Here is a 144,179-nt window from a genome sequence, read left to right on the forward strand (position 1 = left end):
CTCAGTGCTAAAATCTCTTATCTCCACTTTTACAAAACTCATTGCTAACAACAGCTGTGGGAGCTCAGAGCTGGAGTAACAGCAACCCAGAATTGTGACCCAATTCTCAGAGGTCACACTCCTGTCCCTTCTCTTTCTTAGCTTTAAGCACTTGCACAAGAGGGGAGATAACCAGGCTTTCTCCCACAGCTTCCATATGGACATCACTAGGACTCTGGCTGACTCAGGGTCTCCACCATCTCATCCAAGATTCCCAGGTACCAACTTGGTACTGCTTGGTAACCATGCACCAACCCTTATTTATTGTTCCTCCACGCTTTTTGACCTCCTCTTCCTCCTGTGGGCTCGGCTTCATCAGCAGAGGACTTCCAGTTGGCGATGGCCTAGGGGCGATCCTGAGCACCGTGCAATGAGTGAGGATGGATGAACAGAAGGCAAAAGTGACATTCTTGTGAAGGACTGATGCAGGAGGTCAGCAATGCTGCTCGACGAGCTCTACGCACAGCAACGATACAAGTCATCAACGCCTTCCCCAGCCTTCCTCTTCACCTTCCTCACTCCCATGTTGCTAAATGGGTTTGGAGACAGCGAGGCAAGGAACCACACAGTGGTGACCATACAGAAAGAATAGGAAGAGGCAGAAAAATATGTAAAACCCATCACGTCTTCTGTTCTTGAGGTTTTATCACTCATCTTTTGGTATCTGGCATTTCTCTCCAAGATCCAATGCCTGGATTCTCGTCAATTCACAGACTCCAGCTTTCATCTAAAAAAAATGTGATTACAAGACATTCCACCTATTGATGTGGAGAACTGCAAGTCAGAATCTGAAATATTCATAATCCAGATGTTAAAAAAATGAAAAGATTTTGACATTTATTATTTTGGAAAGCTCTTGACTTCTGAATGAGCTGTGATTTTTAGAAGACCTGACTCATCATTTCTGAATGCTGGGGTTTGGCAGCCTTGTGTCTATTTAGTAATACAAAGCCTTACTTGCAGCTTCCAATAAGAAACCTAATGGCATGATAAGACAGATTTTTATCTCATTCAAGTAATTTCTAAATATCAGGAAATTTACTTAACAGCAAGAGCTGTAAAAGCTGTGAAATGATTCCCTGGGGAGGAGCAGAAATCTCACGACTGCACACTGCTGAACAAACCAACAGCTCTCTTCTTTCTGGCCAGGATGGAGCGGATGACCCCAGACACATTTTCCCCTTCACTTCTCTTGGCTCTGGCTAACCAAGTCCTCATACTGCAGGCACTGAAGCCTATCTCCTATCCAGCCGGGGAAACAGCAACGTCTGCAGAAGGAACACTCAGCTTCAAGCAAAAATACTGTTGGCAAACCATTTCACAGAATCACTGATGTTGGAAAAGACCTCTAAGACCTAGTCCAGCCATCAACCCACCCCCACCATGCCCACTAACCACGTCCCTCAGTGCCACATCACCACAGATCCTGAACACCTCCAGGGACGGTGATTCCACCACTCCCTCTGCAGCTGTGCCACGCATTAGCCCTCTTTCTGAGAAGAAATATTTCCTAATATCCAACCTGAACCTCTCCTGGTGCAACTTAATGCCATTAACTCTCATTTAGGACTTCACAAAGAGAAAGGAAGCTGTGCCAACCTCTGAGAATGTACACAAAACATCTTTATCCAGCACTTAGAATTGAATTTTTTTACATTAAAATCCCTTAGGCACTTGGAGTATAGTGAGATTTTTTTCCCACTGCCTATCAAGTAGTGGTATTAAAAATGATGGCTTTGGCAGCACAGCCGGTATGAGTAGATGCAAGATGATTTTAATCTATTCATTCTATACCATCTGCTTCTTACCCTCAACTTTCAAAGGCCCCGAATGAGATGTAGGCCATTGACTTTTATAGCTAAATTTCATCAACCTCTTTGAAAATGAAAGGATTGCGCAGAAGACAAATTTTGAGACATCAAAGGGACCTTCCCTTTTCATGCAAGCACTAAAAGCAGTGCAATGGGAACTAATTACAATTTGCTCCATTGCCAGTTTTCACACTGGAGCAAATACAAGCATTTTATGCTTTAAACCTTGCAACCTGTGTCTGCCAGCTTACACTCCTGAAGCCAGAACCAAATTAATAGGCTAAAACCATCTTGCATTCACTCAGGCAAGCAATGAAGCCAGAAGAGCTGGCAGGCTAGCTCATGGAAAAGCTCTTCCTGCTTTGTTTTAAAAATCACCATTTTTTTACATATTCAACAGCAGTGTAAACATTAATTCAGCTTTTCCAAAAGCAGCTCTATCGCACAGATACTTTTACATGAGCTGATCTTCATCTGTGCTGCTGACAGAGTTTGGAGGGAGCGCGGTTGAAATGGCAGCTACTCGTAAAAGTACAGCAGAGCTCACGGATCTCGGCCAAATGTGGCTGACTCAAGATCTGCTGACTCGAGCGGCTGAAGTCATCACATAAACAGGCAGGCAATGGAAGGGAAAAGCTACCCCGAATAGTGAAGCAAGATCCAGGTGAAATTGTGAAAATCAAAGGCATTATAGCAGAACATGAGACTTCTAGTCCCAACATGCTGTCCAATGAGGTTACGGGTAGGGTGGAGTGACCCTGACGGCACTGGAAATCAATGAGAAGTGAAGCTGGGGAAGAACTTCCCTTTGATATTTCATCCCTGCCCCATCAAGTCAAAAACCTCTAGGCCAGAGCAGGCATTGGCTGGCCAGGGCGGGAGCTCTTCCTGCTCTGTAGGATGGCCTCAGATGCCATTTTACATCTTCCAGTGACCTACAAGCCTCAAGCTCGTGTGAATTTACACTTCACACAAATCACAACGGCACACCTACAGAAGCATCCTAGTTTCCATTCCCCAAGCTTTCAGGATGGATTGGTTGGGGTGGGATGTGTTATTCCAGCACAATTCTCCAAAGGTGTATCTTCCACATGCTTTGTGTCATCTGTAGTATAAGCAGAGCTGCTTGGACTCTGTGGTTGTGGAGACAGGATCAAATGTTTTGATGCTGAAGTCAACATCAGCTCCTCCAAGAGGAATCAGTCCAGGAGGTTTCCTGAGCCCCAAGGAAAGCACAACCAACGAAAACCTGGGATGTCACCAACATGTTGGCAAAACCACCTGTCCCTTACTGTTCTCCTGCACTGATCTCCAGGGGAAGACGGCTCATTCATAATCCTCAGCAGAGAGTGAATCAAAAAATTGTCACAAAATTCATAAAAGGCTGCATCAAAAGCTTTGGTGCTCCCAGTCTCAGTGGTCACATTTGCTGCAGCTGCCCCTGGGAAGCCAGCAATGCTGCAGTTAGTAATGCTCGGGCTACTTAGGGTCACATTTACACCAAACACTATGCTTAACACACATGCCAGTGAGATGCCATAGTGACCCCTTCACACAAATGCATTCATTCCTGTACCACTTCTTCCTATATGAGAAAGCAACTCAAGCTAGCTTGCACATCTGGCTCTTGGATTAGTTTTCTGGATATCCACTCTTTCCACTCTTCTTTCTTTCACACCCATTTGTCCTTCCTCCTCTCTTGCCCCGCTTTGATGAAGCCAGCTACCTACAGATCAGCAAGGGCCTGAGAGCCTAGTGGGATGCAATATAGCCAGAATATGTCCACAGAAGCAAGGAGACCAGAGGATGAAGCCATGTTCAGATTATAGGGAAAATACAGGAAATAAGGAGGGAGGTGTGGTACAATACACAAACACAAAGGCAGAAAAAGTCCAAAGGTAACAAAACCTATGCTGCACCTGCTGAACAGTTCAGTGGATGGTTTAGGGGTAGAAGTAAAAGGTAAAAGTAAGGAAAAGTAAACACCCTCTCAACAGTAAGTTTGAAATCCTTCTTCTCCTGTAATTCATCAGCCCAAAAAGACGTTATAATACTGACATAACAGCTTCAAGTCTAGCACAGAATGCAAAGTTGTACCACGGAGCTAAAGGAAAATCATTCAACTCTCAGAGGAGCAGGGAAATCACAGAAATATCTCAGTCTGACTTCTGTCTGGTTTTCACAAACAGCACTAAAAACCTGCCTCCATCTGCCTGGCAGAGGCTTGAGGATGCAATTGCAAAGAAGCGCCCATGTGAGTAACAAGCCCTTAAATCTAAGCCAGACCAAGTCACCCTTTTCTCAGATAAGGCTTGTCATTCTCTTGGGAGAAAGTCATTCTTTTACTTTACTTACTGGTCAGCAACTTTGAGGGATTTCTCAGCTTCACAGCTCCCATCACAATAATGCTACAAATTAGCAATACCACTTCGGATCAACATTTTAATGAGGCACTAAACCCACAAAAGGGGCTCTGTATAGCATAATTAAATAGAACGGGCCTAAATAAACAGTAAGGTTTTACTGGTTACATTATAGTTGAAAACAGCTGGGAGGCAAAGAATGGAGCATTGAAGATGCATGATGTAAAAAGGCATTTCACAGAATGCAACACTGAAACTTTTCATATCGCACAAACGGTAAAACAACAAGCACGTGACTTCCCTTTGATTTGGAAGAATCTGTGTGGGCACAGGGCACTTGTTTTTTTTCCTTCTGCCAGTCAGCACAATGAAATATTTCACTTGCAAACCCAAACAGCGGCAAAGAGAGTCATCTGTCCTTTGGAAAGAAATAAATACTTCAGAAACAGGTAAAGTCAGCAGGAATATCTGGTTCAATCAGGCCATGGGATGCTGGATCATGGCTCTCAAACGCTGGACAGTGCTGGACTCCACAAAACAGCCTTGCAAACAATCAGAATTCTTACAAATCTGTTTGGCTCAGAGCTGCAAGACACTTGTTTCGTGCTCATGTCAACTCCTCGAATTTGCTGCAAGCGATGACATTCAGGCTGAGCCAAATAGCTCAGCATCCAATTCTCCGTCTGCAGCAGCTATTTACAATATCACATTTGTTCCACCCTGTCAATATTTGATCCAAGAGCTGAATAAATCCCACAAACACAGGAAGGTTTCGATTTCACATTAAGGTAACGTTGACGGTGGTGCTTCTGTATCATGTAAAGTCAGTGCACTGTTACTCTTTGAGAATGAAATTTCTGGTAAACCTGGTTTTCATTTCATCCCCCCCAGTCCTCTAAGCAGCCCTTTCTCAGAATCGTAGCTATTGCTGCAGTTCTGGGCTTGTGAATGAAAAGTTTCTAAATTCATCCTGGTTTATCATTGGAAGAATTCCTTCTTCAATGGGAGTCAGAATGGGCTCCTCTTTTATAAAATCGGGATCAAAGTTGCTCACGTCATCTTTGGATTTCTGTCAAATGGAGAAGACAAAGGGAAGAGATGTCACAAGTATGCATCATCAGCTTGATACTTGCTTTGCATCTTTAGTCCAGTCCTTAGTGCAATGAACCGTTACCCCAACAAAGCTTACAGAGATTTTTCTGTGTCTGTACTGGGAGCAACTGAGTACCCCTTAGAGCCTCTTACAGCGTAAAGCCTTTTAGAGTCTTTGCAGGCTTTTGACAGGCAAACCTCTCGCTGATTTAACTGATACTGCTGCTGAAGGGTTGCCTGCCTTGATGCAAAAGGACAGGGCACATAAATCAGTCCCTTTCCTCCAGTGTTAGCACAGATCAAGGCATTCAAAATGGTCCATCAGCAGTGTTCCCAATTAGCTGACTCCACACAGTTCTTCCTCATCTGCAGGTCTCAGCTGGGCTTGCTGGGGGCTACACTCCTCTACATGCAGTCATTAAACTTACACAATAATGAATTATGAGGTAGCAGCAAGACAGATGGCTTGACTCCAGGTGTTGGACTTCTAGCTTCACCAAAGTGGGACTGTTTACAGTGTACACACACAAATTGGGTTCGTGACACATTTTCACAAGGCATGTGTTTTCCTTGAATCCAGAACAAGATGTTTTATCAACTCCTAAGTCTGATGTTTCCAGATTTGGCCCAGATCGTGGATGCACTAAGGAGGATCCCTTAGTCTTTGATTAACATTAAAAACCAATCAAGTGGCTGATCCTGTAGCTGCAGTTCCCCAGGATGCCCTATCCTGCACGCACTGAGCTCTGTGGAACAGGACCAAGCTGCCCACTGCTGTTAAGAGTTAGCTGTGTGACCCAGCATGAGATACAGCCAGCCTAGCCAAAAACTTCAAAGGCAGTGAAGCCATAGAGAGTACTTTGGAAAGTCTCTCCACAGGGAAGACGAGAACATTACAGAGCATCATTTTGGACATGTGGCACCACTGGCAAAATGGGCAGCACTGGTAGTGGAGCAGGTAGAATGAGGATTATTTACCCTGTTTTACATGTGGGCAAGGCAAAGGGTAGCTAGGTGCCTGACCTGCAGCACAAACCTGCCTCTTTTGGCACTGAGCTGACTTTGAAAATCCAGCATGGAGAGGAAAAGCAATCTGGACAACGTCATTTGTCCAACCAGCAGCCAAGCCAAGACCAGAGACCTCACCTCCTGCTTCCCAGACCAGAGCTTTCAAGTCAAGGCTGCATTTCCTCCTCCGCCTTTTGGATGTCACACCAATGAACCTGCTTAAAAACCCCAGAAGAGACGAAACAAAAACAGGCCCCTTTCTTTCCCCCATCCCTCCTTCCCACATACAATTCGGGGTCTGAACGGTGGCTCCATCTGGCGCTGGTTCAGCAGCTCCCAGTCCAGCTCTTTGAAGTAGGGGTGCCGCAGGATCGCGCTCTCACCACCCAATGCTGTGCTGCCCAGCCGCATGCTGGGGTTCTTCGTCATGAACTGCAAAACAAAAAGGGCTGTTTGTTTCCTCCTGCCCGGCAGGGCCAAGGGAGAAAGACCTATTAGCGGTGGCACAAAAGCTTGTCCTCAGCTTTCCTGTTGAACCCAGTTGCTGGCCAGACTTCTCGATTTCATTGTACTGGAACTGCATGCAAGGAACTTGACTCATTCTCTAGAGGAAGAAATCTGGGTGTATTTCTCCCTGGTCTCTTACTATTTCAGTCAAAACCTTGGTAACCACAACAAGAAAAGAAAGTTGAAGTGCATCACTTGTAACGTTGTAGATGTTACACAGTGTCTGGGGTGTTATTTATTTCTGTATTAATTTCTGAGGAACACAAGCTCTCACTCAATGCTGTTCACCCACCAGCCAGGCTTTGGATGAGAGCCTGTCCTGAGCTGTGTCTTTTTCCTAAGCCTCAGCCCGCTGAAGTGCAGCCAGAAGCCTACGCTTTCCTTCCTGTCATCTTAGGAAACAGAAAAAAAAACAGAGAGGCATTGGCTTTCAGAGTTCCCAAAACTTTGAGCAGATGAATACTTACAGGTGACTGTCTCCTCCTCTCAATGGTGAAACTCCAGAAGAGGGCTTCCTTTTGTAATACACTTTACTCTACTACTAGCAAAAAGAAATCTGAAACTTCAGCCAAAGCGCCCTGATTTGCCCAAGGAGCAAAAGGAAAGCCATAGACCGTGCACACAGTGTGAGAGGGCATTGATGGCTGCCCTCGTTAGGTCCCAACACGAATGATGAAGTGTGAGTGTTTCAGATATTTCTTAAGGGGAAGGGAAATATTGGGGGAGGAGAAGAATCCTTTCCCAAGGCAGGAAAAGAGCTAGTGTGCTTGTTAACTTAGGATTATAGTTCTTAAAAACTCAGTAACACACAATCTTTTCCTTCCCCTCAAGTACTTCTAATTCGTAGGAGAAACCAGGTTATGTTTAAGCTGGGAAAATAGCTGCTTTTATTTGCCTATTGAAACAGCAACATAAAGCAAGCCCCACTCTGGTGGAGGTGTCCAGACGATTTCCTCGAAGATGAAAGAGCATTATGTTTAGCAAATAGCTGAACCAGCCAAACCAGACAATCGGTCACTGTTTCGGGAATGACCAAGTCTGCTGCATCTGGGCTGTGAGGAAATGAAAAGAAGGGGAGATGCAGCAAGAAGCCAACTTGTTTCTGACTGCGGGAGCTTTTCAGCAGGGACAAACTCTGCTAGGTCGAGAGGATAAAAAGTCTGGTCATTCCATGCCTACAGAGATGACTGAGAGAAGAAAGAAGACTGCCAGAGTACTCCCCAGGGCTCTGTCTGAGGGGGCCTTCAGAGCCAAAGATGAGGGGTATCTGCAGCTCAGAGACCTCACAGGACCCCAGAAGCTGATAAGTTGGCACAAAATCCCAGCTCCAATGTGACCTCTCCCCATCCTGACAGCTCTCAGGACAGGTACTGCCGCTGCATTTCCTACGGCAGAGCTGTTTTCCACCATCCCACCCCAAACCACCAATACAAGCACTGCTGAGAGCATCTAGGTTGTAAGAGCCATCACCAGGACAGGAGCAAACCAGCATGGCTCTCCCCAGCTGGGGTGTCCACATGCTCTCCTTGGATTCTTCACTCATGCAGCTTTTTCAAGGCCAAGCCAAAGGAACGGCACAACTTCTATTTTTCCCTGACCCTTTCAACACATTTTTGTCCCTTCCTACCAACAGAAACCAAACACAATTTGCTTCCCATGGGACTCTGGCCCAAAATTTCTGTGTAATTCTGATCTCCAGACAATATCTCGGTTTCCAAACCAGAAATAGGTCCAACCAAAATCTCTCAAGAGACTTGGTTCAAACAAGCCTTTTCAAGTCTTTAACTAAACTTCTCTGGTTTGCAAAACATGCCAGAAATCTGCTGGTAAGCCCATATTTCTCTAGAAATTCCCTGTCCAGATCTTTGTCCCCACAGATGGATATCTGCACCTCACTAGCTCTGATTTGCATTGCTGGAACATCTAGAAAGCTCAAACAAGATCAGAGCTTGCTGGTACTGGGAGTGGTAATGACTGAAAGAGTCCAAAAGAAGAGGCAAAGAGGAGACAGAGAGCTGGGAATAAGGTCCATATCCATTGGCTCCCAACCTACTGGCACCATTATGCCAGGAAGCTTTTGCTAAATGTGTGTAAGGAAAAATCATGTAAGACTTCATCTCTGGAAAGTTAACATATTTTTCTCAGGTTCCCATTCGTGCGCAACCGTAAGAGACCAAAACCTAAACCAGACTGCTCATTCCCAGACCAGTTCAGGGCCCTGGGATATGAAAGTGTGTTTACATTCCTATTTGCTTGCTTTGTTCAAAATGATGCCAAAATTGCACCAAGCAAAGGCATCCGATGCAACAAGCAGAGAGCCAATGTAAATGCATTCCTTACTGCTTAAAACACCCCTTTTGTTAGGATAAGGATTAGCCAAGTGCCATTCCTTGAGGTGGGCTGTTTTGGGCTCTGAAAAAAAACAAAAACAAGAGTCAAAACAAAGACTGTTTAGAGCTGACCAGCTAGCTCTAGTTTGTGTGCTCAACCCGTGTATTGAGAAACCTCAGCTGACACCAAGCGTCAGGCAACTCTAGGCTCCATCTGCTCATGTCTGCTGCACAGAGAAGGCAGGAGGTGAGTGAACACTTCAAACTCACCCACTGCTGGAACACGTTCTCCTCACTGGCTGCTGAGTGTGATGCTGAGGCTGCTGCAGAAACTCTCTGAATTAATCCTCACCACAAAAGCAGTAAGCTGATGGATGGGATACACAATCAAGCAGCACAATCCCTAGCCACCAGGCACATGCTCAGTGCTGCTGCCTCTCTTCATCTGTAAAAGCAAGGTGCTAGAGTGACCCACCAGCACCCAAAAGATTTTGGCAAGGTTTTTTAAACTCCCAATAGCTTCTCTCTCAGATAATGCAACCCTCTGAAGTGAGCTAATGGAGTGTACGTATATCATGCACTCTATAATGAGTATCAATGCAGCACGAAGAGGCTTGTCTTTCATGGCAGTTAACCTCTAACAATCTGCTTCAACAAAAGGGTGGGATATGATTTCAAAGGATGACCTCTTACTGTTAACCTCCAACCCTGATAAATGTACTGTACACTGTGCTGAGACCTCTTGACTGCATCTGTGCATGGGAACTGGCACTGCGAATGTTGCCTCCACAAGTCAGGACGTGAAACACACTGCTGTCTCCAGGCAGCCACAGCTCCCTGTCAGATCACTCAGCCTGTGAATGTGCTTATATGTCCACATCCAGCTGCTGTGACAAAAAAACAGATAACAGCCATTGCTGCTCTTCCCTTGCATGAAACGTCCTGGTGAATTTTGGAAGCAGCAGGCCTGCCTCAGCAGCCTGGTGAAGGTTGGGCTGTCTTATCCGGGAAGCGACTCCAGTCCTTACCAGACAATCAAGCTGAAAATCAGATGTGCAAACCATGATTCCAAAGAAAGAGCACTGCTTTTGCACCTGCTGTCTTGTATAAGAGACACAAATTAATAGATGGCATTATTGAAGTCAGTTTCCACAAGAGCATACAGCTAACACACTCAAACCCTACCTGAATTCACCAGAAATTACTGCACTGACAAAAAACTGGATGATGCACTTTGCATTATGCGGGAGGTCAGAAAGAAAGAAGAATATAATGACCTCCCAAGGCTTAAAGTCCACAAACTCTTCTCTCTCTGTACCTGAGGCAGCATTGACATTTCTCTGCTGCAATAGGGCAGTATCTGAAGGCCTGTCTCAAAATGGTTCTGGTATCTGATGGCATTTAGAGCACAGCAAACAAAGAACTAGGGGTTTCTGAGGAGCTTAATGACAAGCTCAGCTTTCATCTCTGAAATAAGTACCTGGAGCCTGTACCCACAGCTCTGACCATATAAGCAGCACCTTTGAAGCAATCAGCAGAATGACAGGTAGTGCTGGGTGCTCAGAGCACAGATGCTGCCCTCTACACAAGGGCAGGCTGTGCAGGGGAAAGCTTTTTGGAAGTGCAGATCACCTTTACTGCATTCAGAAACAGTCAGGCTCTGGGGCTGGAAAAAGCCTTACAGAGTGTTGGCTGCTCCTGGCATCCACAGGAAGGCCAGGGTCAGTCTCCTGCTTTACAGCTAGGCTCAGGTTGGGTAGTCCTAAGTTTCCTTCCAAGTACAATTCTCCAGTGTTTTTGCAGGTGGTGAAAGATGTTCTGCAGAAAGTTTTCCATGGCAAAATGTAATCTCCCAGTGTTTATTATCTCTAATTTTGCATGATTACCCAAAATCCATAATGAATGTCACCCTCTGGTATGCTAAGTCCAATGAAGAAACACAGAAAAGTCCAACAGCAACACCAACAAAGCAAACTAGCAACGTTCCTTAGCAAAAAGAAACACGTCATCACCGAAAATCAGAAGGCCTCCCAGCAAAATCAATAGTAGGTCAACCAACTTGAACTTGGCCACCAGGCCTTGGCTATGATCACATCCAGCCACGGGGAGTGCAAAGAGCACCCCTGGGCTGGGTCCCTAAGGGCAGACTGGAGCAGGGCTCTCACTGACCTCAGCCAACCCCTCAGTAACAGCGCAGCCAAATCCAGCAGCAGGAAAGAGCCAAAAACATGACTTCATGAAGCCATTTGAAAAACATTTACTGAAAGAAAATGCAGCAAGTCACGACAAGAAGTGAAGAGGTGGAGATCAGCCCCTGTGTGTGAAGTTACAAGGAAAAAATGCAGAAGCAGCAGCGCCAAGCAGTGGGAAAAATCTGCGTCAGCCCTGGGAGCTCAGCCCACGGCAGGTGAGGGAGTGCGGCGGGGCACAGGGCCCCACATTGCTGGGACCATGCTGGGAAGGGTTGCAGTCCCCCAGCTGCAGGACAGGGCTGTACTGTGCTTCAATAGCACTGCCCACGTGCTGTGCTGCAGCTCCCGTCTCAAGAGGCAGCAGCGTGTGTAAATGAGTGCAATGGCTGGAGGTCTGTGAGGGGATGTCTGTACAAGGCAGATGTTTGTAGGTGCTCATTTCCTAGTTTACAGGTTCCCTCTCTCAATAGTGACATTCTGATAGGTTTCTGGGTAATTCATTTGCGTGCTATTTGCATCAGGATAATTCATGCTGTGAGTAATATTACAGCGAATAGATTCCATGAAGTTCCTTCATGTTCTAGGAAAGCAGCAACAAACCCAGACTCCTCCACGGGAGAAACGCTCCAGGAATACAATCATTCCTTTCACACTGTCAGCCATCTGGAAGAGGAGTCCATTGTTATTTCTTGTGTTAAAGAACATCTTGGATGTGCCAGCTCCCCCCAGCATTCTGTTGTACTTGGCAGAGTACATTCACCTTGAAAGAGAAAGCACTGCCCCCAAGCAACACATCTGTTAAATGCAAGCCCACAATATTCCCCATCTTGCAGACTGGCAGGACAGAACCAGAGGAACTCCTGCTTTGCTTTGCTGAGCCCAGGGCAGCCTGCCATGGGTATGAGAGCAGATCTTCAGTCCCACCTCCTCACCACGACTACTTCCATTTGCCTCAAAATCTTCTTTACAGAACTACAGAATCGCAGAACCACAGAAAGGCTTGGGTTGGAAGGGATCATGAAGATCATCTAGTTCCAATCCCCTGATGCAGGCAGGGTTGCCAACTACTACATCAGGCAGCAGCCCAGGGCCTCATCCGTGGCCTCCAGGGATGGGGCACCCACAGCTCTGGGCAGCAGTGCCAGTGCCTCACTGCCCTCAGACTGAAAAATTTCCCCAATATCTAACCTAAAACTCCCCTCTTTTGGTTCAAAACCACCCCTCCTCATCCTATCACTATCCACCTGTGTAAAAGTAGATTTTTAGTTGATTTCTTCAGGATTGTGCATATGCAATCATCAATCCCGAGCTGTTAGAAGCGAGAGAGATTTGCCAGTTCATGGCACTAACTCTTCCTGCCTGCTGGTGCTCCTCGTGTTGCTATCCAAGTGCAGACCAGCAGCAGAGAAGGTTAAGGCCCCACAGTCTCCCCTCTAGTAATGAGGGACAGCGGGGAGATTGCGAGATACTGAACATGCTCGTGTTCATTAGGACTCATATGCTGAACTAACAGGGCAGAAATTAACTCGAAAGGAAATAAGATTTCTCAAAGATCCATTTGATCTGAGACAAAAGGGAATCGTTACATAAATAGAGCAGTTACTCTAATTAAGGCTTCTCTCCATGAATCTCCTGACGGAAGGCTGCAGTTGCTGAAAACAGTTTGGTTGTCCATTATGTAAGGCAAACAGGCCTGCAGTCTGAGGTTTCACTACCCCTCATCCACCTCTAACAAAGAGAAGAAAGATGGCTCTATGGCTCCAGTTGTCAACGTCAGTATTATTTTTAACGACTGGAAGTCAAGAGGCTTTAGTATAGCAGGGAGACTTTTTTATTTCTTCTTTTATTCTGAAATGAAAAGCTGCTCTTTTGAGCCAGCTTTGCATTTTGCTCTCTTGGGCAAGGCTCCTACCGCCCTCCATTGCTGTCATACCACAGTCTGGTCCCACTGACCACTCTCGAGTGCTGCCTCAATTTAACACCGAGGATTTGCTCTGACAGCAGCCACTAATGGCCATGCAACATTTCAGCTTCCCACCCTGCACACAGCAGGATCGACTGCTAAAAGCCATGACTTGCACCACTACAACCCACTGCAAGCTGGGATACATGTGCATCTGGCACCATGACCCCATCCTGGGGTCCCGGTGACAGAACTGTGAGCAGGTGAAATCCTCCAGTGCTAAACAGGTCTGGTGAGCACAGTGCCAGGCTGCAGCACAAAACTGCCCTGATAGCATTTTAAAGGGGAAGTGAAGGAAGAGATAAAGACAGAATGAGAAGTCTCAGTTATTTCCCTCTCCAGATAAAAAAGGAATGGGAAGGGAGGTAAAAATCAATTGTCAGTCTTGCTCCTAAATGAACTAAGGCAGACAGAGCACCTCACATATGGGACGGACGCACCTGGCTCCACATTTCCTGGAGGTTCAACTTTGCTCACTATCATTAAGTGAGACTAGGGCCAAAAATAATCATGCTTGAATAGTTACACACTTCGTTGCTGTGTTGAAATCTGCCTCCCTGCCTCCTCCCACCCTATTTAACTCATCCACACTAATGCAGAATGAAAAGGCCACAAACACTAGACGCAGGAGCTTTATACTGGGCTCTGATGATAGCTAGTGATTTTAGACACTCCTGACTTTGGTACTCATCTAATAAATAATACAGAGAAATTAACTTTAGTCATCGGATTATTTAACATAGGTTTGAGTCAAGATGTCACTCTATCAACCTGTGTTTTGAGAACGAATGGGCACGGCCCAGCTCCCACAGCCCAGCTCCTACATGGGTCACCCGCCGTATGGGCTGCTTGGAGCTTCGATATCAAGCTGCTGTTGTTAAAGTGCCCCAGTTGGATTATGGATACACCATGGGGATACGCAGGTCAATGACTAAATCAATACATCAATCAGGGTAACACAAACGTGCAGAGGGAATGAGCAGCGCACTCATTAACGGACAGGGGCACGATCCCACTCTCCTTTTAACCAGCTCTAAGATCTCCCTAGGGTTCCACGGGAAAACAATTAATCCTTTTCTGATAGTCTTGTCAAGAGGAGCCGGGAATTTATTACACAACCCTGGGTGGCCTATTTACATAGGGTCAAGTACAAAGGGGACTAAAGTGCCCTAGACAAACCTGTAAAGGCCAATTAGGAAGGAAAAAAAAAAAATCACAGGAAAATACTTCAAAGGAGCACTTTCATGGTGGTTATATTTCAATTCTTTTAATTTCAAAGTTCCTGAAAAGACACAGTGGGTCAGAAAGGTCAACGCTGGGAGGACGAGTGGACAGAAAGACCTACAGCCCTGAACAACTGGGCAATTGGAGATTTACGGCCCCGAGGGGAGCGCTGAGACCCCCCAGTTGGATGCACTGGCTCTCCATGGGCAGAGATGGCCCCAGCCGCAAGGAAGTGGTTATTCCCATGTCCAGGTGGCAGCCGGGTTCTCAAGGGAGCTCTCGTCCCTTCCCCAAGATTACCTTATAATGAACTCCACCAAAACACTCTTGAGGGTCTATAATCACTGTGTTTATCTGTGGCAGAGCTGAGCAGTCAGCCCAGGCCGCAACTTTTAGGCTTGGCCACAGAAATTGCCTCTTCCTATGCACCGAGAGCAAGCAGAAAAAAAGAAAAAGTGGAAAGTTGGCACAATGAATGCTGCTTCACTTTTTTTTTTTTTTCTTTCTAAATCTCTGGCAGGAAAGAGAAGGATGAATCATAATTGCCACAACAATAGGCAGGGTTAGGAGCTTTTGTTGTGAAGCAAATCAGAGCCTGCATGCTGTGGGCTTAAATAAGAAGCCAATTTCAGCCTATTGAGAAAGGAAAGGTAAAAGATCTGATGACAACTTCAAGATGAATTTGGCATTGGCAGGCTATAGGAGGATGGCATTAGCTTTCCTTCACAGTGAATTATTCAGAAGCATGAGGCTATTACTGCAGGGAAGAGGAACACATCGGAAAGGAGTGTGATCAATCAACAGAAGAGATTAAGATCACTGGGGAATACTGATTGCTTTTTAAGAATTACATGGCAAAGGGACAAGACATTATAGTAATGGAGATGCCAGCTCAGGCAAAAGAAGTAAGACTCAGCTCTGTCACTTAACCACACCGCATGTTTATTGCATAAATGGTTCAGACAAGAGGCCGTTTAAAGCTGCAGAATTCCTTCTTGCTTGGGAAACAACCGGCTCCAGGGTCCTGCTTTTCCTGCAGAGGCTCCAGAGCCAATCAGGAAATGCAAGATGAAAGCATTTTAGAAAACAAAACAAAGAAAAAATGTTTACACAGATCCGGCATAGTGTTTCAGAGAGATTCAAATATCTGCCCGAGTGTGACAGCCAAAGCTTAATCAAACTGTGAAAGGGATTTATGGAGCCGGCCAGCTCTGAAGGGATGCCAAGGAGAATAATTTATTGGAATATTTGAAGGCATTTTTAATATCTGCCTCTGTTAGCTGTCTCCTTGGCTCTAAGGATAAAGCAGTGAGCCCATCTCACTCCCTCTTTGATTTCAGTGGGTCCACCACTGTGTTGTTCCTTTTCCTTTTAATCTTTGTTTAAAAAACACTCCCAGCATCTGGTTCATTCAAAACCAGGTTCATTCTGACTATTCCAGCACTGCATGTGGAACAGATTATGTGCATTTTTCTGTCTGTTTGAAAGAGCCCAGCTCAGATCTGCAGGATGCAAGTGCAAAGAGGAGCCAAACTGACTGCCCAGGGCTGAGGGAAAAGGTGAGGCAGAAAGGCAGTGGGAAGCACATATGTATGGTGCTTGGATGTGCCAGGTCAGGTACAGTAAAGGTGCTCTGAGTCATGCATCGTTTACTGCAGCATGCAGGGAGGATTCAGGCATCTACCGTGGTGTCTGAGCTGATGACAGTTCCCACTAGTTCTGACTTCCCAGCATCCAAATGTGCTGGACTGCAAGCAAGCACAGCGAATGAAGAGAAGGACCATCTCCTAAGAACAGTTCAGAAGACCTCATCCTCTGTATTGATGTTCAGGGAGCATCTGTGGAGAGCAGGCAGCTTGGAGCATGCACATCTCTTCACTCAGATGTCTAAAAACCAGCTCTTTCTTTCCACTCTTCTGTCACTGCAGGCTGTTTGCTTAGATTATGTTAAAATCTGCCTCTAAGTCTTCCTGCTGCAAGAACCCTGGCCTCACCCTTCTCTCCACATTAATGACATTTTCAAGTTACTTACAGGCTTGGGGCCAGTCTGGTTCAGCAAGTGCTCACCAACCAGAAAACCTTCCTGAAAACAAGCTAAAGCACACACAAAAGGGACGCTCACCAAGACTTTGGGTGCTCATAATGTTATCCCCTCACCATGCAGTTCACTCCTCCTGTACCTCAGCTCAGTCCTCACTTTGCTTTCTGCTGCCGTGCTCGTGTGGAGTGCCCTGGGGGTATTTGTATTGCTTCTCCCCAGTCTTTCCTCTCAGCCTGTTACAGTAAGCTCTTGTAGCACAGTCCAGCTCTCCAAGGGCTCTGCTGGAGCAGTTATCCTGCATTCAGCCAGACTGACCTGCCCTGTGCTCTGGGCATGTGGGTTAATTGAAGCTCCTAAGAATTACTTCACAACAGCGGGAGATTATTATCCTCAATCTGCACTCTCCACGGACTCGTGGATTTAACTCTTACACACACAAAAATAATAGTAAATAACATTTATATCTCATTCGGAGTCACCACTTACAACTGTACTGAAACAAACACTGCTCATTTTCATTGGAAGAAGGGAAAGTGAATACAGAACATTTAGTTTTTCCTTGCCCCGCGCTACTTGCAGATTTAGGGAAGAATAAAACTGTAATGTACCCACACTTTTTCTACTGTTATTTAACATCTTTCTATATATGAATATAAAAAAAACCCCAACCATCACAAAGCACTTCTACAATTGACTACCCATGCTCCCTAAGTCAACCTCTTGTTTTGAGGCAGAATTTGGCCCCATTTCCAGCAATATGCATGCTTCACCTTCTCCAGCTGGAGAGAACTTGCCTCTGGAGCCACACACAAACAATTGCACACCTGCCACCAGCACTACATTGTGGGAAATTCTCCTGTGGCCCTGCCTGCTCTGACATTAAGTGACAGTGGGACCGAAGGCAGCCTTGTATTCACTTCTCTGGGCACCAAAGGAATAACAAACTCCTACAGAAAGTTTTGAGCGGCTTTTTTAACTAGCAAGCTGAACGTTGGCCGAGTGGTTGAGAAAGGGCCCCAATACTTCTTTCCCACTGAAAATTAAGTGACTTGGTGCCATCTGCACTACAACATTCCTGAGCGGCTTTTTTGCTCTCCAGAACAAGCTGTGTGTGCTGCCTCCTAGGAGAGAGGGCTGAGTTACACTGCCAATGAGCTCGTGGCATTGAATACTGCTCTAAGTACTAGCTGCACAAGCAAGCTAAAAGAGCTAAGGAACTCACAGAAATCGTTGAGTTTCTTGTCTTTGGTCTGTCATGGGCTCACAGAAATGGGACAAGAGGCTTTTCCTTTTAGATCAGGCTTCAAGGCTGTCTGGAGCCCATAGGGTTGGATTTAAAGTGTGGCACAATCATAGAATCACAGAATCATCAGGGTTGGAAAAGACATCCTCCAAGTCCGACCCAGCCCAATCCCACCATGCCCTCTGCTCACATCCCTCAGTGCCACATCTCCATGGTTCTGGAACTCCTCCAGGGAGGGTGACCCCACCATTCCCTGGGCAGCTGTGCCACTGCACCACCACTCTTACTGAGAAGAAACGTTTCCTAACATTCAACCACTTCCCCTCCTGCTGCTCCCACACAATCTCGCTCCTGGCTGCTGATGAAATCCAGGCACAAAATCCCAAGTCCCTTGCGCTCCAAAAGCCAAAAATGTATCTGTAACAGTTCGGCTCAGAGCTGGACCTGGCTTCAGCTGACCCACAGAGCATCATTATCTCCAAATCTGAGCTTGAAGCACTAATTCACAAATGCTACAGCCCCTTGATGTTAACTTAGCAACAGAAAGAGAATGTGAAGCTAGAGCAAAGCCTGAGGGAGCGTGGGGTGGGTGTTCACACCTCAGTAGTGTGGGAGTTCACAGAATGCCACAAGAGCCAGAGGGGGGAACTGAACTCAATGGCCCAAAGCAGCAGAGACTGCACTAAACCAGAGCACTTCCCTTTTGACTCAGCATCACTTCCAGGCTATTATTCTCTAGAAAAACAGATGAACTTCAAGCTTTGCTTTTGCATCCTTTTCACTGTATTGCTGGTGTCGTGTCTTCCCCGGGACATGGATCAGGTTTGCTTCCTCAACTGAAGTCACTAATCCTTCCATCTCTCCCAGTCCTTACAGTAATGCTCATCGTGCTAATTCTCCTGCATCAGTGCTACCTGAGCCAGACTACCAAAACCATAGCCAGCTTCCTCTGCATCTTCCTCTTCTCTTGCCTGACGTTTATTTTTCACAAGAAAATCACTCAGGGGAATCACTCTTTTTGCTTAGCTCTGGTGGTGCTTTCTCCAAAGCAGCTGGAGGGCAAACAAGCATCAGTCTGACTTGTATCCCCAAGAACAAGTCCCCCAGCTACGTGCCCGAGCCTCACTTTTTGAAGCAACATTTCAGCTAGACCAGAAGCACTTCAGAGCTGACATTATGACTGGAGGTTGGTACACAAATGCTAAGAGACAACCTCAGCTTCACTGAACCCAGCTACGACAGGTTCAGAAACTCAGGGTGCAAAAGGCAGAGCACTGTTAACACTTCCCCAGGGAGATACTGCTTTCTAACCCGTGCTGTCACTTGGATCGGAGAGCAAAAACATCAAGTCGCAAATCCTCATCCAAATTTCCAAACCTTTTGGCCAATCACTGCTATCTCAGAGGATTTGTCCGCGGAGTAACTCAATAGACTTTGTCCTCCTCTCCTCATCTGACACCAAAGAAAATCCCTGCAGCTTTCCCTGTGAATTTACTTCCCATTACCCACTTTTGGGCTCCAGTTCTCACTGGAAGGTCCCTTCCTTCCCCCGCCCAAACAAGCCTGCCTGTTATAAACACAGCGTGACTGCACTGCATTTGTAAAAGTCATACGTGAAGCAAGTGAAACACGCAGCCAAAATATCACTCTGCTTATGGGAAACAAGAGGGTTGTATTTCATTTTGCAATTCACTCAGCTTAATCCCCAAGCCTCCAGCTGCCTGGAAAGCCACTTTCTTTGCTCCAGCATTTCTTGCTAGTAACAATTCACTAATTCAAAACGTCAACGTGCTGTAAGAAAGCAAATCCCAGCTGCACTTCCACCATAAAAGACACGGTCCAGCAGTCTCTGCTCCCTGCCTGCTCACAAAGTTTCTCTTTCACAGCCTCTTCGTCATCAAACACTGGTGATTACTTCACTGATAGCAGAGTATGTGAAAGAGTTTCTTTTACAGGCACAGATCGCGTAGCAGTAGGGCCAGTGCTCCCCTGGCATACATTGTTGCTATGGGTAGAGATATGGAAAAATAGAATTTTTGAGGGAGAGGGCAAGAAAGGATCGTAATCAAAGCAAAACTTCTATTCAGACTGAGATAAAGTGGTCTAAATCGATTCAGCAGTAATTTTCCTTTTCTGCAGATCCTTCCTGCCCACAAGCAAATCCATGCCCAATTGGACTTGCTTGACCAAGAAGCAGAAGACCTCAGTTCATGTTCACTCTGCCTGATTTGAATCCGTTACTCCCTAAATTTCCCAGTGACTCACTCCAGTCATGCAAGGTACTGTACACATATGGGGTTTGGGATTTCCCAGTTCCCTGCTCTGGGAGTACTGATTCCATCCAAATCCTGCTCATGTACACGTTTAGCTCTACCCTGCTTCCAGCACTTCAATGACAGTATCAAGGACAAAAAAAAAAAACCCCAAACCATTACAGATAAACAGATAAAGAAAACTTCTTTTAGAGCCCAAATCTTTCTGATTTGAATTCTAAGCGTGGTCTCAGGGCACTGAGGCTGTTTTTGTTTTCCTTGGTACTGGTGCTCAAAAACGCACCAGTAACACCCACTGCTCTAAATGAGGGCCTAAGAACATATCTTGGTCATTATCAGGAAACTGCAAAGATGAGCAGCATGCAATCTTCAGAAATCAGGTGGTTTCTGATGAGGGGAAATTGGTGACACACAATTATGGTAAATGAAAGCAAAACGAAATAACAGCATCCATGAAACAGGTCCTAAAACCTATTATCCTTGTTTATAATGAAGCTCTTCAAGAAAGCAGGCTGATCAAGTGCTTTCTAAACCTACATACACACATTTGTAGAGAACCTCTTAGTACCTACACCTAATCGCATCTTCCTGGCAGGGGAATTTGATTTTAGTTGCAGAGCTTTGTACCACTCAAGAGCTAAGTGAATTTTCACTTGTTCTGCTCAAGGTTATAGGCCAGAATTTTCAGTGAGGAGATAATCCAATTATTGAGGCTATTAAGGCCTCAGACTGCAACATAAGAGACCCTGGCTTTAATTCCCTGCTCTTCCATAGACCTCCCATGCCATGTAATTGCTTATTATCATTTCTGCCACTGCAGCAGTTTAGTGCTCTGATTTTCCTTACTTTTAATATCGTGGGTTAGAAAGCACTGCCACAGCTGTAAGTCAGGCGGCTCTCATTCACTTTCTTTTGAGATAAACAACACAACAGTGATTAGAAGGTGCTCACATAGTAATGACAATGCTGTATCTACAAAAATAATATTAACATCAGAAGACTACAATAAGCAATTCTCCTTAAAGATTCTGGCTACCAGATTAAAGCCCTGACAAAATCAAACCCTCCTTTAAATGGTTCTTTAAATATTTAATTTCTCCATTTCTTTGAGTCAGCACTCCACACGTTACTATAAAATGCCATCTTATCCAATTATTTCTTTGACCTTCTATTACCATTTAGTAGTACCAAGCCTTGAATACAGCGGCATTCGCAGTGCTTTGCAAGGAAAGGACATACTCTGATCCTTCTCTTACACGAAGTGTGCTTAGAAATATGAAGAGATGTGATCATGGGCAAGAACAAGTCAGTAGCAGAATAGCCAAGTTAGGGCTCCTGACTCCTAGGTTAATGCCTTTGTCATTGATTCATGACAAAGTCAGGGATCTCCAGTACACTAGGCACAGTTTGTACATGCAGAGTCTGACATCTAAAAAAGCTTCCTTCTCACATCACAGGCAAATATGTGAGACACAGGATAAGAGAGGTCCTGGGAAAATTCATGTAACAATAACTAAGTATAGTCTACAACTGCTCTCCTCGAACAGTTTGCTGTACAGACCCTCCCTTTTTTCCCCCAAACACAAAAATCAGAACCTTATGTACACAGGTAGGCAGTGGTCCCCAGGGGAAAGCTGATAGTACCAAGAGTCAAAACAATGGATTATCAGGAAGTCTTCACTTCACTGACGCTTGAGTCACATGGAAATCACAAAATCAGTGAATGGCTTGGGCTGGAATCGACCTTCAGGACCATCTAGTTCTAGTCTCTCACATGGACATGGACACCTTTCACCAGACCAGGCTGCTCAATGCCCCCATCCAACCTGGCCCTGAGCACTTTGAGAGATGGGGCAGACACAGCTTTGTTGGGCACGCTGTGCCAGGGTCTCACCACCCTCACAGTGAAGAATTTCTTTCTCATATCTCATCTAAACCTACTTTTTTTAGTTTAAAACTGCTACTCCTTGTCCTATCATACAGTCACTGCTGGTAATACTGTATATACCTGCTACTTCTGTTCTGGAAGATAACCATACGTTGTAAATCATTAAGCCAGCAAGAGAATGCCCAGAAAGGCAGATAAGTACACACTTTGCTTGCCAAGTTGGCTGCTGGATTGTATAAAGGACATAACTATGCAAGCATACTGAAGTGTGGCAGGATATTCTTTTTTAGTTTATCTTTCAGCCCAAGATAAAAAAGGGCCAGGGTCAGGGAAACCACAATTTCTGAGTGCCCATCCTCCAGACCTGTTTCCTTTTGCTAGGTTTAGTCTGAAGAAAGCCAGGACAGAATGAAGACAGCAAAGGGAACTCACCGCTTTGAGGATTGCCACTGCGTCCTGCTGGAGCCATGACGGATAGACAACTTCATCGTTCAGAATGGCCTCAAAGAGGTCGTCCTCATTCTCCGCCTCGAAGGGCGCGTGGCCACACAGCATCTCGTACAGCAGCACGCCCATGGCCCACCAGTCAACATCGGGGCCATACAGCATCTCTTGTAGAATCTGGAAAGGGGATGAGAATGACATGTCACCCCTACAGGCTCCTAAACTGAGCCAGAAAGGAAAAGACATTTGGAAACACTGCAGAAGATCTTGCTGTGCCCTAACGGTTCTCTCTGCTATGCTGGCTGGATGTCCACATGAACTTCTAACTGGGAACCCCTTGATCCGCATTAAGGTACATCGGCTCTATTAAATGACTGAACTAGCCTGGCTGCTCACTGGGTCAACAATACCTTAGAAATGATGCTAGAGTTTATCAGGAGGAAAAAAGACATTTCAGCTAAACTATCTGAGCCTCAGAGGCGGCAGAGCAGCCATGTGCATGAGCTATACCGCCCTTTCCTTGCCCCTGGGAATGAGATGCTTGCACAGCTCCAACAGCAGCACTTTCAGCTGGAGTGGGGAAGGAGCATGAGTGTGTGAGAAATGCACAAACACCAACCACAAACAAAAATTCATTTGTTTTGAAAGGAGGATCTGAAACCCTGTCAAAACATCTGTCAGCATCTGGAGGGCAGATGTCCCTTAAAGAGCTGTTTATTAATTTTGTAGTGAGGCTGGTGAACAACAGGGAAGGGGATAAGTTAGAAAAAGGAAGTGAGAAATGAGGGAGAATGGGATGTCCTTTCAAATCAAGCTGGGCCAACATCTGTATGTGCCTCTTCCTCAAGTGTTTTTGCAGTTGTAGCTCCACTATTTACCTCACCTTTGCTTAAGAAAAAGATATGGTTACCTTGGTGCCTCATGTTTTGTTTGCACCAGGGACCAGTAACAGAAGCATGCATCTAGTAGGAAACCTTGCACCCTGCAGCCAAATAACATGTAACTAAAGACACCAGAGAGCTGACCGGCTGCTCAAAACTGACATTTCATGGCCAAATGAAGATTCCTCATACCTCTGGAGCAATATAGTCTGGTGTACCGCAGAAGGTAGCTGTGGTAATGCCATCATGAATGCCCTCCTTGCACATTCCGAAGTCTGCCAGCTTGCAGTGTCCCTCATGGTCCAGCAGCACATTGTCCAGCTTCAAGTCCCTGCAACGAGACAAGTTGCTACGTGCTTGGAGCAGCCCCAGCACAACTGGAGGCAGCGTCCCAGGCCCCAGAAGCTTAACTTGTAAACTGGACAAACCTTATCGTCATTAAAAATAAAATAGAAGTAAAATAAACAAAAGTCACGCAGGAGGGGTCTTCTTTTGATTCATCTCTTACAAAAGGGAGGGAGGAACGAACACATTTCTGCCAAACTGCATTTAACAATGGGAGGTGCTACACGAGTTTGCCCACATGGCTTTCCAAACACACCACAGGCCTGACCGGCAGAGCTCCTGCTCACTCACATCTGAGGCTCAGAGGAACAGAGGTTGCCAGAGCTGTCAAATTGGGTAATGATGCCGTGATGCAGCAAAACGCCATACAGGTGACACGCTGTGATTTGGCAAAGCACCGTGCAGGGGGAGCACATCCTCTCAGCTCCTGATGGTGTAGCTCCCGAACTTCCTTGCATGGAGGCAAACTTGACTGATAAACCCCACCCGCAAATTCTTGAAGTCTTTAAAGTCTTCCCAGCGGCACCCCTTCCAGCAGCTAATGCAATCAACTATTTCCCTCTGTAGTGCTCGTTGGGGCAGGGGCTTCCTTGTTTCATACCTGTTCCCTGCCATGAAAATCCTGGAGCCAAATGCCATCAGTGAGCAAGCTGCAGAAAGGCACATTTTCCAATACATCACCTGTAACTGCCAGGAAGCACCTCATCAAAAATAAGGCTGCCAAAATGACAAAGTCTTCAGGAAGCTTATCGGGAAGAATGCCTTAGGGAATAGCCTGCAGTCATAAGTATCGTCAGGAACAAGACCAGAAAGTACAGGTCATCTGCAGACTTAGGCAATGCCTTCCTAAAAATACATACTAGCTCTTGGCACCTCTGCTTCTCAGCTGTCAGACAGGCTCTAGGCACCATCACAGATGGAGAAAAGCAACTATGATGGGAGTGCAAATAGATCACTTTTTTTTTTTCTTCACAGTTTGGAGAAAATCTGCATCAATGAGTGTCCAAAAACATCCTGGTAGTTGAGCATACTAAAATAAAAGTTTATGCTGCTTCCCGCACAAGATGCATTTAAACATCTCCAATACAGAATAAATTTCCAGCTCACAGCTCACTCACAGTAACTACCTCAGCTGAGGCTACCCTTGACCAAGAGTACTGCACAGCCTTCACAAAAGCTCTGAGACAGGGAAGTGTTACCATCAATATTTTACTGACCTGGATGACAGGCTTATGGGCCTAGACAAAGCCCATTTCAAACTCACTTGGGTGCCCAGATCGAAACAAAAAAATCCAATTGTTTGAGGGTCTCAGGGCTCCTTTTTATGAAATCCATGCTGGAAATCTAATCAATTTTGACCTCTGATTAGACATCTATTTTCCTGGAAAGGAAGAGCAATGAGGAGAGTGGAACACAGGTGGCATTCCATACAAATGTGAAGATCTGTGGGAGAGCTGAAATCTGAACCAGCTTGATCATTTTCTATCCTCTCAAAGTGAAAATCAAGTTGTTGACTGATGCTTTGCATTAGCATTCTACAGCCCACACCACCACCAGAAGCCTCTGTAGAGTCTGAGACAAGCTCTCTCACCTTTTCACCACATCCTGCCCTAAAGAGATACGAAAAATTATTATTAGCTTCTTTTGAATGGCTGGGTAAGCAAGGGATAGAGGTCACAGAGTTGCCCATATTTGCCAGAGCCAAGACCGAACACCGACTTCCTGAATACCAGTTCAAGATCTTAATCATACGATCACACATCCCCTCTCTCTAACTTTAACACGACAGAGCAACAGAAGCCAGTGAAAACCCCTCTGTCAGGATGCTGCCCTTCCCAGAAGGTCATTGGCTATCTGGTGGCCAGTGAAATTTGGAGGTCGAGGACAGTGCCCATGCTTGTCTTACACTGCACTATTTGCTCTGGGTGGGATTGCTCAGCAGAAGATACTTATTTTTCTCCTTCTCAGAATTAAGCATAACCGTTAAGCCGTGTGGGCAAAGGATTAGGTGAGCACAATGAGCAGTATTGTACGTGCTCGTCCAGGACAGTACGTCTTCAACAGCAGTTTACAGTCAAAGCTGTTGTTGCTCTTCCCTGTGGTTACTGGCAAAGCAGGGAAGACCTCCAAGCATAAGGGCAGGCCTTGTTTCCAGGAATCTGCAGTGATGTGGTTGAAATGCACGGTTTATTCTTGGCTTGGTGTTAAATGCAGCAAATGCCTTTTCAGCCCTGGGCAGGCCTGACTTTTTAGGGAGGGTACACCTAACCATGTGACCAGAAGGAGAATTCTGGTGAACCTGCTTGGAGATCCCCCTTCCAGGCCTCCTCCCACTCCCCAAAACATCCGCCATGTCCTGAAGTGCTTAGGAAACATCTCAAAACACACCTTCGTTACACCTGAGCCAGAAGAAACGCAGCTATGTACACAGACTAAATGAAGCTACAGTTGTAGAGTCACAGAATCACTACAGTTGGAAAAGACCGCCAGGATCTCCAAGTCCAACCCCAGCCCACCCCCACCATGCCCACTGCCCACATCCCCAGCGCCACGTGTCCGCAGTTCTGGCATACCTCCAGGGACGGCGACCCCACCACTCCTCCTGGGAAGAAATGTCTCCTAATATCCAATCTGAGCCTCCCTTGGCACAGCCTAAGGCCATTCCCTCTCAGTCCCTCACGCAGAGCCTGAGGAGCAGAGGCAAGAACCTGGCAATGGCAGGGCCTGCATTCCCTGCTGGCTGCACGATGCAGTGCCCTCATCGCAGCACTGAGAAGGCAGGAGGTGCTGCAGGCGCAAGGCCTCTCTGCTGCTTGACTCTCTCCTATGACCAAACAGCTCTTTGCTGGCCAAGCCTCCATAAGGCCCCACACAGAAGGCCTTATGGAGCAGGTCTGTGGGCTGGCCCCACAGCAAGGCCTGGCCATGCAACTCTAGAGCAGGTCCCTCCTGCTACACCAGGCCCATCGAGCTGGGCCTTGGTTTCATTGCCTTCACAGACTGCAGCAGCCGTAAGCTCTGTACTGGCTGCTGTATGCTGACAGCTCTCCCATGCATCCCAGCACATGAACCAGTGTGGCCATGTGAGAGGAAAAACACAGACAGGTTTCCAAGATTTACAAGGAGCTCTTCATTTTAGCAGCAAGGATTCCGGGAAGCTGATGAAACTGGAAGCCATCCAGCTCACAGGGCCCAAATCTACCTCATTTCCTTAATACTTGCATTTTCCATTCAATATTTTTAGCAGTTCCATGAAGCAAGAATGGCAGAAAGGTTCTCTGAGGACTGCGTTTCTAAGGTCCTGATGAGGCTCTGCCTTAAGCATTTCACTGGCAACCTTCCCCTGGAAAACAAACTTCATCCCGACTCAGAAAGGCAGCCTTTGTCCTCACACGCAGTTATCGTACATTGGGTTAACAGCGTCGTTTTATTCTAGACCCAGAAGAAATGACAAAATGAGCTGCCTAAGCGTCCTTCACCGAGAGAGGTGTTCTTCACATCGCACATCTTCACACATCAGCCACTTCAGTCTGACATTTGTAAAAAATGCTATTACAATGGCAGATGATCCAGGCCTTTCTGAGACATGTCAAATACAATTTCCCAGCACCAGTGAGTTTTGCCAATAAAGAGGTGTTTGTTATACAAGTACCTGCCTCTTGCTCTGCTCAGACTGCCTCACTCGTGACTTAGAAATGTGTTTTAAAGGATGAACCTTTGCATTTTTTTCCTTTGTCTGGCTTCAGCACTCGGTGTTGCAAGGGCTATGCATGCAATAAGGAACTCTGCAGGAGCAGCTGGCTTCCCATTTCAGTTGCCTCATGTTGAGGTCCTCCTAGGTTTGGAAATCCCAAAGGCACAGTTTAAAGCTCATAAAAGTCTAGAGATCCCATCTCAAGGCAAATGATTTAGTCACAAAAGATGTGGATACAATACAGCAACAGCTAGACACAAAGGGAGCTGCAAGGAGAATTACACTCCAGCCAAATGAGAACAAATATACATTTATATCGCATATATACCATAAAATACCCAAACCCAGAATTAGCCACATGATTTATTTTTTTGGCATTCCTGAATGGGAACATTTTGGTTTTTTCAGTCTTCAGCATGCAAAGTAATTTAGATATTCCTTTGGAGTGAGCAAATGTGCTCTTAACCTCCTTTGCATGCAGGGACTAGACTTCGATTCTTCTCCACCTCTTCTGTTGAAATCATTTTACCTTGCAGAAATACAAAAATCTCCATTACGATGAAGAAAAAATGTGTTTCTATTGCTTGCTTTCCTAGCCAGAGCAATACATGTTTCCATCTCCTGATGCTCCAGTGAAACTGTAATTCCTTTTTCCAGAATGAAACAACTTCAGTGGAGGAGAATGAAACACACACAGCAGACAGAGCAATACAGGTGTTAAGGTACTTACCTAAGGGGAAGGATTTTCCAGCTAGAGGACCTACTCCAAATATGTACTGGGGACAACACATTTACACTAATACTTTGACTAAATGAGGAGAACAGGAGGAAGCCTCTGATTGACAAAAGTCCTAAATACCTCTGTGAACAACATTCAGAGTTTTCCTTTGCATAACACCAAAATTGAAATATCTTGTGGTACCTGAAACCAGAATTCTCTTGAGCAGCAAAAATGATTTTAACAATCATTTTGGGCCCAACTGAAACTTCCTTTCCTTCCTTCTTTTCACACTAAGTTTTGGGGGTTCACCAGCCAACTTCAAGAATATAATTGATTTCACAATGCCATCTCCCACTGGTTTTGGAATAAGGACATCCAGATTCTGTTCCAAAGAATTAAAGAATTCTTAATTCTTAAAGAATTAAGCCTGGGAAAAGAATTAAGGAATTGAAGCAATTTATTTCTAATCCCACAAGTCTTAGGTTGTATAGAACTCACTGTTGCTTAAAAGTTTCTTCACAGAAAATGATTCGCATCTCCCACATTCTTCCAATAACAACCACATCTTTAGAATAGGGAGAAATATTGAAATCGCAAATGAAAAGCCAGGTTACCAGCCTTTGAAAAAGGAAGCCACAAACCAGAGATCAGAAAAAGATCAAGCTGTGTGGCACTTGGGAAAGCAGCTTGAAAGCCTCAGGTTTGTTGCTGAATGAAATGAAGAGCGACTGCTCCCTTTCAGCCTCGGAGGCTTATTCCAATGCAACTCTTATGGTGCTTTAAAGGGGAAAATCACTACAGCCTGAGCAATCCTGCCGTGCCTATGGATAGCACTGATTCCTGGGAGCAGAACTGAAGGAAGAACTGAAGGTATCATACAGCACTGTTGTACAACAGCCTCTGGGGTTGACATGCTGAGATAGTAAGTGCCGCTTTACCCACCCACTACTATGCAACACAGTCTCCAATCCTTGTGGGATTTAGTCTTGATCTCTTCCAGCCTCAGCTCCCCAGTTAAGCAAAGCAAAAGATGTCAGAGCTGCATGTTCCATCCTTCAGGTACTGCATGGAGTTGCACCAAAACACAGCTCAGGGAATGCAAAATGTTAATTCAGCTCCAGACTTTCTTGAAAAACATTCTCCTGAGTAAAGAAAATGTTCCATCTAGTTTCCAGTCAACTTCTGAGATGCAGTGGCAAACTCAGGCTAACATGGGACAACCAAAGACAGCAACCAAGGAAGACTGGCAAGCTCTCCATATAAATGTAAATAAATTCATAATTACAAGAAAGCAGGAATGAAATGGAGAGAGGTGCTCTTCTCCACTGTTACAACATCCAGAAGTTATTTTTCAAAGCTGCCTGCACCTAGGTGTTCAGTGTCCATAAATATGGGCACAATTGCTCCAAACAGAACAGAAATTCTCATAAACAAATGAAAACAGAAGTATGATATCAAAATCGAAGAATAAAACTAAGATCCAGTCTAAGTGGCTTGAATGAGTAAAAACTGCCTGGGCAGTAGAATAAAGGCACAATGGATTACGGGCACCCAGCCTCCATACAGGCTCTTGCAGACACCAGGCTGGCATGCAGTGATGCAACTTGTGCTCATGTTAGGGCCCAGACACAGAGCTTTGGGAAATTCATGCCAAGCACATGGCCAAGGACTGCTCTGGAGGGCAGATGGGTATTCAAACCTGTGCAAGGTCTCATACCTACCTGTACCTGTGCCCATCAGTGTGTCCAAAGGCACTCTGCATCAATCTTATGCACTAGCTGGGATAAGACTGATTAAGCCTTAAAATGCATCCTTGCTTTGCTGCTTGGACTTCAGACTAAGATCTTGCATCAAACACTTGCATCCAGAAGTGCTCCATTATTACGTTTTAATCTTAAAGTCAAGCAGCCCTTCAAGCATAAACTCAAGTTTCTGCAAGCCACCAGCCCCAGTAAAGGCAGTGCTGCGTGTTTTCTGGCAGAGATGGGCTGGGAATGGCACTCCAGGCTTCCTTCCCCTGTGCCCAACTCCTTCCTGCTGGCAGGGACTCTCCTGTAATCCTGTTCCTGTGACCAGTCCCGAACCCACATTCCCTGGGCTGCTGCTTTGGAGATGAAACAATGCCCATATGGCTGACTTCTCTTACAGCAAAGCAGCTGGCAAGCTGGCAGTGCTCGGGATCCAGGATGTCTGCTGGTTTGAAACACCAGCAATCCCACCTTCCCTCCCTCTGGGCACTTCGGAAAAGTACCTGTGGAAGCTAACACAATTTCTGACATGATTTCATTGGTATTGAGATGAACGGGCATGATTCACCCTCCAGTTAAATTAGAGTGGTAGGTTAAAGTATACTTGTATAGACTACAAAAACCCCTGGCACACCGCAATATGTAATCACACCTTCCATCACATTGGTGGGTCTGAACTCATGGGGCACAAATCCAGGGGGACTCCAAAGCTGCTCCAAGTGCCCTCAGGGTCAGGCACACCTATAAGAGCTTCGCCTTTACCATATGCATGGCAGCTAATGAAAGCTTCCACAGGCAGCTTTACAAGGGCAGAAAGATATTCTTGTGAAAGGCAGCAGAGAGCTGGGGCCATTACTGCTGAAACACAGACGCGCTGGAGATTGCTACGTAATCCTAAAGATGGTGCAACCTTTAAGTATTTATATGTCCACATGTGTGCAGACCTTTTCTTTTTTATATACATGTATGTGCATATATATTATTTGCAGCACTTTTATGTGGTATTCTTGTCAGGAAAGAGGAGTTACACTCCAGGTGTTTCCCAGAATCCCAAAGTAAATGTCTCATTTACTGTGGGAAGGAGAGAGGTGGATACAAAAAGGCTTCGAGTCCTCGGTATGCACACCACATACAGCTCTCCGGATGAGCTGCCAGGCGGAGTGCCGAGCCCTGTGATAGACTCCTTGGTCCCACTGGGCAGCAACACCGGAATCTGTTGGCCCAGAAATCATCATTTGCTGAGTTGCTCCCAACAGAGCTTCTATTTTATCCCTGCCAAAAAAAGAGGGAAAGAGAAAAAAACACAAATCCAAAATACAACATTTCTTTCTGTGAGTCCCTTTGCCTGAAGTCTTCAGAGGAGGCATATGACAGACTTGAGACCTAAATGCACGAACAAGTCTAAGAGGTGGATTTATGATGGATGGTGCCATGAAAGACTAAAAAGCATATGCCTGTTATGTCACCTTGACAAAAATAGAGCAGTGCTGACTCAAGTCTGATACAGAAATTAAAATAAAACCAGGCCTATGTCTGCAGTACAGCGTGGTCCCAGTGCTTCCAGACGGACGGAAGAGTTACCCAACGAGATCAACGCCAGCTACTCACAGCCCACCTCAGAGCTGCTCTGAGGCCACGTCCCTGTAGGATCAGTACAGGCTCATACTGCTCAAGAGGCTCCTCTCTCCAGCAGCACAGTGAGATATCCTCGTGTCACCACTCCTGCCACTAATCCTGCCCTATGGGAATTAGTCAGTAGTTCAAACCCAAGTGACTCTGCGCTCACCGCTAATCTCACGGTTACTCATGAAGTCTACCCTCCCCACACTCAGTGTTAGGAGAACACATTTCACTCCAGCAAACACCAAAAGGGAAAAAAAAAAAAAAAAAAAAAAAAAAGAGAGGCACTATCCATCATGCTTTTATGTGCAGACTGCCTCTAGCAACAGCCTGGGCAGCAAACAAACCTGTATGGGCATTTGTAATGCCAACAGCACTTAGTGGGGAAGAAGACACTCCCGCACTGAACCTGTATGTCTTGTCAGACTTCTTCATATTTGTATAACATAGCTAAGGTTCACTTTACTCTGACCCTTACCCCAAATCTTGGGAAAACAGCAGAAGATGTCCTATCATGTTCAGTCAATTTTGGATTAAGTCCTCAGGAAAACAACAACAACCTTCCTAAGGCTCTGAATTACAGATCCAGATTTATGAAGCTAAGGCTACAGGCACTAATCTCCTTTCTGTAATGGAATGAACAATGTTGAAGGCAAGAGTATTCTGTATTTTTAGAGGGGATTTCTTAAAAGCACTTTGCTTTGGCCTGTAGATTTCCACTGTCAAATTTACTATTAACTCTGGAAGGAGCATTACTGGGACAGAACGGACAGTTTGCAAAATCACACCAATTGCACAGAATTTTCCTGCACACGATGAAAAAGCAGTCTCGGTGCTAGAGACACACTGTGGGCATAGAGCACGCAGATGTCACAGCCCTGCACAGGAGGGACAACTGCCTGGCCCCAGCAGAACAGATTTTAAGTATGCTTCCTAGGAGATGCTGTCTTTAGATGTTTATGGTCATTGCTGAGAGCACCGACTCCTTTTTCTAAGGCTCCAGTGAATCTGTGGGCAAACAAAGTGCCCTCCTCACTGCTCTGATCTCTCTGCTTTTTGCCACAACAATCACTTAAACAGCAGCAGTGAAATCAGATGGAAGAAGTATTTGCAAGAGTGTGGTGAATGGGTCATTATTCCAAGATTTAGTTTCTCATTTCATGTGGTTTACTGTTGCTGTTCTCTCGTTACAAGGAATTCAATCTAGGCTGTGTGAAGCCCACATACCCTGGATAAGCAGGGCAGAGCCAGGTAAACTCCTGGCTGGGTATGCCTAGCTCCCTGCAATTCCACTGCCACTTCTGGGGACTCCTCTCAGCTTTGCATCATGATGACAGTGATGAGATGCATCTCACTGAGTACCATGCTGGCCGCAAACAAAAGCCACCCATGAACAATTGTCCCTGCTTCCATCAGGTACTTAACCTATGAGACTCTTTGGTCAGGACTCCCTCTTCAGCTAGCACAGAGAGAGGGGTGCTTTCCTGAAGCAGTTCAACCCCTCTGAAATTTGATTCACCAGCTGGCAAGGCCAACTAAGCTTCCAATGTAGGTGCCTTAGCTTTCTGCTTGATGGCAAGCACAGCAGAAGTAACCCAGAGCTGCAGGCGATGCTCAGCTGACGTGGTTAGCATGCTCAGAAAGCTGCCAGCTCCCCACTCCTGTAACATAGGAAACGAATCAGAAAATGAAAAATAAGCTCTGTCCCAGGGCCCCTTTCCTTTCATCATCTAATAAACAGGGTATCAACACCATGGAGCAGACTAGGAAGTTTATGTGCAAGAGGCACAAAAGGGCACTTTTAGGATAGGAACGGGAACAATGACTAAATTCAGAGTGCAGCAAGGTCTAAATACGATGGAAATTTGGAGATGTTGCCCATGTGTCTTTCAGTCAGCTGAAAGCTGACTCAGAGTCAGTTCACACTGTGACTCCATGTGCTCACTCTTCTCTTCAGGACCAGGACACCTCAATTACTGGAAGGTATCTGGTGACTGGTCTTAACTCACCCTCTTCAGGCCAATACCGGATTTCAGGAACCACAGCTTTTACTATTTTAACTAGGGAAGATCTGAAACTCTCAGATTCCTCTTTACATAAGCCTTTACTAAGTTCTTAAGGTTTTTTTCAATTATAAATCTCTTTCTACAGGAATAAGATCTGCACTGACTTTACTTCTAATCTAAGAAGACAAGAAACAACAGGGAAAACAAATCTTTGCTTACAGTTGTGATGATGTCACACCAGATCAAAACTCAAAATTAAACATACTGCATCTGAACAGGACAGAATTGCACAACAATATGCATTTTCTACTACAGTACAAAAGTTAGTCAACTTGAAGGGCAAGATGTTTTTCAAAGAACCTTTTGTCTGCCCTTGCTAAAGGTACAAAAACCCAGGTGACATCTAAAGTGCTTTGTTTTATAGCTCACGTCCCCATCAAAGTTTAGCACATTTCACCTACAACTGTATATTTCTATTTTGTGGCAGGAAAGCAGTTCTTAATGTTATTGACAATTCCAGTGGGTTCTGCCATCAAGTACTCCAGACCCACCTACACAAGGAAGTACAGCTACTCTTAGATCGGTCTATTGTTTTCAGATACTTTCCCCATCAATAAATAATTGCTTGAGGACTAATGGAAGACCACAGAAGCTCAGGGGAAGTAGGACTCACTACTGACCTACGTAAAAGGAACAAAAAGCAAATTATTTTAACTTTCACATGCCAAAGAGCATCATCCACAAAAGATATATTAAAACTTATGAATTTCTGAAACTCTTCTAGATAGGCTATGCAGACAAGGAATAACAGAAGACCTGTATCCTCCCTGCACTTTAGGAACACTATATACACATGTGGTTTATCTGACCCCTACTTCTGTTCTCAAGCAGACCTTACAGTGTTTTACTTTACAGATGGTTTGCAAATCTCTTTATGATTTTGCATGCAAACTGACTTCACAGTGGAGCTGTGAGAGCAGAGACGTATGGGGGTGCAGCAGCATCCTTTGGGCTGGACCACAAAAGGAAACTATCCACACCTTGATACGGAGACCACTTTCACATCAAGATTACATCCATTTGCATTGGGAACCAACTTTCAAACACATGGCTACTTTCACTTTTCACCCCACATCGTCCCTGTGGTGATTTGGGAAGCACCATTATGATAACAAATGCAAACCCAGCTTCCTTCCCCTTCTTCTATACTATTTGCATTTCCCCACCCACGCCCGCCTCCACAGCCAGCCCTGCTTTAGAGATCTTGGCCCTCGGGATCTGGTGCTCTGCCCTCTGACCAAGAGCTTGTGGTCCCTCCTGGCGCCAGCATCATGGCTGCAATGGCTTAAAACAGAAAACGCCCAACAAAAAGAAAACCCTTATCAACAGCTTTCATTCCCCCACAGCAACCAAAGCATGCTGCCATAGCAGCTCTGCCCAGACACGAGAGTGGGAGCAGCTGACACGCAATATGATGTTTGGATGCAGCAGGAGCTGCCCCAGAGCTAATCCCAGCTTCGGGGATCGGGCAGAAACACTTCCTGCTGCGCACTCATAGATGTGGCCATACAGCAAATTTATTCAGAGAGCACTGCTTTCTGTCTCAAGGGGAGGTGCCCCACAGCCCCACAACTCTGGTGCCCACGCTGTTTTCATTCCAGAGACGCCGGAGCTCTGACACCAATGAAGCGTTACTCAGATGCGCGGTGGCTGCTGGTTTTACCAGCAGAGCTCCTTTGTCCTCAATTGCCCTGGGCAGCTGGAGCTTTTTCTGGCATCTGATGAGCAAGCCTGTGGCTTTTACTTCATGTGCAGAAATGAAATAGCATGTGGATCTGGGCTCTGTTTTTTCCTGAATCTTTAAAGGAATGTGCTCATGTTTAGCTGCTAAGCTACCAGCAGAGTTGCTTTTATAAGCTAAGGATAAGCGTTCTTGCTGTGGCATCTTATCCAGGAGCATGGCACTACTTTCCTGCTAATACTACTTTTCCTACTACTTTCCCATCCCATCGTTGACTTTGGGGTGCTGGGCAGGTAATGATGCAGCGACAGAAGGGCAGCCAGTGCCTCTCCAGAGCTACACCCAACCCCAGCCCTGCACATGGGCACAGCCACAGCCCTCATCAAGCAGAGGACACCATTCCACATTACTTGTGTTGCAAGCAATTACAGGAACACAGACACTGCCCAGATCACCCTGGACAAGCTGCGTTGAGGCTCACGGTGTTGAATTTCAATGCATTTACTTGTACTGCGCAGTCCCTGCTCTGCAGCGCTGTCCCATCACACAGGGTGAGCCATTCCTAGGATCAAGTACCATTGAGATGAGCAAGGCTGGAAAAATCTCCCCCCTCCACCGCACGAATGCTATATGGGCTTGTCATTGGTATAAACCACCGATTACTTCACAATTTTCCGGCAGCCGCAATCCACATCATCAGTCGGCGTGTGGGTTGGGCTGCATACGCGTGCAAAGTGCTTAAGTGTTAACCCTGCAGTGGGCTGAGAGGAAAAGCAACCGGCACAGAGGGCTCGCAGAGCAGCCAGACTGTGACTCACGAGCAGGGTACACAAATGCAAGGCTTTCCGAGAGGCAGACAGAGAGGTGAGGAATTTCTCTAGAGATTCATCCTAACAGACAGACAGATGCAAGGAAACGCGGCTCACCTTTCCCATAACTGAGGCAGATCGGGTGACCGCCCTGCCCAGGGAATTGCTGTTGTCCAGCTTATTGTTTTTTGCCTGGCTAAAAAGGGGATAATAGGAGACTAATTGCCTCACTAGAGGGGGGGGGGGGGGGAGGGGGGGGAAAGCAGTCTGGAGTGACCAGATTATTTTGTAGACTGTTGTTGTTTGGGTTTGTTTCCATCCTGGCTTAACAAACATTAATGACTTCAGTTGTATTTGTACGGGGGAGGAAAGCCATTAGGGTGAGAACATGGGCTGCACAGAGATCTCCTGCTCAGCACACCCCAGCTGGCCTCTACAGCCATGCTGGCAACAGTGCATTGCAGCCGTCTGTCTGTCCATGCCGGACGTCAGAATGAGGACAGCAAAGAGAAACATCACACTTTCCTTTCTCATCTGTCTGACTTCAGCAGCTCCAATACTTTTGGGTGTTAGTTGCACTCAGCAGCCTCTCCAGAAAAAGTGCTGCACGAGGAAAAGGAAAGGAAAGTTTCCCCAAAGAGTGCATGTTGCAGAGTAAGGCACTAGAACCCAAAGCCTGCAAATAAAGTTTGGTTATTCGGGTTTTCTTCGTTTACAGAAGCAACAGTGAAATTTCTGAGACTACATCTGGTGTCCAGATTGACAGAATAAATCGTAAAGCCAAGGCACACAATTAACACTGAAACTCTTCCTTACATAACAGCACCTGGGATGCAGCCATTCACTTGGCCAAGACTGTGAGTGGCCAAAAAAAGCCCAGAAGTGAGAAATGCCTGTGCTATACCAGCGGCTACATAAATCCTCACCCATTCAGTGCAGGCTTCAGGGAATTGGGGATCAGGAGCCTACAGGAATTCTGAGCTCACATCTATAAACCAAATCTGCTGGGAGACAACCATCTTCTAACTGGAGGAATGCCACCAGGCACAGAACAGATCGAGCCATCCCAGGTCACATTAGAAACATCACCAGGGAAGAGGTGGAGAAACTCAGCATGAGTTTTGGTTATAAGAAAGTGAAGGGAAAGCAGGGAAAGCTCTCTCTGCCAGTTAAATAATAACTTCAATTAACCTGTCCTAGGCACGACAGAACATGGAGATACCTGATTCAGGTTGAATATTAGGAAAAATTCTTCTCAGTAAGAGCGATGAGGCCCTGGCACAGGCTGCCCAGTGCAGAAAGCAGGGCAGGTTCCAAGACAGATCTCTATTATTTTGTATCATATTTTTAATTTTTTTTTTTGGTCTAGTTAATCACCAATGTGAGCCATAGGCGAGCTGAGAGGTTTCACTAGGTAAAAAAACACAACAGAGACTTTCCACTCATTAATCAGACGTGCCTACTCAAACTGCAGACCTTTCATGGCCTCAGAGGCTCAAAAGCCAGCCTCACTTCACTCTGACTGCTTTCCATCACAAAGCACAGGTTAGCACTGCCTTCATGAGAGCAGACAAGAAAACAAGTTTCAAGAAGCTCCTTTACAGATTAAAGCATCTGTCTGGCAGATATGGTGCTACAAAGGCTTATTTGGGCAGTTTTTAGGGATACCGAGTTCAGACAGCAGATGAGTTCAGTTAGGAGTTACACTAATCACCAAAACCCCAACTGGCTGCCATCAGTCAGCCATCACAACGCTTCCATTAACTCTGTAGCTCAAGGCACGAGGACTTTGGGCCCTCCACAGGCAGCAGGGCATCATGTAGAGGGAAGGAGTGCTGGGCCACACTATATAAAGCTATACAGCTATCCACTGCTGGCTCCATTTGCACAATCAATTAGTTCCTTCCAACAAATCATGGCACTCAGCCCCTGTTCCACTTTGCCTCCAATGAATATGGGTACAGAGGCTGTTTCCTCTTCTCCAATGTTTGTGGACAATCCTCATCACCGACAGTGGGAACAGCCAGAGCTGGATTCCCTGTTTTGCCATGTCCCAAGCAGCACAAAAGAGACAGAAAGCTGTAGTCCTCCTGCAGCTTCAGTCCTGGCCCTGATGAGTCCCCGAGGAGCAGAGCCAGCAGGACCTGCTCCTGCTCTGTGCCCGGGTTGCTGCGGCAGAGCTCTGACCTCGCAGTGGGTGGGCTGTCTCCTTGGGAGCGTGGCCAGCTGGCAGAGCCATGGCAGCTCCTTGCCTTCCTCATCGGTGTCAGGGCCGGGCAGAGAGACAAGAAGGAGAAGCCCGCTGCCAAGATCTTTGCTCCTTTTGCAGAGCAGAGGCTGAATGCAGAGATTCTGGCCATAGTGTCACTGCTTGAGCACCGAGTGTTTCACCAAACACTGAAACAAGAAATACTGAAACAGCAAGCTTCAGCTAAGAACAGTTATAAAGCAAGAAGAAAGTTTAAGAGAAACACACTGACAGTGACAATAGCTAAATTACATTGACGAGATCAAGATCTCCAAAACACAGATAAGCATACAAGAATCCCTGAGATGCTGGCAAACTGAAATACAAAGCACAGTAATTAAGTTTCAGGCACAAGCGAACGAGGATACAGGACCTTGCTTGGCACTTGTTACTTTTTCATGCTCAGGTAAATGTCAAAAGGAATGTAACCAGATCCAGAGAAGGGAGGAGAAAACCCAAAGCCTTCTTGCTAAATGCCATGCACCAGCTCAGCCTCTAACACGTGTCCCACACAGCCTGCACGCTGCAATGTGCTGCAGCTGCACGGTGCCAGCACTTGCAGCTTAATTTGAATGATGATAAAGTTGGAAGGGACAGCTTTCTACTGCCCCTTCTGCCACACCGATCTGACAGTTCCCTGGGCTGGCTTGTGCAGCTAACACAGCTGTGCCCAACCTCCCACTCATCCCCTCCTCCAGCCTCCTTCCACAATAAATGAAGCTGTGACCCACTTCAGCAAGGCACCACAACACTGCTGCTCACCCCAACGTGCACAGAGCCCCGGCACTTTGCACTGCCTCATCTTCCCTTGCCACATGGTGGTTCAGATGTGAACATTCACATTCTGACTGTGCCACTGAGGGACATGGCTTAGTGCGCCATGATGGTGATGGGTTGGTGGTTGGACTGGATGATCTTAGGTCTTCTCCAATGATTCTATGGATGAGCTTTGCTCCAGTATGCCTGGACTGGAGAATTAGCTAGCAAACAGCCTCTCCGAGCTGGAGGTAATCTTCCTGATGCAGGAACTTTTCAAACACTTGTTTACTCTCTCTGCGTTTGAGAGATTTGTGAATGCTGCTCGACCTGTTAATAATAAATCATGTTTCTGAAACATCCACTGATGCAGAAGAAATCAGTTCAGAGCGTGGTGCACCTCTGCAGTTTTGAACATATCACACCTTGTATACAGTTGAGACTTAAAGACCTGCTGCTGTTTCCCATTGTTATTCAGCTGGAATATCTCCACTACCTCTAGAGGAATAATAATCAGGTAATACAATTCTGAGACTACACTGTGCCTTTAGGCACAGCCTGATAAATGGGAGGATCTCCATGCCATTAACAGCAAAAGTGTTATGACTCAGAGGCCAAATGATGAGTAATGCTCTCCCCTTTCTTCACAGGAACAGGCTTTGCAATTTGTACCCTGTGCTGTGCCAGCAGCCAGCTACAATCGCAATAGCCTCCTTAGCTGGCACATAGAGGGTAGGGGCAGAGCTGTGCCTGCTGGCCTGCTTGGGGCAACACGGACACAAGGTGTGCTCCTCACCGCATGGCAAAGCCGGGCTGCCAACTCGGTCTGACAACCAGCAGTGACAGTGCCCACTGCTTCTTCTTAAGGTGGTTAGTAAAGCTTAGGCTATGGCCAACAGCTGCAAGGTGCTGGACAAACACAGTGAAGGAATCAAAGCTGCTTAACACCTGGAATTTCCAGCTTGCAGAATCACTTCACATTGCATTTGCATTATTTGCTGGAACAGAAGTAAAAATCGTAGGATTTTCTTCCCTGGAAAGTTTTACTGTAAAACAGACAGTAATTACTGTAGCATTAACAAATAATACTATTATTATTTCTAGTTTATTTACGTAAACATCACGGGCAGCTAGTTATTTTGAACTTGAATCTTTGGTGCTTTGGTTGCTCCACTACCATCAAAAGCTGCTGGATGACTTTACAAAATCCCTCTGTTTGCATAAAAACAGTGCATCTACATGCATAAACGAGTACCTAGCCATTGGGATCACTGGCCAAGGAAATATCAGCAGCTCCTCATCCCTGGAGGCATTCAAGGCCAGGCTGCATGTGGCTCTGGGCAGCCTGGTCTGGTGGTTGGTGACCCTGCACATAGCAGGGGGGTTGAAACTGGATGATCACTGTGGTCCTTTTCAACCCAGGCCATTCTAAGATTCTATGATTTTGATACCATTCCAGAACAAGTCAAATTCTTCCCGGAAAGCCACGGCAGTTGCTGCAGGCCAACTATGTCAGCAGAGCTGACTTCTCATTGTCACTCTTACATCTCTAGCAGCTTCACTCACCGCAATGTGTCGTACTGCCCGAAATCTTCCATTTCAGCAAGCCAGAGGGAGCAGATGCAACAGCATTTTGTTGGCATAATCTTTGTTTTAAAAACATTGTAGAAAACATTCATTAAAGTTGACAGGGACCTTTTCCTCAGCTATAAATATCAGCCTCCCTAATGCTAACTCATGGGTCATATTCTCTGACATTAATGCTGAAAGCTCCTTCAATTCAGTGCATTTCCAGAATGCAGGTGGGTCCAAAGACCAACCAAATGACTGGATTAATGCTGGGATGCTGGGAAATCACTAATCGGAGTGCTGCTGATATCAAGGAAAAGTTAACAATCAGAAGAGCACTTCTTGATAAAGAGGCTGCAATAAGCTTTAGGTGTAGTTTTAAAAGTAAATCTTAACATCATTTCTTAAAATCACTTTTGTTTTCACTCATTCTACTTTTCATGCCCTTCACTCCTCTAAACAGAAATGGGAGGGCAAGAAAATCGGTATTTGTAGATAAGACCATTTCTTATTTTCAGAAGCTCTAATGTACATATTTCCAGGAGCCCTGGGACCTAAAAACTTGACTCTAATTCCAGGCTTCTTCTTTTGAGAACTAGGCTGTAATCATTATATGTAGCAAATTCATAAATAGTATGCTTTCTAATTGTGAAATGTCTTCATAAAAACACAGTAGTCCCTAAAAACACCAGAAAACAATTAACATTTAACTGCTTATCCCTGCCACACACGAGCAATAGTGCTTATTTCCACTGAACTGGTACCAGGACTACCAAGCAGCACAAAGCTCTTATTTCAAGCACTGGCAATGAGAGTCCATGTCTCACTGTGCAGCACACAAGCCATTACATGCAAAAGCAAAGCTACACCAAAGAAGAACAAGAGTAAAAGTACCAGGGACGTACATTTAGGTGAAGGTTATCCAGCCCTGAGGCAGCTGGATGAGCCAGACAAACTCTTGAGGCCCCTTCGAGCTCTGTATTTAATGATTTATACAAGCTCATTGTGTGCAGAGTTTGCAGGTTTCAAATCAATCCCTTTAAATAAGCATAAAGGACAAGTAGACACCAGCAGAGCCAAAAACTTCTGTAGGCTATTCATTAGCCCTTAGTCATGTGGAAAGTTGCATTAAAGTTCACAGACTACACACAGTGGAATCAATGGGGCACAGAGATCTGATCTGCGGATCTCAAAGCAGGACTGCTCTCGGTAAGCACAACTGTAAATCAGGACTGTGCTGTCTTCACACTGACTGATTCAAAGCGACACGGAGCTGTGAGAGGCTGTGTTTTATCTCTGCACTTTCCATCTGATCAAGTGCAGACAAACAGTGCTTCCAACAGCACAGGCAGGAGCCCAGCTCGCAAGTGTGCCACAACCACATTTTGGTGAAAAATTATGTAGAAGAGACATCTCCCATAAGCACAAATCACTGTACACAAGCTGCTGACTGTCACACAGGATAGCTGCAGACATTACCACGCTCCCCACCCTGACAGACATTCCTTCATATTTTCTGAATGAAGCACTTCCAGGTATTCCAGCATGAAGTTCTCCCTCCTGCACTAAGTAGCTGCTGCAGGGACCAGGCTGCTGGTATGCCATTCTGTGCCAATTTGCAGCTTCTAGCTGATTTGCTTCACTTGTTCACCGTAAAATCAGTTTTCACCATATTCTTTCTGCTCTCCTAACAAAACAGATCCTGGTTTTTTTTTGTTTTTTTTGTTTGTTTTTTTTTTTTGGTCCTTCTTACACGTATCTGCTGCAGCCTTCTCAGCCCCAGTTCAGGAAAGCACCAAACCCAGGAGCTCCCTCAGTTGAGGTGTCAAAGAAGCAGGAATCCCCCATCCCTCAGCTGAACTTATGCCACACCAGAGTGAGGAAGCATTGAGCACAGCAAAGCCTACCTACAGGTGCATCACATGTAGCAGGCTCACACGAGAGCTTTCAGAACAGCTGTCCAGCTTAGTAATAGCTCATGAAACAAAAGATTCACCTGTATTTGCTAAGAAAACAAAGTCATGCATAGCACCTAAGCAAGGCAGCAGTAAGCAATCCCCAGCCAGCCTCCCACCAGGCAGTTTGCCTTGCAGGGCAGTGCTATCAGCAGCAGACACAGCCCACCTGCCTATTCACATCCCTGGGAAGAACACTTCAACTTCAGGGGAAACCAGATCCGACTCCAGATGTGAAAAGGAGCAACATGAGATGAGAATAAACAAAATCATTAGTTGCAAAATAAAGAAACAGAGGGAGAACATGAGAGATCCTATGTCTACAATGTCTTGACCAATGGAAAAAGCAAACAGCACACTAATAAGAGCTGCTCTGTTAACAGTGACCGTGTAATTAGGAAAGGCATTCAGCTCCTGTTTTCAGCATGTAATTTTTAACTGATTTCATTGAAAGAAACTTTAGTGTTGTTTCAGTTAATAGAAGTCATTCCAGCAATACTGTTCTCCTTAAAAGGCTTATGTAAACCTCTCTCCAAATGTCACAAGCTTACTGTTTGAATTGGCTGGGAATTAACCTGTTGCAAAAAACCACACTGCCTATAAAAGCCACCAGTCATGAGACACAGAGCTGCAGACCTGACCAGCCTCCTACACGAAGGAAGGTGATGATTTCAGAGAGTTGGCCAGCACCCAGCAACCCTTCCAGATCTCAGAGGAAAAGCATTCCCTGTCCTAAGGAGCACCAGACACATGAAGGTGATACTTTCAGATAACAGACAAAAAAAGTAAATGCTTGCCATTAATGAGCCTCTCATATTTTCCCCAAGAACTAGTGCTCAGCCCCGAGGCGAGACCACATGCTCATTTGGATAATTGCATAATTATCTTTTGCCTTCAAAAAGGACCACGCATGCTATTAAGCACAGTCAAGTCACAGGATCTACGTAACACTGCTGCCCTTATCTCAGTGCTGGTGGCACAGCAGAGCAGATTTGGTGCATACCATCCCATGCTCAGACGTGTGACATTGCACAAGCAGACCCATGTACCTCTTCATGGGCCAGCCACAATAAAAATCAGGCAGTCACAATGGCACTGGAGTGGGCTAACCAGCACAAGCCCTGAGAATATAAGAAGGGTTTTTATCTGTGCAACAAGCAGGCCTTTTCCAAGCTTTCCAGCCCTGAGCTTTTCTGGCTTTTCATCACCTGGCTTTTCATCACCTGGCTTGTCTACACACCTGTGACACACCTGCTGCTGTGCTGAGGTGAGCTGGGCCACACAGTCCCATACCCTGCTCTGGCAAAACCAGCCCAGATGAGCAGACACTGCTTCTGGTTCCAGAAAACTACTAGCCCGAGGCTAGTTCAGGTACGTCACCACGTACTGCATCCTGTGTCACCTCCACAGGTAGCAGAGACATTCTGAAAAGCAGCTGTTTTATCACCCCTTCATCCTGACAGTGAGATACAGCTGTAGAGACAGAAAAAGTAAAAACAAAATCAAGACCGTGCCAGTGGGTTGGTCTCGTGGCTTCACGTTGATGCAAAAAGGCTGTTATCTTTCTGAAAAATAAAATCTCTGCAGGGTGCCCCTAACCCTTTCCCCCTCAAGACAACCCAGTTTAAAAACCACTTCATTTCCCTTCAACATGCAGGCATGATGCCTTCATTGAGGGTCACCTGGTGGGCAAGTGAACATAGCCACAAGCAAAGCTGTGTGCCACCGTATGAACGGTTTGAGGGCAGAAGGGCCCATCAGACATTCTCACATTAACACTACTTGGAAGGAAAAGCCCTGCATTTAAAATAAACCCTTATAATTACTTACTATCCCTTTGTTTTTAGAAGACTGTAAGTGGACAAGCTCATCTGCACTGTGTAAGCCACTGTGCAGTCTCACACTGCTCGGACTGAGTGCTGTTTTGTTTTGCTCCCGTCACGCACAGAAGTCACAGCATGCTTCCCACAGCCTGGGAACTGCACACAATCTTCACATAAAAGTCACAAACAAACCTACCAACCTGCAATAGGGCCTGGCATGCTGTTCTTCTTTAGAAGTGCCATTAAATAAAGAAGCAGTGCAAGAAGTGTGCCCTGTGAGCAAAGATTTTATCTACCATAACTTTCATTACTGCCTAACCTTTTCCTGGCAACACTGAGCATGAGCATCCTAAGCATGTCCTTGTCCCACCCCTCTGTGCCTAGGAGTGTGCAATATGGTATGATTTGATATGTTGAAAAGCTCATTTTTGTGGCTGCATTTGTTCCAGCTTTATTCCTTGCATGACAGGATATAGGACCCCGCTATACTTGTCAACATTGTGTTTCCAGGAAGCAACTACAAATAGGCACAGCTGAGATTATAGCTAAACCTCTGCTTAGGGCAAGCCAGGCATGTTTCCTTGGTAAGGCCAGGAAGCCACCTCTCCTTTGCCATGCTGCAAATGAGAAGGAAAAAAGAGTATCTGTGAAACTAAAAGATCACTTACAGAAAAATCACACAAAAATATGCACACACATTTATAGCACATCTATTTTGGCCAGAGCTTAGTAACAAAAAGCAAACTTTAAACAAAGTGAGAAACAACCACTGAAAATTTCAGTTACAACATGAAAGTCATCCTATGAGAGCATCTTTCCAGCATTCAGGCTGACTTTGATCTTAAAAGGTCACATCTAACCAATACTGTCTGCCTGAGGAACTCCGTTCTCATGGGCTCACAGCAGCAAAGCAGAAATACTGCACTCCAGCTATTTCAAATCATGTACACGTGGCCAGAAAAGAACTCAGCAAACGCAGAGCCAAAGTGACAGATTTCAGCTGCTTATCAATGAACTTTCAGGGCTCACTCCCAAAACTCTCTGGCATTTCAAAATGCAGAGAAAACCCAGCTTTTGGCAGGACGTGTTGCAAAAGCTTGATGGCCCTGTACAGTCACAGTGTTAGTAAATGCAGGCTGTCTTCTGAATTGCTTAATCTTGAGGAGAGTGGGGAAATACTGTATTGTTATATTGATGGTTAGCCCAGAAGGAAAACATATGACACAGTGTATTCTGGGCCAGTGACTCTTATTCCACTGACCCTGGGAATCCAAAATGGAGAGGCTCATTGAAAGGCTTCTGGCAAAACACCTTCTGGTCAGGTTTTTCTGGTCTCTTTCCCCACTTCTCGCAGCTTCCTGAGAAAGCACTCAGATTTTAAAAAAAAAAAAAAAAAAAAAAAAAAAATCATCAAACCCTCTCAGAGAAACGCAATGATTCTCTTCCAAGTATTTCCTTCTGATCTGCAGACTCCCTTCTGGAGCCAATTTCACACACCTCTCCAAAGGCCAGGTTTGTGACCCAACATCAGCAATCACAACTATGACCAGCAGCTCTCTTCCCTTATACCTTCCAGAAAGGAGACTCCCTGGCTAATTAAAAAGTCCAACCCCCCCCCAACATCCACCCCATGCAGCTGAAGCTACCTGACTCCATGGCTCAACCAGTTTCACAAGATCAAAACCTGTGCAGTTGTTCAAGCAGCTTTTCAGTTACTCCTCCCACTTCTATCATGACTTACAGGAGCACTTGAAGAGTGCCAAAACCCAGAGGGATCGATTACTTCTGCCCTGTGACAGGCAGTGGGCTGGGGTACAGGACAAGCTGGAAGCACCGTGGCATTCCATTACATGCAGACACAATTTTGCTGCTGAATGATTGACAAGAACTATTGGATGTCACTATTTTAGGGATAATGTCATTTGCCTAATTATCTGGCAGCATCTCTCTTCAGCAGCTGGCATTATTCACAAGGGAAGAATTAGACTGAAATCCAGCTGTAGAATAAGCAGATTTGCTATTCCACGCAGACAATCACCATGTTTTAGAAGCTCAGTATGTATGGTATATATCAGTGGTAATTTTCATACTCCCAAGCCCTGGAGAATATTAAGATGATATTCCTTCTCTATTTTACTGTGCCATATGCATCACATGATTTCATACTTCAAAATAATTTAATATTCTCTGCCTTCATCTGACCATCTGTTTTTTATGGAACTCAAGCCAGGAGGAGAAAGAGAAGTTGCCTTACTTGATTTATCCTATAATCTCACTGTAGCAAAGCACCTTCTGCACAACCCCTTGGGCCAGTTCAGCTCTCAGCTATTCAGATTTTAATGCATCAAAACTTGGGTTTATCTGACATGGCAGAACACACTGTTAAACACAAAACAGCATCACCTGAACTAAACTATGCAAAACCCCAAACCAAACAGCACTTGGCCCAACCCGCAGTCTTGAAAGGGTACTGACAGACACTGACTCGCATTGGAATTGGTCCCATATGTGGGTCACAGCTGTGCAGCTTTAAGCAATCCCTCACTGTTCTGGCATGCCACAAGTAGGATTGAGCGAGGCCGTAACAGACCATACCCAAATACACATGTTTTGCTATGGAACCCAGGTAACAGTATCCAAATGAAATAACTGACTGTTCCTCCTTTCCAATGCTATGAAGGATGCAAGAGGACGCTAGGCGTTATATAAAGCATGTCAGAAACACCTCTCTCTTAAACTAGACTGTCTCACTACTGATATCTCCTTGCTACAGCATCCTGTGCCACCCTAGAACAGCTCTCTCAGGGGATGCTGACTGTATGGGTATCCGGGTCAGGGAGGCCACAGAGCAGACTGGCTGTCTGATCCATGCTGCCCGCCCCATGCCTTGATGCTTGAGCTGATAGTAGAGCACTTTGGCAATAGAGAAAGGAAAAAAAATTAATCAAACTGCCCTCTAGGGTCCTGGGGGAGGACAGAACAAGAGATGCATGTACGTATGGGAAACGGCTTCCTGAGAGCAGCCTTGAGACCTGGAAACAGAGGCTGACGCAGGGAGGCAATGCTGCTCTGACTCTAATGCAGAAGGAAAAATGTCAGACACAGACACAGGCAGGCAGAAGAATCTCCCCCTGTAGGACCAAGGCTGGAATGAAAAGACATTTAGTAACTGAGCTGAACAGCACCAGACAGACATGCCAATTTCATAGGATTTAAGCACAGGCTCACAGATAATACAGGGAAATAAAAAGGCTTGGCTGTAACCAGCACCAATTTGCCTTTAAACAACAAGGCATACAGTAGCAAAGGCAACAGCTCCTTGTCTTTACCTCCCAGAAAACCTAAAGGGTTTCACCGAACACTTCCACCTTTGCCATCAGTTTGGAATGTGCCCCACAGCAGCAGAACAGGCCCCTGGGCCTTGGGTCTCTGCTCATCCAGCAGCAATGACCCACAACCAAAAGCACAAACATGGGTGTGCAGAGCAGGGCCAGCTCTGAGCAGACGGGCAGCCAAATCTGCAGAGTCATGTGAATTTACATCAACACAAACACCTCATGCCTTGGAAGGAAAACCTGTTTTCTTTGCATTTGCACACACATTACAGGAAAGTTCTCCCTGAAGACAATACAGCAAGCAGGAATTTCACTCCCTCCTGGAAACTGGATGCACCTCGGGTATTTTCTAGTGGGAAAGCAGAGGTGCTGTTATCCCAGCTGACAACTTGTTCCTGGTGGGCAGCAAGAGACAGTTATTCACTCAAGCAGAAAACTCAAGCTATCATCTCAGCCACGGGGTTCAGACAAAGAGAATGAATGAATGAATGAAGAGCTCACCGATAAATGATGCCTCTTTCATGGAGAAACATAAGGGCTGAAATAATTTCTGCAGCATAGAACCGGGCCCGATCTTCATCGAAGCGACGCGACTTCTGAATATGGAACATCAAGTCCCCGCCATTTACGAACTCCATCACAAAGAACAGGCGATCCTTCACACACGCAAACACAACAGACATGAACAGCATTAATCATCTCCTCCATCAGGCTTAGAAAATTCTATCATCACCCGAACATAAACAGATTGAGACCCGTGGAGACCGATTTGGGGGGGAAGAATTAAGCCAATGTCAGGAAGATCTGTTCATACCTCCTTGCCATGCACTCCCCCCACCGCCCAAAGTTTTGCCCCCAGAAACAAATTCCTGTTCACATGTGGATCAGGCATATCAGCAGTGCTGATACAGAGGGTTTGCTGAACTGGTTCCAGCAGTGAGATGTCCCTTCAGCAGCACGTTCTGAGCCGAGCAGCCAGGAAACTGCTGAAAGTCATTCCCTCCTTACTCATTACAACTTTCTGGGGACAAATGTTTCATAGTACAGCATGCAAAGCCAGACAGCAGCTTTGCCTCAGCAGCACGAGAGCTCTGAACATCAACAACACTGTCCTTAAGGTACCCTGACACTATTTCTAGGGAACACACATTATCTTATCGATAGGGATTTACAGCCATCCACTGCATGGCAGCTGCCTTTTAGGCCTCCGTATTTTAGCCTTCCTGACAGGTCTGATTAAACTAAAGATCACTGTGTGATGAAGGAACTGATAAGGACAAAGCATAAACCAAAGTCTCTACTGGGCAGCAAAGCGAGCAGCTCAATAAAGTTCAGCCCATTAACCACAGCTGCTGGTCTTTGAAGTTTCTATTTTAGCTTTGTTCTGGATTTTGCACAAGTCTGCAGATAGGGAGACACTTGCTTAAACTGCAAGTTCAACAGTCTGGGTGCAGGCTCAGCGTGTGCCAAAGGGTGCTCACATAATTGAGAGAATGGATACACAACAATTTGCTACAAAACTAAACCCTAGAATTGTTTTAGAATTTCCCTCTTACATGTTTCAGGACATTTAGCACTAATTGTTCCAGTTTTACCCCAGGCAAGAGGAACAAGCAGGCTGCAGAGCAGGCACAAATTTCACGTGAGGCCAGCCAGCCCTGCAGTGTACTTCTCTCTGCCCTTCTCTCCCCACAAGCCCCTTCCCAGGTTTGATGTTAATCATCTACAAGCTGGCTTTAAACCCTCTCTAAATTTAAGAGGATGAGCATTGTTACTCTCCACTTTCTGGCAGCCAGCCAGCTTGCAACGACTACTAATGCAAAGGCATTAACATCCTGAGATGTACACAGAAAAGCAACCAGGAATCCTTTCAATCCTCTCCATCCATGAGTCTCGTAGTGGAAGAAGACAGCTTGCTTCTAATCACCATCCTGGGTTTGGTTCAACAGCTCCTTCTGTGCTCCTTCGAGAAGCAGCAAGGCTAAGATAGGTGCACACCCAGCAATCTAACAGTGCATGCAGTACCATGGCCACATGCTGACTGCTCTTTCCAGTCCATACAGACAACAGCACTTCAGTGTTTCACTCTGGCTGCATAGGTTAGGGCTGGCTGGCTATGGCAGCAGTCTAGCTAGAGCAGCACACACTGCAAACCAAGTACCAACACTGGATCTTCAGCTCACATCACATCTGTAAAGCCACACCTTTACACACAACTTCATTGCAGTTGGTTGGACTGGATGTGGCTCTGCCATGCCTATCTGCTTTGCAGCCCAGGTATCACCTCTGCCATGCCAGTTGGGCCAGCTTCTACACCTCCTTCCCTCCTCCTGATCTCTCCACATGCTGTGTGTTTATCTAGCCCAGCTTGCCCAGACACCTTTACAATCCCACACTTAAAAAAATAAAAAAATAAAAAAAAATCCCTCTTGCCAGATCCTCTGCAGGAAGTAATTTAATTTACCAGCAATCTGACAAGTGGTGTGTATTTATGTAAGTAATATGTATGCTTGTATAAACATGCACACAGTGAGGAATACGTATTTTCTACTCTGTGTTAAAAGTAAACTTCAGGAGACAAAGTTAACCCTTTCTCTCTGCTTCTCCAGTTCTGGAAGACTTCCATGGCCCATCTCAGACTTCTGGATGCACTTCTATGCTCTGCAGTGCTTAAAGGAAGCTCCTCCTTTCTTCTTAGACATTCCAGTACGCACTGAAACATTCTATCACAACATTTACATTATTATTTACATGGGAACATACAGCAGACATGAGTATCACTGCACAAGTTGCATGGTGCTCACAAGTGTGCTAACTAAGGCTAGTGATAGGACAAGGGGAAATGGCTTGAAACTAAAGAGGAGATTTAGGTTAGATGTTAGAAGCAAATTCTTTACTCAGAGGATGGCGAGGCACTGGCACTGCTTCCCAGAGCTGTGGGTGCCCCATCCCCAGAGATGCCCAAGGCCATGGATGAGCCCCAGGCAGCCCGAGCTGGAGGGTGGGGACAACAAGCCCATGATCTTTAAGGTCCCTTCCAACCTAAGCCATTCTATGATTCTCCTCTAGCCGTGGTCTCGTTTCATAGGCCAAGCATAAATAATCCACTATTTAATTAATGAAGTTCTCCTGTTTAGGCCTAACACAAATTTTGACTACCCAAATTTTTATTTACTTATTTTTGTAACGTACAGCTAAAGTCTAGTTTTCTAACACAGAAATCCTACACAGCTGCTGAAGAGCTGGATGAGTATTACAGCTTCTTTGTAACACAGCACGTGTGCACTGGCCTCCTGCATACCTGGCAACAAATGCCAGCACTTGTGGGGATCATGGATCTAAGGACCAAGCAAGGGCTGCCATTTTCACTCCTATATGAAGATCAGCTTGCCAAGCTACAAAGACCAACTCCTCTTCCAGGAATTGTTGAGAAGTAAAAGAAACAGTGATATTTTATGGAAAAAATAAAGACAATTTGCAGCATGCAAAGTAAGAGTATACAAATAGCTTAAAAAGGAGGGCGAAGGGAGGTCAGGAAAGGGAAACCCTAAAATAGCAGGCAATTCAGATGCTTGCAAATCTGAGCCGGCTCTCCCTGTATTTCCTGAGCACAGGTGCTGCTCTGCACACAGGTGAGAGAAGGCTCAGGTGAGCTCTGCTTCACAGCAGGAGGCTGCAGCTCCTCTCTCAGGTCCAACCCCAAACTGCCAGTTCGAGCTGCGAGCTCCTCCCTTGGGGGTCTTCTCAGTGCAAATCAGGGGTAAAAGAAAGCTGGAGTGTTTTTGCCAGGGCTCAGCACTGAAATCCTCATGACTGTTTTCTGTTTTGCATTGCTCACAAGTTTTCCCTGATTTGCTATCTCTTCTTGATATTGGCAAAGGAAGAACGAGCATTTGAGTCAACAGGAAACGGTGACGCTAACGCTTTCGCAGGAGCGGCAGCCGCATGAGGAAATCACACTGCAGCCTTTCTGCACTGGGACAGAGGTTGAATAAAACCACAGAGCATTGTTACAGTAAACAAAATACACACTTGGAGGGAGCATTAATACAGTCCATGGAATCAGGTAAGTTCATAAAGCTGGCCTACAGCCAGAGATCAGCCCTGCCAACTTCACTGAGAGACAGCCAGTTGGGTTTCTAGAGTTATTTGTTTAAATTTGAGTTTGCCATGCTGGGGCCATCTAAAGAACAGAGTGAGGAGTGAGCGCCTTAAGACCAAGCCAGCTTTCAGGTGCCCTCAAACAAACTCCAACCCAAACACTGGTTTAGCCATTTGTCCCCCCTACATCTACTAGGAAGCTGTTTTGAACCCTCATAACTTTCCTCTTATTTCAGATTGCTATCACCATAGGAATTTTAATACAATCCAGACTGTATTAAGATTTTATTGTAACTTTCTTAAAATCTTTTCTCTGACCCAAAAAGGGCCAGTGCAATGGCTGATTTCTACCCACTTCCAGTTAAGAGCCATTCAAGGCCAGGCTGGTCTGGTGGTTGGCAAACCCTGCACACAACAGGGGGGTTGAAACCAGACAATCACTGTGGTCCTTTTCAACCCAGGCCATTCTATGACTCTATGATAAGCACACAAGATCAGTGTCATGCCAAAGACCTCTGAATTCAGCTAGGTGAGAGCATTATCTCCTTCCACGTTAAATAAATGCAAGAGGGCAGCACCACTGCCCCAATTTAAAGGGTGTGGAGGGAAGAGAAGGGGAAGAGATGCATTCCTCTGTGCAGACATCAAAGAAGACTGTGCCAGAGCCAGCAAAGTGGTTCTGGAGCAGTTCTGTTCATCCCTCAGCAGCACAAATCCCCCAGCGCTGCTCCTGCCCACGCTGCTTCCCTGCAGGACAAGGACACAACCCAAGAGGAATTTCACGCAAGCCTGCTCTTTTGCTGACAGCTGTCATCCAGAGCAGCGTCTAGAGGAGATGGAGTGCTGGTCCAATGTGGTTTAGAGTAATGGTGCAGTCCTCCAAAAAAAAAAAAAACGAAACAAAAAACAAACCCCCCAAAAAAACCCAACTACGTCTGGCAGTGGAATTCTGCTAAGCTTGCATTTCATCCTTTTCAAAGTAACTCACGCACACAACTCCTTAGAAAATCAGCTTTGGACTTGATCTGAGTTCACTGAAGCCAAAGGGTTTCCCCAAGAAAGCAGCCGTTTTTCACTGTTTTGGCAGTATAAGCTCTGCAGAGCGGAAAGCAGGCTTTCAAAATTATCTTCATACAGAGACAGCTGTGTCACCGCTCCACAGCAGAAGTTTACTGCTTCCAAAAACGAGCAGAAGGGCTCAGAGAGCTTGTAAGCAAATTATTACATGATAATTACAAGAGCTGGCAGGCTCCCTCAGTGTTCCCAATGTTCCCTTTCTCCCTTTGTGGCCAACAACCCCCACACAAAGCAATCTGCCCCAGGTCTTGCCAGGAACAAGCAGGACACTCTCAGGACTGGCCTTTGGGAGGCCACACGTCCAGCCCTGCCAGCAGGGCGAGTGACCATTATCTGGGTCAGTGCACTCCACAGCATGGGACCTGGAGGAGGAATAATAAGCAGGTCTGTTTCCCAGTATTTATTTCTGTAGGTGTAACACAACCAATAACACTGGATCGCAGGTGTCATCAGAATGTGAATAGCATGAGGGATGCGCAGAAGAGCTGAATCATAGAATCATGAAGGTTGGAAAAGGCCTCTAACATCATCTGGTCCAACTGTTGACCTACCACCAATACTGCCCGCTAAGCCACGTCCCTCAGTGCCACATCTCCTCAGTTCCTGAACACCTCCACGGATGATGACTTCACCACTCCCGGGGCAGCTGAGCCAATGCATCACTGCTCTTTTGGAGAAGGTTTTCCTAATATCCAACTTCCAGCTGAAGCAGCTGAGCTCAGCCCCAAATTTCCAGGCGGCATCCAAGCAGCACACAGCTGCAAAGGAGCAAGGATGCTGATTTATGCCTGGCAAAGCTTTGGTCTTTTGATTTCATATCAGAGTGACTACATTAAGCAGAAGAAAAGCAATAGCTCCACGTCATGTCTGCTCAGCTGGAATTATCTGGATGCATCACTTACGCTTCCTAAACACAGTCGCAGTGATGACTGCCACCAGCATCCACCACCACAGCCCAAGACCCCATACAGACACAGTGGTGGAGGCAGCGGGCTCTGCAGCATGGCTCCATCAGCCATTTTCTCTCTGTGCTTCAGCAGCTCCCCATGTACATACCAGCCTCAGCAACTGCTTACACCAAGGAGAAATCAGACCATAGCAAGGAACAGTAAGTAAAATGAGTTCTCACTATGAAAGACATGCTTTGCTTGCATCAAAAACAGTGTTGCAAGCAGGAGCAGAGAGGTGATTGTTCCCCTATATTCAGCACTCGTCAGGCCGCACCTCGAGTACTGTGTCCAGTTTTGGGCCCCTCACTGCAAGAAAGATATTGAGGCCCTGGAACGTGTTCAAAGGAGGGCAACAAAGCTGGTGAGGGGTCTGGAACACAGGCCATATGAGGAGAGGCTGAAGGAGCTGGGAATGTTCAGCCTGGAGAAGAGGAGGCTCAGGGGAGACCTCATTGCTCTCTATAACTTCCTGAAGGGAGGTTGTAGTGAGCTGGGGGTCGGCCTCTTCTCTCGTGTCATTAGTGATAGGACCAGAGGGAATGGTTTCAAGCTACGGCAGGGGAGATTCAGGCTGGACATGAGGAAGTATTACTTTTCAGAAAGGGTGGTCAGGCACTGGAATGGACTGCCCAGGGAGGTGGTGGAGTCACCGAGCCTGGGGGTGTTCAAGGAAAGACTGGATGTTGTGTTGAGGGACACGGTTTAGTGGGAGCTATTGGGAATAGGTGAATGGTTGGACTGGATGATCTCTTAGGTCTTTTCCAACCTTGGTGATTCTATGATTCTATGATTCTATGATTCTAAGGAGGCACGCAGCAGGCAGCACCATACAGCCCAGGGCCACTGGGATCAGGGTATGCCCACCACATCCGAAGGGCAGAGAAAAGGAAGGTCTCTTTCTCTCATTAGGTTTTGTTTTCTTTTTTTAGCCAGGAAGGTGTGCAGTGACAATTCAGACTGTGAAGCTGGGGAAGCTGCATTTCCTCTCAGTTTGATGAGCTGGTGAATGCACTTCTGAGAAGAACAGGTCACTTCCCTCATTTTTGGCTCTTGCGTCACTATCACAGCTGGGGAATGGGGCAGTTACTGCTCATGACCACACTGCTATTTTGTGCTGGTGGTAATAGGCACAATGCTGGCTTCCCTCATGCAGTGGCAGACAGGCACAGAAACATCACCTAGAGAATAGCAAAATGGCTCTTGCATTAGCATAAATAAACTCTCTGGAGTCCCTGGGGGTAAAGGCTGCCTTGTGCACACATGTGCATGCAGCACAGAATTAACGCTGAGCTCATTCCAGAAGAGCTGTGTGACTGTCACAACCCAGGGCAAGCAGATGGCAGCCATGGGTTCCCACATGCTCCCAAATAATCTCACCTCATCCTCCACTTTTTGCCTGTCTTTTCTTACTGTTGGGCTGAAATCTCAAGCTCGCAGGCTGAGAGGTTTTGTAACATGCAGTCAAAAACAATTGTTTCTTCAGGACAATGCAGCTTTGGGAAATGCAGGTGAGCCAAATGCACAGATTTCCTCCCCACCTCCTCACTTCAAGATGGTCCAATTCACACTAAGATTAGCTCATTTTAAGACCAAAAACTTTTACTCAATACATATGCAAGAGGATAATATTAAATCACTTCATTTGTATCTGTTTCATTAGCAACAAAAAGTCCAAAATCACAGACGAACCAGCTCATACCAAAAATCCTTACGGAATCCCAATTCAGAAGGGGGAAAAAAAAAAGAAGAAAGCCATTTTGGGCATTACAATAAAACATCCTAGAAGTAGAATATAATGCAAGAAGAATTAAAAAAGAAATCAAATCTTACCCTCCAGAATCTTATTAAGCAGCACAGAAAAGTACACAAATAACTGCTTCCCTCCTGAAGGACCAAAAACCAAAGGGCTGGCTGAACTTGAGGAATAAATTCAGGAATAAGGAGTGAGAATATATCAATCTACAGACATCACTTATTAGACAGAAATTTATAGGACATCTGCACCCCCCAGCTAGCTGCTAATATTGTGGTGTCTCAGAAGAGAGCAGCTTTACAAAGATTACCACTTCTAAAGTTCAGAACAAGCTGCTGGAATTGCTGCTTCCAATTTGGATTGATCAGCTTGAGACAGCTCTGGCCTGTTCTCCAGAAATACTATTTGCAACATCTGCTGGCTTCAGACTGCACTTGGGGAAAGCCAGAGACCTCTGAAAGTTCACCTAAAGGTCTGCAGGAAAATCAGAGTGGCAAAGCAAGGGCTTTATGAATTCACCCAACACTGCCTGGAAAGCAATACAGGTTCAAAGAGAGTTAAAACTGAAAGCACTGCTGGGTTCAGCCTCAGCTAGTTAGCTCTCCTTTGAGTGCTGATAGCTTCTTTTTTTCCTTCTTTTTTTTTTCTTAATCCTTTCTCAGCACTAACCATCACTTGGTCATTCAGGCTATTTGTGAGTTGGTTTCATTTCAACTCTTTCTGTTCTGCAACTTTTTAGATTTTAAAGCCAAAGAAGAATATTACTTACCGTTTGCCACAGTAAATACATGCAACACAACATCCCCTGGCTACCCTTGTTCTGAACTTGACTGTTTTGCCTAACAGGTGCAGTCTCTCTCATAAGACACTGCAGATGGAGAGTTTTTTCTCAGGCTCATGGAAATGCAGGTAGCCAAAGTCCCTCCAGCGCCCAGGGCAGGAAAGTGACTGCAGCAGTGCTAAGATGATGGGAGCTAACACTTCAGGTCATATTTTCACTTCAGCTCATATCACCTCAGTGTGCAGCGCAAGCGTGGACACCCAGCAAAGTTCACAGATAAAGTCAGAAATGTCAGTCTGATCTTGTTTCACCTTCTGAAGCCAAAACTGCTCTGCCTACAAATAAAAACCATCCAACTTCCTGCAACGAGGAGACCACCAGAGGTGCGATAGTGCACACGAGAGATACAGCTGAGCCTCTCTAACTTTAATAGTCTGACACATCTGTTTTACCAACAAGTCAGACTGTTGTGCTACTAAAGACATCACGGGTTTTTGGTGGACACCCACAAAACCACAGATCTGGCTTTATTCCATGTTACATCAGACGTAAGTCAGACAGAGACAGAAGTGGACTGTCCAGGTGGTGGTCATGAAACAGTGGTCGAGGTGACCCTGCACCCAGGCAGTACAGTAGGAGCACAAGGAAGGAAAGAGGAAATTTCTCCACAAGAGGACAAGACATAATGGCCTTAAGTTGCACCAGAGGAAGTTCGGGCTAGATAACAGGAAAAAATTCTTGTCTGAAAGAATGGCAGTGCAGTGGCACAGCTGCCCAGGCAGTGGTGGGGTCACCGTCCCTGCAGGTGTCCAAGAACTGTGGAGATGTGGCACAGAGGGATGTGAGAATGGTGGGAGTGGGCTGAGGTTGGACGTGGGATTTTAGTGGTCTTTTCCAACCTTAATGATACTGTGATTCCCACCATGTTAGAGAGGCCACTCCTCAAAAACCATGGCTTGTCTCCCCAAAGCCCCAGGTAGAGCACAAGCAACCCCAAGCTTGACTTCACAAAGGCTCTGCAGCCAGCCCCCAGCAGTATGCCTCCCTTTCTTGCCAATGTTTATGACCAAAAAGTGTGCTAGGCCATACAAAGGCTTTTGCAGAACACTAAGCCTAGAAACAGGACGTTCTCATCACCTTCTTCATTTGATTTAGGCTGGCAGCAATGAAACAGAAACACACATTGGCCTCTCAGCACAGTAGCCTGGGACTAGCACCAGTCTGGATGCTTAAGAAAAGGGGAAAAAGGACCAACAAGTCTACAGAAATACATCCAAGCAGCATGCCTGGCTGTTGCGTATGTGCACGCAGCAAGCTGTATCTTCCTGATAAGCCAGGGGGAAGGCTGGGGGTTTGGAGCCTGGGAGATGATCAAAGCTCTCCTCTCTGCTCCCAAGGGGCTCCCTCTCAGCACCCTTCAAACATCAAAGTGCTCTCTCCATTTCCCTGTCTCCCATCGGCACGCTCAAAGGACTGTGTCAGGGCACTTGAGCATCCCACCAGGCACTTCTGCCAGTCCTTGACAAGCTCCCTCTTGAAATTACACCCTGTCTAAGGCTCCAGGTTAGCCTGAACATCAACAGGAGCTGATCACAGCCTCATCTCCCCAAACACCTGTGACACAATGCCTACACTGACCCTGGGAGCACTGTTTCAGTGCTCCAGAAACCAGCAGAAAAGAACCCTTTCCCTTCTGTGCTGAGCATTATATCAGCACACAGCTTGAAAAGGGGACAGAATGCTGAACGCCGGTCAGCAGGCTGCCCTCTGAGAAAGGTACCACCACTTCCATTAGCTGCCCTGGAATCCCTGCTGACCTCACCAGCACCCTGCTAACTATTACTTCTGAAGGACGCTTGTTACAGAAAGGCATGCTCTGGAGTCTCACTATTTTTGGAACAGCACAGGCAGGCTCTGTGCCTCAGCAACTGCCAGCAGAGCCACACGGAGAGCAAATCCATATAATGATCAGAGTAACAGGGACAGTGCTGGAAACAGCATCGCCTGAGGGATGGTCCCCTGAAAGCACCCTGTGGTCATGAGAAAAGAGATAAGGGCAATAAACATAAAAGGCAGCAACCTCTAACCAGTGCTTCTGACACTATTTGCATGGGAAGCTGATCTCCCCCAGTCCTCCTCATTCTCATGCAGAAGAGCTGCGACAAAAGGAATAAAAGCAAACCACCTGTGCAGGAAGAATTGTTCCTAAACCCCAAAGATGACAGGATCTACTTATTGCAAACTCATTTTAATTAAAACATTCCAGGATCTACATTCCTCAGTGTTAAATTACTGACTTCATTATTTAAACAGATAGCTTCCTTCACCCTTTCTAGGCCGGTATTGTTAAGGTGTTGGATGACACCAATGCCAGGTAAACGAAAACAAGCAATTTCGGGTGCTTGTGACCCCTAACACAGAATCCAAGATTACCCGCAGGTCAGCCCCAGCACCTGTCAGCAACTCACAGATTACTGCAGCAGGAGCATAATCCTCTCTGACACTAAAGGGCGGTTTGTAAGGCCCTGGAAAAAGCAGAGGTAAACGGCTTATGCAAGGCTGAAAGTACTCAAACCAAAGCATTCAATATAAAAGAATTAAAATAACACAGATGTGTCTCTGTGGTGAGCAGGGAGATCTCACGCAGGTGCAGCTGGAGCAGGACCAGCACAGCTCCATCCCTTCAGAGGAAAGGAATCTGGAGGTACAAGTCCCCAGCCGCTGCCTGCCCGGTGCCCAGCACGCCCAGGGCCGAGCCCAGCCCCTGCCGCCCCGTGTCTCCCCTTCAGTCTCTGGAAGCTGCGAGGCACCCGGCAGAGACAACGCTTGCAACTCCTACCACCTAGCGGCTGCAATATCCCGTAAGAGAGCAAGGAGGCTGTCAGGAGGTCAGGCAGCCTCAGCTCACCGTGGGATATCAAAGCAGACCTTACGCTGCCGCTGAGATCACACTAAATAGAGATACTGCACAGAGGCAGCATCATAGAACAGAAAACCTTTCTGAAAACGATCGGCAACCGGTGGAAGTGCAGAAAAAACTCAGTTAACTCAAAACAGGCAAGCAAAAGTAGCAGCAGCACAGATTAACTCAGACAATGCACTGCTGTTTCTGGTACTTGTGCCAGCTCAGCTAATGCTAGATTACTAGCACCACACAATATCACGCCGTGCAGCACAGACATGCCCTAGGCTGTTTAAGTCAGCCCTAGGCTCTGCATCAGAACAGCTTGCTGGTGTAGGTAGAATATTATACAAGAGTGTGAATTCCAATGGCTCTAGCTCCATTCAAACGTTCAAAACTCCTTCTCAAAGTGCTGCAGCGCTTCAGATGCCTTTGAGGTCCTTCTCCTCAACTCTAATAGCTTCCTCTGGTACTGGGGATGTGTCCTCATCAGTGCCACGCAGAAGGGATAACAACTTCCCAGACCTCCTAAAGCAGCCCAGGAGATCATTTCACTTATTTGCAATGAGTCTGCACTGCTGGTTCATACTGAATCAGCACTTAACCATGAGCCCCAAGCATCTTGCAGAAGGGATGCCACCTGGTCCTAGCATGTCCCAATACATCTCATGGCATCAAGTTGCTATTTCCTTCTGAAAAAACAATAAGCCTCAAAATGGCTATTTCTCTAAAAAAAAAAAAAAATAATAATAATAATGCTAAAAGCAGGCCAAGCCAGTCATTATTTATCCAGAATCTCCACCCACTGCAGACTAGAGTCATGCTTGTTTTTCTTATGACGCGAACTGTTAATGCCACATTTTCAGAATTTGGACTGTAATTGTGATCCATGTGATGTGGCTTCCACGTAACTGCGAGTGAAAATAAGAACTGTTTTGTGCAAGCCTCCCCCCAACTCCAAACACAAGAAATTAGCTTGGCTATTTTTAAACACAGCTTCAGGCCAACATTCTGTCTTAGTGATTACTCTCTGTCTTTCTCTCTCTCTGTCTTTCTCTCTCTCTGTATCTTTTCTAACAAATAAGTGTTAACAGAGGGGATAACCCAATGCCACGTAAAGTACGACCGTAAAGAACGACCATAAACCTTTCGTATTGTATCAGCCCCATTTAAGCCCTCCTGGGAGCACTTTGCCACAAATTTGCAACTCGGCTGTTGCAATCATTTCTTCATTATAGCAAAGGGATTTAATTACATCTTTATAAGCAATTTAAATCTGGTTGTTCTGGATTGAGGTGGGTGCCACTGTATGAAGAACATGGACAAAAGACACAATGAAGCACATGAGTCTAAAATAAACTTTCCTTTGTTTCTGTTTTTGTTTGTTACTGGAGGGAAATTATCAGTCCGGAGAGTGAAACAATACAGGACTCAAGTAAAAGAGTTACCTAGGAAAACTGGAAATAGCAGGGCCCTGCTATGACAAGCACCACTCCTTTGGGATCCTTTCAGAGACTGACCAGGCTGAGCGCAATGAGGACTGAGGGATTCTTCCCTTCCCTCCTCTGACGAGAAGCTGGTCCAGAAATTCCTGTTTGAGGCACTTCTACCGTTTAGCAACCTCCTTTTCATTTCCAGTCTAACTGTATCCATGGCCAGTCTAGATTCATTCAATCTCAGCCAGCATCTTGATAGTTTTGTTTCCCTCCTCTGTGGCATCTGCAGGCATCAATCAGATCCTCTTTTTGCTTTCAATCTGCTAGCCTAAACAAGCCAAGCTCTCCCCTTTCTTCCGTTTGCAAAAGACTCTTCAGTTACCTCAACAGCCCAGCAGACCTTCTCTGCACCCAAAGCAGATTGCATCCCTTCTCTGAACATGACAGGTAGTACCAGTAGTGACCTTAAATCTTCTCCAAGTTCACTGAAAATACACAGCCCAGGACCATAGCAACAGGTTGCAGAAATGCTGCTGTCCTGGCTCTGACCGCAAACTGCTCACATCAATATGTGACACTGTTGATATTTTACAGGAGAAGTTCAGTAAGGCCATTAAAATTTGGGCCCTGCTTCTTCATGTTATTAAACAGTTTCCTTGGCTACAAGAGAGCACAGTGAGCTTTATGCATTGCTTGTTATACAATACAACTGATCTGTGAAACTACACAAGCTGTATATACAAAATCCACAACACTTCATTTCTAGTACATGAGTGTCCATCAAGGGCTCCACCCTAAATGAGGACAATTCTTGAACTCAATAACTGGCTGTTGCATCATCCCAATGAGAAGAGAAACAGGTGGGTGGCAGAACACATCTGAATATCTTCTTCTTTTCCTTTTTCCTTTTTTTTTTTTCTTTGAGCACATTGGGTTTACAAAGGAGTGAAGCTGCAATTGAAAGGGCAAGTTCATCCCTCCTCTTCTAAGGAGAAAACAAACCCTATAAGCATTTACCAAAAGACAAAAAGCAACTGGAAGTCAGCCCCGGAAATCTATAAGAGCCACACTGTGAAAACGCTTTGGTCCTACATAAAAGCTTAGCTCAGGGTCTCTCATATTTACTTGACTGTGATAACGCTGTGGCCACTGCCACTTTCACAGCAAGTCCTACTTCCACCACCTACATCAACAACCAACTCCCACCCACATGCACACATGCAGAAGGAGGCTCCCAGCCGGACAGGCAGCACGTAGTCTTCCACTGAAGTATACATATCACAAGTGACAGCAGTGCTGTCTTTTGTCTTACATGCATGCAAATAAATACTGACTGTATAAGGATTTGACTCAGTGTCTACGCGTATCAGTAAGATCCCCACCACTAATCCGAGAAGGATCTTTCATTCAATTCAGAGCAGGCAAGGCAAAAGCAGTGCTATTAACTTTCAGGGAGGAGGTCAGCAGGGCCTGAGATCCAACAACAGGTCTGCAGGCATTTGCATTATGCACTCCATGCATAAACACGTTTCTATGAAATATATAAACACAGGCCTCCCTGTTACTACCAGTTTGTTAGAGAGCTTACAGAACACCAGGATTTTGTTTGACAAATGTTAGAGGTCCACAGCTCACCCCTGAGCAGAGAGTTTTCTCCTTTTTTCCAGGTGGGAAAAACACAGGAGAGTGCCCCTACTTTGAACATGCCAGGCAGTATCAGGAAGGCGGCTTTCCACTGCCTGAGTTACACTTACAGGAGTCTGGAAGCAGCAGTAGAGCTTGGTGAGGAATGGATGATTCCTTGCTAAGGAGAGGATGCGTTTCTCAGTCATGGTGCACTCAACATCGTCATCTTGGAGAATGACGTCCTTCTTCAGCACCTTCACTGCATAGAGCTGCCCACTCTCTTTCATCTTGGCAAGCATCACCTAAACCAAAAGAAGGGGTGAGTCACAAGGGCTGAACCTTTGGTCTCTTTGAGCAATACAGAGGCTGTCGTACCTTCTCACACTAGAAAGATCAGTTATCTTGTGAGCAGGCTTGTGGGTGCAAATGAATCAGACAGTTAGCATGGGCATCAGTGCACAAGCAATGACACATACACTTCTGCCTGCAACAGAGTTCTTCCCATAGACTCCAATGCCTGCTTTGGGGCCAGATGCTCAAAATCATCCATGGTCAGTCAAACACCTGTGCCAATGCAGACCATCCATCCCAGTTGTCATTCCCATGTGCAATATTTTACACTGGCTTTGTGGCATAGCAGAGAAACAAAACCCCAGTCTTGCTGTGTTTGAAACTACTGCCTTGGCTCTATTAAGGGAAAAGTTTTCATATGCTCCAAGAAATGCTGCTAAAACTAGTGTCAATGCACACACTCATAGCGCTTGGTATGGGACATGGCATCTTTGGTTGTTGTATTAGTTTTATTTTGTGATAACCCATTCTTTATGCTGCTATCAGATTTTCTTTCTCCATACATTCTCTAAGCAGCCTTGTCACACAGGGCTTACAAAGCACAACCCACTGGGCAACCTGCGTGTCCCATAATTAAGTAATTTCACATACCTCAGAGCTTCTTAAACAAGAAAGAGAGTATTTCCCCCAAAGAGCCACAAACAACGCTCACCTTTCCAAAACTGCCCTTTCCCAATACACGAAGGAAGGTCAAGTCTTTGATCCCAAGTTTGCTCGCTGAACTTTCACTAACCCCGTTGTTATCTTTCAAGCTGCCTTTTCCCTGATGTCTCAAAGAAGATCTTGAAGCCAGTTTCTGTGGAAAAAAGTAAGTAAATATCAATCAGCATAGAAATTTTACTTTGCCTGAGGTGATCACAGGTCAGCAACGTAGGCATGCAGGACTTGTTCAAATGCACTGCCAGGCCACTACAGAATGGAAAGTGTATGAGTACTGACACCCCACACAGCTGCTACGTGTGACCAGCCATCCTCATCACTGCGCAGAGATGTGCTGAGACATCAGAACTGGTTCCTGACCCAGGCATTTTAAGCCGTAATCTACCCCACAGCAGACCCAAGAGACAAGTCTGCCTCTCTCCAGCCTCACTCCCCATAAAAATAGGACTAGTGTGGAAAATGAAGTCTCATCAAACATTAGAGGCCTACACCATTTCTGCAATACGAAAAGCGATGGTGAAATCTGGAATCCAAAAAGATTTCATCTGACTCTCTCAGGTTTCCACCCGATGTGAAACCTCTCACTAAAAGCCCACGGAGTTCAGTGGGATCCAAACCTCAAAGTATTTTTCTTTCCCATAGCTGTCTTCTTCCACTGCTGCACATTTAAATGAGTACCGTTCACATCCATGCTAGCAATGTTCATCTGCACTTTCAGTTCTGGCGTGCCTTTCTACAGCTCACGTTCCTGCCCTAAATGAAGACCAAATCAGCCTTCACTGTCCTCAGTTCTCAGCTTTCCATACTCAGTATGAGAATACACAGAAATGGAAAGCACTTTTGTTCAGTTTGTTAGTGCGAACAAAGTCACAGGGACTTCTTGAGCTCCACCTTGCGATTACTCCGGTGTAATGCAGTGTTCTTCCACGCAAACAAGACCACCTGCCTTGCTGCTACAGGAATGGTAGCCCCAGCCACACAGACAGCAGCAAAAGCACTCAGGACAACAGCCAACAAAACTCTCCAATTTAACCTCCTGAACACTAAACAAAACCTTAAGCTTACATGTAATAAGAGGAGATTGTTTCCTGTTCTCCTTTTGCTGTACAGATTACATAAGCAATTAATGTGAACAAGTGCTAATTTTCACAAAACCAAGGTGTGGGGATTGTACTTCCTCACAACTCCAAGAATATAGGAACCCTGAAATGCGACAGCGTGAAGAAGGAAAATAAGAAAGTCTGATTTTGTATGAACCAACTGAAGCCAAAAGGGGCAGCACAGCTTAATGAGCGCACTATGTTGAGATAGAGTGATGTAGCCCATCAGTGGAGCTGACTCACATGATCAACCATGTCTGGCAAATGCCTTTTCATTTTGAATTTACTTTCTTAGGTCAAATAAAAATGTCTAACTTTTTATTAAGAGCTATTGGTGTCTCAAACTCAAAACCAGCAAAGAAAGCTTCATGGAAAGTGACTTGTTATTTAATAACAGCCTTAGCTTCTAATACTGCATATAAACATTTTCTCTCAAGCTCCTATAGCGTGTTTTAAATTCTCCAAATACATTCATATATACAACAGCTGGATTTTTAGGATGCCTTAAATACTGACAGCCAGAAATCATACATCTAGGTCCCAACTCCAGCAGCAATCTCACTAAGACTCTAACTTGCACAGCAGAGATCAGAGAAAATGATGTGTTGACAGTGATTCAGGTTTTAGCTGGGGAAACTGTGGTGAACAATGAAACAGTCTTGCCCCAAATTACTCAAAAACAGCAACAAAGCTGTGAAGAGAATGCAGGCCTCTTGCTGAGCTCTTCTTTTGCTCTATCACAAGTAAAACATTCAGACAGTGCATCTGTGTTTGTGGAAAGGTTGAAGACAGGCATAGCGTGAATTACACTGACCAGTGGAAATCATCATCAGTGGAAACACACCGACCATGGAAGAGTCAGTGGAGCCACACTGCTGTGAAACGTAAACAAAGTGACATTTAGAGAGTGATATCGAATCACAGAATCATCAAGGTTGCAAAAGACCTTGAAAATCATCTAGTCCAACCATCTGCCTACCACCAGTATTTTCCCACTAAACCACGAAACACACCATGCCCCCACCAGGGTAGAACACATTCCTTTTCCAGGGGAAATTTTTGCCACAAGAGCCAGCAAACAACAGTCTATTCATGCAGCCCACTGCCACTTGCTGTAATTGAAGTCTCCAATTTCTCCTACACTCACACAAACTGGATTCCTTTGTAAAGGTTTAAAAACAGAGGAGGAAAAAAGAAAAAGACTCACCGAATTTGGGGAAATGCTTCCTGGTTGCAGGCCCATGCACGCCAAGGTTTTAGCAAGCTCTGCTGAGTTCACCCCACAGTTTGGTGCAACATTTGCTTGACATCGGATGTGGACATTCATTTTACAGACTGACAGAGGTGATGGTAGATGTGGAAAATAAAAGCAAAGGAACACTTAGATTAACTTAGGAGGCTCTAAAGTTAAAAAAAAAAAAAAACTTAGCAATGGACTGTTCTGCTTCAGGAAATATACTGACCTCATTCTACACTGGGCCTGAAAAAAGAGCGTATTTTTGCTCCTGATGTAAGACTCCACAGAATAACTTCCCAAAAAGCAGATATGCATACCCAAATTCTCCAAGTAGGGTGCTACACTACCTGAAGCTATTCATAAGCTCAAACATGTTTGAGGTATATAAACGCCATTGAACCTATGCCTGCCTATAAATTAGGATTTATAATGCTACAGAATTAGCATTAAACTTCCTTTCCATTTGCAGATATCTAATCTTAAAGTTACACTGTTCACTGGGAAACCAAAAACCTTCTTGCTCTCACTCAGAGACACACGTACACCCTCTTGTGGAAGATGAAGGCAAACAGAAATCGTTAGTTACCCATTCTATTTTACAGTTCAGAACACCAAAACAAAAACATGGATATGTTTTGTCATCAATTAACAGTGTGACAGAGTTAATCAACTCCCAAGTAAAGAGAAAAATTAACACAGGGAGAAGTAATACTCATGAAAAAACAATTCAACAATACAAATTGACCAAAGCTGTGCTGAGAGTAAAAAAATCAATGTCCTGCAAATCTGAGATTAAAAAGTAGAGCAGAACGTCTGTAATTCTGGCAAAGATGCATATCTACTGCTTGGATTCCTCTAGAAGGTTGCACAAATCAAGGCTACATCAAGCGTCTATTTAAAGTACACACATTCTGGTGAAAAGACCACAGTAAGAAGCTGCTCACTTTTACACTGTAGGCCTTGTCGCATAATTCCCCAGAGCAAGGAACCGCAGTGGTCACAGAACGTTGGGACTTTGTAGTTGTGGACGCTGAACTTATGAGGAATGTTGATGCCAAACCTCTGTTCAGTCACCTGAGGCACCAGAAGAAAAGCACAGATTTAAATATTCAAGTACACACATATACTGATGTTTGTTTACGTATCAACATTTAACTGCAGAATTATGAAAATGAATGCAAACCACAAAACATCCCAATCCACCACTTCACTGCCCTGGTTTACTTGCCTGGCAGCCCAGAATATCTGACAAAGCAGATTTTAAAAAGGGCAATTTTACATTCTTACAACAAACTGAGAATTAGGAAGTGAAGATTACTTCATCACAAACCTATCATACTCAAGTGCCAAATATAAATTGCAGCTACAGCGTTTTGTAACCAATCAGTTTCCAAATAATGAACTTACATACTGTGTGCAAACATTTAACTTTATGTCCAACCACTGACTTTATAAGAGCCAAGGAATCATAGAATGGTTTGGGTTGGAAGTGACCCTAAGGATCTTTGAGTTCCAACCCTCTGCCACAGGCAAGGCCACCAATCTCCAGATCTGACAACCAGGCTGCCCAGGGCCCCATCCAACCTGGTCTTGAACACCTCCAAGGACACAGCATGCACAGCCTCTCTGGCAGCCTGTTCCAGCACCTCACCACTCTCTCTGTGAAGAACTTCCCTGACATCTTATCTTGACCTTTCCTCCTTGAGTTTAAAACCATTCCCTCTTGTCCTATCACTATCTACTATCTATCTATTAGATTTAGCATGGAATAATTTTCTCACTTTGTCCTAAAATTCTTATTTCTTTTCTCTTCTTCCTCATTCACTTCAGACCCACATTTAGCTTTACTGCTTGCTCTCCTTTATAACCTTATATTTTTTCAACTGGGGATCGTTCTGATCTCAAAGACACCTTAGAAAATGTTACATCATCTTAAAGAACCCATTCCCATTTAACTTCTTCATTACTTCCTAATTTGTGCTTCAACAAGCAAATGTTGGAAGAGTGACAAGGGGAACCCATGGCCTAACAATGCTTGAAGGGGCCACTGAAACAGTAAGTTTAAAGCGTTTCCTCCTCATCTCTGTCATCTTTTCAAGTAGCTTAGAATCACAGAATCATTAAGGATGGAAAAGGCCCCTGTGATCACCAAGTTCAATCGCCAACCCACCCCCACCATGCCCAATAACCACAACACTCAGATATGTTATAAACCACTCACAATCCTACAAGATGGGTGACAAAACTGACCACTGAACTTGCACTTTAGCCTCAAGCATTTTAACTTACTTCCATCTGGTTTGTCAAGGGGTCATCTTAAGAAGCCTAGCTCAGCAGTTCCAAGTTAAGAAACAATGAGGAAAGGCAATTGCACGGATGTGCCACAAAGAAGGTTTCCACATGGGATATAATAGAACTACCTCCCAATTACAAACATTTCAATTGAATTTTCCTCAAAGAGTTATTAAACAATTTCCAATTATAGAAATGAGACACGCAATACACAGTGCAGTTCTAGGTAGGGACATTACTCCTGTTAAATACAGCCAGAACTAGCACACAAAAAAAACAACCTTTGGAAACGCAAGTCATGCAAGGGTTTCTTTATTACAACATAAATAGTTTTGTAGAGTAAATGTATGATGCAATGACTAAATGGGCACTTTAAATTACAAGGAGAAAAAAAAAAAGGCAAAATAAAGAGCAGGGGTTGGATTTTCAAGCCAGAGAAATCCACATTGAGAACTGGGTCCTAAATTTTGATGATGACAATCGTGAAAATAAATTATCAAGGAAAATGGTTGCTTTGCTATATCTTGATGTCTTTGCATGAAGAATCTTCCTAAATTATATACTAGTCCAACTACTTAGTGGAATTAACATAAGAACAACCAGATGATACTAACCTGCCCATCATAATGGTAGCGATGCGTACCCCTACCATTCTTCATCAGCTTTAAATCCATGAACGAAGGGACACGGAGTAAGTTTCATTATGGGAAAATGCCCAGCCACCCAGACAATCCTGAGTTATGATGTCTCAAAGTAACAAACATCATTTTTACCTTGAGATCGTTCTTGTTGGTATTGTTCTGGCACGTGCAAGCTGTAACAATTAGATGATGGCAGCGCTTGTGTACAACACAGGTGCACACTAGGAAATAAAAGAGGCATGCTGAAAAGAGCTGTCGAAAGACTTGGGACACATCACCTCAGAAACTGGTTTCTTTAAGGATCAGTTATATCATCAGGACACAATAAAAACATGACAAACAATCAGGGCGGCTCAGAATTTCCAAAATCTCCTAACAGACATGGAGATTTATCTTCAACCCATTTCAACAGAGATTCTGCACCAGATCATTCGCAGCTGCCATAAAATATGGGTGATGCTCACAGAAACAACACTGTAAAATGAACGCAAAAAACTGCCGATGCACATTATCACATGGTATTTCATACAACACACAACTACAAACACAGGTCTGAGATACCAAAAGCCATCCCTACATCTCAGTAACACGGTGCCTCTCCCACTGGATGAGCGCTGTCAATTAGTTTGTTAGTAAGGCTCAGTGCAGTGCTGGATCTGGGATAACTGCAGCAGAATAGTGCTGTGTCTGGCTAATCAGCTAGCCCTCATCAAGAGGGCTAATTAGCCCTAAAGCACAGCAGGGTTCTCTGCAGCTCTGAAGCTGGCTCAGCTGGAATGAACTTGGGTTCCTCCGCTCCATAACCCAACATGCACTGCAGTCACCAGTAAGAGCCATAGCTACTGACTATGCAAGGAGGTTTTTCCAATGGGAACTATAAGTTGCAGATACATTTCAGAGCTCCACACTATTTTATTTTATTTTATTTTATTTATTTATTTATTTTATTTTAGTTTGTTGTTGATTCAAGCTTGCACTCACAAGGGTCTGAAAAATAACATTCATTTTCACCCAGAGATTTTACGCAGGATACCTATTGCACAAGAAAGAGACTGTGTTAAAAGGCCTGAGTGACCACGCACCTGTGAAGCGAGTAGCTCTTCTTTCTTACCACAGAAAAATGGGAAGGAAGAACAATAATTAGGTGCAAATGAGGACCACAAACATCTATACAGCTACTTCGCCAAAACATGCATTCAGGATGAAGTGTTGCACTAGGCCATGAAACTATCCTTTGAAGTCACATCCCTACTTTCACTTTTGTCATGGTTTTATGATTTTTGGTCATCAGTATTCCACACCATAACATCATGTAATGCACTGGGGGTGGGGTTTGATATCTGCCGAATGTTCGTCCGACGGAGAAGAACTGCATTTCCCCAGGAGGCTTTGCGGTCAGCAAGGGGATATAACTCCATGCAAGGTCACCTGATCCTTCTTCTTCGCCTGCGCTTCGCTGTCTGCGCTTCGCTATCTGCGCTTCGCTGCCTGCGCTTCGCCATCTGCACTTTGCCGTCTGTACTTCAGTCACTCAACTGGACTGCACTTCTCACCCCAGCATTGTGGTGAGGTCTATACAATTCAAACAGATTCTCTCTCTCTCTCTCATTGTATTTTACTAATACTATATTTAGTAAAATCATTTGTTCCACCTCAGATTAGTGCTGTTGTTTTCAAGTATTTTGGGGTCCCCTGCTTCCCCTTTCCCAGAGGCGCGGATCCGCAGATCCCTCCGCCCTGCTGGTCACGGAACTGGGCCGGACCAGCCCATAAACCGTTGACATTTTTGGTGGAGAATGCGGGCAACAGTTGCTTTCTAGCTGTTTAGACTCTCTGCTCTCGGAGAGTTCCGTTGGGAAAGCTTATCTGTTTTACCACTACTCACTGAAAACGTGACCTTGAGAACTCCAGGCGGACTGCCAGTATCGTAGGATATTTGTAAACTCTGAGCTTTACTATCTTGCCTCTGTAAAAAAAAAGAAAAAAAAAAAAAAAAAAAAAAAAAAAAAAAAAAAATGCTTTCTGTAGTGAAACTGACTCTTAAAGGGCTGCACGCTGCTGCCTCTTCTTTCCTAATGCTCAAAACATACTGGGCATTAATTAAGCTGGCCACCTTGCTCTATGGAGCAATCGGCATATACAATCAATTGAAAACATGGGTGGAAATATGGACCTGGCACGTTAGTACAATGTGGCTTACAATTCCGGAGACAGCTGTCAATTTTACAGGACTGGGATTTTTTAAGGTTTCCAGTCTCACCTTTCAGCCTGTAATGCAGTTTTTGAATGAACACCTAGTCGCATTACTAATCTCCCTGAATGTATTGCTCATCATTTCGCTCAGTATTAGTATTTATTATATTTTGAGCATGTCCTCCCCAAAACCAGAGAATACTGAGTGGCAGGGAGTGTGGAGAGGTCTGGGAAAGACTTTAGACAGATGGAAATCTTCAGTCTCATGGAACTTTACTCCAGAACACCTGAAAGACCCCGAGAGTCTAAACAGCTATTTAAGGCAGGAATGTTGCGGCTTGGGCAGTTCTGAGGAGGCACATATGATTTGGGGCCTGGCTAATGCTTATCGGGCCTTATTCAATACTATCCTGGAGAGAGAGAGAGCTTCTGAAATTGAAAGGGAGAGTCTCAGGGAAAAAGTTCAAAATGAGCGAGAGAGTCTCCTGCTCCAGAGGAAAAACCTCCGATCTGAGAGAGATGCCCTCCGAATTGAGAGAGACTCCCTGCAATCCAAGCTCGACAATCTTCAATCTCAACAACACACCCTCCAATCTGAGCTAGATACTGTCATAATCGAACGAAACAAGCTCCAAGCTGAACTGGAGGATGAGAGCATTGGAACTGACCAACCTGATCAACCACAGGAGGCACCACAATCGATGTCAGTTGCCCCTGTAAGAGGACGGAAAACAAAGCGAATCTCGACTCAGTTAGAAGAGAAAAAAGAGGAGGAAAGAGGTCCAGAGGAGTGGCTCCGAGGGCCAAGAGAAGCACCTCTGAGTCCAGGGGAGGGGCCCTCAGTAAGACCACGGTCACCAACACCTACAAGGGCAAGAAGTCTTGGAAGAGCAAGAGGTGAGCAAGATATTGTTACCTTTGTTGATCGATCTCTGAAAATGAATGAAATTCGAAGTCTGAGAAAAGACTTCTCACGCCACCCAAATGAGCCTATTGCTACTTGGTTACTTCGATGCTGGGACAATGGGGCCAACAGTGTGTGGCTAGATAGTAGAGAAGCTCGCCAACTGGGTGGCATTGCTAGGGACTCAGCCATTGACAGAGGTATTAGTACATGCCAGAACCAGGCCTTCACCCTCTGGAAGCGGATGTTGTTAGCTGTAAAAGAAAGATACCCCTTCAAAGACGATCTGATGCCTGAGAAGAAGAAATGGGCTGATATGGAAGAAGGCATCCGTTATTTGAGAGAATGTGCTGTGGTGGAAACACTACATAGCCCCGATTTCATTCCTGATGAGCCAGACCAAGAGCATGATCCCGAGAGAGCCAGGTGTACACCAAACATGTGGCGTACATTCACAAAGACTGCACCAGAAAGGTACGCCAGTACATTTGCAGCTATGTATGGCAGAGGGGAAAGAAGACCCCTTATAAATGAGTTGCTTAATAAACTTCAAGACTTTGAGTTACATTTAAGCCCTCTACGAGCTTGTGTTTCAGCCATTGAAAAAGTAGCTGAAAAGCTGGACAGAATGGAGAACAAACAAGAAGATATAATAGGTAAACTATCAATCGTGCCTGATGCTGATGAATACATGGTGGTAACAGATACATCCAATGAGGAACAGAATTCCCAAAACAGCCTACTTGAGGGGCTAATCAACTTGATTTCCTCCCAGTCAGTGTCATCCAACGTCTCAGCTATCAAAAGAAGACGTCCTCCTGCTCGAACAAGTGACAACAGTAAGACCACGTCACGTTTTGCCTTGTGGCATTACCTACGCAACCATGGAGAAGATATGAAGAAGTGGCATAAGCAACCTACTCCAGCACTTCAAGCACGGGTAAAAGAATTACAAGACAAATCAACCACCAAGGTGAACTTCTCCAGAAAGGTGATTGCTCCAGTTGCTGCAGACAACGGAGGTAACAAATAGAGGGGCCCTGCCCCCAGCCAGGGGGGGGAAAGGGATAATAGAGTTTATTGGACTGTGTGGATTAGATGGCCTGGCACATCAGAATCACTAAAATATAGGGCCCTGGTGGATACTGGTGCACAGTGCACTCTAATGCCCTCGAGTCACCAAGGGACAGAATCAATTTATATTCATGGGGTGACAGGAGGTTCCCAAGAACTGACTATGTTGGAGGCCGAAATCAGCCTCACTGGTAGAGACTGGCAAAAGCACCCTATTGTGACTGGCCCAGAGGCTCCATGTATACTTGGTATTGATTACCTCAGAAGGGGATATTTTAAGGATCCCAAAGGGTATCAATGGGCCTTTGGAATAGCTGCTGTAGACACAGGTGTTAAGCAGTTATCTGTTTTGCCTGGCCTATCAGAAGATCCATCTGTTGTGGGGTTGCTACAAGTGGAAGAGCAACAGGTACCGATAGCTACAAAAACGGTGCACAGACGGCAGTATCGCACCAACAGGGATTCCTTGCTCCCCATTCAGAAGTTAATTCATCAATTAGAGAATCAGGGAGTGATCAGCAAAACTCACTCGCCTTTTAACAGCCCCATATGGCCAGTGCGTAAAGCCAGTGGAGAATGGAGGCTGACGGTGGACTACCGTGGCCTGAATGAAGTTACACCCTCATTGAGTGCTGCTGTGCCAGATATGTTAGAACTCCAATACGAACTGGAGTCAAAAGCAGCTAAGTGGTATGCCACCATTGACATTGCTAACGCCTTTTTCTCCATTCCTTTGGCCAAAGAATGTAGGCCACAGTTTGCTTTCACATGGAGGGGCATTCAGTATACCTGGAACCGTTTGCCCCAGGGGTGGAAACATAGTCCAACCATTTGCCATGGGTTGATCCAAGCTGCACTGGAACAGGGAGGTGCTCCTGAGCACTTACAGTACATTGATGACATCATTGTGTGGGGCAACACAGCAAAGGAAGTTTTTGAGAAAGGAGAGCAAATAATCCAGATCCTTCTCCGTGCTGGTTTTGCTATTAAGCGAAGCAAAGTGAAAGGACCTGCCCAGGAGATTCAGTTCCTAGGCATAAAGTGGCAAGATGGCCGTCGTCACATCCCGACAGATGTGATCAACAAAATCACTGCCATGTCTCCCCCCACTAATAAGAAAGAGACACAATCGTTTCTGGGTGTAGTGGGTTTTTGGAGAATGCATGTTCCAAACTACAGCCTCATTGTAAGCCCACTTTATCAGGTGACACGGAAGAAGAATGATTTTGTGTGGGGTCCTGAGCAGCAGCAGGCTTTTGAGCAGATTAAACAAGAGATAGCCCGTGCTGTGGCCCTGGGGCCAGTACGGATGGAACAGGATGTGAAGAACATCCTCTACACTGCTGCTGGAGAGAAAGGCCCCACTTGGAGTTTGTGGCAAAGAGCCTTAGGAGAGACCCGAGGCCGACCCTTGGGATTCTGGAGTCGAGCCTACAGGGGGTCGGAGGAGGGCTACACTCCAACTGAAAAGGAGATCTTAGCTGCGTATGAAGGGGTTCGGGCTGCTTCCGAAGTAGTCGGTACTGAAACACAGCTCCTTCTGGCACCTCGACTGCCAGTGCTGAACTGGATGTTCAAGGGAAAGGTTCCTTCCACCCATCATGCTACTGATGCCACTTGGAGTAAGTGGGTTGCACTGATTACACAACGAGCACGGATGGGGAACCTCAGCCGTCCAGGAATCCTAGAAGTCATCATGGACTGGCCTGAAGGTAAAAAGTTTGGAACACCACCAGCAGAAGATGTATCTCGTGCTAAAGAAGCCCCACCATACAATGAATTACCAGAGAATGAAAAGAAATATGCCCTGTTCACAGATGGATCGTGTCGTATTGTGGGAAAGCATCGCAGATGGAAATCTGCTGTGTGGAGCCCCACACGACAAGTTGCAGAGGCCACCGAAGGGAAAGGAGAATCAAGCCAATTTGCAGAGGTAAAGGCTGTCCAACTGGCCTTAGATGTCGCTGAACGGGAGAGGTGGCCAATGCTCTATCTCTACACTGATTCATGGATGGTAGCAAATGCCTTATGGGGGTGGTTACAGCAGTGGGAGCAAAATAATTGGCAAAGAAAGGGCAAGCCTATTTGGGCTGCTGACCTATGGAAAGATATTGCTACCCGAACAAAAAATATGGTTATAAAGGTGCGTCATGTAGATGCTCATGTGCCCAAGAGTAGAGCTACAGAAGATCAGCGAAATAACCATCAGGTAGACCAAGCTGCCAGAATTGAGGTGGCTCAAATAGACCTGGACTGGCAGAACAAGGGTGAGTTATTTTTAGCTCGGTGGGCCCATGAGACCTCAGGTCATCAAGGGAGAGACGCAACATACAAATGGGCCAGAGACCGAGGGGTGGACTTAACTATGGATGCCATTGTACAAATCATTCATGACTGTGATACATGCGCCACAATTAAACAAGCTAAGAGGATGAAACCTCTCTGGGAGGAAGGGCGATGGCAAAAGTACAAATATGGGGAGGCATGGCAGGTTGATTATATCACTTTGCCACGATCTCGCAATGGTAAGCATTATGTGCTCACCATGGTGGAGGCAACAACCGGGTGGCTCGAAACATATGCAGTACCCCATGCTACCGCCCGAAACACCATATTAGGTCTGGAGAGGCAAATCCTGTGGCGACATGGCACCCCGGAAAGAATTGAGTCAGATAATGGGACTCATTTTAAAAATTCACTTGTGGATACTTGGGCCAGAGAACATGGCATCGAGTGGATTTATCATATCCCCTATCATGCACCAGCCTCTGGTAAGATCGAACGCTACAACGGGTTGTTAAAAACCATGTTGAAAGCAATGGGTGGCGGAACATTTAAACACTGGGAGAAGCATTTGGCAGAAGCCACCTGGCTGGTTAACACCAGAGGATCAATCAGTCGAGATGGTCCTACCCAATCCAGCTCCCTACATATTGTAGAGGGAGATAAGGTCCCTGTAGTACATGTAAAGAACATGTTAGGAAAAGCAGTTTGGGTTTTTCCTGCTTCTGGGAAGGGCAAACCTCTTCGCGGAACTGTCTTTGCCCAGGGACCTGGGTCCACCTGGTGGGTGATGCAGAAAAACGGGGATGTTCAGTGTGTACCACAAGGGAATTTGATGTTGGGGGAGTGCAGTCTGTAATCCCATGTGTTAAGCATGATGTAGTGATGTAGAATAAGGGGTGGAATGTCATGGTTTTATGATTTTTGGTCATCAGTATTCCACACCATAACATCATGTAATGCACTGGGGGTGGGGTTTGATATCTGCCGAATGTTCGTCCGACGGAGAAGAACTGCATTTCCCCAGGAGGCTTTGCGGTCAGCAAGGGGATATAACTCCATGCAAGGTCACCTGATCCTTCTTCTTCGCCTGCGCTTCGCTGTCTGCGCTTCGCTATCTGCGCTTCGCTGCCTGCGCTTCGCCATCTGCACTTTGCCGTCTGTACTTCAGTCACTCAACTGGACTGCACTTCTCACCCCAGCATTGTGGTGAGGTCTATACAATTCAAACAGATTCTCTCTCTCTCTCTCATTGTATTTTACTAATACTATATTTAGTAAAATCATTTGTTCCACCTCAGATTAGTGCTGTTGTTTTCAAGTATTTTGGGGTCCCCTGCTTCCCCTTTCCCAGAGGCGCGGATCCGCAGATCCCTCCGCCCTGCTGGTCACGGAACTGGGCCGGACCAGCCCATAAACCGTTGACAACTTTGTTTAGCCACAGAGGGAGAGACAGCAATAAGGTGGCCATTCAAACAGAGTAACTGTGCCTCAGTACCAGTCAGACACTGCACTGAAGGGATGTTGGGTCTCAAGCCTAGTCAGGCATTGCACATTTCAAGTGCAACTCAGTGGATCTGTGCAGGGGGAACACTCTGGGTGAAACACAGCAACCAGATCCCTGTATGTCTGCATGAACATGGGTATTACTCCTGCAGGCACTCGAGGCAACAGCCTGACAGCTGCTCGGCTTCAGCTGGATGTGGGAGAATATGAGTGGTGATTTCAGAGAGGCTTGTAAGCAGCAGCAGGGGGAGCGCTCCTGAGACAGCACAACTGACAGACACAGAGTACAAGAGCTGAGCACCTTACCTTGGCACTGGTATCCCTGCTTCCCAAACACGCCCCTGTTCAAAACAAAATATGAACATAATTTAACATCAGAAAGCCAGCCTACCTGTAGACCACTTACAGAAAAGAGAGTCAAAAGACAAGAGGATCCCAGATGACCAGATCCCTGGACTGAAACAGCACAGCAATAATGGTGCAATTCAGTATGGGCATGCGTGATGACAGCAAAGCACTTTAAGGGCCAGAGTTCAGTGCAATGCTGTCAATGTCCATTTATTCCTCACATTCCCTCTCACTCTAGCTTCTAAAATACTGTATTACAACACCCATCACACTTACTTAAACTGATCCCAACAGCCCACATGCTCTTATTCTCTCTCCCACTTCACACTCTTTTGAGACATATAAGTTTCTCTTCTTGCTCTGCCTACTCCCCCTCACATATCATCCCACACCTTACACCTTTGCTGGCTTTTCTGTTCTCTGGCATTTTCACTAGTTTTTCAAGCTCAAACTCTTTTTCTCTCTGTATTCTCCAGTAAGCAGGGCTTACTTCTTTCCTGAAATAACATCTGCACATACAGCTGAGGAACACTGTCCTGTCTCCACACTCTCCCTGTTGGCTTTCTGCAACCAACCTAGACATCAACTCTGGCCTCTCTGCAGAAGACTCTGGTTTGCAGTGTAAATGCACCCTGCCAATCCTGGTGGGCAGGGGAATCACTTTTGTAGCCCTTGATGAGTTCAGCATCTGGAATGGCACATCCACCGCCAGACTACGAAAGGATTGGAAAGTCTGCACCACTACTATCGATCCATTCTTACCAGATGAACTCCTTGCAGTGTGAGCAGTAGGTTGGCTGTCGCAGGTAGGTAGCCATGAATTTGTGCCCATTCACCTGATGCACTCGCCTTCGCATGGCCCGCTGGCGCTTCCGAGTGAGGTTCTTAAAAATGCGATCCCTCTGGAGGGTCCCTACGCAACAAAAAGCAACAAAGGTTTAGTGCCATCGTGCATAACTGTCACCACAATTGAAGATTAATTCTTCATTTAGAAATAACTGCACCTTCCCACCTTTCTCTCCCTCCTCTTCCTGTTGAGACATGCCACCAACCCATTGATTCACAAGCATAAGCAGACCAGAAGCTCAAGGCTCAATGAGTTATCAACACCCACAGCTCTTCAGGCAATAACTTGTGAAAATCTAACTGCGTGCAACAGATTGACCATCTCTACAGGGCAGTGCTGAGCCAAAGCAAGCACTGTTGGTGCTCATGCACCTTCAGTACTTCATGCTATGCTCCTGTATCACCATGTGCTGTGCAGTATGTGCCATTCTCCTTTTTCTCTAGAGAGCTTGTTTCCCAAAGGGTAGATAATATTTTATAGTTCTAGAGAGCAAGACCTCAGGAGCTATAGGCATTTAAGAACCCCATCATCTCAAAATTGTTTTGTTTTTGACAAGGTTTAGGTAAGCCACATCACAGCTTCCAAGTAAAGCTCATTTTACATAAAACAAGTCCCTCTTAAAACACAAAGCTGAGCTCTCAATCAAGAAAGTCATTCTCATACAGCAGCAGACATCTGACTTGAAAATCGAAGCTTAAAAGCCATCTGGTTCTGGGACCCTTGTGCAGAACAAGTCAGACTCATCTGAGTATCCCAGATCAAAGCCTCATCTGGGCCATGCTCGCCTCAGAAGAAATAAATGAAATTCAGTTTTGAAGTTAGTTGCTTTCCAAGGGATAGGCTCAGGCCCCGCTAACAAGTGCATCTTGAGAACACAAGCTGGGGTCTGCTGCAGGACTCCTGCTTCAAGGGCAAGGTGTTACAGGACAAAAGCCAGCTACTGCCAAACCCATCTGCAGAGATAGAAGGGCACAGGAAGAGGCAGGCGGTCTGAAAACTTCCCAGCCTTCTGATCATCCCAGAGCTGCTGAGCAGCAGCAGTACCCAAACACAGCTGTTACCCTACTACTTCATCTACCCACTAAAAGGGGGCAGGGCATTTCCCTGCTTTCAAATGGCTTTGTTGATGAACCACTGAAAAAAAAAAAAAAAAAAAAAAAAAAAAAAACACCAAAAAACCAACAAAACAAAAAAACCTGTCAGCCTGATCAAGGCTTGAAGTGTAGGAATCCCACATCACAGGCATATTTCCTGGTCCTTTTTGTAAGAGTGGAGATAAGGGAAGCCATCCCTGCACTGCACAACCCAGCCACTTCAAAGGGATGCAACACACATGATGTATTCCTCTCAGTATTCTTGCCACACAGGTTTCGAAGCAAAGCCAGCCATAAAGCTCACATTTTTCTGCTGCATTCTACCAGTCATTCCAGCACGTGTCCCTTCCCTTCCACAGGCACTAAAGGGAAACTTCAGACCTGATGACGTAACTGTGACACGGAGGTCAGCCCGTAACACAGCTTACATTTATTTTTAAAATGGAAGCACGTTATAAATAAGGATTTTCTCATGAAAACAGAAAAAGGATGTGGTATGGCTGATTCAAGCACTTAAAAGAAACATGCCTTTTTCACTGCTGAGCTTCAAGCAGTTGCTCAGAGACACAGGCATAGAAAAGCCTGCCCTTTTAGGAAGTGCTTAAATATGTATTTAATTCTCACTGAAGTCAACAGAACTCAGGGGACCACAGGAAGTGCCAGACTGAATCAGAACATCGGTCCATCTCGTTCAGCATCCTGCCTGTCAGCGGGCAACCAGAAACACATGACAGCAAGATGGAGGAACCCTGCAGCTGTGAGGCAATCGGCCTCTTTTCCCCACACAAGATGTCATTTTGATCTCCTGAAGTGAGAGCTGACGCGCGGAGGTTTAATATCCCTTCCCAACATTCAATCATCATTGCACAATTTCAATAGCCTTGTTATCTGCCCTAGGAAAACATGACGAGGAGGACTTCAAGAGGTCAACCAGTTCATTCCTCTTCCCCGAGAGAGATAAAGAGCCAGCTCCTTCACTGAGCCCAAACTTCACATGAGAGAAAAAAAATAAAAATGAAATTTCCTTGTATTATTTTGGAATTTGCCACCTTCAAATCCAAGTGAACATCTCCTTGATCTAGGTGTAAGCATAAACATAAGAGCTTTTCTGAATTAAAGCCACAAACCTCAGTTGGCAAAATCCCCAGTGCTGGAGTTCAGAACTTGTGCTTGTAAGCAAATTACCTAAAAAAGCAGCCCAGTCTCCAGCTGGGTTCATACCACTGCTCCATTAGGAGCCCAGCAGCTCTTGCTCTTCGGATCAAATCTCCCATTTACCAGACTTTAAGAGAACACGTTCCCCATTTGGCTCACGTTGTCTCTGCCTGCACTGGTGAATCACAAGCCAGGCCTGTCCTGAGCCTTGTCTTGGCCTCCATCCACCGACACATTATGCAGTGCTACAGCTTCCAACTTACAGACACACATTAGGTGGGAATACCCTTCCCCTTCCCAATCATCCAAATAAGGACCCTTTAGTTACTGTTTTTTGAACTAACATACAGTGCAATACGATTCTATGATTCACTTTTCATTAAAGCACACGCCATGAGTCAGTTGAGTTTTGGTGGGTTGGTTTTGTTTTTTTAAGAACCTTTTTTTTCCTAAACACCATTATGTACATCATTAACATTTAAAGCATTTCTCAGATTTCACATTTTCCCACACTGTAGTGCTGTAGTGTGTACCAATTTCTTCAGATGCTGCACACCTTATAGGTAATCCTTGCCCATGCTTACATCCACTTCACATTAAATTCTAACAAATCTAAGCTTTGCAGGGCCTGCAGTGTTTCTAACAAGCAATCAACCCCTCTGGCTAACTGTTCTCCCATTTCCTGATGCTTCCTGGAGTGAAGATGGGCAGGATTGCCCAGCACACCTCGTGGAGGCCATCTATCACATGATCTGACCGACCCAAATACACAGTCACGTCCCATAGAACAAATCTCCAGCAATTCCACGAACCACACCACAGTGTGTGAGCTCATCCCTCTGACAGCACACTGCTGACAAACACACCTTCTTGCCAGCAGCCAGCCCTCACTAAGCAGTGAATCTTCAGCCTGCCCTTGGACTGGATGACCGACACAGCATCAGTCCCCACACCGGTAGTGTCATGGCACACGAAGTCAGTGCAGAAGTTTTCCTGTTCTGCGTTCTGGAGAGTTGCCTACAGAATTTGTGTTTTCCTCCTGTGTGTAGACAGCATTTCACAGAACAAAGCTGCTCCAGACCACTTAAGAAGACACAGACGTTTGAAAGCCTCTAATTTCTGGTAAAGCACCAAACCAACAGTTCAAATACTGTCATAAAAACAAGCAAGTAATTTTACTCAGCGATGGGAGCTGTCTGCATTCATGGTTAAATTTAGATACCTGTAACTACGGGGTACTTACTGTGCCTAGCTAGGTGTAAAAGCAACCACAAAGTTAAATACTTCCACTTCCCCCCTCTCCACTTGTGCCTAACACATGCTCATGCCAGCAGCAGACATCTGCACACATTTGCACCTGGCAGTAGTTACCTGTGCCTGCCTTCCCAGCCAGAGACATCCTCCTCTGTCTCTCCACACAGACCTTTAGGACAATTAAACGTAACCATTGCAACAGCTACTTATCCATACCACTGAATGCCATGACCCTCTGCATCCAGCAAGCAGCCCTGGCCAGTGCTCAGCTCCTGATAGAGGAAGGACAAAGCAAGCTCTGCTGGAGAGAATTCACTCCTTCACAAACCTTTGTAGAACAGCAGTTTCCGTTTTAGTTATTTTATTCTAAGGTGTTTTTTTAGTTTAGCTCTCACAGTGGCGTTGTAACCGCAGCAGTAAGGGAAAGCTGCACCTTGCAGTAGCTCATCTAGTGGAGCCTGACCTTGCTGCTGCCATAACCACATAGGTGAAGGTCACCTAGACACATCCTACCAGCAAGTAGTACTGGGGGGTTTTAGAAAAGGAACACAAAAATCAGATGAAGTAAATGGAAGGCAGAGGGAGAACATGCACCCATCCCTTCCAGCAGTGCTGCAAGAGCTCTCTCAATATGTACCCAAAGCAGGCTTCTTCACATTGACTGAAAATAAACAGAGGTTAAGCTAAGGTGTTTATTTTCCAAGCCAGAAAACACCCTATCTTATGAACAAATCCTTTATGAAGACTCTGTATCATTTAACCAGGAGTTATGGTTATCATCATTATCTCATGGATAGTCAAAACCACAGAAAGCCTTTCTAATTAGAACCTTATAAACACAGCACAACATCAAAGAATCTGATAGCCCAATTCTGAAATGGGAAAAGTATTGAAAAGCTATGACCTAAAGCTGTATTTTCATTGCTGACTGTTCTGCTTCCCCAGTATACACACTGTAGATTGAAAATCTTTCTTTTTTGCAGACGTTCAGAGTTTCCATTTCAAGAATTACTTGAACACAGGAACCTGCCAAGGGAAGACAGCCACATCCACACAGAACTTGATAACTACTTGAGATTTCTCTTCCACTTCACAACCATCCAAGCTTCTGTCCTGCAGTTTCTGTCAGTTTGTGCGCAAGAACAGAGATTAGTTCAAATCCCAGTTGAGGTTTATTGCAAAGCAGACACACATGGCACATCAAATAGAGGTTGGGACTTATGTTTGAACCAGCTGTTGCTGCTTCCTCCTCTGAAAGTGGGAGACATTTGGTACAAAGACCAAAGAACTAGCTGGTGCTAACTGGACTGGGCTGTCTTCTGCCAGCACTACCCAGAAAGGCCATTTTAATGGGCAGTTCATCTTTTATGATGCTAACTAGTAAATACTGTCCTAAAGGACAAGGAGGAAAAACGATGCTCTGACTCTCCAGAATAGGAGCTTTCCTGTTCATCACTATGGAACAGAATTCTCAGCAGTTCTGGAGATGCACAAAATGTGAAATCATCCTTGCCCCAATCAGAGCACAAAATCACATGAATTCTGTAGTCAAGGCAAGGCCTTTGTCTCTCACGTACGTGCTGAAGTAGGGCAAACCCTCCTTCCTTCCTTCCTTCTTTCCTTCCCTCCCTGCCAGGCTGAGGACATAAACTCATCTCAGCTCTAAGCAGTCGGTAGTATTTGAGTACGAGGCTGAATGATGATGGCTGCGTGCAGCAGCAGGGAGAACAGGACCAACAAAGTTCAATCAGCGTTAGCAAGCATGACAGCATGCAGCCACTGCTATAAATCCCACTACAAGCTTACTTCTGGAATGATAAAGCAACACCAAAGCCCTGGTGCCAGCAGGTGAGGAAGAGATCACAATGCTGAGCAGACATACGTCAAGTACTAAGTGCTAAGGATGCAGGAGGAACAGCTGCTTTTTATGTTTGCATAAGTTCTGTGAGAACACCAGAAGGAAGAAGACAGCTTGAGAAACTTAAAGCTACCAGCAAGAGTGTATGCTGCTGCCATGTGAGAGCCTACAGACCAACTGCGAATTCTACACAGGTTATTTTGCATAGTATTTTATCAAGATTGCCATGAAGCTTTTCAAACATTCTCCACATCTGCTTTTACAAGTCCCTTCTGGGATTTTTGTTTTTTTTTTAGTAAGCCTTCCTATGGATGTTGACAGTTACAAAGAAAGCACTGCAATATATTGTGCAAAGCTGGAAAGTATGAATAGAAAGGTTTCTTCATTCATTTCTGCAGTGAGTATCGGAGTATGGAGAATAACAAAAGATTCAATGAACAACATGAACAACCTCATGCCACGGAAGACCGGGTTCTGAAAGGGAAATCACTGCATGCCAGCTAGCCTGTATTTGATGGGACAGCCACTTCCCCACGCTTCCCTCTCCCATCTTTTTACAGCTACACCACTGTGAGAGAAGGAAAAGGACAACTCCATTTTCCATCCTGTGTGTGTTTCTCTGCCAGCAGTGAGAGATGCTTTCCTTAAGTTCATTTTTATCATTCCATCTCTGCAAGTTTTTGCATTAGTTTGGGGATATTAACCTTGCGATACTCTCCTGAAAGAGACACCAGGCTGGGATGATAACATGCCTCAACGTGCACCAAGAGAATATGCCAGGTAAGAAGGTTTCTATTTTGTATTAAAGGAGAAGCCTGAGAGAGCAGGCATCCGCAATACTGACCTGAGCCCTTCAGAACCAGAGACCATAACTGGAAGGCCAGCTCATACCTGTGCCTGTACCCAGCGGGAGGCATGCAATGCCCACATGGCTTGGAAAAGCAGGGTAGATCAGTCGGTTCACATCAAGCCATTGGGTGGATACGAGTTTCCCTCTGGCTGCAACTGCATGTGATCTCCCAGATGCTGCTGGTTTGGGTGAACACACAGCAGCCCCAGCACCTCTACCTGCTCACCATGGATTCCCCCACCCACAGCCTCCGAGATACCAGCACAGCCCCATGTGCCACCATAGCCCCATCCTGCCACGCTGAGCTGTGTTAGAGGCAGACAACAACAGCAAAAAGCCCACTCTAATTAAAAATATTAATAATAAAATTAGGTTGAACTGCACTAACAGCAAGCAATAGCCAGTAATATCTGCTTTGCAGGCAGAGCAGTACATCTGCTGGCTGAACAGGGCCCAGGTGGCCAAGAAGGCCAATAGCATCCCAGCTGGTATCAGAAATATTGTAGTCAGAAGGACTAGGGATGTGATCCTCCTTCTGTACTTGGCTCTGATTAAGCTGCAGCTCAAGATCCGTATTCAGTTTCAGGCCCCTCACTACAAGACAGACACTGAGGTATGGAATGTGTCCAGAGAAGGGCAACAAAGCTGTGAAGGGTCTGGAGCACAAGATCCTTCAGGAGGAGGAGCAGCTGAGGGAATGGGGATTATACTGTCTGGAGGAGGCTCATGGGAGACCTTATCACTCTTTACAGCTCCTTGAAAGGAGGTCGTGGTGAGGTGGGAGTCAGCCTTTTCTCCCACATAACAGCAGCAGGAAGAGAGGAATGGCCTTAAGCTGTGCCAGGGAAGGTTCAGTTTGGATATTAAGAAAAATTTATTTTCCTAAATAAAGAGTGGTGATGCAGTGGCACAGATGGTGGAGTCACTGTCTCTGGAGGTGTTCAAGACCTGTGGAGATGTGGCACTGAGGGACATGGGCAGTGGGCATGAACGAGATTATCTTATAGGTCTTTTCCAGCCTTAATGATCCTACGATCTGCTTGTAGCCTCAGATTGACCGTAAGATGGGGAAAATCTTCCCCTTCACTTTAAGATGTGCAAATACTTCTAGCAGCGTGGTATTTCTTACTGCATTACTCATAGAGACTTAACACACTAATTCCTCCTCCCCTCATTACTTATACTCATTATTATTTCCTCCTGCTTAAGCAAATGAATTTCCATTGTAAAGCCTCCTCTTAGTCCTTCTCACCTATTAAACTGAAGAGAAACATGTTGAGATGCGATTTACTAAGAAAGGAAGCCATTTAAGCATATTATTCATTAAAAACAGGAAAATAAAACTAACAAAGCAACCCTGATCTCTTCCACGATTAATTCATTCACCAGAAGCCCACAGCATTAGAAGATTTCAAACTACTCTGCCCTGGTGAAGGGCACAAGTAGAACCTACGGAGCGACAGCACTTACAGGTCAAAGTTATCCAGCTCTTGTGCAAAATCCTTGAGAAACACATAATTGGCATGCTGGGCAAGCAGCAGGGAGATCCTGAACTTTCCCCTCATCCTGATGCCCCAGGGCTTGCATGTGTCGTAACAACCAGCAACTCCTGCTCATGGGCAGCTCCACAGCAGGATTACAACATCCTACCAAGATGCCATACCTACACAGCATGGCACGTGCTCTGAGATGCACCTATTTTTAAACAGATGCAGTTTAAAGCTACTTTTAGGTAGATGCTCTAGGGACATCATTCTTCAGGGCTACATGATCAGCTTCTGGATGAAAGTCAGCCAATCGCACTGAAACAAGAGTGGTTTTACACTCAGCTTTGCTTAAGATTCACGTATTACTATTTAGGCAATGCAACTTTTCCAGAGAGATGCAGGCTATACATCAGCCTCAAAGAGGAAAGAGAAATATATTCTTTATGTAACATGAGGCAAAATGCATAATGAAACTGGGATGAACACAAAGCCTGCTGCAGCAGCTTGTATCCAGAAGGACCCAACATCTTGCAGCAGTCTCACAAACTGCAACCACATTACTCAACATCACAGCCATCCCTGGGATAAAACCTCAAGTTTCCTTACTAAGGGCGCTGCACCTTTCATCAGGAAAGCAGAATGTAACCAAAAGCACAACTGGAAACTAGACAGGAAAGGATTAACTGGGAAAGTTAACTAAATCAGACAAATTAAACAGTCTCCCGTTCTGCTGCTTGGGCTGCCAACTGCTGTTGCGCAGTAGCCATCACCAATGCCTCAGCCTCTCCCAAGCCTTTACTTGGGCTCTGGCTTTGTACTGGTGTAGAAGGATGACCAACGCCTGAATCACCTCCACCTCCGTGCAACAGCTGGATCATCCCTGCCAACAGGCCACCCTATGGCTGGGCGGACCCTGCCCAAGCGCTGTGGCCGCACGCTCGGCTCTGATTGCACCGCCGATCCCTGCTGCTCACAAGATTTCCATATGGCAGCTTGCTAATAAGTTCCCGAATTGCAACAACCTTAAGAAGCAGCTTGTTTACCATGTCGCTCTCCCACGCAGATTCCCACACACCATGGGCTGAGCGAAACGCTGCCACAGAGAAGCACTTGTCAAAAATAATAATAATAATAAATTCAGCCCCTTGTGCTCCAAGCTTGCTGCTGCCACAAAGATATTTGTCAAAAGGCAGCACCTCTTCTCATTGAGAAGATGATGGTAGCGTTGCAAGGAAAATACCTAACCCCCTCCTCAGCTCCTCCCCAACAGGGTTTTCCTGCTGCAATACACATTTTTCCATTTCTGAGACACGTTTCCAAGATTTCAAAAGCAGATGTCCCAAATCCACGCAAATACAGCTTCTAAGAATGCCAGATGCTACATGTAGAGAGAGTTGCTCGCACTGGCTCAAGATCTCTTTCTATGCAAGGAAGAGAGACTCAGGGTCAGGCTGGACCAGGCTCTTAGCACCCTGATCGAGCTGTAGGTGTCCTGCTCATTGCAGACGTGTTGGAACTAGATGACCTTTGAAGACCCTTCTAACTCAAACAACTCCATGATTCTAAGGACCTGGCAGGTTTCACCAGCCCCGTACCATCCACCAGCACCACCAACCAATTTGATTTTCACAGCTCCTTCCACTGCTGCTCCTGCCTCTGCAAGGGCTCTCCCATCTCACCCCTCTCAGTCATAGACATTCAATTCAGAGTTGGGTGAACATGATCAAAGTCACCTTCTCCATCAGCTTGTGATGAACACCTCTGTCTGCAGCTCCTCTCTTCTTTCTCCCACTGCCTCCATGGAGAAGGATCACGTGGAGAGGAAATTTGTTTAGGCTCAAAAGAAACAGGATGAAAGTCAGAATGCAGTGCAATATTCACAACAATGCACTTACAATGATTTAAGCAGCTCCCCTGAATAGCAGCACCCTGTCTCCTTCTACAGTCACATCTCAGCTTGATCAATATCCAAATCTGGTTTGCTGTGCACCCCACAAACAGCTGTGCTGGCACAATGTGAGGTGTGAAAACAAGCTGGAAGGAAACTTGGCCCCTCACTTGGGCCCCTCACTTGGGCCCCTCACTGCAAGAAAGATATTGAGGCCCTGGAGCGTGTTCAAAGAAGGGCAACAAAGCTGGTGAGGGGTCTGGAGCACAGGCCATATGAGGAGAGGCTGAAGGAGCTGGGAATGTTCAGCCTGGAGAAGAGGAGGCTCAGGGGAGACCTTATTGCTCTCTATAACTTCCTGAAGGGAGGTTGTAGTGAGCTGGGGGTCGGCCTCTTCTCTCGTGTCATTAGTGATAGGACCAGGGGGAATGGTTTCAAGCTACGCCAGGGGAAATTCAGGCTGGACATGAGGAAGTATTACTTTTCAGAAAGGGTGGTCAGGCACTGGAATGGACTGCCCAGGGAGGTGGTGGAATCACCGACCCTGGGGGTGTTCAAGGAAAGACTGGATGTTGCGTTGAGGGACATGGTTTAGTAGGAGCTATTGGGAATAGGTGAACGGTTGGACTGGGTGATCTTTTAGGTCTTTTCCAACCTTAGTGATTCTATGATTCTATGATTCTATGAAAACTAGCCAGATTTCATTGTGCTTTCTGTAGGATCTGTGTCACTAACAGCCAGCTCAACTGAGCTGCGAGACTGCCCAGATGTGCAACATACCATCAGCTCTTTGGATGGGATATTGGTGCCTCTCTGAAGGACTTGCTTTTCTTGCCTTATCCAACATTTGGACGTGAAACACAGGACCTCAAATAACGCAAAGTAAAAACATGTGCAGGACCAGACGGGGGCCCAGATAACTCACCACTCTCTTAAGGGCCAAGAGCTGTGCACGATGCAGATGAAATGCCTTTCTGCCTTTGGCTAGTCTGCAATCAGAGTCTGCATCATGAACATATAGGAAGGCCAAACTTCAGATACAAATTCAAGCATTTCCATGCATTTTAGGGTTTCAGTTTGTAACCTTAGCAATGAAAAGGTTTTGTTTTTAAGATGATCTCTCTAGTTTTCTAACGAAACAAAAGCATCACTGAGAACAAGTTCACATCCACTGGAAGCACAGCAGTTTTCCCCTCTGCTCTCCATCTGTGGCCTTGGGCACACAGCACTGATGACAGAGGGACACACCGGCTCAACAAGTTTCACAGCTAGACGGCAGAAAAGAGCTGAGATTCTGGCATAAAAACTGCTCCACATTCTAGCTACAAACAGGCTCGGCTGGTCTCAGCACTTTTACTGCTGCCTTTCCTTGTCCCTCAAGCTCCTGTCCTTACTCTCCTCTTCCCACCCCTTGCAGAAGTTCTTCCAGAATGGTTGCCATATCTTAATTCAGAACACAAACTGAAGAGTAGAGAAGACAGGAAAGATGATGTTTAAATACTGGAGGAAGTCTGGGCACATACAGAGTAGCATGTAGGTGGTACAAGTCCCCATCCACCTTCCTACCTTGAGTTTTGTACCGAGCAGCCTGTCCCAGTAACCTTCCTTCCCAAAGCCTCTCTTAGATTGTGAGAGAAACCCTCAAGCCTTGCACAGAATGACTTATCTATAGGTACATGTGTCCTGGCAGCACAGCACAGGGCTGCTGCCATCATCCCCGGCCATGGAATCACAACCCCAACCTCCAGCAGCTTTGTGCTCTACTCCTTTCAGCTCGCATCTGCCACTCTGCTTCACTAGACTACAAACACCCACTCCAACGCACTGATGTCCTCCAAGGCCGAGCAGATAGGTTTAAGCTCCTCTGGGAACTAACGTCACTTCTTCCAGGAATCACATTAAAATAAAGCAAAATAAAATCTCTGCCCTTCATCACAGCCAGGAACTGAAATCCCAGAGCAGGTTGCAAGCTTGCATATTTATATCTAGGTTTCAGAGCCTAGACAAAACACAGCCTGCTGAGGAAGTAAAGTTAACCCTAATATTGCTGTTTATGGTACTTTTACAGTGTCTGAATATCTGTGTAATCGGCAGATTTTGGCAAGCTAACAAAAAGCCTCTCAGAAGCTTGAGATTTAATGCCATGGCTTGGAGCAAATCAATCACGTTCCAGGAAATGAAGGTGCTCCTGTGATCGCACAGTGAGCTGCTCACCTCCTGCCTCTGCATTCAAGCTTCTCTGCAACATCAAGCAAAGCACTTAATTTCCCAGAGCGCAGACCTTCCCACAGTCAAGACAAAGCAGAGGCTTTCCACCTTACTGAAGATGTCAGACAATCACTTCCAGTAATGGTATGTAGTAGCCCAAATGCTGTTTTTCAGAATACTCAGAGGCACTTCATTCTGAACAGCACCTCCAAATTCTCTTTCACAGATTCATAGAAATGCTCAGGCTGGAAAAGGCCTTAAAGATCATCAGGTCCAACCACAATCTAACCAAACTACCCTAACTCTAACAACCCTTCACTAAATTCATGTCCCTGAGCACCACATCCAAATGGTTTTTAAACACACTCAGGGATGGTGATTCAACCACCTCCCTACGAAGCCCTGGCTTTGAAATTCTCTCCTTGGATCCTTAATGTTGCTGACAAGCTTTAAGGTCCTAGTGCTTCACTCGTGGGATTGTCTTGTGCTTGTTACCCTGACAAATGCTTTCTGGCTAGGCTGAGGTTGTCCTGCCTCCCATACAGAAATGCTCAGCATCAGTGGATGATGCTCCTGGTCTCTGTAAGAACACAGCCTTCTCAAGGGTGCCCTCTGGGTGGACTTCTCCCCTGTAGGGCTCGATGTTGTTCTGATCTACTTCCATCTGGAAGAGTAGAACGGAGCCAACACAGAGCACATCTGGAAACTCCTTGTCTGCAGCATGCATGTGTGCGACCAGTGTAAAGCAATCAGATACTGCAGAAAAAAAACTACAAGGGTACAGCAAAGCACCTCCCTGCTGCTCTATCACACAAGACTTTGGGCTAGGAAAGGCCTCTGTATTTTCAGACTGCGTGCCTGAAACAGCAAAACACTTTTTAATCTTGTCTTGCACTGATACTGCCTGCTTAGATCAGGAAGTTCCCTGTGCAGTGTCTAATACGTGCCTTAATATTGTCCACTTTAAGTTAGTAACCCAAGAAGAGCGGCTCAACACACTGGAGGCTGAGATCAGGACTGTTTCCAGTCTTGGTTCCTACTTTCAAGTAACTATTTTCTTTCCTTTAAAAAGCAACATGAAAACAGACTTTACTGCAGTTCACAGAGGACCAGTAAACATCTTTCTTTCCTCCCTCTTGTGCAAGAAGCTAATAACGTACCTGCAAAAGGAGCCTGGCGTGGCTGAGGAAACACACTGCTGCACACAGCAAAGATTTAGCATAAAGGCAGCATCGTTTCAGACTTCAAGAGTGCAGGTCTTACTGGTGCCTGCATGAGGAAATGCTATTTCTTAAAACCATTTAACACTTGGAAAGCGCGTTCTGAGAAAAACAACAGCAAAAGACAAAGCGCACCGTGCTTGAGAACAAACCATCCCAAGTACACAACGTGACAGCCACAAACTAAAGAAACATTTCCTGCTTCAGAAGCAAGTTTGGGCTCCCGTGCTGCCACAAAGCCTATCCACATTAAGTATTTAGCAATGGGTGCTATATCTGCTCTGCCATGTCACTCGGCTCTTCAATATTCTCTTTGTTCTATTTCTTGCCCAGAACTCAAATTTATCTTTGTCTTTCCTGACGCTGGGGAAAAAAAAAAAAAAAAGAAAGAAAAAAAACAACCTTAACTTACCTCACATCTCTGAAATTAAAATTCAACTTCACACCAGGATTATCACTTTGAGTGGCAACATCAAAAAGAAAATAGACAAACGATAACAGTTTGAAACATTAAAATAGAAGCACTTCATTTTCTACGGAGTTTGCCTCATTCATTAATTCAGTCAAATAATTGCTTTGTCTTAATTTCATTAGCTTTGCTCAAAATAGCAAACAGCAAGAGCAGTGGCAAACAGAGGGCAGAGCATCACAAGCTGCAGGCAGAGCCCCTCCATTCTCCAGGCACCCAGCCTGGCCTCGATGCACCAAAGCACAGCCACCTGCTCACAAGCAGCAGTGCTAACTTCCCACCCATGTCCAGAAGCACTGACAGCATAAGTTCACCTGCAATCACTGAACAAACCCAGCCCACCCCCACCAAGCCCACATCCCTCAGTGCCACATCTCCATGGTTCGTGAACACCTCCAGGGTCAGAGACCCCACCACTCCCCGGGCAGCTGTGCCACTGCATCACCACTCCTGAGAGTTATTTCTCATAATATCCAACCTTCAGAAAGATCTGAGGATGAAGTAACAACATGAGCACTGACAGACAGACACTAACACAGTGCTGGATTTTAAAACAAGTGAAGAAACACAAATAGGTAAAGAAGCCCAAATAGCCTCACTCCTGCCTCCTCTGGGACATCCTCCCCAGAGCAGAGCCAAGCCCAGCTGGACACCCGGAGATGGGATTCCAAACACAGCACTGCCCTCTCTATCCATGCCAAAATACTTCAGGAGGCAGTGACAGATGGGCATATAAGAATTTACAGAGGACTAATCTGCAAATCTGTGCCAACTGTACCTTTTCTATAGCACACATCTTCAGACTGCATGAATACTTCTTTCAGATACACCGCATGCAGTCACAGAAGCAACATCCTTCTCTGTTCTTGTTATAGATAAAGTAGAACCAAATTAAAGCTTTGGCCAGAAGACCTATCCATCAAAAAGAAAACAACCACTCCCAAAGCCAAGTAAAGTACAAGCTGCCAAAACCACCAGGACCATCTATTTTGGGTAAGTTTTCCAGGACAGCCAAGTAATTGAGTCAGGTGTACCTAACCTTTTTTGATTCTCTCCTCCCTTTTCTTTAATTATTTTTTCAGTCTTTCACTTCACTGGAATTACATGGTGGTGCTTGAGACTTGGTAAAGTTGGCCGTTTTCCTAAGCAAACAATTATCTTTATAAAAAACACCTGTGAAGTGATTCACGAATGATGCTCAGTCAGCTTTTGCAAAGGAAGATGCTCCCTGCAGCAAACACCAGCTCCACCACATTATCCTCCTGTCTCCACCACCTACTGAAAGCAGTGACAAAGACATGCTGTGAACACGAGGACGATGCCTCAAGGAGCAGCTCTATGGGCACCACCAGATCATTCTTTTTTTTTTATTAATCTGACTTTCGTTGCAGCACCCTGCCACTACTGCTTTCCAAGCAGGAAACACAGTGGAGTGGCACACCTGGAAGAAGTCAGTATCTGCACTTACACCTGCCCTGGATTAGGTGCAATCTTGGAAACTTGGTGACCATGCTTGAAACTAATCAGACAAGGAAAGCCCCAAGAGCCATCGCCGATCTTCTTGTTCTGTATATCCATATATCTTCAATTGCTAGAGAGGAAATAGAACTGTACTATTTCCCATTTTGCTCTGAAAGCAGTAGAGAGATTTGACTTCATCTCACCCTGTTAGCAACAAGTCCTTACAGTTTAGCCTCCAGCATGGCTTTCATCCACACAATGGATTTATGCTCAGGTCCAACAGTCCTGCTCAGCCTTGCTTTAAGTGGCCAAGAATAGCCACAGTTGTGCATGGACATGAACTGCCATGCTGCTCAGTAAATGCCCTATGTTTAGTGACCTTGATACACCACTTTTTCATCATCAGCTTTGTTGAAGACAATGCTGTTTGCAATGCCATTTCACTCCTGTTGCTTCTGAGGGGCCTCACAGTCCTCCAAGAGGAGCCACACCTCCTCAGTACATCTCTGCACTCTTCCCACTCCCTTCTGACAAACAGAAAACTTTTCCCAAATGAATGTGATTTGCATATATCCTTCAGTCCCCTGTCAAAGCAAAGTTGTGGGGCACGTCTCCCAAGAGAAGAAAGAGTAAATTACCTTTTAACATTGTGTGCATGGGCAAATGCAAGAGCAGTTCCCATAACCCAGAGTTCATATACAGACAGAAAGAGGTGCACCCTTTTTGGACAGATACAGAAGTGAAAGTTGAAGTAATTCTATGTGGCCTGGCCAGATTTATACAGAAGATGAATTTCACTGGAAAACTGAACACGGGTCTTCCTCGCCCTGCTGCAATGCCCGAAGAAGAGGACGTTCTTTCTTCCACTCTTATTTCCTAGCCCTCTGAAAATAAGGGAAACAAAACCACATTGCCGCTATGGTGAGAAGCCATTGGTTTTCTCTATAAATAAAGTCACACCATTTGACTTCCAGTGTCATTTATAGCCTATGAGATCAGGATACTCTACAAACACACAGAAAGTACTGTTCATCAGTGCCTTCGCTCCCACCTTTCCTTCCCAGCACCACCACCACATGCTGTAACACTGGAGTGGGACAGGGGCTGCCACTGCACCTCAGCTCAGGTCCAAGCCAACATCACCGCTATTCATCTCACCTGTTGCCTTGAGCCAGCACTGTGTGAAGAAACCCCCACCCCTTTGCAGCCAACAGCCTCTCTTCCCCATCCACGTGACCCACATTTAGCTCCATTTAGGTACATCTAAGGCAGTGTGCTAGCCTGGGGTTTTCTTCTACCTGTGGGCACTGTTCTCTCCTCCTTCCTCTAGCTCTGGTTATTAAACAGGAGATAACACCAAAAAAAAGTGACAGTCTTCTGAGATGCCCTTCAAGAATTTGTTGTTCTTCCTTCTAGTGGTCATTTACAGACACGCAGCACAAAAAATAAAATGCAGTTGTGCAACTGTTACCTCAGGAATAGGCAGTGGGACCTCAGAGGCGCACAGATCCACATGAGATCTCCCCAGTTTTGTTTTGAAAACATCTACTCAAAAAAGAAAAAAACAGCTGGATACACATTGATTCAGGTTCAAAAGTTCCAAAAGGACACAGCTGCACAAAGCAGAGCCCTCCTGTGCGTCACCCAAAGGAAGCTGAGTGCTTCACTAGCAGCTATCTGGGCCCCAGCACACAACAGGCTACAGGCTCAGCAGGACTGGCATAGCTCCCCAAAGGGTCACAGCACATCACAAGCTTAGATGCAAGCCCTTGTTTGAAATACACATGTGTTTCCATGATGGAACAAGAGAACACATTAAAAACATTAAAAATTCAGCACTCCTAGACTGCAGATAAAGGGCAGCAGAGCAGATCTTACCCTGATTCTTGGCTTCCATATAGGAGATACCTCCCCAAACACAGTCCAGGCCACAGCTAAAACAAACAACAACCATGAAGTTGGCCTGAGGAAAATAATCTGCTTTTTTTTGGAGGCCCATTTCAGACTTCCTGGGCTTTTCCAGCACGACTCACCTCCATGTGTAATCAGAGTTCATTGCTATCACAGTAAACAGCAGAGAATTAAAACCACCACACAATAAATGATAGTTATGCGAAAAAAATATATCTGCTCAGATATCTTTTCAGGAATCCTAGGATTTTTTTTGGTGGAAAAGTTGCCCTATGTTTCCTGTGCAATGTGAATCCTGGAAACAGAATAGGAACCATTATGGAACAAAAGTCACCCAGAAGTTTTACATATGTTCTACACGCTCACTTGCCCTTCGAGAAGCACTCAGATGAAAAGTACACGTGGCAAAAACAACCTGTTTCAAGGACAACCTCAGATAAATAAACCAGGCTGAGTGTGACACAACTCCCCACGTCCAAGATCAGAGCAACAGCAGAGCAGCTGGACTACAGCACGAGAGGTTAGCAACAGCCCTATCCTAACCTCCAGTCACTCAAGAATGCTCTGTGCGTAGTAGCATGCAACCTGAGTGGGGAATGGCATTTGTTTTGGTAACTGATGGCAATAACATACACCAGAGGTGAACCCTTTATGGAAACAAGCCAAAGGAACTCCCTTACCTTCCGTGAAGCTGCCGGTAAGAGTAATGACGACAAACACTTTACCTTCTGGTTCCAAATCCACCTGAAAAAGCAAAGGCAACATTAGGAGATTGTTTTTCAAGGCAGAGAGTCTTCTAATCAGGATTTTTCAGGACAAGTCCTGCCAGCATTTGATAACATCCAAGCTGCATGCGGCTCTGAGCAGCCTGGTCTGGTGACTGGCGATCCTGCACACAGCAGGGGGTTGAAACTAGATGATCACTGTGGTCCTTTTCAACCCAGGCCATTCTGTGATTCCACAAACTCCCGAGCACGCCCTTAACGTTATAAGAAATTAAGCACCCATCACCCAAATAGCTCAGTGCGTCCATGAAAAAGGGTGAATCGAGTCCCCAGTTTTTTAAGAAGCCCTGAATGTTGAACAGTCTCAACCATGCTAGAACAACAGCCAATTCTGTCGAAAGACCCATGTATAAATGCATGGTGAAGTATATGCATATTTTTTCCCTATTACATCCCATTAAAAATATTTCAGACTCTCAAAATACCATAATTGCTGGGGCAAACTCCTATTTCTGATATCAATCACTTTTTCACTTTAGACCATAGAAAACAGGAAAATTAGGGTCGCTCCCTGAAGACTTTTAATCTAAATTAGACAGAGACACAGAACGTTATTTCAGCAATTAGAGATTCAATCCCAGAGTTTACCAACTTACTCTTGAAAGGAGGTATTTATTTTTTTTGTTAGCAGCTTCCTAACTTTCAGTTGGAATTTTTAATTAAGATCTTGCTCCCGTTTTTTGCTAAAAACCACTTGGTGAACAAAGTCATAGCTAAGAAATACCTGAAGTTTGCGTCAGGCTCCTCACACAGGAATCTCACTTAAATAAAGGCACATTCTCCCCATGCAAGGATAAAATTAGCAAAGTGGAGCTTCACACCCCGTGGGTACTTTTGATCTGCAGAATGGGAGTTCTGAAAATAGAGCTCTCTCAGTGGAATGACTAAACGTGATCACTTCTAACTGCATTTGCTCTCATGCTGTCGCCTTTTCTTGGTTCAAAGTCTTTTTTGCTGAAGTACAGAAACTGTTCTCAAGTTATCAGGAATTCGTTAGTATGAGTAGAAGTAACACTGTTAAGGAAAGGAAGGGAGAACATCTTACTGACCTGACTTCAGCTACAGACCAGAAGTGACACCCCTATTAATAGGATGCAAACCACAGGAACTAAAACTGCTTGGGAAAACCCTGTCATAATGTTAATTTTATGGGTGCCATGCTTCCCAATCCCTAAAGAAGACCTGTACCTCAGCAAAAATTTCAATATTTAGCTTTGACTCAACTAATTTTCAGTTTGCCTGGACTGACTACTGGACTGGCTGTGTTTGAACAGCCCTCTGCCTCAATTAATGAAGACTCTTCCATAGAAACAACTTCAACTCCTGTGGTATCACAGACCTTTTTTTGCCTAAATTCCAGTTTACTGTGCAGACACGTAACTTCGTACAGGAAGAGTTAAAACAAAATGTATAGTAACATATATCTACAATATACAATCACCCAAACTGATCTATGGGCTGTCATGATTTCAGGTCATAGGTCCTGTCTCTGTGAGGCACCTTGCTTTCCCTCCTGTAAATGAGATTCCCCTGCACTAGCTAGCACAATCTCACAAAACAAGGAAAAATGTGGTGAAAGTATCAGCAGAAGATTTAGGAGAGTTATAAAACAATCTCTCTTCCTCCAAACTTGGAGATTAAAGACCACTGAGATCCCCTACACCAACTCAGCAGTGCTCACATACCATAAGTCAAGAGTGCTCAGGTTAAGAGGCTGTTGCTGCACTCAAGACCTACTCCTGGTACATGTTGGCAGGATCTGGATCTAACAAAACACTGCAGCTGGAAGGCTCCAAAATGAGGACTGAAGCCCTAGAAGGTGTCTTTGGCAGAGCAACACCCGCAGGGCGTAGGGCTGGCAGTGAAACCAGCAGTCTGTATTGCACAAGAGGTCAGACCAGGCCATCTTAATAGACTTTCCGGTCTGACACGGATAGCAGCAACAGATAAGATACAACAAAATAAAATAATTAATATACTACTGATAGAAGCCTGCCTTTTGGACCTGCCACGATCTCCTTTACAGATGAAATCTGACCAGCAAACCATCAGCCAACACAGCATCTGAGATCAGTTCAGAGATACGTGGCAAGTACCCGAAACAAAAAAATAGACTCTGACCCAGAAAACCAAAAGCAAAATGAGCTTCCCACACCCGATCACAGACCTGCCCAAGACGAGGAGACAGCTGCTCCCAACAGCACCACCGACCCAAGGGGTCACGATTTGTTTCAATGCTGCGCAGGCTGTCCTGTCCAACGGCTGTGCAGTGCAGAGGGGCCCTGTGCCATCTCCTTGGGATGGGATCTGCAATGCTCCTGTAAACCAGGGCTCACGGGATGAGCAGCTTCTAAACCAAGGCCCCAGGGCTAACCTCCACCATCCGCTGCTATACACCTTCATTATCACCTCCACACATTCTTTTCTTCGCAGTATTATCTGTGGCTGCTCAAAGACAAAACCTGTGCTTTTGCAGAGAAACAGAAGCCACAATATTATTCTTGACAGAGCTAGTAAAGCCAAAATGTGCCATGAGATGGTGAAGCCAGTGGTGGGGAGGCTCAGAGAAAAACTCAACAGCATGAAGACAGCAAACATGACACTAAGAAGGAGCTGTGTATGAAATGGGAACAGAAGAACTTTATCATCTGTATGCATTTGAAGACAACCTCCAGAGAACAAGAAGTGACATTAGAAGCACGTGCTTCTATGGAGAATAGTTTCCTAACACCAAGATCAACTTGGCACAGGATGGCTTTCTTTAGGTAAGCATAAATTATGTTGGTAAGGTGTAGTATCAGAGCAGAAAATACACCACAGTAGAAGTAACAGATACTGGGAGAAGCAAAGAAGCTGGAATTTTTCTGCACACGTAGTACTGAGAGTGCAACAGGGTACTGACCTCCAAGCAAATCCCACTGGTGTGGGTTTTTTTTGTGCAGCATGGTGCACCAGCAGGAGATGGGCATGTATAGCTGTAAACAGCCATCGTGCTCATCTGTCCAATGTTTTCACACCCAGCTGGGGTGGCTTTACCCATCACAACAGCTGGGTGAAAAACATGGACTTCCTGGCTGTTTCAAACAGAATGTGGCAAAGTTCTAACTAACTGGGAGAGAGCATGAGCTTTTCAGAGCAGTAGCACCTTTAATCACCACTCTTCTAGCTCATGGAAATGGAGGAGGGCATGGTGGATGCCCCCATCCCTGGAGATATTGGCTTTCAAGGATCTTTACAGGTCCCTTCCAACACCAAGAATTCTGTGATTCTCTGCCACACAAAGCATGGATAAGACTGTTCAAGCTCAAGAACTCCCTTCAGATCCATTAGAACACCACTGGATTTTGGCCGAGAGCTAAGCATATACTTTAACTTCTGATGAACTTTACAGACATACCGAAAAGAAAACAAGCGCTGGAGGATTTTGGCAAGTGAGCTGGAAATGAGCAGGTAAGGAGTGAGGAGCTCAGCTACGGTTTCATGGCCGCCTCGTTGTGAAACACAGCACTCTGGCAGCCAGGCCCAGCGCAGGAGCACGGAGGACTTCTGTCAGTAGTTCAAACTGCTCACAGCAGCCCGTGCCCAAACTTGCTCAGATTGCTCAGCTCCGTGTGACTTCAAAAGGAGCTGGGAGAGATCTAGTTCCCACAGGAGGGGCCCAGTCAATCATCTCACACACCTTCCCTCCAGAAGCTGTTAGTGTCATTCCTGACAGCAGGGCAGGTGTTATTAATCCCCTGCGTGTAAAAATCAGACCCTAGTTTAGGCGCAAACAAGGGAAGAGATGCAGAGAGACCAAAACAGGACTCCTTAATCATATGCCTCCGCATGTATTAAAAAAAAACAACTAGTCGTGCGTGATTCATCAATGGCAGAGAGGTTTGGAAAACAATTTCAGGAGGAGGCAACGTATCAACACCCAGCTGAAGCATCCGCTGAACTCGAAGAGCAGGTATAGTCACAGCCTCGCAATGAGCTCAGCCTGCCTCCCAAACCCTGCCTGTGGACTGGAAGAGCTGAGGCTGGCTGGTGCCTGCAGGTCTCCACAAAGCAGAGCTGTGAAGGTGGGAGTCAGCAAACTTCTGGGGTGAAAAGACATTGGCAGCAGTGAACACCAGCTCCTGTAAGATTTCTCCTTTTAACTCCCCTCCGCTGCACACATAATCCTGATCTGAACCATCAGAAATCATTGGGAATCCTTTTATTGTCTTTGAATCTGACACAGACAAAAAACTGCATTTACCCTGGAGCCCAGAGCATCCTTTCTCCCATTGCTGCTCCGTCCTTTCTTCCCCACAGGCACAATTAGTAAGCCTCCTAGAAGTACAGCCTCCTCCTGAGCCCATGTCAGGGCTGACGTGGCTTCACAAGCAGAACAAGACAGACACTTGCAGTGAATAAAGCAAATATAAAAGCTACCTGGGGAGTTAATTAGCTTAATTAAACAAGTAGCTATACCTTTTCACTTCCTACATCATTTTTACATTTAATTAACAGAACTGCATATATAATCACTCATTTGCAGAGGCAATTCCCAAGGCTCTGTTCAGTCTGGAAGAATCTGGGTTAGTCTAAAGCTGGTTTTTCACATGCCTCTAGTTACTTCTTTTCTTTTTTCTTGCTCGAGTTCCTAACAGGTCATGCTTATGGAATGCCAGTTCTTTCTATATTTTAATAGCATAGCACCTCCACCTGAGCATGCCTTTGTCAGGTCAAGTCATAACTTTCTCACCCAAACACGTTTGGATTCATCAGTCCCTCCTGGACATTTGAAGCCTGATAGATGCCTGTTTATCAAGTGAAGCACATCAGAAAAAAATCTCCAGAATTCTCTCATTGAAAGAGGATTTTGCATTTCCACACCACGAGCAGATTAAGGTGCTTTTTCCTATAAATGTACAATATGCATTAGTTAGGATTCAAACCAGCGTGCCTAAAAAGCCAACTGTGCCAACTGTCATCTTCATCCTGCCAAGGCTGGCAGGCACTTACAGCAATCATCTCTGCCCAGGGCAGATGGGGACATCCCTGAGACTCACTGCAGGCTTACTGCATGGGAGACCCTAGGTGATGTCATCTGGGTCAAGGCACAGATCCCAGCCCTCATCTCACCTGAGATGTGAATCAGACTGAGAAGCACTGGGATTCTGTCTGGCCACCAGAAAGCCTCAAACCTCTACATCCTTCAGTGTCAGCAGACATCCAAGCTTCAATAGGGGAAAGAAACCCTTCCAATGACTCTTGCTGCTGCGTGTTTAACTCTGAAAGTAAACCCACAAATGGGTGGAAAGTTAGTCTCCCTCCTGACTCCTACAACCAGTTCTTCCAGCTGTTACTGTAACATTGTCATTCTAATTTTTTGTTCCAGGACAACTGTTTAAAATATTACTTTTGTTTTCAACCAGGCTGCATAATTATAAGCTGCATGACGGCCACAACCAAACATGCATAACAAACCACTCTTAGCTAATCCTAGACTCTTTAATCAATTTTAGCCTGGTTTCACTCGAGCGACTCCCCACCTCAAAAGATTTGCTCAGAACAGTAAAGGCTGCAACAAGACTTACCCTTTCCCATGAAAATTCCTGCCAAGAAAACCTGTTCTACAACATTGAAGTTTCTCAAAGAAAGTACTGTCCCCAACAATACCATTTCCTATCAAAAATCTGTTCCCTCAGAAATTTAAGTCGAACTCAAGGCAAAATTCTAGCAAAGTCACAAGTGCACTGGTGTCCATTATAGAGAAGGTTTCTCACCCACAAATCCACGACAAGCATGAGGATAGAAACCTCTAGGACAGTAGGTGGGCTGGGAAGACAACACAGAAGATGACCAGACCCTAAATGTGAGGGTGCATTTCCGAGGGTACAGCGCAGCCCACGAGTGGGACAGCCCTGCAAATCTAACCTCAAGCAGCTCCCACCTCGAAGGCTTTGCTGTTAACTCAGTGGGGCATCTCTCACAGCAGGCCTGCAGGCTGGGGGAGGAAGGTAGCCTCGCTTCTGAGCTGTCAGCAGGTTTTGCAGCCCAAGCTGTGGTGACTGTGATGTCCTGAAATCTTCAGGGCATAGCTGAGCAAAGGCAAGCAGCTTCCTGCCCTACAGGGCCCCACAGGACAGCTCCATGCCACCTGCCCGGATGCTCCACATGGCGTACATCACTATAAGCCCCACGAAACAAAAATCATGTGGGCAAGACGTATTTTGCCTTTCCTTGTCACACATGTGTACCAGCAGATGCCTACCTCTTCTGCACAAAGCACTAAACATAGAACCTGCATGGTGGTATTCTGGATTCTCCTCTGGACTATCACAGCCTTCCTCCTGCAGCTATTTTGTTGGGATTTTCAGGGAGTTGGTGTTTTCCCCAACCATTTCATTTCCTAAAAAGAAGATACTTACAACAGTGCTGGACCACTAACTCAAAGGACAGCAACACAAGGCTTTGTTTTCAGCCATTTGGACACTTGGTCCCTGGGATATGCCCACAGAAGCGTATTGGCCTTGTACATACAATGTAGCTGCCTGCAACCAACCACAGGTAAAACAGGCTGAGAGTGGAACAAGGTCTCAGATCTTGAGAGAACTTAGGACCTTTGGAAAATAAAAATAAAAAACACCCAAAAAATGACAAATCACACACACACACACACACACACACACACACACACAAAACCTTCCCTCTGATTCAATGGAGAGTAACAAGTCAATGAACCTCAACAGACACATGTTTAGCAAAGGAATCAGAACTACTACCAATAAGACAAAAATCAATAGTGGGACAACAGCTGCTGTGCCACTGTTTAGCTGAGACACTGTTTAGCTATGTGTTAGCACTGTTTAGCTATGTAGTGCTCTGGACACATTAGTTGCAAAAGGATGACAATGAGAACTCAAGTTTTAGATCTCTTGTTAGACATCCATTGCAGAAAGATATTACTGTCTATCACAAGGCCCTGGAGATGATCAACAAACACATTTTTCACTATCTTCATTAACGCAGTACAACTTGGCAGAAAAACGAGGAAGTTGTGCCAATTTTGCTGCTCATAGGGATAAAGAAATAAGTCGGCGATGGCTGCCAAGCAGGCATGTTGGTGGCACTTCCGTTTGGAAGCTGTCCAAGGGCTGCAGCAATGCGTTTCCTCAAAATAAACACAACACTGCTGTGCTTATCACTGACAGAATGTCCCTCGATGAGGAGATGACAGGTCAATGCAAGGCTGTGCACCCATGAACCAGCCAGCACGCAGCACTGGGGAGAATCAGAACAGGAACTGGATGGAAACAGAGGGACAAAAACAAACAAACAAAAAAAAAAACCTAGGCTCTTGCTCTTGAGAAGACTTCCAAGGTACAGCATTCACCTGCAATTTTAATTAAGCTTATTAACAAATCTAAGCAGGCTTATGAATCATTTGTGGTGCTACATAAAGCAGCAAAGTATGCATTGTGGCCTGAAGTTCTCTATCAAGGTATTCTTGTTGGCTGCCTGAGGATTGCCAAGCATACAGCTACAGCTGTAAAGCACTGTGTAAGGTCAGGGAAATCCATCTGATTGCACAACAGAGTACAGGGCCCTCAACATTCCGTGAATTAATCCAATCCAAGGCACTGTGGACAACTAAGAACAGCAGCAACACTAAGAGCCCACCTGCAGTTGTCTTCCTAGGGACTTGCTCAATTACACGCTTATTTTACTCTCCTTACTTGGTGCCAGAAAATATTTTCATGTTCTTCACATGTTTTACTGAATAATACTGAATTTCTGAATTTCTTGAAACTGTTCTCCATCAGGCATGTCACTATTTCTACAGCATATTCCTACTGTACGTGGCTCACTTTGGTGCACTGCTGCTTTCCAATTTTCGCCCATAGGCAGCAGCTTCTTTTTAAAACTAGGCCACAGCTGATGAGATTGTGAACTGCTTCTGTAAGAGCCTCACCTCTGAAGAGCCAAGCCCATCTTTTCAATAGCAATCAAAACATTAAGTCATACTGATATATGAAAAAGGCAACCTACTGGAAAAGCCCATCATGCTTGATCACTACTAATGCGTGATATAAAATTGAGAAAGGAAAAAAAAAAAAAGGATCTCAGAGTGTGATTAGATAAATATCTAGGTGTCTACAGCTTGCATGCAGGAAGCTGGGGTTCCACAGTACAGAGATTCAAACGTAAACTGAAAAAAAAACCTGCAAAGCTCTTGATTTGCAGGTGTTTGGCCCTTTCCTCATTTAGATATCAAATGTTTTGGAAAAGATTTGTACTTAGTGGAAAGCCTTGTCATAACCCACACTCCACAGTTGGGTTTCTTTTCATTTACTGAAAGCAGGGCAAACAGCTCTGTTCTGACCTTCACTCGCTGATCTCAGCTCCACCTCCAGAGTTGCTGAAACACCACACTGGCAACAGCAAAAACCCAGATATGGCCACAGTGCCTGCTTTCGCATAGGGGAGCTCCCTGCTTCTGCATCCCTCTGTCAGGCAAAGCGAGGTCCAACAGGTCATCTGAACTCTCCACCTCTGCACCCAAAGATCTCAACAGCCCTTGAGGTGCCAGGGGAAACATTACGCTGTCAATGTCACAGATGGAAAGCAATGTATGCAGGTGGCATGAGCACAGCTAGAAACTGTGCTTGTGGTTTTCAAAAGTCTCTCCTAGCATGCTGCACAGCAGGCTCTCTGACCTGCAAAACCACAGGGCTCCAGAGTACCCATGAAAGCAGCACGTACCTGACTTCAGAGGGGCAGACGTCAAGAGCCAACTTACTGCTCTTTTAGTGCAAGAGAATCAGCCCTTCTTCACCAGAATCCATCACTCTCTGTGACTACAAAACCTTGCTCTAAGTGCGTTACTGGGGGAAAAACAAGAACCCTACACCACAAATGAAAAAGCACCCCGTCAGCATCACAGTGAATTAAGTTGCATACAAAATCCACTTCTCAGCACTATTTCTAAAAAAAGTATGGTTTCAAACAACACCTCTCAGAGGCACGGCAGTCTTTAGAACCAAAGATCCCACGATAGATGCCCCATTTAAAGCTTTAACTGTATTACTGATCTTCAGTGAGGATACGAATAGGAGAGATTAACTACAGCAACTTTTGAAACCTGGATCCTAGCATGGGCTGTGACACCACAGAGAAGGACACCTATGCTCTGACCATTCTTTCCATATTTTGAATTCATTTTTCCCCCCTCACCTAGCAGTTTCTTAGCACTCAAGCAATTATAGACTAACTTTTATATCCAGCCAGCATTAATCCACCACAACTCCTTTCACGTTCCTCGCTGCAAGATTATTAGCAACATGATTTGAGACAGAAGGAATGAAAACAAGCTATCAAAGTGTGGTGTCATATAGGAGAGAAGCTACTTGAGCCATAGGGAAAGATGGAGGAGAAGGTTAAAAGCATTTTAAACTGCACACTAATTCCTCTCCCATTCCCAGCCATGGCCCATTGTATTGTCTAACATCTGCTTGGTACAACACATCCCAGAACATCATGTATAAGCAGCAGCAACTTTTAGCCACTTAACCAATCAGATATTTCTGAAGGTACAAAAAGGAGTGCCAAGGCATGCACTCCCCCAGCATTCCTGAAGGCATGATGCTCACTCGTGGTGACCAGATGTTGCTGCTTGTGTCTGCACTCTAATCCCATGAGGTTCAGTGATGAGAGTCATCACCAAGCCTTCATGCAGCATGAAGAATGTTGGTTAGGATCCAGAATGCAGCTGACAACACCCAGAAAAGATATGCCATTGCCAACATTTGCTTTGCCAAGTTAGCTCATGCCTGTTTGTATAGAGGTTTTTCTTTGCAGGCTTGATTTTCTGTTTTAGTGGGATTTTTTTTTTTCTTTGGGGGGGGTGAGGTGGGGGGGGAGGGAGAGGGAACAAAAAATTATATTTCTGCACAGTGGCAGCTAAGAAAAGAGTGCATAGATGAGGTTCCTGATATGGAAGGACCAGCTTGTGTTCATACATAAAGCATTAGGAAAAAAAAAAAAACAACAGTCATGAAAATCCTGAGGCCAAACACAGCAATAAGAGACAGACTGTCCAAGACCAGGCAATTTTTAGCCCCATCACATCTATGATTACAGTTTTCCTCTTCTCCCTCATGGGAGAGGTGATCTCACCATGCACTTGTGACCATACAGTCATAGCTGTGACTCCAGCAAGCGAGTCAAGACGGAAAGGAGCTGAAGAGCAGCAGCCTCCAGCCTTCCTGAGGCTTGCTGAGTGGGCGACAAGGTGCCGTATCACTGTGGGAAATGCTGACCCAGCCATCTGCCTCCATCTGAAGGAGGATGCATTTCTGTGTTTTGCGTGTGACTGCAGGCTGACAGGCAGCACGTTACCATCTAACAGCAGCACGCTGCCATGTATTTCCCTTTTTTAATATTTCTTTTTCTCTTTCCAAAGCATGGCTTCAAGATGAGAAAGCATTTCTCAATATGACCAAGATGCACTTTAGATTAAGAGAGGAGCAGGGAAGGGAAACCCAGAAAGGGTCTGCAAAGGAAAAGGTCAGAACGTGGCTTGAGGAGTCAATCAAAATGACAAATTAATGTTGATCACATTCCCATCTGAAGCTCAACATCACCTGGATTTAATGAGGTCTGCAAATCTACAGACAGGTGTTGTCTCTCCAAACAGTTTTTGCTGGGGAGCATTGCAAGACAAAGCACGTGGCAAACCTAGCTAAGCAAAGAACAGCACAGGCTGTTAGGAGACCATCCTACTTGGAGCAATCACCGTCATATTCACTCCTTAATATTTTGTTCCTTTGTAACAGAAGGCCTGGCATTTTATCTGTGCCACGGGTGATCTACGTGCTTTGCATTACAAATGCATGTGCTTTTAGCATCAGCCTGCTAGATAATACATTTAAAAGTATAAATCCCTCTCTGGAGAAAAGCGTTTCCCCACCTGAGTGGCACAGCTGATACAGACCTCCTGCTCCTCTTCCCACTGACAGAAAGCCCCTGCTGAGGGGGAACACCCTACCTTAATTCCCAAAGTAAAATCATATTCATTCCAGGAAAAGCCACATCAATTTTAGTCTTACAGCCTTAACCAGACAGCTTTCACCAGCTGAGAACAGAAATCCCCCAGACAGCGTTTATATTCTTTCAAAACAAAATCAAATAACTTCCTTTCTTTAAGGTTTACTAAGCTCTAAAGTCAAGAAGCCAAACAGTTCCTCTTGTCTTTACAAGCAGCGTGTCTGGTAAAAACCCTGGGAGAAAAGAAAACTAAAGATATAGTCCTTCTAATGACTGCCATACAGCCAATGAAGTGAATCATTACAAATAAAAGTCTCTAAAAAAGGGAATAGCTGATGCTATTCATACGCAGTATCAAAGAGCCATAGATGAGATGACAGAAGCAAAGAGTTCGATCTTTAGTGGGGAAATCCTTAACGAGCTGAACTGGAGCTACTCACTGGACCTTTGCCAAAGCTGCACAGTCACTTTCAGCTTTTTATAAACCTAAAGATTCTCCTCGCAGTTGAGCAGCACTCGAGCGGCTTCTGGGACATTGCCATACACAGTAATACAACACACCAGAGTGGTTTCAGGTACGAAGATACAAAGTCTGAACATGCGATGACCCACTGGAAAATGTGTAGTGAAAGGTGGAAAGATCTGGTGCTCTTCAAACACCTACACATCCTGACTGCGGCTTCGAAGCGGCCACAACACTGTCTATTGTAGAGCACTGTTCCTGTGGAAACAGTTGATAAACAGACTTTAAGGAAAAATAAGTACAATAGAAGATTTTGTCAACTATCTATTTACTGGAGATCTATACGCAGATGTACATGTACATGTAGATAGATAGGTATAAGCAAAATGGTCCTGCTCTTATTGTTAACAGTCAACGACATTATCAGGCACAGATGCAGACTATTTTAGAGCAGCTGAAGTAATAAAAAGGAAACACAAACTTCTCTGCAAATAGAATTTCACATGTCCGTAACTTCTAATAAAAGGGGGCTGCTTCAGCCAGTCTAGGAATTGAACCACAAAACTTAGGGTGAGAAAACATTGAGGATCTTTTCCATGGTCAATGAGATTCTTTTACAGTCTTTCAGAACTAGAGCACGGGGCATCAGGGGATAAAACCAGGAAGTCTCAGTGTTTGCTCACCTTATTGTCCAAAACAGGAACAAGAGCTCCCAAAGTCTTAGGAAAAACCAGAACTGATATTGCTTAAAGAGTACTGCATACCCAACTCTGAAGCAACTCTCTCTGGAGTAAGCTTTTTTATATATAGAAATAAATCCACTGACCTTGTATTAATCACAAAAGCCCTTTCTCAATGCAAAGGGAAATGACAAACTTAGACGGACGCACCAGACACCTCCTGAGATCACTTCCACAAAAGCTAAAACATGCAACAACTTGAATGATCTTTCCTTCTTTTGGAAGGATGCTGCCCAATACTCTGCAGTTTAATTCTTGACAACAGAGTAATTCTAACTCTAAGGTTCTTCTAACAGTTCTGAAGTTCTAAAGTTCTTAACTCCAAGACTTTCATCCATCAAGGCAGTGACTAGAGAGACAACAACCAGGCAAAGGGATTTCTCCTAGATAGACACAGGGCTAAGTGAGAACTGAAATGAGTATGTGCCTCTCAGCACACACATACATATACAGGCACTACTACACCACGAGCATCAACGCCCTGCACTTCTGCAGGGGTGCAGCAGCCGGCCATTTTGAACCAATAAATAATTAACCAAGCTCTTCAGTAGACACTAAAAGGGAAAAGTCATTTTGGTATCAACGAGAGATTACAGTCCCCAGCCCCCCTTTTCCTCCGGACGTCAGCACCCTGCTGCACAGGCAGCAGAATGGACTCTGCTTTCACGTCTCCAAAACCACAGCTCACAGCCCACTGCATCAGCTCGCCCTGCTTTTGGTAGACGCTTTCTTCACCACACAGGGCTGTGAAGTTGGGTGGGTGACAAGCAGCAAAGTGAGCAGAAAGTGCTCCACTTCTCCTGAGGCACAAGAGGACAAAACCCCACTGGGTACCCTCTTACATCTGCCCTGTACAAGCTGCCAGAACTCTCAAGGCACAGCCCTGCTGGAAAAGGGGCTCTATCACGACTGAATGCAAAACTCATTCCTAGTCTGGGTGATTTTGCAAGCTTTCACCCAGATGAGAAGGGTTTCATCATTAGCTAGTGTGTGAACATGTTTTGCCTACAAGGGGCTGAAAGCCTCTCTATATGTGCAACATAGCCTGCATTGTAGATGTTTTATTCCTGAGCCTGACAGACACTCCAGAATTAGTTTGCATCTCTGTTTCAACACTATCACTGCAAGACCGCAACTGTCCCTGAGGATACAGACATTAGAAACAGCACGTAACAATAAACACAGGGGTCCCACCATCCTTCAGGTAAAGCTGGAGACCTTGGCCACAACCTCCACAGATCTAGGACTTCCAAAACAAACCACATTGTTTTTTGCAGCCACTCTGTCCACTTCCTTTTTCCATAGTACACCTTCTTGCTTCCAAATGGAAAGAACAGGCTGGCTAGCACGGCTCCACAGCACAAGCAAGAGAACATAGCACTCCTGGGCTCACACCACAACTGCAAAGCAACAGCTTGCAAAGGAAGGTGAAGTATATTTCTTCATAGAATCAAGAAGATGGGAGAGAACTTTCTGTTACCTTTATTGGCAAGACAGGCTAAATGTTCCTTTATGTAATTATTGGAAAATGTGGTCAGAATGAGTTATTCTCATTAAGTACTGATGGGCTATATTCAGGGGGGTGGATGGCTTATCTTAGCCTAGAAACCCTGTTTCTAAACAGTTTTGCTCCAAGCCAAGAACAATACAAGCTTGTTGCTCGTATTGTAGCTACTAAACCACCACAATTACATCTCACTACTTTAAGAAGACTTAATAAAACAGCATTCTTCATAGGGCAGATTTGTGAGCTGCCACATCATGAATTCCCTCCACAAACAAAAATTTTAAGGAAGGAAATCTGTTGGAAATGAGCCTAAAACCAGTGACCAATAAGTCACCCCTCTCACAAGCCCGTCCTGGGATCTACTGTTCCCAAGAACATGCAAAGCTCCTAAATTCTGATTCTAATTGTTATCTGCTTACTTTATAACAAAGAACTGACTTTAGGAGTCAATCCTGAAAAATGATGATAGTCAGCAGTGCTTCTAGAGAGCCCTGCTAGAAGGTGGCTGATGACCCCACGCGTTTGACACCTCTACATTTTGTCCTAGATAAAACCTACAGCATGTTCTAACTTAGTCGCTTTGATAGAAACCCTTCCATATATCAGGACCATGCAGGGGCATCTTCCTTGCATGATTACTTTTGGTTTCAAGCTTAGCAGCAAGCTGCCTTGCAGAATAAATTCTCAATGAATTTATTAATGTTAGATGCCTCAGACTGTGAATGACCTGGATAATAAAGTCATGGCACGGAAGCCAATTTTTTCTTCTATCTCAGAGCTCCATGAACACATTGTGCTCAGTAAATAATGTATAACCAGCCATCATAAATCTTTGTTGCATATAGAAAGAAAAGTATGCCCAGTTCTCCCAACTGTGTTGGTGCAGAGCAGGCAGCATAGTTCCATCAATGCTATTGGGAATCACTGATGTAAACCTGGCAAGCGAAAGCAGAGCAGAACACTGGGCTTTTGTTTACTGAAATCCCACAGAAGATGCAGACAAACTTTTCATAAAGTAACACTTTGCAACTAACGAGAAAGGAGGAAGATGGCTTTCATGTAGTAATACGTAATTTAGAATAGATGCCTGAAAGAAATGAGATACAGAGAAGAGATTAGTGGGACGGTCTGTAGCCCCATTTCTAGCCTTCCCCCAACATACGGAAGATCACAGAATCAAAGAGTGGCTTGGGTTGGAAGGGACCTCCAGCCCCCCTGCCACATGCAGGGCCACCAACCTCCATATCTAAAACTAGACCAGGCCGCCTAGGGTCCCATCCAACCTGGCCTTGAACACCTTCAGAGATGTTTTGCTGTCTCCTCTCCAGATTTAAAGCATTTAAATGTAATGAAAATCAAAGGAGATGAGCTACAGGAAAGCATTCAGTGAATCATTTCCCAGACTGCGCTACTTAGATCAGCACACTTTTCTCCTCAGTCCTGGGCAAAATCTGGACAAGCTGTATGGTCTTGTTTGCAAAGGGAAATAAATGCAGTACAAATTGGAAATTCAAACAGGATGAGCTAGTCCTTTACCAGTTGTTCTTGATCTAGGAGGCCATCCTTATTCTGAATCAACTCAATGCAGAACTGAATATATTTAATATTGGCTAGTCTGGATGGAGAGAAGTACTATGGAGCTTAAATCACATGTACAAAAGCTGACTTTAATACTACCGAAGACTGCAGATTGTTGCAACTGTTCTGTCAGGTAAAAGCTCTTAGGAGTGCAGCCACCCCATGTTCATTTTCACAGACCTAGTAAACCTGTCACCTACCTTCCTGTCCAGGCTGCAGAGCCAGCCAGCTTCAGAGATCTGCCACAATCCCAAATAATCCTTCTGACAGTGTCTTTCTCTCTCTTTAACACCTACAGCACTCAGCACAGCTATGACTGGTTCTTAGAATCTACTGAAAGACTGCAAATATTTTCTCTCCAAAAGCAATAAAGAAAGATTTGCAAACTAAGCCTCCTTTCGGTGCTTTGAGAGGTGTAAGACACAAAAGAAAATGGAGATGTATTATATGAACAGTTAAATTTACAAGTGACTTCTTGCTTACATGGCAGGATAAAATTCAATTTACTCATGAGAGAAACACAAAGTGCCATACTAGGTCAGAATGGAGACTAACGACAAACCAACAAGAAAACAAAGAAGCAAAGGGAAAACAGAAACCACAGAACAGGCCAGAGAGAGGGCTAAAAATCAGAAGTGCTACAGGAAGGGATGAGCTGCAATTTCAGACGAAATCAGACCAGCTGGCAGTCAAAATCCTGCCCTTGAGGATGGCTGATGCTAAACACAGAAGAGAAAGGCAGGAAAAGCAGTGTTCAGCATGGAACTATCATCTCAAATCTCTAAACTCTTGGATGCACGCTGTCAGGTTATCTGTCAGTACAATTCTTACTATTAGCTGTGATGTTCTGCAATAGAACAGAGACATGTCCTGGCGTTCACATCCTCTTCCTTGCTAGCCTGCATCAGAGAGGTTACAGGGCTCTGCTGATCCGCTAAGTGATTTTGCACTGCACATCATTTTATCTTAAATAAAGAAATAAATAAGAAGGCACCGCAGACATGCAGCACTTGTGTCCGGTATGGACATATTTTCCTCCCCTTCCTTCCTTTGACAGAAATACACGTATTGCAAGAAATTAAAAATAAATAAAAGGTCAAATGATTTCCACTGAGGCCTACGCCAGCATTGTCTTGCTAGTTAAAATAAAAGTTAAATAAAAATTAAATCTCTCTCCCACCTCACAAACTGCTGTCAGTTACCACCACCCAACTTCTGCCTCTGTACCATCGCTCCTTCTCCTATCTGCTCAATGGAAGGAAACCTCCTGCCGAGCTGCCTCCCTACAGCTGACTCAAACACAGCTACCTAATGAAACTCCGTACCTGGGAAACTTAGTTGCTCTACGCCAAGAAAAAGGTTTTATGTAGTGTCATCTCCAGGTTCACACTCCCCTCCCTTCTGCCAACATTTTTTTTTGTGTTGGCAAAGCAGGTGGGGAGCTATACCTGTGTGCTTGCACTCTGGCACAAGCTGCATCAGCCCGAAGGGCAGGTCCACACAGTGCAAAGGCACGCAGAAATGATTTGCACCCAGTGTCAGGGGAGGTTAGCAGAAAAGCCAAACTCTTGTCGCAAACATTTGGCCCTGCACTGGGGCTCACAGACTTCTAGCTGGTCTTCATCTGTTTATAAGGCTGTCCTCAGAGACACAACCTGTTTGCCACTGAGATCTGGCACACACACATTGCACAGACCAGGCAGTGGTCAGCACGAGCTTTGCAGACCTCTGGGCAGCCTGAAGGTCAGGCGGGCCTCTGCTTATTGCCACTAGCCTAGAGCAGCAAGGGCGCCCAAAGCCTCACAAGGGCAATGCAAAAGCCATTTTTCACATCACCTTGGGCCCAGCACCGACGCTCAGATTTTAACACAACTAAACTTGGCTTTTACCTGTTCACACACTTGCGTAATCACTGAATCACTAAGGTTGGAAAAGACCTCCAAGATCCCCCAGCCCAACCCACCCCCACCATGCCCACTGCCCACATCCCTCAGTGCCACATGGCTCTTGAGCACTTCCAGGGACGGTGATGCCCCCGGGCAGCTGTGCCAGCTCACTGCACTGCCTTTAGAGATAGCACAGGATGGTTTTCTCTGCAATTGACTCCACTGAGTGATCAGAACATTTCATGACGTCAAAGAACAACAACAACAACAACAACAAAAAAAAAAAAAAAAAAAAAAAAAAAAGGCACTGCAGAAATTTATGTCGTTTGTCTGGCTAACTCTAAGTAGCTGAGCAACATTAATTGGATGCTTCAGGAGGCACTTTGTTTTGGATGTGCATTTGCTATCTCTGATATAATTAGAAAACAAGCCTTTCCCTCATAATCAGACATGGCTCCTGGTACCAACCGAGGGCAATGTCTTAGGAGAAGAACAAATACTGATGGGCTGCAGGGTGACTGCCTTCAGGACACCAAGCCAGGTATTCCCCAGGGCTCCAGTCTGCTTCACTACAGCCACACAGACAGCACAGGGGTGGAATAAGCAAACAAAATAAAAATTGCTCACTGTCTCCAGAAGAAATGAAGCCTACAGTATGGTTTGACATATATTAACTGCATGCCTAAATAGGGTGAGATGTTGCAGGCAAGAAGGTGTGATGCCTCACAGGATCCTTTACAAAAGCTGCCAGCAACGATTCTGCTTGTCTTCCCCCCAACCACATTGTTACATAAGAGGTCCCTGACTTCTTGATTGTATTAGCAAAGCACAATAGCTACAATCATCCTAAAACATCAAAGGAATTTTTAAAAGCTGCAAAGGAAGGGCGGCAGTCTCACTCAGTTCAGTAAGGGACATGCTTTCATATTGAATTACACTGTAAACCCGTAGACTTTTTAACCTCATTTCAATAGCTTGAACAGCCCCCTTGACAATATCTTCTGTGGAAGGTTACTGCCTACAAGGTCAAAATGGCTAGGAACCAAGTCATTACCCAGAAAATACTCAAAACAGAAAGCCTTGGATGGCCTGGATGAAACATTTTAAGAAAAAAGACCTGTGGTAAAAGCCAAAAATAAAAAGAAAGCAAAGAGGCTGAGCTCCCCCCACCAGTGCAAGCAGCGGGGGCCACACAGAGCACAGCTGGGCCAGAAGCTTCCTGTGGTGCTCAGAGTGCTGTGCTGCAGTCTCAGCCTCGCTTCTCCGCCTCTGCAAGTGGCCCTGCACCCACCCCATCACTAGCAAGGGCTCCAGTAAACAGCTCCAGAAAGCCTTGGGTGATAGGAAGGCATGAGCTCCCAGCCAAGCAGTACAGGGCAGGAAGGCAGGCTCCTCCCTGGTGCTCCCAGAACCCTTCCCAACTCCAGCCATGGCAGCAACAGGCACCTGGCTGAACAGAGGAGAGAACTTAGTGTCCTGCTGTATCCAACACAATTCAGGGCACGAATGCCAGTCCCACAAATGCATGCTGGCATCTTAGTGACTCCCATCACTGGAAAATGGATTTTCTCATGGTTTGACCAAACCATTCCAGCCTCAGATTTCCTTAAGTGGAAAGAAACAAAACAAATGAAAAAAAAAAATTCTCAAGCAAAATGCCTTTATTCTCCAAGGATGCTCACAGCTGTCAGACAGGCCTTTCCCTAGGAAAGACCTTGTCAATGAGAGAAATAAAAGAGTAGCTCTTCTCAATCTCTGATGCTGAAACCTCAGCAAAGCTGATCACACAACACAAGCCAGGATTATATAACCACCTAACAAATAGCAACCTTTTTTCTTTATATTTTGCAACTTTCGTTTCAGGCTGCACGGTATGTTCAGGTAGCCCAGTGCACTGGACTGGTGTTTTGAGGAGTTTGTCCATACACACAGACCACAACTATCTGCCAAAAGAAAGACAGAGATGAAATCCGGATAGCTTTCAAGAACTACCTTCTTGAGATGGGCTGTTCCCATTCAACAACGTAACTGCCTATCAGAAATAACAATCACAGATACAACTTAAGACTTAACACAAAAAGGGGATGGAGCTTACTTTACTCAAGCCTATTTTGCTCTTTATGTGCAGCACAACTGTCAGAGATCTCCACTGTGTGCATGGAAATGGGAAATCACACAAACGAAATGCTGCTGCTCTTTGTATTTGTGGATGGAGAAACCATTATGCCAGCTCTGCAAGATGCTCTCCATCCCACAGATGAGCACAGGCTGACACAGACAGGTAAGCAGCACAATCCTCTTTTTGAACTCAGACAGCCTCATTTGACATTCTGCTTAGCAGCTGCATTGTTCTCACAGATCTCCATTTCAATCAAGCTCTCAGAAAATTCAGAGTCCATGTACATCACAAAATGCTCTGTCAGGGTCTATAAAATACTTTGGCTTCCTGATGCCAGTTTTGTCCACCTGGAGAATACTGCAGCAAAGTGGGAGCTGGAAATCACAGGAAAGGGTACAGCCGGAGGAGTTTGGGTTAAGCAATGGATGGGGATTATTTGTTTTAATCTCTTCCTGCAAACAAATCTAGCTGCTCTCACACGAGCACATGGGAACAAACTCATCAGGAAGTCGCAATTGGCTCATTAATCTAATAGTCCATCTGTTATCTAATTTCCTTCAGTATACTGTGATAATTTGCTATTTCAAGATTGAGTCACAGAAGGTTTAATTTTAACTCCCTGTTCGAGTGCTAGAAATTACATATCTACCCACAGACCAACCATTTCTACAGTCATAATTAAATCATTCCCAATGCCATTCAATATCTTTTGTAAATAGTGTCTCTCCAAGCTCAAAAACGAGTTCAGCTACTACATAAACCTCATAGGAGTAACTCTGCATATTGTAAACCTCTCTTTCAATTACAACTCAGTACTACAAATGATCTGTTGTCTCACTGACGTTTCCTACACTGTACTTGGAGACAGTTAAAAGAGGAGAAATTCCCTTCTAAAGGAGTAAAAAGATCTCATTACACACAAAATTAAATAAATGCTTGAAAAAGAGAGAAAGAAAAAAACCTCCTGCTGTAAATCATGTCTTCACCTCTTACAGACAGTAACCAGCTGGATTCTCTACTACTTTGCACCTGGCGGGGTCATGTGCACCTGTGTAAAATGCTACCATTCAGGTTTGAACCATTTCACACCCATTCATCCACAGGAAAACGCCTACCTAAAAGAAGAGTACCGGGGAGAGGGCCGCTGGTTTCAGTGCATCAAAGCCTGCTCAAGGAAGGATGGCATTTAGCTGGCAATAGTCATAAAAACATCTGTCATCTGACCAGTAAATGTAAAATAACAAGAAAGGGACAGCAGGGTCTTGAAGCTAATAAGCTCTTATAGATTTGATTAGTGTGAAGTTTGTCTACTGCATTTGATAACATGAAAATTAAAATATATGTATTCTGTGGTAATTTGTTTAATAGAAAAACTTCAGAAAACAATCCAAACAGTGAGAAGAAAAAGGCAGTATATAAACAGTGTCCAGAACATGGATTTTAATTCAAAGTATGACCACGGTACCCCATCCAGCACTGAGGGATGACTCAAGCATTACCCAGGAGACGATTCATGCCCATTCACTGACTCATCTGCATAAATAGTTGGGGTGATAATTGCAGTGATGTACCTGCAAGTCACCAGGGAAGCACCAAGGCTTACACACGGATTCCTCCTGCTTCTCTCTGACACTTCCTATAGCTCTAACAAAGAGGTGGTGACAAATGCCATAACCAATCAGTTATTTTCCCTACAGAAGAAAACCCACAGTGATTAACAGAAGAACAGGAACACGAGGGCTCAAACCAAACTCAGGCAGTATGTGAACTGGAGGACTATCCCAGGTAGTCTCCAGCTGCCTCCTGCTCCCCTCAACATTTCTCCAGCTGCCCTGAACTGCGTGGCTGTATCAAAGCAAGTGCATTTGGTGTTTATCAATATATCCTTGTCCTTGCAACTTCTCTGAAAAGTGAACAGAAACACTGCATTTCAAGTCAAAACAGACAAAAAAAAAAAAAAAACAGAAAAAACACAAAAACAACAAACATTCCTTTCTTCCCTCCCAGATTTCCTATATTAACAATTCAAACTTCTTACCAACTCTGCTCTGCCTTCTGTTGCCTATCAGGATACCTGAAGATTCCGGGATGCTCTATCCCCCAGGGTATTCCTTATCACTGTTTCTCAATCATTTTGTATTGATGGACTACATAACTTTAGGGAGAAAAAAAAAAAATCTAACTGCTATCACAGTGATTTTTATGTGCAGCTAAGTACAAGCCAGGTTAAACTCTCACCAGTTTTCCCCTCACTTCATTTTTCTCCTTCCCTGCCTGTATTAGCATATATGCTTCTGTTTAGGGGTTGGAAGAAGAGCAGTATGAGCAATTTCAGTGTGCAGATGTTGCGAATCATCATAGAACCTCTGTGGTGCCTTTCCTCATGCCAGCAGCTCACGGACCTTGTACTCGTACAGAGCAGCACTTCCTATCCTTCAGGCTGCACAAAACCCAGTGACAGCCTTGCTGGATTTATCAAGACATATTAAATTATCAGGGCAAGACAATGTTCCCACTGTCATCATGCAGTCCTGTCAGAACACTATACAAGAAGCTAACAGAGCACATCAATAGGGATGGGAGGAGAAAGGGACAGAAGACAAACACTTGCTCACCCTGCCCACTAAATCCACCCTAGTTGTACTTTTTTAGACGCTGACTGGAAGGACAGAAGCAGCTCTTCATCTCTGTGTGCCCCGATAAATCACAGACTGATGTAAACTGACGTTTAACACACTGATTTCCCACCCCTCTGCACCTCTCAACGCAGGAGTTCACAGGACACGCACCCATCCAACTTTTTCCCTCCCCAGACACCATATGAGAACTTGAAACTGCTTGGCTGGATATATAGTGTGCCCATCCTAAAAAGCAGCATTATGGAACATGTGGCTGAAAAGAAGCAGTGGACCTCCAGATATGCGTGCATCTACATCACAGGCAATGTTACCATAGGCATTTTGGTAGGCCACCACCCCACAACAGGGTGCCCAAACCCACTACACTCAGGACTCAGTACACCAAGGAGCTAAGGGCTCTCTCAACAGCAAATAGGAAACACTCCCAACAAATCAAACAGGAAGAAAACCCTCAAAACCACAACCTTATATCCCGAGTGCTGCATTTGCTCAGTCCCACAGGCTGTCCATACATAACCCTGTTTTATCACAAGTCACAGGGACACTTTCTCTCCACTGGCACAATCTGGGAAACTCAGTGTACACCCACTGGGCTAACCCCAAAGAACGTGATACCCAAGAATACCAACAAACAGCACCAATATAGGTCTATTAAGTGCTCTTGTAAATGGTCTGTATTTCCCTGTAGCCACCCCAGAGATGGAGCCTCACACCTTAGCCACAGGCAGCAGCTGAGAACTGAAAGCACCAGCACTGTCCCAGCCATACCATGCAGATACCTATCAGCTCTCCGCTGTCAGTTCTTCCTCCCTGTCTGATTTTATTGTAGTGGTTACCTGACCACGTGAGCTGAGCTTCCTGGTCTCTCAGTGCTAATACCTGTATTAACTTTAGCAATTCTGAGTGTTGTTTCTGCACACTCTCAACCCAGGAAGAAGATATATATTTATTTTAAACTTAAGACTTACGAGCAAACTATGGTTTGAATCAATACATTCATTTCCTCCTGCTCTAACGTGCAAGAAACGAAGGCATAACTTTCGAGCCTGTCCTACCCCTCTCACTCACCATTATGACTAAAACATAACTGAGTTCTCTGGGCTGGATATAAGCGATGTGGAAATAACCTAAAATTAACCTTAAGTGAAACCGTGTTCAAGCAGTGCAGCGACGCACATAGCATATGCAGGACAGGTCCTGCTGTTCTGCTAAAAAGACACACAGCAAGCAATTGTGCAAGGTGTAGATCTCAGTACAAATACATCCACCCGAGCATGCATACTTCCATGTCCCTGTGTGCTCAGCAATGAGGGAAGGAAGGCACGCAAGCCTGTGAGTGCAGGTGTACTTTGCTGCTACGTGCAAGGCTCCTCAAGAGACTGCACAGCACTCAGCTGCAAGGCTGAGCCTTCACGCTGTGACAGCGGTCCCCAAACGCATCAGCTTTCAGCTGTCACCACGTACCCCCTTCAGTCCAGCACCAACGCGAGGAGATGCACGACGGCACACCTGCACGCACACCGCGCTGCGTGCGTCTGCAGCACAGGCGTGCAAGGACAAGCCCCGTTCTGCCTCCATTCATTCGCAGGAGCCCAGCTACTCACCCAGCCCTCGAAGCTGTCGCTGGGGCCCGCCGAGCGCAGGAGGTCCTGGAAGTGCAAGGTGCAGTTGGCCACGAAGTCATCGTAGCCTATGGGGGTGTCGTGGAAAACGGACAGCTCGATCTGATGGCCGTCGGTCACCGTGGCGGAGAACTCCTCGTTGTACGTGGGCTTGTTGGTCTTCTGTTTGGTGCTGGTCTGCCCGACGCGCACCTGATCCACGCTGACCGTCACGTAGGGGTCCAGCAGCTGGTAGCCCTTACGGAACAACGAGTGGCGGAGGGACCAGCGGGTGGGCTGCAGCCCCACAGCCTCGCCGATCCGCACCTTCAGGTACCCGTTGAACTTCATGGCTCCGGACATGGCCACCCCCCGGGGGCGCCCAGGAATCCGGAGGACAAGCGGAGCCGCGTCTCGTCCCGTCCCACTTCGCCTGCTCAGGGGGCCGGGCGGCAGCGGAGCAGCTTCCCCCGGGCCATGCCGCGAGCCCGCAGCCCCCGCCCCGCGCACCGCCCACCTCCCGCGGCTGCGGGTGGCCGCTCCGCCCGGCGCGGGGCTCCGCTCGGCTCTGCTCGGCGCGGACACCTGGAGTGTGGGACGGCGGCGGGAGGGGAGGAGCCGGCAGCCCGAGACGGGAGGGCGGGCCCGGGGTGGGAGGGTAAATTCTTCACCGTGAGGGCGGTGAGGCGCTGGAACGGGTTGCTTAGAGAGCTGTGGGTGCCTCATCACTAGAGGTGCCCAAGGCCATGGATGGGGCCCTGGGCAGCCTGAGCTGGGGTAGCCAGCCTACGGTAGGGGCTGGAAGTAGATATCTTTAAGGTCCCGTCCACAGAAAACGGTCCTAAGATTCTATGAAATACTTGCATTTAAGAAGGAAAACACATATAGCAAATACAAAGAAATGTTGCTTCTGCTAATGCGAAGTTTACGGTTACAACCCGTCTTTTGGAATTAGCTGCGTGTGATTAACATTTTTGGCACTCTGTGTGCAGGGTTTGTTTTGGGGTGGATTTCTTTCTGGTTTCTGCATGCAGTTAATGAAAGTCAGAATTAAATACACTTAATTACGTTCCAAATTTCAGAGCGTGAAGCAGGTTGGGAAACTGCAATATCCTTCCTTCCTCTGCTACTGCACAACCCAGCCCACCTGCATGATGCTATGAGCAGCATGTGTGGTCACACAACGGTCCCACCTGGCTAAGAATACAAAGCATGGCAATGACCATCCTGCTGGGTCCCACAAGGGTCGCGAACCTCAGGCACTAAATAGACATGGGGGCAACTCTGCGGTGCCCTCAGCTGGGATTTTGCTGAAGGAGATGTGGACCTGTTGGAGCACATCCAGAGGAGGATGACAAAAATGCTTCAAGGGGTGGAATACCTGCCTTTGAGGACAGGCTGAGTGAGCTGGGGCTGTGCAGCCTGGAGAAGAGAAAGCTCCAGGGAGAGCTGAGAGCAACCCTCAGTAACTAACAGGGGGCTGTAAGAAAGAAGGGGACAGACTTTTTAGCAGGGGTTGTTTTGATAGGACCAGGGAAATGATTTCAGACTAAAAGAAGGGAGATTTAGACTGGATGTAAGGAAAACATTATTTTATGGTAAGAGTGGTGCAGCGCTGGCACAAGTTGCACAGAGAGATGGTGGTTGTCCCATCCCTGCAGACACGCAAGGTCAGGCTGGATGGGGCTCTGAGCACCTGATGGAGCTGTGGGTGTCCCTGCTCATTGCAGGGGGGTTGGATCAGATGGCCTTCAAAGGTCCCTTCCAACTCAACTGATTCTATGATTCTATGAACTGCTTTCCTCGCTTCCCATTGCTCTGACTCCTCCTGGCTGCCCTTAGCCCAGCAAGCTCTATTCCTGTAAGTTAACTCCTTCCTCACGGCCACTCTGTGCAACTAAAGCTGCACAACTGCGAAGATAACATTCTTCCCCTTCTACTTTCTCATTATTGCTTCTCTCCCATCTTCCTGCTGTCTTCCATATGCATTTCTTTTCATTTTTATTTTCTTTTACAGTTCCAGACTATTGCTCTCCCCTCAGCTCTTCACCTTTCACATTCTGTGCGAATGATGGTTTCCCACCCTGTTTTTTCCTTGCCCTTTTCTCCTTCCAGACGTCTCATATTTCAGAGGAGACTCCCGTCTCCCTCCTCGGGACAAAGCAGGTGGAACAGGTTCAGTCATGGGATCATTTCTCACATGGAGGCAACAGTTCTGCCAGGAACACTTGTAGATCCCTAAAATCAGACTTCAGACATGTGTCTTTGTGAGGCTTTTAAGTTCCATGATCTATGGCGATTAGCTGAAGATAAGAAGCGTTAAGAATTCTTGAGCTTGGTTGTGTCTAACATAGAAATTGCCAAACTGATGATATCCAGACACTGCATGGCCCAGGAGCTTGCTGTCAGCAGAGGCCAACTCCAGGTGTTCAGTTTAGTTTCTTGGTATTCGCTGCTACTCTTCTTTCATGACACCATAAAATACAAAGGCTCCTCATTTACCTTCTCAAGAGCATCACTGTCATTTTTCACTTTCATCTCCCCTATCTTTCTGAGCCCAAGATCTGTCTCTTGGAATCCATGAGTCTGGACAGATCCTGTTCTGAGCTGAATGATCAAATCTGAGTTCTTACAGAACTCTCTGTAATGGCTGCAGACAGAATCTAAAGACAGACAGAACTTTAAAGTACACCTAAAGTACAGCCTGAACTTCCACAGGATGAAGCTGAAGATCTTATGAAGGCTGAAGCACCTACTTCCTGAGCTCCAGATCATCAAATCACGTGTTTACTGTCACAGCCAGGGAGAAGACTAAAATCTGCTAGATAAATGTTCTGTGCTGTTTCCTTTGCTTAATCACATCAGCTGAAGTTTTCTGTGCACTGCAGTTTAATATATAATAGATGTAGGAAATGGAACATAACTTTTGCTGTACAGTTGTGTGTTGAATTCTCATGTGATAACATGATTCCTGGAGCTGGATCTTTTTAAAAAAAAAAAAGAAAGAAAGAAAAAAAAAAGAAAAAAACTGTAAAACTTACGGGAAAAAAAGAGGTGAACTGTAGTGATATGTTGTCCCGATTAGCAGCAGTACCTGTTGCCATCCAGTTTTCCATTGGAGGAAAAATAAATCCTGTGCAATCCTATGATGTGGACCTAATTAATTTTGTTTATCCACTTGAGCCAGGCTGGAACAGATCATCTCAAACATCATCTGAACCCACCCCTGCTCTGAATCCCAAGCCACAGCCCAAATGCCTGGTTCTCAAGAAGAACTGGCCAGTGACATGAAGGCAGAGCATGCCCTGCCTGCTCTCCAGACATCCACGCAGCAGAAAAACATCCACAGTTCAGTATTTTCTTCCAAGAAGCTAACACTCGTGCGCACAGTGACCCTGCAAGGCTGAATGCAGCAGCACCATCTGGTGATGGCCGCACTGAACCTCCGCGCACAGCTCTCAGTGCCAGGCAGGAGATGAGGTGTCTGCAGAAGCATGAATTCCCTCCTCATCCCTGGCAGGAGCTCAGAAAACTGGCTCCAGGCAGGGCAAGTTGATTCATTTTGTGCCCTACAAGTGTGCAGGGAGGCAGAGCCCTTCCTGGCTCTTCCTGCCCAGCTGCGTGGTTTCCTGAGCGGTCGGATGATGACACATAGTCGTTCCCAAAAAGGGCTGTGAAGAGTGCACGGATGTCCTGGTGCTGTGCCCGAGCAGCAGGATGGCAGGCAGCATGCAATAACAGCACACACAGAATAAAGCACAAGCTGAGTAATGGGCAGACGACAGAATAAGCAAACAGGGAATGGGCACTCTTAGTAAACTTTTACCACTCCAGAAGATTTTAGAGCAGTAGTGGAAAACCCTTTGGGGAAAAACAAAACAAAAACAAAAGGAAAAAAAAAAAACAGCTCAGTGCTCACTGATTATCAAAGAGACAAATAATTAGTAATTATTAGAAAAAACTGCAAGCAAAACCACCACGTGGGCACTGTACAAATGACACATCCATACCACTGATACTGAGCACAACTCTGTTTCTCTCAATCTGAAGAAGTATAAAGTAGAATCTGGAAAGGCACAGAAAAAGATGGCAGAGGTGATCAGAGGCAAGAAATGGGGCTGTGGAAGGAGGGAGAGGGACTGGCTGACTTGTGATTTCTCAGTCTGGGAAAGAATGACTGCAGGGGAACATGTTGGAGAGATCTGTACAATCATAAACCATACGAACTGGATGAACGGGGAAGGATTTTTCATTTTCTCCAGCTTAAGATCTAAGGGGCACTTGCTGAAATTATGAGGTAGCAGGTTTAAAATGTACAGAAGCAAACACCTTTTCACACTGTATATAGATCCAGTATAGAATCCATTGCCAAGAATGGAGGCCAGAAACATAAACAGCCTCATAAGGGGGCTAGACATTTATAGAGGATGGACTCAATGGGGCTACTGACCAGGAGACAAATCCTGGCTCAGGAAGTCCTTTGACCACAAATTGGCAGCTGGGAGACTCCACAGAGCTAGGAACACTGTGTTTCTCTTATTTCTTATCCTTTTCTGTTTCAGCATCTAATTTCTTACTCTGAAGCCTCCATTACTGGGCACTCTATAGAACAGTACAAAGTACTGCTGAAGTAGGATGGAGGGAATGAGTACTGCTGTTCTGATGTTCCCCTTGACTGTAATTTCCATATCTCAGTGAGAAAACTCAGGAAAGACACTTCTTGAGACTGGCTTAATCACCACTCCTGCAGACAAGCAAATGGCCGAAGAAGGGACCAGCTCCCTGAGATGACTCTTGCATTCTTCCTTCAGGTCACAGTAACCTTAAGGATAAGTTTATGCAAGCTCTCTCTTGTGATTTTGGTATCCTATCTGGAAAACTTGCAATTTGGCTTTGCAAACAAAGCTTATGATTCAAGTTTATGATTTAGGCCTGGCCTCGTTTCACACTGCAGCTACACACAAATTAAAGCCCATTCATGCATCATGTAAAAACCTCCATTTCCTTTTCCCTAGCAAAATGTGCAGTATTCCCTTCACTAGTAACCTGTAATTCTCTAATAATTTGGTATCGTCTCCACCTGGCAAGTCAAGGGCAAATGCTTGGACTACTCCACTTGAAATGTCTAACAAACACTGGTTACATTCAGAAGTGAGTCTGTAAAGTGATGGAAAAACCTTGGCTTTCACAACCACCATAGCAAAAACACTGCTGACATCTCTTGTAAATGGAACTGCAGTTAAATACATTTTAAGAACACCAAAAGTAAAAGAGCTGTAGAGGCTTGTGAAGCAGGAACTAACTCTCTTTGGTTCCCCTATTAATTTTAGTCTATTTATACAACTTCTCTTTTATAGTTTTTTTCTTTTTTTTTTTTTTCTATAAGAGTGCTTGTTAAACTTCTAAATAATGACAGCTGCTAAAAACTGAATATCCCATCTGTGGAATCATCTGTGGTCTGGGGGAAGAAAAAAAAACACAGAAAAAAGATCTAATTCCTCTCTAATGATAATAATTATGGGATTGATCCAAAATTCACTGAAGTTAAAAGCAAAGCTGCCACTTATTTAAGTTACATAAGAATCAGCCCTGGTTTGTACGTCTGCTCTTGCTCCTGATTTATATCAGTGCAAACTAGGAAGAGAGATTTAGCCTAATATTAGTTTTTCTTATTTAGAATGTATGCTTATTTTCCACTGCTAAATTGGAGCTCACCTGATCGTTTTTTTTTTGTTTTTTTTAAGCACCAAGTCATTTTATAAAGTGCTGGTATTATAAACTGCAGAATATAGTTTATAAGAGCACCAACTCCTACAAGCCAACCATTAATACAACTAATGGCCTGTCTGTTGTACTAAACTACTCTCATTTGTCTGGGTCCATTAACAAACGCAGTGGTCATTAACAGTTAACAGCGACTCAGTTATTAGATTTTATTACTTGTACAGGAAACACTGGAGAACAAACGGATTATTTTGGTTTACGGGGGTTTCTTTCTTTCCCAACAGCCTTGCCTTATTACTTATACCTTAGCTACTTGCTTATTCCCAGACGTAACAGACACACTCAGAAATGGGTTCAAGTCATCCATGAAGACAGTCAGTTCACGTGCCAGCCACCTCCAGCCCAACAAACCTCCTTTACATCAGAGCTCCAAGCTATCAGGCTGCAGGGGCTCGTTTTTCTGATGTTTCTATATCTTTCTGTTGGGCAGCAGCTTCCATCTGCTTGTAGAACAAGGGGATTTAAGTAAAAGATACTTCAGTCTGTATGTAGGAGGCTAGAAAATCATAGAATCATAGAATCATTAAGGCTGGAAAAGACCACTGAGATCATCTAGTCTGACCGTTAAGCCATCCCCATCGCGCCCACTAGACCATGTCATTCAGTGCCACATCTCCACGTTCTGCTTCATTCATGATTACCTCCCTCAGGCTCTCTTTCTGTCTCTCTCTCCCCCTCCTTTCCTAATTCACTGAAATCCAACATGGAAGTTTAACTGCGTATTTTACTTCCTCCCAGTTGAGACTGGTGCATCAAGTAAAGGTCATCTCTTTCTGCCTCATACAGACATTTAGCCCAGACGATTGTAGAGGTCTACAAATTAGCTTTGAGCCACAGTGTTGCTCATGTTTGCACATGAGGAACATTATTCAGTGTTATCAAGATTGGGAAGACCTTCCACATTCTGAACGCTTAAGAACCCTGACATACATCTTACTTGTTCTGCTTTCTTCAGCCTGATTTCAGCTCAAAGCAATGGAAAAAACAGTCCCAGTGTTATACTGCCACAAAGAACCAGCAAAGGCTTGTCATGAAGTGGCTTTCATCAAGCAGCTTTCTTCACCTGTATTGCCATGAGGGAAGAGACACCCAGAGATGTGCTGTTCGTTTTCTTCGGAAACAGGATCTTCCAGACTCCCACCAATCAGACCAGACTGGTGTTGCAAGGAAGCTATCAGTACTGAGATGGAGATACACGCAGTGGCTGTGGCTTACCTTCTCTGGGAATGGGTATATTTTATGACGTAGAAATAAGTTCTGAGCTATTGGACTTTTTCTACTGCGCTGCAGTTATGAATGGTTTGTATAGTTGTAAGTTCTCTCCTCTTACAAAGGCACAAGGGCATACCTAGTATGAATTATACTACTGACTCAGTAAGGGCTTTGGTTAGTCAGAAAGATAGGGCCATGATCAGCACAGAGGCACAGTGCATCCACAGCACACGTGATCCCAGAAGATGCTACACTGCCTGAAGAAGAAAGCCACACTCTTTCATATAAAGTGGTCTGAGCATATTGCACTGGAGATGCCCTATCTCTTCTCATGTGGCTCATGAAGGAGGCTCTTACTATGGTTTGATTACACGCAAAGCAATCAGAGGTCCATAAGAGAGTGCAGATTTGACCAAGTTACATCAGTCCACTGCCACTTGCAAACCCATTTTGATACAATGGCAAACAAAGAATGCTATACAGCATCAAAAGGAAAAAGATGAGAGATTTTGCGTAGAACAGACTCAAGACACTGCATGGCCATCCCAGGTGATTATAAAGCATTTCTACCACCCCTGGGCAGAGATTAAAGCCTTTTCTCTATCTCATGCCTGTGTTTTGGTGGTATATGCATGGAGAAGTGCAGTGCTGTGGTGTTGGACGTTGAAAGATTCAAGTCAGCTTATCTGCTCCTGCCTATAAATGAGACACTTTGGTTACAGCTTCCCTCCTATCAGCTTCTGATAACAACTTCCTTCCTACCCTCTTTCCCAAGCTAGCACGTGCTAGCAACTTGTGCAACAGAACCAGCTGGGCAAGAAATGTGAACATATTTAAGAAGCCTGAGATATGTACATTATACCACTAAGAAGCTGACTCAGTGGAGAATTGCTAGGAATGGCTCCAGATTGTTGGGCATACATGCATCCTCCTTACCTTGCAGTGACAGGGAGGGGAGAATAAAAAGAGCATCTCTGCCTCTTTCATCTCTCCTCTTTCTTGTCTTTCTGCCTCAAGCTCCTCTGGTAGGAGTGGGTCTTAAGTCACCATGCACTTCAAACAGTACTGCTCTCACTGGAGCATTTTTCTTTCCCCGGGGATCTAGGTGTCAGTCAGTAGAAGAGATCCTGTCACAGCAACTGAAGAGCACGTTGTGATTTGTTGGTGCACCCAGCCATAGCACACTGACAGGTTGATCCTTGCATTTTTTGAGTGTTGTTTATTCTCTTCATGCTGTGCTGCTCAGGTCAGAAGCTACTGCCTAAGCCAAGTTGCTGAGCCTCAGCTGTATGTGGTAAGAGCTTCACTTTCTGCTTATTTTAAAAGAGCGGAGAGCAGAGAGTCAGGGCAGGGCCTGTTGCTATGACAGTATGTAGCTTTATTTCAGATCTAGGAAACTTAGCCCCAATGTTCCCAACTGGAGAAGCAAGTCTGAGTCACGGCCACCAAGACTTCATCCCTCAAGTCAATGCATCTTGGGTTACAAGGCAATGGTTCTGACTTTGGATACTCCTACCATAGCCTCATAGTGCCTACTGCTATGCCACAGACCAGAGGGACATCTCCAGGGGTCCTTCAGCTGAGGTCTATAAGATAAAACAGAGAATGGGTAGGTTCTGAGCATTAAGAGTTGATTGGATGTCAGTCATGAAGTAAATAAAAAGCATGAGGGTAAACACTACCAGGGCATTATAAGGTGTCCTACTGCTGTAGGACAAACAGAACCTCAGATCTGTAACTGGAGTTGCTGCTGGATCTCCATCACCAACGATGCAAGGTAGAACTTCTGAACCCACAGTCTGAATGGTACCCACAAGCAGACCTTGTCAAAGCTCTTCTATGCACAGGCAAAAGCATTTCTGTGATATTGACAAGTATCACAAAAGGTCTGTATTACAGAACAGAGAAGTTCTAAGTTACACTCTTATCTAAGACACAGTGAAAGGGGTTCATAGGTGTGAAAACCTGGGCATGTGCTCCTAAGGTAACTAGAAGAAACTTACATGTATATAGCTATGCCATCCTACTGGAGACTGCTAAATGAATGGCAGAGGGAAAAGAAGGGTAGGGTATATCCAGCCTGTGTGCCTCCAGATCACCAGCACAGCCTCCCAGCTGCAGCAGACCTTGTGCGGGTGCCAACATCATGTCTCTGGGAGAGGATTTCTGCCAGATATGGAGAGCTGGGGGTTGTGTTGCTGAGGAGACTCAGGGAAGTTTGGCAGCCAGCTCTGAAGGCTGCCATGTTCTGACCCCCAGGAGACAAAGAGACACCCCATCTGCTTGCACTGAGTGAGAAGTAATCTCTGTGAGAAATCAGCACCAATTGTGCCTAATTGCATGGTTCTCGTGGGAGAGCCTGAAGGAAGTAAGGCAATGATGGACGGTGAGCTCGGTGCACCAAACCACTGCAGTGGGGACAGGAGGTCTGTTTAAGAACTAGCACTCCAAATGTCCCCCAGATGTGTTTATCTAATATGAATATTGCTCCCTAAGAAGTTGGATGTTTTTCTTTTCCTGAGCAATTTAAATTTGATTATTTTTTTTAAGTACTCGAAAGACTGAACTATGACCTGCACTAAAACAATAGTAGATATTGTTTAGCAGTAAGTAGGCTAAAGAGGAAAGAAAAAGAAATGCATTAAAGTGATGGGACTATAATGAGTACATGCTGCAGACTCATTGTAATAATACCTGAGTCGACTCCTTTAACACTGGCAAAGAATCAACAAGCCCTCAAGGTTCTTTTGGTCAGGGCTTTCACTTTCCTGCAGTGTCTCTCATTAAATTCCATTTTTTCTCATCACAAATAAATAAATAAATAAAATTCCATCTGCCAAGAACTGCACATTCTTTTCATCATCTCGAGTGCTGAACCCTGTACCACTGAAATGAAAGAGTTCACCAGTAATCTCTATTTATCTGTACATTTTCTTGTGACCACAAGAGCTATTGTCTTTCATACCTATAGAGCAGATGGAAGTTGAAAAGCAAGCAGGAAAGGGTTAGAATGAACGGAATATACTGAGGTAAATGTACTATAGAGAACATAATGATGAAGAGTGTGCAAAGGGAGAAAGGCACAATTACCTGAACTAGGTGACATGAAAAAGAACCACATAGGAGGTGTTGGGCATTATAAGACTTTAAACTCTATATAAGGCATACAGATTTCTTTCTTCAGTTCATTACGAAGTACTCTCCTCTTAGTTCAGAAGCAAACCTCAAAACATCGCCCAGCATACCAACACAGTGCTGTGGCAGGCCTGTACTTCTGGGATATGCTGTGCACATATGTGTCCCTGCGTTTCTGCTTTCCTCCTTACTGATAGCAAGAAAACATGCTGTGTATGCACTTCTACTGAGATCTCTAAGTCACAAATCTGTGATATGAAGATTCTATCCCAAGTACTCCTTGATATGAATTGTGAGATTCCTAATTGCTTGGAATAATACCTATGTGGGTGCATACCTACGCATAAAAGTTACCTGCATGTCTCCATCCTCAACTCCGCAGGAGTTACCACAGTGACACTCTTCCCATCTTTTCCATAAGCTCAGACAAAAAATACCAATGTTGGTTCAAATGCAGTGCTCTCTCACGCATGGCACTGAGAAATTCCAAGATGTCTGTGAAAACACAGAGAGAAACACTTGAGGAACGGTGGTCAAACATTTCTGTCCATCCCATTTCTGCTGGGAAGCCCCAGGCTGTGCACAGATGCTGCAAACTGTACACATATGGGTGTTCCTCCTGAGTTGCAATTCACTCTGAAATAAGCAGGGAAGAAAACCAGTATCTCAGGATTGCTCTAAAACTTCTAGGCCCTAATCCAAAGTTTTAGAATTTATTAAACATTGAGAAACCAAAATACGCAGCCGCGTTGCTGAAGGGGAAGTACCCCATGCACGCAACACTGTCAGCCAGAAGATGTAAGCAGAGCGAAGAGAACCAGGTTTTTGTCGACTATCCAACGCCTCTAGATGGAGCTACCCCTTCTCTTTTCAAACCAAGCAACAGCTAATGAGGCACCACTAGTCATAAGGCACAGAGGAATGCAATGCTTTGTAAGGGAAGGAAGTTTAGCATTTCCAGCAGTGTACACATCTTTTTGTATGTGTGTTTTCCTGCCGTTAGATGTTCTGAGGTTTTCTGCAATCCTTCGAGACACAGGGCATGCTACCCATATCTTCTACTACTTCAATAAGTTGCATCTTCCAGAAGAGTAATGCTGGGGAGTGAAAAGATTGGCAGTGCTCTGTTGATTGCTGAGATGTGAATGCCACCAACATGCCAGATCCCCATCAGGACAGAGAGCAGCCATGCTGATCTGTCTTACTGGTGTAGTACGGACTGCCAGAAGCCTGGGAGCTCAGCTCAGTGCTGACCCAGACCCTTTTGAAGAAGGAAAGACTACAAAACCTAGGGCAACAGGAAGAGTGTCTCTTCCTCCTACAGTGGGGCACTTCACCTCTGAAAGGCCTATCCCTTCCGTGCACCGCGGTACCCTCAGATTTCAGTCTTCCCAGCTCTGAAGACCATTGATCACACAACGTCATGCTCAGCCTATGGGCTCATGTGAGCCTGGAAAGCACTGCCACGCCAGCACTGTGGGCAGGTAGAAGGAAGCACTAACCATGTTACACCACTCTTTGCATCCCTGCCCTCTCTTGGTAGCGCCCGGTGCCTGTTCCGCTAGAGGGTACCCTCAGCACACTGGTACCGAGCCCGGAGCTTAGCTGGATGCTGTCCCTAATGAAACCTGAAGGCCAGGCCCAGGAAAGTATAAGGCAAACTTTACAGAAAAGCATGCTGTAATTTTATGACGGGCTTTAATTTGACTTTGTTCAGTCAGAGCAGCCCCCTGGGCAGGCTGGGACCGCACCACGCCGTGTACGGCTGTGCTTTCAACTAACAGCTCTGGCCTGAAATGTAACTGTTAGAGCCTCACGTGCAATCAAAGCTGCAAATGACCCTGGGGAGTAAATGAAAAACAGCAGGAGGCCCACAGGAGCTCATGTTTAAAATACATATTTAATTTTATTGGAGGGATAAGAGCAAAAATGTTCAGATCTGTAATATTATTTGTATTACAGCAGTGCCTAGGGGGAACCAAATGAGCACAGGACTGCCCTGCGTTAGGAAGTGGGCTGTCCTGCAGAACTTGCTATCAACATCAGGCATAATGGGGAAGGAAAGCAGACCAAAGAAGGACAAAGTGCCATCCCCACAGCACCCTGCAGATGGAACAGAGCCAGGAGGATTCAGGTCGCCCAGTTACCCTACCAGGTACCTTGTACTGGTACAAGGAGTACCAGGTACTCCTTGGCTCACACTTTCCCAAATGCTGTATGTGCATTGCACACCCTGGCTCCTTTGTTCTGCTTTTTCAGCTAGGATACAGACAGCTCTTCTGGAAGCCACGTCCCCCGCCACACAATTTCAGCTAGACTAAAGCAGGTCACCGCAAAGAACCAGCATGACCAGACATTAAGCTATGACTTAGCAAAAAGAACCAAGTATTTGGAAATGCCACTCATTTCCACGTCACTGGAAACCAAATCCAGCACTGCCAGCTCTGACCCAGTTCTTCCTATATGCCTTCAGACTGGTGGCTATGTCTGCACCTGCCATGTTCTAAGAAAAGCTGGGAAGGATTCAATGATCAGTTTGGCTCCTGTAACTCACTGTGCTAGTTTTCATCCAGTTCAGGGCTGTCGTTCTGAAAATTACTGAACTTATGCAATTCCACCTCACTTCAATGGCAAGAAAGGACTCTTGGCTACTGTTCCCCACTCCTGGAACCTGCTTTTCCTGGTGTTGTCCAGACTGATGTTAAGATCTGTTTTGCTTTCTACTAATCTGGAATCTTTAATTTGCATTCTTACACTACTAACCACAGGAAAAGTTTTCCTCTCTGATTTATTCCATTAGCATCCACTTTTCTACAGTCTTTCCCTGCTCACTGCTCCTCAAACATCAGTGAAGATGGAACACAAAAGGTGGATTCCAGTTCAGTCAGACAGCACAATATTGTCCCAGGTTAGAACGCATTTTGGGAAAAAATAGACAACCATATCATTTAAAAAAACCTCAACAGCCTCAAACCAACGAATACAACAGCTTCTGTATTTGGATTTGCTCCACACATATCACTGATACAAAGGGTTCACTTTATGAAGGAAATGTTAAGATGTGTAAGGGCCTGAGGTCCCTCACATCCCCACAGCAGATACGACAGAAGAATGCTTAACTGGTAGGGCAGCATCTTTCTGCTAAAAGATTCTGCTGAATCAAAACCCTTGGATGGGAAAAGCACTGGTTTCCTCTCAGCTCCCAGGGGAAAGGCAGCTTAGCCCAGGGTGGGATTTTGGTCAGCGTCAGACACAGGCCAGCAGACAAGACACAACCAAGGGATCAGGGTGTAAATCCTGCATTGGCAAAAGGACTTGGACTTTGGTCTTCAGCATCTCCCTGGATGCCCTATCACAGGACTATCTGCTCTTCTGGCACCAGCTCTCTTATTTACTCAGCATTTCATGGAATCATAGAATGGCCTGAGTTGAAAAGGATCATAACAATCATCTAGTTTCAACTCCCCCTTGCTATGTGCAGGGCCACCAGCCATTTGTGTAGTTTAAGGAAATAAATAAATAAGGTTAAAAAAGAGAAAAAAATCTTCATAGGGTGAAAAACTATTACTTGCTTCCCCACACAAAGTAATCTGCACCTACCTTGCATGGCTGAAACCATGATGTCTGAAGATAGAGTTGAATGGAAGGCATTTTTGTGCTCTGAACACTGACTTGATTAGAAAGACAGGAAAACCTGTGTGCAGATACATCTGTCCTCAATGAGTAATTACTGCAGCCCCACTGGCATCTGCAGGGAACTTTTTTGTCTGAGAAAGGGATACAGGGATCAGAGCTGCAACACTGTGCTTGGCTGCTATAAAACTTGTCCAAAGGGAGTCAGTGGTTCATTTCCCAATCAAACTTTAGTTTTGGGATAGTGGTGAGGGGGGAATAACCTAGGACAGATTTCTCACATAAAATTATATGATGTGTTTTTGAATAACATGAATGTTTCTGATGTATGTGTCTATACAGCTCTGCCTGTAAAACACTTCAGGAGCCTCGAGCACAAGATGTGTTCTGACATAGGTGGGTTACACACGAACAAGCAGAGCAATGATTGCACAACCACACACTTCCCCCGTTTCTCATGGGTTGTTAGATATCAGAGAGAGAACCTGACTTTCCCTGTTGGAGCAGCACGTGTGTGCCTGGAGCTTTCCCCCTACATTGGTTGGACTGATTTGCAAATGAATAGCAGATGGACAGCTGTCATTTCCCTGCTGATTCTGACAGGCCTGCACCCTTGCAGCAATCAGTGTTGCACCTTGGCATTCTTCTTACAATAGAGATTATTTGTTTCTGAATCCTTCGTGCTCCATAGCATCAACGTCATTCTAATTACCAAGGCAGCCAAGTAATATTTCTCTCCATTTACATATATTTGTAGAACTGTAACCAGAAAGAAAGCCACAAGTGACTAGGCCAGTAAACAGTGCAGTTTGCTGACTAGTGTTTGTTTTATAACCTTTGGCACATCTTGATATGTACATAATAATAGTTCTTAACCCATAAATAATATTTTACAGAGGTCACACTATAGTTATTTAAGTTCAGGGGTTTATTTCCCAGAACACTAAGTAGCTGTGAATGAATTATGTTTAGTCTGATCTGCCACAGAAGGGTCATAAACTTATAAGTTGTAGCAAACCATGGAATATTACTCCTGTATGTCAGGCAAACTGTAAATGTTAAAGAATAATGCTTGATAAGGGGAAAGTCTTTTTATTTTGTTAAAGTAATATACGTTCCTAGGGAAAGACTATAAAATTTCATGTTAACTTCAGTGACAATTTGGGCAATCTCTCCACACGCAGCTTGTGATTTCTGCTTATTGCATGGCTGAGAGGCTGCAAACTCCATCCTGAGCTGGGGATTTTTTTTATTCTTGGCTCCCTTTGGCTTGCAGTGTCCCAGAATTTACAGGAGGTGATCAGAGAAAATTTTGTGCCTTTGCACTTGGCTAATAAAAAGAAAGGGGGATCATTACATGCTGCTGATGGCTTGTTCAAATGCCTTGGACAAAGAGAAGGCTACCACTTTCTTTATTAACTCTGCTAAATACACAAGGGCAAGGAGGGAAGAGAACGAAAGTAGGGGACTTTGATCACTTCAGAGCTTCTCAGGGTCACCTAACAAAGGAGGGCAGAGCAGAAAGTGGGGGTGAATTTTGAAATGAAGAGACAAAAACGCTGCACGTTCTGGGAAAGATGCCTTATGCAGGCAACAGGAGATGAGGGCATACTTTTAGAACAGAGGGATACTTGCTAAGTGTAAGACCAGCTGAGATTAAATAAATCCAGCCGAGAAGGAGAGGAAATGTCTTCTGAGTCCTGAAGAGGAGACACAGACAGGAAAGGTGAGCGAGCCAGACACTTCCTTCCTTTATCCTACAAATGCGCTGGAGAAAGGTGAGCGCTCCCAGAAATCTGAAAGGTTTTTAAGGGATGCCTTACTTAAGTCTTGGTTGGACTGGATGATCTTGTAGGTCTTTTCCAACTTTAGCGATTCTGTTACTGTGTGGTGACAACTTCCCAAAACAGCACTAAAGTGCAAACCAGGAGGATCAATAATAAAGATCAGATCATTCCGGTTGGCCCAAATTTTCCGACTCCAACCACTTCACTCCCACTGACTTCAGGGGGCCTTGCTGTGAAATTCTAGCCAGCCTGGAGACTTCCAAGAAGAGGAGATAAATAACAATAAAACAAAAAGTCACCAGCTTCATTTTTCAAGTTGGCGCTGCAGCGCTGGAAGCCGACATGAGGAGCAGCTTTTGCGAGTGCAGAGGCGCAGTGGGACAGGAGCTGGCTCACCCCCCAGCTGAGCTCCTGTTCCTGGATCTGCGTGAAGGCTCTGGTCCCTGCTTCCATCCATAATTAGCCCTGCCTAAATGAAAGCTTGCATACCAGTAAAGAAGATTTTAAAGTAAAAGTATGACTAAGTTGTTGAGTTCTCAGTGAAAACCAACAGGAGATGCCTGGCTTGTTTGGTTGCCTTGAAAAACACCAATGAATATTACTTTTAAAAAACAACAACAATTAATTATTATAAAGAAAGGAAAAAAAAGTTATATATCCTGACTTATTTAACAAATTTAAGAGCAAATGATTCTTTGGCCATCATAGAATCATAGAATGGCCTGGGTTGCAAAGGAGCACAATGCTCATCCAGTTCCCACCCCCTGCTGTGTGCAGGTCACCAACCAGCAGACCAGGCTGCCCAGAGCCACATCCAGCCTGGCCTTGAATGCCTGCAGGGATGGGGCATCCACAGCCTCCTTGGGCAACCTGTTCCAGTGCCTCACCACCCTCTAAGTGAAACCTTAGAGGGAACTCTGTGGAACTGTCTTGATCATAGTGCGAGAATTCCAGTTCAGAGGTGTTTTCTTATGATGCCGAATCCAAATTCAGCTGTAATTTCTGGGGGTGGAGTTCTACCATCAAGGGCTGCTGCAAACAACATGACCTGTGAAACCTTGTTCCTTGCAGTTGTCCCACACATGGATCACCCTATGTTTAACACGGCACTGTTCAAGAGTTGGAAGTTGAAAATACAGATGTAGGAAAAAATGTGAAGTCAGGTAATTTTGTTTTTCTTTATCCTTAACTATAATTTCAGTTATACTTTGTCACTGAGTTTATTTATTGAGAAATTCCAATTCAGAGAACTGCGAAATAAAATAATTTGACCATTCATCCATCTCCTATGCCCAAAGGTATTTGAGAGCAGAGATTTCATACTCCTTCACAGAATCATTAAGGTTGGAAAAAAACACTAAGATCCCCAAGTCCAACCCAGCCCCCCCCCCCCCACCATGCCCACTGCCCACATCGCTCAGTGCCACATCTCCATGGCTCTGGAACACCTCCAGGGATGGTGACCCCACCACTCCCTGTGCAGCCTTTGCCAGTGCCCAGCCCCGCTTTCTGAGGATAATTCAAACAACTGATACATCAGACAGCTCCTGGCTATGATGATCCCTTTCAGAGACACTAGCATGAGGTCATCTCTTATTGCCTGGATTTTAATTCAAGCATTTGAGATTACAGCAGATAACACCACTGTTAGACATAACGTGCCATTGTCCTCAGCTGGACTGAAGATGTGAAGGGGTATTCCTTTATTGCAAAGGCTACATGATGAACAGGAGTGTGACTTTCACGTGTGAAGGTCCTGTACTTGATTTGTGAGTACAGTGCATTTTGTTTCATTTTGGGAAAGGACAATTTTGGAAAACAAAGCATCTGAAAACCTGACATAATGGCCCTGATCAGAAAGAAACATTGGCTTATTGCATACTCAATAAGTTGCATTTACGCAACTCTTTGAACAAACAGATGATGCCCTCGAGGATGCCACTTTGCTTTAGCAAAAGAAGAACAAAAGGCAGTTCATCTTCTCCCCATGGCCTTATGCCCATGCCTAGTTTTGTTAAACATACAGGAAGTCCTGCATCTGGGCCCACAGGCACATTTTTGACCATCAGCTCCTTGTTACCCACATTTACCGGTTACAAATACAGCAACTCCACATATAGCTAATGGGAAGCACCCCTTTAAGCTGCCATTTTCCATGCTTGAGCTTTGTGCTGAACTGAAAACGTCCACTGATGTCACTGGGATTTCTAAGGGAATCCAAGTGAGCAGAGGCAGTAGCTTTTGGCTACCTAAATAAAACCAAAGTGTCCTTCTGAAAACCCTACCCCAGGAGTTTTAGGCACAGCAGAAATATGAAATGAGACGCTTTCTTCTGCTACTACTGAATGCGTTATTATTCATTTAAGATTCTGTGTTTATCATTCCTAAACATGAATCACTTTCTAGCACTAGAAAGCATCACTCAAGCACCATAATCTACAGTATAGTCATCATCGACTAACTGCCCTAATTAAATCTGGTTCTTAGAACTGTGGCTCCCCCAAAACAGACACACGTCAGATTCACAATATTTTCAGCATATCATGTTTTCTTCCTAGCTTTCAACACTGGCATTTCTTAATTTCTACAACCTCATTATTTATTGATTATAATAGTGCCTAAAAAATCCCAAATAGCAACTTCTGAAATGGAAGCACAGATAAACAGAGATCTAAAAGCCCTGTAGATGAAAGACCCAGAGACACAATGGAGTTACAGCAGCTGAAATCACTACAGGTCAGCAGAGCTGCAGTTACTGCATGTATTCCTAATTTGTTGCAAGAAAACAGAAAGTGCATCAGACCTTTTTTTCTGAGTTTGAAGTGAATGTGTTTTGTCTTGTTTTTCTTGCAGGTACAAGCATGGTCCCAGTAACAAAGCACCACTTAGCTGTGATATTAAGTAAGGTAACTCAGTAGGGCACCCCCTGCATCATCCAGGGTGGCATGTAATCGCCCCATACACCTTGTGAATATGGGGTATACTGTGAAGCACGAGGTCAGAAATGTGTGCTTCCTACTATCCTCTGCAAAAAGGGCAGATTAAAGGATAATTAGCATGCATTGATGTGCTTTGTGGCGCTTACAAAACGTGTTTTGCGTTATGTTTTTGTAACAGTTGGCCAGCAAACCTTGACCTGCAAGGGTTAGGATGAATACCTGCACAGCTGGAGCCTTCAGTGGCCAATCACAGACCTTCTCTCATCATTTCCCGTTTTTATAAATGTAAATATTGGAGGTCTCGTTTAAACCTTCAGAACCTAAACATGTCATCACTATTAATAACATATGTTATAAGACACCACATGCTGGCAAAATAACCTGCAGTAAATGACACCAAAAATATTGAAAAGCTTAGCATAAAATTGAAACTCATTAATGGTACACTGTGCAGCTTGGCATACAACTAGAGGCAAGCATTCCACACAATGGGACTGTGTGAGCGCTAACAGCAGGCTCCCACAAGATAAAATAAACTTGTTTTATGGACACGAGGAATTGATTTTTAATGAGATTCTGCTTGGCCATAACATCATCCTGGGAGGGTGAGCTGTTTTTCCCTTTGCCTCTGGTGCAAAATTATAGTTTGCAGAATAAAGGCACGTTTAAATTAGGGCAATGGATTTGCACCTTCAACATATTAAGTGAAAAGTAGGTGTTATCCCAGGTTTGGGTATAAAATGGTTGTTAAAGAGCCTACAAAGAAGATCTCCTCTTCCCCATATTACCTATCTACATGTTCCAGGGTCGGGAGGTCAGCCCACAAGCAGAACTCAGCTCCTCAGGTTCTTTAGGAGATAAATGACCTTGCAGACTTATTTCCTGAGGACAGAAGATTAGCCAAAAAAATGATCAATCTCTCTCTTAGGAGAAGCTGAGTGTAGGCATTTGAATTTATCTGCTCATGTTCAAGTCTCACCTGTCTGCTAAGAACACATTTAAATCCAAAGAGGTTATCAAAGCTGCAGTTTGATGTCAAACCACTGATACGTTCAGACACAGCCAGAAAGAGCTGTCCTGTTGCTGCTTATTCACATTGGATTCTCACTCTCTGTCGCTGCATCAATTAAAAGCAGTATTAAAATAAACTCTCTGAAGCCCACTAGAGTCAAACAAATGGAAGAAACAAATGGAAAGTGCTTTGTAACAGGCAGCATTATGGGAAAAGCAGAACAAAAAATGAAAACAAATATCAAGCTTCCTCAACTTCAAATTCAAAGCATTTACTTTAAAAAGAAATCACAGTTTTGCTTCCCAATTCAGTGTCACTTGGCCCAGGAGCTGAGTTGCACAGTGTTGTTGCTTTTCTTTCCTCTCTGCTGTTATGGTTTTCACTGTTTGTGTGCAATCATTGGCTTTTAATTGCCTTCTATTGCCTATTTCATTTGTCAATAAATAGAAAGTGCAGACCTATCACCAAAGGCCTTACATCTGTTTCTTATACATCTTTGCCACCCATGGTGCCTTAAGCTAAAGCTATCACCTACTGCTAACCAGGCTACCAGTTTATTAGGGTTCCTTTCCCTGCCCTTTTAAAAAGATGAAAGTTCCTAAAAGCTTTTTTTTGGGGGCAAGTGATGGTTGAAGTTAATGAAGTAAGCATCTGTTAGGTGAGAGAAGGTCACCCTGGGGTTGGGCACCTCCCAGCGGTGGAACTGGCACGAACCCGGCGATTAGTATGTGATGACAACACCTTAAAGATAATTAGTTGACAATGAGTTGAGAGCCTGTTAACCCCTTTAACACCTTATAGTTTATGATTATAATGAAACGCTTTGGGACAAAACAAAAGAGATCTAGTTTTGCTTGAGTGATTTACCATTTTGTTGTTGTTGTTTCACTTATCATGTCTGTTATCTTCTTCCAAAGAAAGAAGTTGATACCAGCAGACCAGAACACATTTCTTATCTTACCACTCATGGCTGAAATGTAGCACCACCTTTTCCTTTCATTTTCCTCTATGGGCAATGAAGTGAAAGACTCTTTTCACTTCAAGGAGGAGCCATTGCTGGGATGGACATGTGGGAATAGATACATGTAAGCTAATGGCTTTCCTTATGTACCTGAAGGCTGAAAACTCAATCTTTTTTCCCTGCTCCTTGAAATTCTGATGGAGGCCAATTGGATTTGAGTCACCTGAGCATTTCAGTTGAGCTCATTCAGGCTTTCCCCCCCCCCCCCCCCAAAAAAAAAAGGTAAATTTGGAACAGAGAGGCTTTATAAATTGTGTATAGTTAGGCAGGATCAGGCTGCACCTCCATTTGAGTGAAGCAAACAGGAAACAGCATTGATCGTGGGTGTGGGGTGGGGAGAGGAGGACAAAGCAAATGGAGAACAACTGGCAGCCTGTGTGATTTATGTACGCTGGCATTTCCCATCTTCCTTCATTCGCTCAGTGCGTTTAATCACAACATGAGAGCTCAAATGAACTGCGACTGGCAGCAGATACAGAAAGTGGCAATAGCACAGTAAAATAAATCCGTGCACAACACTCAAGAAGAGCCTGTCTTCAGATTAAAATTAAAATTCCATTTAATTTACAAAGATGTCCTTGCGGCATTTTTTCACACAGGCCTAGAACAAGGATTGCTCTTGCTTTCATTGGGTTTAGTGTGGGACTTCTGTTGATTTTGGAAGCAATGGGCTATAAGTTTGGTGTGTATAGAAATACGTGGCTGTTCTATAAACTTTCTATAACGTGCCCATCATTAACAGTTATTAGAACGTGCAGTAGTTCCACACAATTCGCATTTGTCCTGTGCCTCCCACTTCAGCCCCTTAAAATGCTTTAAAAACACCCGTAAATTAAGTTCCATTGTGGCAAAACCTCCCTGGAGAGACTTTGATTCCCAGGTGACAGGCAAGGCGAGTACTTCCAAAGGATCCCCACAGCAGTTACAACCCAGACCTCCTGGCTCCCAGCCTCACGCTTTACTGCTAATTAAATATGTCTAGCTTAATGCAGAAAATGTAGAGTTTTGTTACGCTTTTTATATTTAAAGGCAATATATGGATTCGGCACTGTATCAAATGTCCATAAATTCAAAAATAAAATATTCCCAGCAATTGCTAAGTAACTTATTAACTAAACTGTGGTACCGGTTAGCGCTGAGATTACAAAATACTTGCTGTCATTTACCTTAATAATTTTGGGAATAAAAATCTGCCATTCTCCAAAAGCTGAGATTCTATTATCCCACAGTGATTCAATTCTCTGATGTAATCAGAGAGAATTCAGAGAATCACCATCAGTAGTCAACATTTTAGCAGTGAAAAGAGCTCACAGTAACTTCATTCATTGAGCTCTCACGTTGTGATTGCGTATGTTAGCAAACATACGTAATTCGCTATTGTAGTAAATGGCTTAAAAAATTAGATCTCCTGTAAGACAACATTGATTGTCTGAGTCTTGATTATTGTGTGTAACTCAAGGTTAACCAACTCATCTCCTCTGTGATTAAATACCAGATGGAATCAGATTCTGAGGTCTTTATTATATATGAGACTATATTGGTCTTTGTAGTTATTTCTCCCTCTTCCTGTAACCCTCAAATGCATGACTAGTCACAATGTTAAGTATAGAATTATTCATCTGACTATGAATTTCAAAAGCATGGATCATAATTAACAGTGGAAATAGAAGGATAATTTTATGGGCTGAATCACTATCTAGTATAAAATGGTCTGGCTCCACTGGCTTCGTCAGAGCTATGGAAATTCATGCCAGGTGATGATCTGTCCTCATCGCTACACAGCATTTCAATCCAGTTGCTTCCTTTATCCATTTTTAAACTACTTCAGAACATCACTGTGGGGAACCCATCTAAAATATCTGTTTGATAATGAAATTCTCCATCAAGATGTACAATTCATTTTGAGTGAGGCACTTATCTACCTTCCTTGTTACTGAATCAAAAACATTGAAGGCTCCTGTTGATCTAAGCAAAAATGAACCCAGAAAACATTCTTCTTGGCCAGTTATGTTGGAAACCAGGGCTATGAAAAAGTTGTAAGTGTAGCTGGATGTGGGATGTGTGGAATTAATCCAGATATCAAGGAACAGGGCTCTTTCCTTGTACAACTCTGAACTTATTTCACAGACACTTACAGCAGCGCTGCCACCACATTTCTCTGTTGTGGGGGTTAATGCAGCACACTTTCCAGACAGATCTGCATTATTCCATCAGATTCGCAACAGCTGTTTTCTTTGTGTATGTTTTTTGTTTTTTAATCATAAAATATTTCCTTAAGAATTTTCAAGCCATATAGTAAGGGGTCCAGGCATTTTTGGCTCTCAGTGAGGAAAAAAGTCAATATACCAAGATTTGGGTACTAGGTGTTTCCTCCCATCATTTAACTTCACAAATAGGACAAGCCCGATCACATAGCCTATACAGCTTAGATATTCTGATGGAGCAACGGTATTTTACCCATGTCTTATAACCAGGTTGGAGCATTATGAGCTGGACTTTTTGACAAGCATTGTTGTTACTTATTTTCACAAGCCTGCTCTACTACAGAGTTGTGACCACAGCCAAAATGTGAAGCCATGCAACGGCTAATCTCATGAGCATGTAGAGCCTTCCATGTCATCTTTCTTACTAACCAGCAAAGATCTCCTGGACCAGAGAAAAGCAGTAGTGTGTGTTCTGTTGTCCAGTCAGGAGACCACTTTGACCACTCAGAAAAATGGTCACTGCTTAAACAAATGGCTTCAACTGAACAGGTTACCAGCATAAAGTCATTTGAAAAAAAGAAGATCTCTGATGAGCGGCACTGCAGATGGAGAAACTTTCCATTGGTACAGAACTAAATAAATACTCCTCTTTCAATGTCAGCAAAAGGCCTCCGCCAGCACGGCCAAGAAAAAGAAGGAAAACAGCGTGGGAGCCAGCACACAACCTTGTTTGGGGCTGCTAGAGACAGGAATGGAGTCTGATATGTTGCCATTTTCCATACACTGGCCATCACGGAAAAATAAAGTGACAGAAATAAACTTTGTGAGACTGCAGAAAGATGAACAAAATTTTCCAGACCCCCTCATGATTTTATAGTTTCGAAAACTCTTGCTACACCAACAAGCAAATTTGCTTCCAGGCCCTTTTGCTGAACTTGACAGAGATCCTATCTACAGAGCATGGCCAGACCTAAATCCTCTGAAACTCAGGAGGATACTGAGAACATTCAGGAAGATGCTGCGATGATCTTCTCAGTAACAGAGGTTAGGAAAATACCTGGAGAATTCTCATCGTTTGCTTTGTCGTCTTTATGCTTAGAGAAGTTTACACAACTTGCAAGCTTCTGCCATTGACTTTCACTTTCAGATCATGCTAAAGATTCAAACGTGCTTTCTTCTGGAAGGGTAACTGTGTGCCTCCAAAGGTGGCTTGTCCTTATGTTTCTTTAATAGCTCCTATATTTGTCAAGTCCATCGCTATCTGCGACCTGTGTTTCAGGTCAGCAATGTCATGCAAATCCACCAGTCTTATTAGAGCTGCCACTAGTCTGCCCATGAAAGTCAGCTTTGAGAGATCTCTCTGTTTATCTGAAGGCTGTTCCAGTATCCACAGCTCACAAGCACACTCAGTACCAAGTAACACCAAACCTGTAATGTTCTCTGAATCAAGCCGTCTAATTAATTCTAAATTAGAAAGCCAAGTGACACAAGATCCATAATAATGAGGCATCAAATCTTAACAACCCTCTTTTCAAATGAAAGTCTCAGTGGATAGTTTAAATTTAAGGGCAGGAAAGGTCCTATAAAAGAACTTGCTCCACGGGAGACCCTAATCACTTGACATACCCACCCAAGGGCCACTTGGCACAGGGGGTGGAAGTTAAAAAAAAATCTCTTACCAGCCCTTTTAGGGAGAGACAGACACTGACCTTGTTTTCTGGAGGAGAAGACAAGGGAATTTATCCCAGAATTAGAAGGCTGTGAGTGAAGAAAGTGTGAGAGGGGTGAGGAAACTTAAAAAAAGCAAATATGCAAGATGTTTGTTTTTTCAGAATTCTTCTCAGAAGTTGAAGTAGCTTAACACTGTTACTAATGAATAAAATTTGAAAACATTACTCATCAGGAAATGGTGTTTCATCTACTATATGCCTTTAAAGAGATGACTTCTAAGGCTAGAGGGCATCCCATTCCTTGAGGTGTTCAGGCCAGGGTGGATGTGGCCCCAGGCCCATGGCAGGGGCTTGGTAATAGATGGTCTTTGAGGTCTCTTCCAACCCAAGCCATTCTATGATTCTGTGACATAAAAGCTTGGAGCTCTGCAGAGGGTATTCCTGCTAGTTGGAGTGTCTCTGAGGTTCTCTGGAGGTCTCAAGTGGACAGTAAGGTCTGTATTCACAAACAAGCACAAAGCAAAGGCATCTCAGAAGCATGTCAGACAGAGAAGGACAGAGGCCATGTTAGAAACAATCTGTACCAACGGAAAATGAAGGATAGGGAGGCCTGTTGTAGTGACACTCACACAGGAACCAGTTATGCGTCCAGCTGTAGGACCTTTACTGGGGCCATGCAACATGCGAAGCTTAGTTTTTGTTAACATCTGTGTGGTCTAATTTTCTATTACTGTCAACAAGTTATTTCTAGGAGTGCCAGGTTATTTTGTCCATAAACATTGCCCCCATCACACATTTCTAATTTTAACCCTATTTGTCTCCGGCTGATTTACATTTGGCCAGAAGCAAATTACCTATT

The 144,179-nt window shown here is 45.1% G+C and overlaps 1 protein-coding gene across 1 annotated transcript; it reads right to left on the reverse strand.

The window, feature by feature from the left end:
- Positions 1–5,135: 5,135 nt before the first annotated feature.
- Positions 5,136–119,286, reverse strand: PRKCH (protein kinase C eta; the record flags this gene model as incomplete). Its single annotated transcript, XM_079536653.1, has 14 exons — positions 5,136–5,282; positions 6,602–6,745; positions 22,407–22,595; positions 23,492–23,630; positions 48,171–48,325; positions 62,424–62,597; positions 63,299–63,442; positions 65,614–65,741; positions 66,588–66,717; positions 68,709–68,797; positions 76,843–76,877; positions 77,647–77,797; positions 95,267–95,330; positions 118,927–119,286. 14 exons carry the CDS (start codon positions 119,284–119,286, stop codon positions 5,136–5,138), a joined length of 2,049 nt encoding a protein of 682 aa, XP_079392779.1.
- Positions 119,287–144,179: the final 24,893 nt, after the last annotated feature.

This window comes from Tetrao urogallus, assembly GCF_951394365.1.
Source record: "Tetrao urogallus genome assembly, chromosome: 6".
In the NCBI taxonomy this organism is placed as follows: Eukaryota; Metazoa; Chordata; class Aves; order Galliformes; family Phasianidae; genus Tetrao; species Tetrao urogallus.